This window comes from Macaca nemestrina, chromosome 10 (assembly GCF_043159975.1).
Source record: "Macaca nemestrina isolate mMacNem1 chromosome 10, mMacNem.hap1, whole genome shotgun sequence".
In the NCBI taxonomy this organism is placed as follows: Eukaryota; Metazoa; Chordata; class Mammalia; order Primates; family Cercopithecidae; genus Macaca; species Macaca nemestrina.
Window position 1 is genome coordinate 48,448,072 of NC_092134.1, and position 128,157 is coordinate 48,576,228.

General features: G+C 35.3%; 1 protein-coding gene and 1 pseudogene across 7 annotated transcripts; both read left to right on the plus strand.

Annotated features, from left to right (window-relative positions):
* The first annotated feature begins 400 nt into the window (after positions 1–400).
* LOC105473270 (solute carrier family 6 member 15) lies at positions 401–72,606 on the plus strand. 7 transcript variants are annotated; one of them, XM_071071352.1, is made up of 15 exons: positions 900–1,186; positions 23,238–23,714; positions 29,128–29,285; positions 29,635–29,761; positions 31,149–31,330; positions 38,554–38,664; positions 42,166–42,407; positions 42,699–42,891; positions 44,843–45,035; positions 48,332–48,491; positions 51,922–52,084; positions 53,497–53,626; positions 55,243–55,287; positions 57,248–57,312; positions 72,416–72,605. In XM_071071352.1, the coding sequence occupies exons 2-15, from the start codon at positions 23,426–23,428 to the stop codon at positions 72,470–72,472; spliced, it is 2,115 nt and encodes a 704-aa protein (XP_070927453.1). In that variant the 5' UTR covers positions 900–1,186; positions 23,238–23,425; the 3' UTR covers positions 72,473–72,605. The 7 variants fall into 7 exon arrangements, with proteins under 7 accessions (XP_070927452.1, XP_070927453.1, XP_011725287.1 ...); XM_011726985.3 differs by lacking the exon at positions 72,416–72,605 and adding an exon at positions 58,653–60,391; XM_011726987.2 differs by lacking the exon at positions 57,248–57,312 and having other exon boundaries at positions 901–1,186; positions 72,416–72,606.
* Positions 21,523–21,671, plus strand: LOC112425175 (U2 spliceosomal RNA; annotated as a pseudogene).
* Positions 72,607–128,157: the final 55,551 nt, after the last annotated feature.

The window sequence follows — 128,157 nt, forward strand, 5'->3', positions numbered from 1 at the left end:
TTTACCTACGTTCTAGGTTCATTTTGCATTTCTTTTAAATTTTGAATGTTTCAAGGACGGAAAATTTCATCCCTAGAGCATATGCACTGTTTAGGGGACAGTTCAGCCATTTTCAAAAGCAGGCTAAGCTTTGTGTTCAGAGATGTATATTTTAGGAATTCTCCACGTGGCTTAATTACGATCATGCCTTGATTGTCAGCAGAGGTAAGCCAGGCTTCATCTTCTAATGAGACCCCTTGGAAAAGAGTCGGCTGCTGAGGCACCAACACACCATAGGTGAGGGAGGACCAGCTTTCTAAAACGGCCTTTCATAACCTGGAGGGAATCACTGAGCGCTATCAGGCCACCGCCTGACGGAGAAGCCAATGCCCAGAGGCTTTTTCTTTCGCAAGAGATGGAAATGGCCGGCTTGTGGAGATAGGTAGGGAAAAGGGTTCTTCGGGTCACCCATTTTTTTCTAGTCCCATTACTGACTCTTAGAGAATATTCACATGGTGCCAGGTAGCACCATGCCTATTATTATTCTCACTGAGGCAAAAGTCAGGGGCGGGTAACTGGTGTCCATTCTTTCGTTTGAGTGGGTTGGAGAAAGACGGGATGGCTGGAGGAATTTGTTTTGTTTTGCTTTGGAGCGGGCTTCCTCAGTTGTATCCCGCATCGGGCGGGCACAGCCCTGGGCTCTGGGAAGACGCCGCTGGGCAGCCGCAGTGGCCATTGCATCAGTGGGTTTTGGGGCGGGGAAGTGCGGAGCTCAGCCGGCTCTCCTGGCTACCCCTCCGCGCCCCGCCGCCGCCCACAGCTTACCCTTCTCCTCTGCAGCCTGTAGGCGCCCGCAACACGGGCGGGCCGGGCACGTGGGCGCCTCCGTCACACCCTCACACATACACACACACGCGCGCGCACACACACATACGCATGCACACGCGCACCCGCACCCGCGCGCCTGTATCCCGTGCTGTTTCCCTGGCAGACACACAGGCGCTCACGAGTCTCTCCTTGCCAGCCTGCAGGGCAGCAACCCCCAAAACCCAGCTCCTGGTCCCATCCTAGACAAGAAGCTGCTTCTCTGAAAACAGCTCCTCTTCGGCCTCCGTCACAGCCACCTGGACCCTACCCTTTCGCGACTGCTGCTGCTCCTGCCGGGACGTGGAAGCAGCAAAAGGCGCTTGGTCAAGACACACTGACGGTAATGGCAAGCGCCTACGCTAAGGGCACAACTGGGGATGAGGTGGGGCTCGCCATTAGCCACCCAGGAGCCTGGGCACCAGCACAGGGAGCGAATTGGCAGACGGATGCCGGGAAGGACTCGCTGCGTCTTGGGGTGGGAGGAGGGAGGGCAGCTCAAAAGCCCTGGGAGGGAGAAGCTGGGCTGGGCGGGCAACCTTCTAACTCTGCACCTCTGCACAATCAGGGTGGGGGGCGACAGGCTGCACATGTAAGGGGAAGCACATGGGTTGAAACGTGCCGCCATCCTTCCTTCCCGTCGTGGAAATTACCCACAGCATCCCCAGAGACCTACTTGTTTCCAAGTCAAGTCGGGGTTGGTTGAAGGGTGGGGTCCAACACGGGGAAGTCCAAGAGGAAAGTTGGGAGGGTCGGGGCAGAGAGAGGCGCGAGGTGAATTGGAAGCTAAACCTCGTGCAGGTGGGCGATGGGGCGGGGAGAGCAGAGAGCTTTATTCCTCGTTCGCTTCCGTTCGCTTTTGCAAAGGCTGAAGGCGACTACCGAGGACAGAGTGTTTTCACGTGACCACAGTTCCCTTTTGCTTGAGGTATCCTGTGATAAATGGCCCGAAAGGGGGCCTTTCGCCGTGCGAAAGGCACGTGGCTGCTGGAGAAATAACGGCTCCTGTGTTTCTGCGCACCTGGAATTTGAGAGTGTGGCGGTGAGGGTGGTGCTGCTGGGATTGTAAGAAGATGGGAATCAGTTAGAAACCCAGATCGTTTCTACCTTTCTTTCACTAGGCTGTTCTGTGTGTGACTGGGAAGAAGACGGTATTGAGTACAGGGAAAATCTTGCACTCTAACGTAGCGCACCAGCGTGATACATAAGAATGAATCAAGACGCCCGAGGCGTTCGGGGGCCGGCATGACCCACCCAGTGGCACAGGCTGCGGGAGCGGGAATTATTTTCCCTGAGCTGAGAAGCAGCATTTGATATGCATTTGAGGAAAGCAAAGCCCCGAGGCTCGCGCTCTCCATCCTCCCGCTTTCCCTTTCCATCCTCCCTCTTTCCCTTTCCATCCTCCTCCCTAGCTGGGAAAGGCTGGAGTAAGACGGGGCGGGGTCCGGACTCCGGCGCAGTGACGTAAGCAGTGTTTGGGTGCTTATGCAAATGAGTCTGCGACCGTTTCTTCTGGTCTTGCCATTTTCCCCTCCAGATCTTAAAGGTAGACCCAATCTTAGTCTGCACCATCCTTGCAGTTCACTACTTAAGACGTATGGGAAAAATGAAGGATTTGCTTTATATGCTGCCTTTGGTCTCCTCATAGCCCATCCTGTAAAAGCTATTTTCTACCTGTCAATGCCTGATTGCTTTTCCGCGACACCAGCAACAAAGTGTTTGCTTTGAGGAATTATTCTCTGCAGACACAACCCTCATCAAGCCCCTCACCTACCCAGTCTCATTTCTGCAAGAACAGTGCTGAAATACAGACCTACTTATGTCTTAGGCACCTAGTACTGGGCTTGACTTGTACGTTCTTAATAAATGCTTAATGATGGACTAAATTTTTTTTGAACAGTGTCAGGTTTTGAAGGGAAGGCGAGGGTTAAAGAAAGACACACACACACACACACACACACACGCACACACAGAAAGAAGGCGGCTCAACAGCAAATTCAGGCTTTCTGTCCAGCATAAAACCTACAGAAGTGGGGGACCCGGCTAATGCCAGAGCCCGCTGCCACTTACAGGCTGGGTCAATTTAAAGGTATGGGCAGAAGGGATCTGAGCAGTATGGCTTGCTGCCCGGCGGGATATTGATAAGATGCTTCCATGAAGAGGCGGTTCTGGCCCTTGTTCCGGCGGAATGTCGTTCTGGTGTTCAGGGTGTTCCTTGGACCTTTGTCCAATAAGACATGATAGGGATGTCTCTTTAGTTGGGCCTTTGTCCCCCTTGTGGACAGTTGGTTAGACGGGATGTTTCTCACAGCTCGAACCCCTGTGAAATGTTCCGCTTTGACCAAGGTCTGCAAAACAGCAGGGAGCTTACAGCATGGTGCAGTTTGGACTAATAAACAGTATGTATTTTTTTCTTTCATATTAAATTCAAGATATTCGACCATCAAAATCTGGTGATTTTATTTTTGTGGATTGTTGCCTTTTCATGGAATCATCAATGATCCATGTGTATTTGTTGGAGTAAAACATATCCCAACAAATTTAAAACAGAATTTATTAACCATTTTTCTCCAAATAAAGCTTTCTCAGTCTTTTTTTTTTTTTTAAGGATGACAGGAATGAATAGGATTTTTAAAGAAAGATAATACTTTACTGTTGATAAGCTTTTTTCTTTCTGATTGCACATTATATACTTGATTGAAAAATTATTTTATAATTCTAATATAGTTAACTCAAGATATAATATTTTAATGGAACAAATAAAAGCATTTTTATATGTTTCTAGGAGATAAGTACTCTATCACTGAATAAATATGAAATAATACAGAATCTTAAAACTGGATAACAGTTATGAGAGATGCCAATAATCAGATAAGATGCCTTCCTTACCACCTACTGAAACATTTAAAATAAGTCAGACTGGTTACTAAAATCTAAAGTCCATATTCATAGTTATTACCTTACCCAGTGATCATAGTTGAAATTGTAAATATGCTTCTCCTATCATAAAATAAAATGTGTATGTGATAGGTAAGATATTTGCATCCTTTTTAACCCTGGATTATATCATCTAGGCAATTCAATCATTGACTTAGAATGGCAGACCCAAAAGAGACCTTGGTGGCTATCAAAAGCTCCTAAAAACTTTTCTTTCATTTCTCAGTGGACCTCTCACCTTGTGGAAGAGTATGTGTTAATTCTTTATTACTACATACATATGCATGATAGGATATATTAGTATATTCCTATGCAGCTCTGCAGAGTAGATTTTGAAATGGTTTCTCAGCAGATGGTATTAATAAAAATCCACAGGCATAGTTGGATGCATGAACAACATTCAAGGTTACACAGCAGGAATCATTAGATTTATTTCCCCCTTACTTATAACACTACTCTTCTTTACTAAATAATTTTTGATATATTTATCTGCTTAAGTATTAACTTTGACCAGTAATTATCATCTCTTTTTCTGTGGACAACAAGCCCTAAAAATAAACTGGGATATAGGGCAATTTTAAATGCATAGTATCACTTGACACAGGGCAGAGTTGTAAGTTGTGTTCAGCCTTGAAGGTCACTTTATTTCCTTGTGATTAATGTGCTAAGGTATCTTTTCACATAAGATTAATTGATTTTTATTTTTAAATAGAATGCATACTTTGGGAACTTTTTCACCTATCAGATTGGCAAAGATCAAAGAGATTATTTGTTATACAGAAGAGGGCAGAAGAAAGAGGGTACTCTCATGCATTGCTGGTGATAGTGCGAATGGACACAATTTTTATAAAGGGCTATTTGGTAATATTTATCAAAACTATAAGAGCATCATACCTTTTGATCAAGCTATTCCAGTTCTAGAAGTTTATTCTACAGATATGGAGATGCAAGATATACAAAGTAATTTGTTGGAACATTGTAGTAGCAAATTCTCAGCGGTGATCTAAATATATGGTATACCTATACCAAGCAATATCATACAGAAGCTTTTCTAAATGAAGCTATTACATTGAGATCAAAAGTTTCGAAGAATTTATTTGAGTGAAAAACTAAGAGGTAGAATTATGCACATCGTAATTGTTGTGTAAAAAGAAGCAGATTGGGGGCTGGTGGGGAGAAAACACATATTAGCTTGAATATATAGAGAGTGTTTAAGTGTGTATACACACACATATATATATATGCTAGTATATACAGAAAATATTTATTGAATATTTTGATTACTTATTGGGAGGTACAGATGGTACAGTATATTCTAGGGAGGAAGGGTAGGAAGATATATATATTTCTTTACTCTGTGCCCTTTAATACCATATTATAGTATTCTGTATTCAAAATATAAATACATAAAATATTTTAAAGTGAAGACAGAGGCAAATGAACACCTTTGGTAGAGTTTTATTCATTCATCATATGCCATGGAATTCGTAAGGTACAAAAGTCAATCATTATTTTGACTACTCCCTGATTTTTGTTGTTGTTTCTGAATTTACAAGAAAGTTTCCTCTTTACAGAGTTTTAGTAATAAAATTATATTGCAGAAGCATATTTAGTACTTGATTCAATAAAGTTAGCCAATTATACCAGCAAAAAAAAAAAAAAGGCATAATTTTAGGGTATTAAAAAAAGTCTTGATTTTGAGATGGGAGTTGAGTCCCATGTAGTTGGTAAGAAATAACACAGAGTTCTTGTAAGCTCTTGACAATATAACATTGTGTCATAACATTTACACAATATATATAACATTTTGCAAATATAACATTTTGTAATAACTATATGAAAACTTCCTAATCAGAATATTGACATTGATACAGTCAAGTTACAAAAGAGTTCCATCACATAAGGATTCCCTGTGTTGGCCTTTTATAACCACAACCACTTCACTCCAGTTCCCAGGCTCTCCTTAACTCCTGGCAACCTCTAATCCATTTTCTCTGCATCCTTGCCAGAATTTGGTTGTCACTATATTTTGGCCATTCTGATAGGTATATAGCAACATCTCATTGTATTTTAAATTTGCATTTACCTAATGGCTAATAATATCGAGCCTCATTTCATGTGCTTATTTGTCATTCATGTATTATATTCAATGAAATGTCTGTACCTATTTTCTTATTTTATTTATAATGGTGGGTTATTGTTTTTTTTTTCCTCCCGAGTCTGGCTCTGTCGCCCAGGCTGCAGTGCAGTGGCGAGATCTCGGCTCACTGCAAGCTCTGCCTCCCGGGTTCACGCCATGCTCCTGCCTCAGCCTCTCGAGTAGCTGGGACTACAGGCGCCCGCCACCACGCCCGGCTAATTTTTGTATTTTTAGTAGAGACAGGGTTTCACCGTGTTACCCAGGATGGTCTCGATTTCCTGACCTCGTGATCCGCCCGCCTCAGTCTCCCAAAGTGCTGGGATTACAGGTGTGAGCGACCCCGGCTGGCAACAGTTGAGTTTTTTTTTTTTTTCCCAAGACCAATCTTGCTCTTGTGCCCCGGGCTGGAGTGCAATGACACGATCTTGGCGCACTGCAACCACCGCCTCACTAGTTCAAGAGATTTCCCTGCCTCTGCCTCCCTAGTAGCTGGGATGACCGGCGGCTGCCACCACGCCCGGCTAATTTTTGTGTTTTTCCTAGAGACGGGGTTTCACCATGTTGGCCAGGCTGGTCTCGAACTACTGACCTCAGGTGATCTGCCCGCCTCGGCCTCCCAAAGTGCTGGGATTACAGGCGTGAGCCATGGCGCCCGGCAACGGTCGGGTTTTAAGAGTTCTTTATATATCCTAAACACCAGTCCTTTGTGACCTTCAAATATATTCTTCCATTTTTAAGCTTTTTTTTTTTTTCCATCCTCTTAATAGGTTCTTTCACAGAGCAAAAGTTTCAAATTTCGAGGCCCAGTTTATCAGTTTTTGTGTTGCTGAATCCTGCTTTTGTCATGTCTAAGGGTTCTTTGGTTAACCCTAGATCTCAAAGATTTAATCTGATGATTTGTTTCTTAAAGTTTTATATTTTCCACCTAAGTTTGTGATTCATTTTGAATTAATTTTTCTATAAGGTGTGAGGTTTAGGTTCAGGGTTATACTTTTGCCTAGGGTTGTCCAATTATTTCCAGAACGATTCGTGGAAAGAGCTATTTTTTTCTCCATTGAAATTGCTTTGGGACCTTTATCAAAAATTAATTGGGCATATTGTGTGCACTTCTTTCTGGGTAGCCTCTTCTGTTACATTCATTTTTGGCTATCCTTTCACCAACCTCACATAGACTTCATTACTGTAACTACATAATAAGTCACGAAATTGGAAAGAATCATTCCTCCCACTTCATTCTTCTGTTTAAAATTGTTGTAGCTCCTCTAATTTTTTGCCTGTTCATATAAATTTTGAAATAATCTTCTTTGTAGAAAAATGTCACTGATATTTTGATAGGAATTCATTTAACCATATATCAATTTAGGGAAATCTGACATCTTTCCTACGTTGAGTTTTCTAATCCATGAACATGGCATATCTTCCCATACATTTAGATCTTCTTTCATTTACTTTATCAGCACTTTGTAGTTTTCAGCAAAAAATGTACCATCCAGGTTTTGTTACATTTTTGTGTAATTATGTCAGTTTAATGATTATAAATGCTATTGCATTTTTAATTTGTGTCCACTTGTTTATTGCTAACATATGGAACTATAAATGATTTGTGTATGTTTACCTTGTATTCTGTGATTTTTTTGTACTATTATTCTAGAAGGTATTTTTGTAGATTCATTAGAATTTATAATATAGACAATCAGAATGTCTGCAAAAAAATTGAATACTGTATTATTAACATTCATATAACATCCTTGAAATGACCAAAAAATGAACATGAAGAACAGATTAGAGGTTGCCAGGAGTTAAGGAGAGCCTGGGGACTGGAGCAAAGTGGTTGTAGTTATAAAAGGCCAACACAGGGAATCCTTATGTGATGGAACTCTTTTGTAACTTGGCTGTTCTTCCTGATTTATGTGACTTATACATAAATTTGTAACTTGACTCTTCTCCTTTCTTGATTTATGTGACTTATACAGTTAGCTTTCTGTATCCTTAGGTTCTGCATCCACAGATTCAACCAATGCAGATGTGAATCTAATACTTGTGGGATGCAGGACACACAGATGAATGTGGGACTTGAGCATCTGAGGATTTTGGTATTTGTGGGAGGTCCTTGAACAATGCCCCTTGGACGCTAAGGGGTGACTGTATTTCCTTCTCCTTACCTTATGCCACTGCTTAGAACTTCCAATACTATGTTCAATAAGAGTGTGAGAGTAGATGTTTTTGTCTTGTTTCTTATCCTGAAGGAAAAGCATTTAGTTTTTCACTGGTAAATATAATGTCAACTGTAAAATTTTTGTAGATGCTGTTGATCAAGTTGAGAAAGTTTCCTTCTATTCCTAATTTTTGACCATAAATGGATATTGAATTTTGTCTTTTCTGGATCAATATAGTCATGTGATTTTTCCTCTAGTCTGTTATTATTGTATATTACATATTGATTTTTGAATATTGAACCAACCTTGAATACTTAGAATAAACCCTACTTGGTTATGGAATATAGTTTTTTTATACATCGCTGAATTCTGTTTTCTAACACTGTGTAAAGGAATTTTGTGTCTATATTCATTAGGAATATTGATCTGTAGTTTTTTATTTTTTACTATGATCTTTGCCTGGTTTTGGTATCTGAGTAATACTGCTTTCATAAAATGAAATTCGAATTATTCTATCATTTTCTATTGTCTAAAGAGATTGTGTAGAATCGATGTTAATTCTTTTTTAAATGTTTGGTAGAATTTTCCAGTGAGATTTCTTTTGTGACAGTTTTAAAATTATGCATTCAACTTCTTTATTAGTTATATAGCTATTAAATGATCTATTTCTTATTGGCTAAGTTATGGTAGTTTGTGTTTTTTAAGGAACTGATTGGTTACACCTAAGTTACTAAATGTATGTGTGTAGAGTTTATGTTAGTATTCTCTCATGGTCATTTTGATGTCTGCAGATTTTGCGGTGATAATTCCTATTTCACTTATGATTTCCAAGATGCCTTAAGCATGAAATTGACTATATGCATCTTTACATATGATTCACTGAATGTGGCTTGGAAAGTTAATACCTATTTTGTGGTTAAAATAAAATCACTGTGTGTATTTAAACACCTAAACCACATATCCTCTACATAGATCTAGCCACATTGTGAAGATTATTGGACAGTATTTTAAATTTCAGTAAAGTTTGTTTAATTTTAGTTAAATCCAATACATAATCTTATCCATAGACAAATGTTTCAGGTATCTATTGCTACACAACAAACCATTCTACAACATAGTGTCTTAAAATAATGACTTTTTAAAATAATTCTTCTGTGAGGTGGTTGGGCTCTTTTGGATGGTTCATCTGTTCTGATTGGTGTTACCTGGCAGTTCAGCTAGGGTTGGAATATCAATACCTTTTTTCCTATGTCTGGAGCTTCACCTCAGATGATGGTTGCTTGAGACTATTTCTCGCTCTCGCTCTCTCTCTCTCTCTCTCCCCCCCTCTTTCCATGTGGGGTTTTAGCGGGAGAAGTAGACTGTTTTATATGGTGCCTAGCTTCCAAAAGAAGGAAAGCAGAAACTGCTGAGCTTCTATAGCCTTGGAACTTGCATAGTTTCACTGCTGCTGCCTTCTGGTCAAAGCAAGCTCAAAGTTAACCCAGATTGAAAAGAAGGGAAAACAGCCTACTATAGCAAATAACTATGAAAGATCCAATAACATTTTATAAGGATTTATGAACAAATAAAACATATTCAGTGCCTTTAAATTATTATTTTTAGAAAACATAGTATACATTAGTTTAAATATGCCTCCTAAAGATTGGTCTAGTTCCTACTCCCTGACATCTGTAAATGTTACCTAATTTGGAAGAAAAGTCTTTGCAGATAAAGTATTTGAGATGAAGATATGATTTCAGAAGATCCAGATGGGTCCTACATGCCATGACAAGCATCTTTATAAAAAAGATGGAGAAAGATATTAGACTGAAGTAGAAAGAAGTAGGCAATCTGACCACAGAAACAGAGAATGGAGTAATGAGGCCACAAACTGAGGAATGCCAGCAGCCACCAGAAGCTGGAGAAGGCAAGGTTCACACTCTCCCCTAGAGCCTCCTGAGAAAATACCAACCTGGTAACACCTTGATTTTGGTTGACTGAAACTTATTTTGGATTCTTTGGTCTCTAGAAGTATGAAAGAATACATTTCTGTTGTTTGAGACATTAAATTTGAGGTAATTTGTTAAAGCAATCTTCAGGAAATGAATATAATGCCTAAGTCTGAGGTGTTCTTAATATGTTAATAAAACTTTGTTTTAAAAACTTTTTCTCTACTTCAGAAATCTTTAAAAGAATTTTGAAAGATTGTCTGTCTTTGGTTCACAGAAGTCAACAAAAATATACTCCAATTTATGGAAATTGCTTTATGATTATAATTAATTTTGAAATAATTACAATTTCACGGAAGGGTGCACGTGGAGGTCTGTGCATGATTTACTTGACTTCCCCACCACTTTAACATCTTATATAAGACACAGTACTATATCAAAACCAGCATATTGATGCGGCATAATCCACAATATGTCTATGTTTATAGCTCTATGAAATTTTATAAAATGTGTACCTTCTTGTATCCCTTACCACAATGAAGATAGTAACCTGCTACTCTTTTATAAGCACACCCACTTACCCTCTCTGTCCCTAACTCTTCAAACCATGGATACCCTCTCTGTCCCTAACTCTTCAAACCATGGATATGTTGTTCATTTCTATAATTATGTTATTTCACAAATGTTATATAAAAATTGTTATATATGTATTTCTTTGAAATTGACATTTTTATATTGTTTTCACTGAGTATCATTTCCTTTAGGTACATGCAAGTTGTTGCATGTATCAGTAGTTTTTTTTAATGCTGAGTAGTGGTTCATGGTGTGAATGTAGCACAATTTAATCATTCACCCATTAAAATGCATACTGGATAGTTTCCAGTTTTTGACTATTATGAGTAAAGCTGCTATGGACATTAGTATACAAGTTTTGTAAGTCTTATTTTATTTTTCTGTGATATATCCCTGAAATATAGTTGCTGGTTACTATGAGAAGTCTTCATTAATGTTAAAAGTAACCAAGCTTTTTTTCACAGTGACTGTACTATTCCACATTTCCACCAGCAACATGTGATTGATTTAGTTTCTACATGTCCTCACCAATATTTGGTGTTATTACTTTAAAAAACAAAGTTTAGCCATTCTGGCAGGTGTGTTATTTATAGTCCACCTTTTGGGGAAAAAAGTATATATTTAATGAAGGATAAATTGTGACTTGGTATTGTTATTTGTAAAAAAATTTTTTTCCTTTCCTTTTGATTGGGTCTATAATTTTTTATTTTATAGCTCAATGCAAAAATTTTATGTAAAGGGGATATAATTTGCAAAAAAAAAATCATATTTTTCATCAAGATTATTATTTCAGTATTTCACCAAATCTCTTGATGAAAGTTTTTTTCTCTGTAATTATACCATAACTATAAACTAATCAGCATATAGTGACAAATTTTCTTGAGCATTACAATATGGTCCAAATTTTGATTTTATTTGGATGGTCTTTATTTTTGTCCTATATTAGAGAATAGAAAAATGAATTGCATTTGAATCTGTAAATAATTAATTCCATATTCAGATTAGTTCATATTTAAATAAAACTTTTTTTTCAGTGAAGTTTTGAGTTGTCAAAGTCAGGGAGATAATTTACTGGTGTTCTAGTGCTTTATTATAGAATATTAAGCTTGTGACAAATGCCAAAAATTAGCCAGTGCAGACATCTGTTTGAGTCATCCATCATTTATGTCAGATGCAGATACCTACCTGCTACTTCAGGTGTTTGCATATAATTAAAATGTAATATAATTTCAAAAGAGATTGTAACAATGGCTTGGGGGATACAAAGTTTTGAAAAATGGAACAAGAATGGCAGAAAGTATTGAGTTAATTTTGTAGTGAACATATTATATAGCAAGACTGGTCAAGATAAAAACAAAGAAAAAGACCTATTACCAATATCAGTAATAAAAATGAGATATGGGCCGGGCGCGGTGGCTCAAGCCTGTAATCCCAGCACTTTGGGAGGCCGAGATGGGAGGATCACGAGGTCAGGAGATCGAGACCATCCTGGCTAACACGGTGAAACCCCATCTCTACTAAAAAATACAAAAAACTAGCCGGGCGAGGTGGCAGGCGCCTGTGGTCCCAGCTACTCGGGAGGCTGAGGCAGGAGAATGGCGTAAACCCGGGAGGCGGAGCTTGCAGTGAGCTGAGATCGCGCCACTGCACTCCAGCCTGGGCGACAGAGCCAGACTCAGTCTCAAAAACAACAACAACAACAACAAAAAAAAAAACAAAACAAAAAAAATGAGATATGATGGCAAATTCTATATATGTTTTAAAAACTGTGGAATATTATAGAACACTTTATGACAATGAATTTGGCACCTTACGTAAAATGGACAAATCCCTCAAAAAGATGGCTTACCAAAAGTAAAACAAGAAAAGGCAAATCTTAGTAGCTGTATATCAATGAAATAAATTGAATTTTTAATTTAAAACATTTTCAGAAAGAAAACCCCAAACCTAGATGGTTTGGGTTATTGGTGAGTGCTGGCAAACTTTTAAAGAAGAAATAAAACTAGTTCTACACAAATACTCTAAGAAAATAAAAGAGAAATCATTTTAAAGCTTTCTAAGACACCACCAAAACCAGAGGAACAAAATAAATTTTTATATATATATATATATATATATATGTATATACCCACTTTCCCATGAATGCAGTTGAAAGAAAATCTATAACAAAATATAGCAGATTTATTTTAGTGATGTATTAAAAAGTAATTCCAGCTGCATCCATGTCCCTACAAAGGACTCAAACTCATCCTTTTTTATGGCTGCATAGTATTCCATGGTGTATATGTGCCACATTTTCTTAATCCAATCTGTCACTGATGGACATTTGGGTTGATTCCAAGTCTTTGCTATTGTGAATAGTGCTGCAATAAACATACGTGTGCATGTGTCTTTATAGCAGCATAATTTATAATCCTTTGGGTATATACCCAGTAATGGGATGGCTGGGTCATATGGTACATCTAGTTCTAGATCCTTGAGGAATCGCCATACTGTTTTCCATAATGGTTGAACTAGTTTACAGTCCCACCAACAGTGTAAAAGTGTTCCTATTTCTCCACATCCTCTCCAGCACCTGTTGTTTCCTGACTTTTTAATGATTGCCATTCTAACTGGTGTGAGATGGTATCTCATTGTGGTTTTGATTTGCATTTCTCTGATGGCCAGTGATGATGAGCATTTTTTCATGTGTCTGTTGGCTGTATGAATGTCTTCTTTTGAGAGGTGTCTGTTCATATCCTTTGCCCACTTTTTGATGGGGTTGTTTGCTTTTTTCTTGTAAATTTGTTGGAGTTCTTTGTAGGTTCTGGATATTAGCCCTTTGTCAGATGAGTAGATTGCAAAAATTTTCTCCCATTCTGTAGGTTGCCTGTTCACTCTGATGGTAGTGTCTTTTGCTGTGCAGAAGCTCTTTAGTTTAATTAGATCCCATTTGTCAATTTTGGCTTTTGCTGCCGTTGCTTTTGGTGTTTTAGACATGAAGTCTTTGCCCATGCCTATGTCCTGAATGGTACTACCTAGGTTTTCCTCTAGGATTTTTATGGTATTAGGTCTAACATTTAAGTCTCTAATCCATCTTGAATTAATTTTCGTATAAGGAGTAAGGAAAGGATCCAGTTTCAGCTTTCTACTTATGGCTAGCCAATTTTCCCAGCACCATTTATTAAATAGGGAATCCTTTCCCCATTTCTTGTTTCTCTCAGGTTTGTCAAAGATCAGATGGCTGTAGATGTGTGGTATTATTTCTGAGGACTCTGTTCTGTTCCATTGGTCTAGATCTCTGTTTTGGTACCAGTACCATGCTGTTTTGGTTACTGTAGCCTTGTAGTATAGTTTGAAGTCAGGTAGCGTGATGCCTCCAGCTTTGTTCTTTTGACTTAGGATTGTCTTGGAGATGCGGGCTCTTTTTTGGTTCCATATGAACTTTAAAGTAGTTTTTTCCAATTCTGTGAAGAAACTCATTGGTAGCTTGATGGGGATGGCATTGAATCTATAAATTACCTTGGGCAGTATGGCCATTTTCACGATATTGATTCTTCCTATCCATGAGCATGGTATGTTCTTCCATTTGTTTGTGTCCTCTTTGATTTCACTGAGCAGTGGTTTGTAGTTCTCCTTGAAGAGGTCCTTTACATCCCTTGTAAGTTGGATTCCTAGGTATTTTATTCTCTTTGAAGCAATTGTGAATGGAAGTTCATTCCTGATTTGGCTCTCTGTTTGTCTGTTACTGAGTCCTTTGTAGGGACATGGATGCAGCTGGAATCCATCATTCTTAGCAAACTATCACAAGAACAGAAAACCAAACACCGCATGTTCTCACTCATAGGTGGGAACTGAACAATGAGATCACTCGGACTCAGGAAGGGGAACATCACACACCGGGGCCTATCATGGGGAGGGGGGAGGGGGGAGGGATTGCATTGGGAGTTATACCTGATGTAAATGACGCGTTGATGGGTGCAGCACAGCAACATGGCACAAGTATACATATGTAACAAACCTGCATGTTATGCACATGTACCCTACAACTTAAAGTATAATAATAATAAATAAATTTAAAAAAAAAAAAAAAAAAGTAATTCATCATGACCAAGTGAGGTTTGTTTCATAAATGAAAGATTGTTTTAAGATACAAAAGCAGCGAATATGGGATACTACATATCAATAGATGAAGAACTCATATGGTTATCTTAATTAAGGCAAAAATAATTTGTTAAAATTTACCACAATAATTCAAAATAACTACCACACTGAACTAGGAATATAAAGTAACGTATCTAAACTAATAAAGGGATCTATGAAAAAATTGCCCAACTAACGTTGTACATAGGGGAACATTGACTACTTTTCAAGTAACACTGAGACATAAATGAAGATGTTTGCCTTTAGCATATCTAGTCAATATTTTTGTGGATGTCTTAACCAGTAAAATAAGTCAAGAGAAAGATATAAAAGTAAACAATTATACAAATGAAAATTAAATTATCATTATTAACTGATGACATGATTATGTAAGTGGAGGTCCTCCAGAATCTTAGAAAGATACAAAACTTGATTTAGCATCTTTGTGGGCAGAAGCCTATATTAAAAATCAGTTATATTCCACATAATAGCAAAATATAATTGAAACCTGTAACTAAGAAAAGAATTTGCAGTCATAGCCCAAACACACATTAATCGGAGATAAATTTAACAAAAGTTGTGTTAAGACCAATACAATGAAATCTCTGAAGCACTGTTGAGATAAATTAAAGGCATGAAATAAATAAAAAGATACACCAAGTTTATAGACTGGAAAACTCAATTGGTTAGATGTTAGTGTTCCCCAAATAGATCAATAAAATCAACGTAATTCAATTTTAAATCCTAGTAGGCTGGTTTTTTTTGTTTTTTTGTTTTGTTTTGTTTTGTTTTTTTGTAGTGGAAATTGTCAAGCTGATTTCAAAATATATGTGGAAATCAAAGAACCTAGAATAGGTGAAACAATCTTGAGAAAGAACACAAAAAGCAAAATGGTTGGGGTTAAGAACCACTGAGATGGAAATTTATTATCATGGTTATAAAAATTTTGGATCTAGTTTTAAGTGCTTCAAAATGGATTTATTTTGAAAAATATATGAAGATAACTAAAGCAATACAAAAAATGAGAGCTTGAGAAAGAGGTAAATACAAGTTCAGGGTTAAATATGAAGTTCCCAACATATTTGTGTATTTATGTTCATATACAGAGATAGATGAATGGAAATAGAGCAGTAGTTTTTATTCATAATTGGTGTGCCATTTGGGATTTTTTGCAATCTGTAGAAACTTACGCTGGATAAGAGGCAAAAGAAAAGTAATATTGGCAGCCACAGGAGCTCAAAGAAACAATGGGGTGCTTGGCAATGAAATGGAAAAGGACAAGAATGAAAATAGTTCTGAAAACCAGGAACCAAAGTCCATGACTACGGCAGTATTTACAGCCTGGGCATAATGCCTTTGATGGAATTGGATGACATGCCTACTTTTTTAGTCTCTTTGTGCCTCTCCTCAAGACTAAAACTCAAGGGAGGTGGAAACTAAGCAGATGCTGAATTTTTTTCAAAGATAGTGGCAGTATTTTTTTTTTCCTCTCTACGCATACCCTTTGCAGTAGGGTTTTGTTGCCCCTTCCATCAAAAAGTAAGGTTTATCTCTACTCTTGAATCAGCATGGACTTAGGTTTGAGACTTTCTTTGGCCAATGAGGCATTAGCAAATGTGAACTAGAGAGAGGCTCCAGTAGCACTTGTGCATTGGACTCTTCTTTTTTTTTTTTTTTTTTTTTTTTTGGCTACGGTTGGAAATCTGAGCTACAGTATGAACAAGTTGCAGCTAGTATTTTGGAGAGATTACTTATAAGCAAACCCAAGTGCTCCATCTGATAGCTTGCCTTTTGCTAGAATGTCGGTTAGACCATATTAGACCACCTCCTTATAACTGACAGATCACTGCAGTGCAGGACCAAATTCAAGAACAACTGATCATGTAAACCTGATTCACACTGCTAATCCAGAGAATCATGAGCGAATTAAACTGTTTTTCAAAGCCACTAAATAGAGAGAATATTTGATGTGCAGCAATGGATATCTGAAACAAACAAACAACAAAAAAGTTGTGTTAAGGAGAAAATTAAAACATGTAGCATTGGCTCTGGACTTAACATTGTCCTTAATATTACAGAAGCATATACAACAAATCAGTTATAGTCTTGACTATAGTCAACAAATCACTATAGTCTATAGTGTTGTGATAATCATAGTAATAAAAGAGAGAATATATTGAGTCCTCTCAGTGTGCTAACATTGACTTTATGCACTTTTTTAGTAGATAAGTATATTATTGTTCTCATTTTATAAATGAAGAAACTGAAGCACAGTTTAGTAACTTGGCCAGGGTCATAAAACCATAAGTGACAGAGTTGCAATATGCACTCAAGATAGTCTCTTTCTAAAATCTATATTTAAATATTTGGGAATAATACATGTCTTTTCACATCAACACATATTGATTCTTATAATATCACATTACAATTAAATAGGAGAGATTATATGAACACATGAAGAGCTTAAGGTCATTATCCTCTTTTACATAATAAGGTTTTTTGTTGTTGTTGTTGTTGTTGTTTTTAAGACAGATCTTACTCTGTCACCCAGGCTAGAGTGAAGTGGTGCGATCTCAGCTCACTGCAACATCCACCTCCTCGCTCAGGTGATTTTTGTGCCTCAGCCAACCAAGTAGCTGGGACTAAAGGTGCTTTTTTGTAGTTTTTGGTAGAGATGGGGTTTCACCATGTTGGCCAGGCTGGTCTCGAACTCCTGGCATCAAGTGATCTGCCCATCTCAGCCTTCCAGTGCTAGGATTATAAGTGTGAGCCATTGAGCCCAACCAAGTCATATTTACACAGTATCTATTACTTCCTACATGAAAGATGAGCATATTTTCACACTTTTATTTCTTTTTCTCCTCTCATTTCAATTTTTGCTTTTATTTTTATAATTTAATTCATAATTGTCCCCTGCACATAATTTCTATAAAATGTAAACCATATCTCCTTGTTTAAATTAATGTTCACTTCTATTCTTTAACACGGCTCCTCTTTACTAAGATCTTTTACTTTGTTTTCTCTCTTTGGCTAAATTTTATGATTATTTAGTCTTTCCCTCCATTCCCCATTCCTTCATCCCATAGGACTCATCATTTCTCTCATGCATAGGAATATTTGCCTGTGGCTTTTATAATCGGAATACAAATTAATTGGGTATAAAATTGGAAATCACGTATTTTTCTCTTAGTTTTATTGAAATTAATGAATATTATGAGAAGTGTTTTAATTTCATGTATTAATGAATATTATGAGAAGTGTTTTAATTTCATCTTTCTAATTCTGCTTGAAATCCCTCAGAATTCTTTATCTTAGTAATTTCTCAGTGTTTATTCTTCTATATTGTTATTATTATTTGCAAATACAAGTCTTCAAGCAAAACTTCTGCTTTTCTTTTAGTATTTTGTGTTTTATTAATTGTATTATTGTGTTTGGCTATACCAATTAGAAGTTTGTTGGATTACCTTTAGCTGACTTCAGTTTCCATTAGCTTTCTTCTAAATTACTTTAAGATATTTGTACCTTTTCATTTCTTTTGTGTGAACATTCTTTACATCTGTCCTCCATGTCTCAGATATAGTTTCAGTAGTATTTATTCTAGTTTCTGTTGTTTCTTTTTCTATTTTATTTTATTTTATTTTATTTTATTTTATTTTATTTTATTTTATTTTATTTTGAGACGCAGTCCTGCTGTGTCACCCAGGCTGGAATGCAGTGGCGTGATCTCGGCAACCTCTGCCTGCAACTTCTGCCTCCCTGGTTCAAATGATTCTCCTGCCCCAGCCTCCTAAGTATCTGGGATTACAGGTGCCCGCCACCACACCCAGCTAATTTTTGTATTTTTTTAGTGGAGAGGGAGTTTCACCATATTGGCCAGTCTGGCCTCGAACTCCTGGCCTTAAGTGACCCACCCACCTAGTGCTCCCAAAGTGCTGGGTTTACAGGCATGAGCCACCACACCCGGCCTTCAGTTGCTTCTAATGTGATTTTTAGTCCCCTGATGAATTCTCCCATTTCTGGTGTTCATCCACTTACCTTTTTCTTTCAGTTAATCTTTTAGTTCACTTCCATGAAATTTATTTTAAATAAATGTTTTCTTTGTAACTCTGAAGCATATTGTTTCCCGGTGTATATTTATATTCTGTATATGTCTTTTGCTTATGTTTCTTCCTCTGTCCACTATCACCTCTATCTCTCCATTTCCATACACATATTTTTCATTATTTGAAACTACTCATTTTGAATAAGAAAAGTTCTATATTAGAATATTTTTTGACATGGAAAGTAGTGCTGTACAAATGGAGTGAACTGGGGAACTCCACATTTTTCATTTAGATTTATTCTCTGAAAGAGAGGTTGGCAAATGTTTTCAGTGAAGAGTTAGTAAATATTTTAGGCTTTACAGTCCATAACAATAACTCTGTTGTTGTAGCACAAAATCAGCCATAGCAATATGTAAATCTATGGGCAGGGATATGTGCCAATACAATCTTTTTTACAAAATACAGATGGTGCGTTGTATTTGGCCCATGAGCAATATTTTATGGGCATGGATACGTGCCAATACAATCTTTTTTTACAAAATATAGATGGTGGGTTTTATTTGGCCCATGAGCAATATTTTGTTGACTCCTCCTCTATTGTACAGTTGTAGACAGGAGGCTCTTACCAAATAATGATGAGGACATGTATTACAACTCTTCAGTGCAGAGGAAGTGCAGTGAATGATAGTTTGTTCCTCAGTTGATTCTCTGTCACAAAAATGGATGCTGCTAAGTTGGCAGAGGCTGTGCTGTTACTTGATACTGATTCCACCACTGTCCATTTGACTTATCAAGCACTGATACTTTATCACTCTATCTCTCTTCCTGGACAATTCTGTTCATTTCTTCTTCTATTCCCAGATGTAACAATTATAACACATTTTTGGCAATTGCCAACCTCTCTTATGATTTTCTTTTTTGTCTATGTTTATAGACTACATTTATGGACTAAGGTTTTAGGCGGGCTTTTAGAATTTATAAAAATGGTTATCCTTCAAGAAAGTTTCTCTTAAAAATTTGAAATTGATCTGGCTTCTAAATTGTTGTCACTATACTTAGTTTTAATAAATCTGTTCAGAAACTAAATTTATTTATTTACTTTTGGCTGTATGAAACCTGTGCACAAGAAGTGAATTCTTATGTTCAGTGGGTGCATGGTCTTGGAGTAAAAATACAAACAAACTGGGTGCGGTGGCTCACGCTTTTAATCGTAGCACTTTGGGAGGCTGAGGCGGGTGGATCACAAGGTCAGGAGTTCAAGACTGGCCTGGCCAAGATGGTGAAACCTCATCTTTACTAAAAATACAAAAATTAGCCGGGCATGGGGACAGGCGCCTATAATCCCAGCTATTTAGGAGACTGAGGCAGAGAATTGCTTGAACCCGGGAGGTGGAGGTTGCAGTGAGCCGAGATCGCACCACTGTAGTCCAGCCTGGGCAATAGAGTGAGTGAGATTCCATCTCAAAAAAAAAAAAAAAAAAAAAAGAAAACATCTAATAGTGCTCAATACTTGTTTAGTTATATGATCTTATTCTTTAAACCTTTCAGTTCATTCATTCAACAGATGAGTTTAAACACTGATAATATGGGGGTAAGATAAACAATGTCATTCTCAAGGCAATGACTTATTTTCTCCCAGACTTACATGTTATTGTGAATACTTTAATATTAATTACAATTCTTCCCCTATCTTCCTACAGCCACCCCAGAAAGACCAAGAAGTGGGAGAGGGTAAACAAAATAGTAAGAAAAGAGAGCTTAAATAATTTTATTTATAATATCATTAAGGATTCATTATTTTTTTTTGCTCATATTAGAAGGGGAGCTCTTAATGCATGCAAATACTCACTTCAACTCCCTTTTTTAATAAGTATTTTATTATATAAAGTTTGGCTAGAGTTGTTATACAATATCTAGTATATGAGTATATTCAAAGTGTTTATGATATAATATTACATTTAAAATTTGTTTACATTAGATACTGATTTTTTAAAATAGAAAATATGACCTTTAGTTAGTCTGATCAGAATTTTTAAGTGTAAACTTTGCCAAAGGATATCTTATCTAAATTGGTGAGGATTATTCACTTGGTGTGTAAAAAACATGCAGTACTTGCCAGAGGTATTACCTTTTATTTTGATTTTTCTTTGTGTATTATTTTGTTCAAAGAATAGAAATGTATAGAAGAGATATACTATTTTCCATAATAATTTGGGGGAGATTCATGGTTAACACTATTTAAATTTTTTTCTTTTTAAAATGTTGAGTGTTTTTACTATGATAGTATCTCTAAGCTTGGATATCCTCCTTACTTTTCTGTCTGTATGGAAAAAGCAAAAGGAGTAAGAAACCAAAGTTTATTGTGGGAACTGAGGTTAAGAGAGGCATAACTATCAGCTTTTACACAATTAATAAGTTGTAGTGCTAGGACACAACTCCAAATTTATCAGACTAAATCCATGCTCTTATCCATATATCACTTGCTACTATGCCAACACATTGTATCTTCAGATAATTTAATAAATGTAAATCTTTTTTTCTGGATAATTCATGTCTTACAAATCACAATTTTTTATAGATCCTGTTGTTTTCTTCCAGCAAATACTGTCTAGAAATTTGTTTATTTCAGTTTTTCAATGGCTATATTTATTAATGTATTTAACTAATAATTACTGAGCTGTAGGGGAAAATAATATAAATTAAACAGATAAAATGTCAAACCTCATGAATTATTTCCATATCAAAACCTTGTTGGCCTCTGTGAAATATTCACTGTGATCACTTCTCGGCCTTTTTGCTAAGATCAAGTGTACTATCTGTTCTTATCAGTTTAATCACTGTGGGAAGTTTTACACCTATTCTAGAGATGTGTCTATCAGTCAAAATATTTTGGGAATGCACCTCTTTCACAATTTTCTAAACAATTTTCTCTTAATCTTCACCAAATCCTAAATGAGAAGTGTTTGCTCTTAGGGTGTATATTTTAATTTTAGAAACAACTAAACATTATCCAACCTAAAGGCAACAAATTAGTTACATAGTAAGTTAAGTAATTTTTTTCCATTGGGTTACCCAACACTTTGCCTTGCTCCTTAAGATTGTAGATTGAAATATGATAGCTGTTTTCTTTGACTTTGAATGTCAATCTAATAGCAACTCTCTTAAGAAATTATATTTTATTCCATAAATGAAGGGCAGAATTATTGGGCTACCATTTCATAAGCTTCCTGATCCAGATTTGAAGATAAGTGCTCATATTTTCAGTCACATTTTAACAAGGTGTCGCTGATTTGTAGACATGTCTTGTATACTTACTCGGTCTGTGTCTGAATGGGGAAAAGGATAGGAGATGTAACATACAAATAAAAAAAGGGAAAAAAAAAATCCCAAAGTGATTACAGTGTTTTTCTTGAGCTGTTAAGAGACTGATCACATATATAATGTACATTGACCATTTCTCATCTCATTTATACTTTTCCTTATGTTTGGGTATGACCTCACTCCATTTGTGCTCAACTCTAATTTTATCCAACATTCTTGATTTTTCCTGTTGTAATAATGTTGGGTCATTTAAATTCTGCACTATAGTATTGTTATTTGATATCCCTTTCTCTCTGTTAAATATAATATCCTTAAAAACATGCTTTGTACGTTTCATTGATTATTATATCCCATAAAGCCCCATCACAATAAATATCAAACGGGTTGGGTGCAATGGCTTATGCAATATAATCCCAGCACTTTGGGAGGCCAGGGTAGGATCCCTTGAACCCAGAAGTTCAAGACCTGCCTGGACAACATAGTGAGACTTAATCTCTACAAAAAGGAAAAACAAAATTAGCTGGGTGTGGTGGTATACACCTTTAGTCCCAGCTACTTGTGGGACTGAGGCAAGAGTATCTATGGGAGAGGTACAGGCTGCAGTGAGTCCTGATTTTGCCACAGCACTCCAGCCTGGGTGACAGAGTGGGAGCCTGTCTCCAAAAATAAAATAAAATAAAATAAACTAGGTTAAATTTCTAAGAAGAACAATTAATATCAAATGAGTGAATGACAAACATTTGAACAGAAGAGATTATATTTAAGACAAATTTACAGAGTTGGTTTGCAATTGTGTATGTAATTCTATAAGGAAAAAAATCAAGGATATATAAGAAAAGATCTGCTTTAGTCAGGGAGGAAAAAATAAAGAATTAAGAAAAACAGTCCTAAAAGTTTAGTTACTAATGAACAGAATATTCATTATGCATTGGAGTATATCTGAGATTTTTGCAAGAAGGAGGATGTTAGCTAAGAAAATTATATTTGAAGCTCATACGTGCTTTACAATTCTCATACTTATGGGAATATTAAGCTCTGAAATGCTAAAGACAATTACATGTCTTATACTCTGTAGAAAGGGTTTCTATCATAAAAATAAAAAAGAATAATTCTGTATTTTAAATATTTTTCATCATTAAATATAATCACATTTCAACTTATAATTTTACAGGTACCTACAGAATACTGGACATACAGATTCAGAATCCATAAGGCTTTATCACCTTGAATCAAGGATTTATTTGATATCATCCTCGGTCTTCCTATCAAGTAACATTGTTTTGAAAAACAGAATTAACACATTTGCCATTGGGAGTTGGTTTTTTTTTTTTTTTTTTTTTATACTTCCCATACTTTCCAATGCCTAAAAATAGCAAGGTGGTAAAAAGAGAATTAGATGATGATGTTACTGAGTCTGTCAAAGACCTTCTTTCCAATGAAGACTCAGCTGATGATGCTTTTAAGACAAGTGAACTAATTGTTGATAGCCCGGAAGAGAAAGATACAGATGTTGAAGAAGGATCTGAAGTCGAAGATGAAAGACCAGCTTGGAACAGTAAGCTACAATACATCCTGGCCCAAGTTGGATTTTCTGTAGGTTTAGGAAATGTGTGGCGATTTCCATACCTATGTCAGAAGAATGGGGGCGGTAAGTAATTTTTTTAAGTGATAAATTACTGTAGTGAATTGCAATTGGGTTTCTCAAATAGCTCGTATTATTGCTGTGTCTCATTATTTTTGAAACTTTCAATTTCATTGTAAAGCTAGAGAAACCCACTTCTTTGTGGGAAGTGAGCCCAGATATGTTTTCGGATTAGGTTTCCATAGGAGCAGATGGGCTTGCTGTGAATACTCCGGGATCGCTTAAGGGTAACACATTCTCAACTTCTTTCTCTGGAAGCTTATTAAACATCTCTGAATTACTGAATGAAACTTTTCTAACAAATATTGCATCATTTGTGCCTGTCAGTTATTCCCTTTGAAGAATAATCTAAAGCTTCTGATATATGACAATACTGGTGAAGGAAAATAGAGAATTTTCTCTCCATGATTTATTAACTCTTAATTTTAAGTTGCCTCACTCTTCAAAAAATAAAAAATGATATGTAATTTAGAATAATTATGATCTTCAAATGCTGACAAGAACATTTAAATCCCAGTAGAAGGAATGTAAACAGATAATATAATGCTAGACATTCTTCATCCTTAGGCATTTTATGTATTTCCTTTCCAGTTCCATGGTATTTTGGAACAATGTTCAGTTTCAAAGACAACTTTAAAGAAATTAGCAACTTTAATTTTGAACAAAATTATCTGCAACATCATTGCTATTCTTGCTATTAATATCTGTGTTTGTACTTATAAAGGCTTATTTAGCAAAAATTATCTTAGAAGTCTAGGGAAAAAACTTTACAAAAGAGAAAATTGTTTATGTATGATGCTCGTTCCATAGTATACCAAAATCAAACTGAATTTAATCTAACATTGGATTGAAATGTTAGCATATATATGTGAAATATTATTATTTATGTACATGTACATGCTGTTAAAATAAATGTGGCTGAAACCAAAATACTCCATATGCCATGCATTTCAGGACACAAAGTATATAACAAATATTTTGGTATTTGATTCTAGTTTGTGATAATTTCATTGACTGGGCAAAAATATGGTTTATTTTTAATATAGTTGTAATCTACAAACCCTGCATCAAATAAAATAATAAAACCCATGCGTATGTAAATTTTTTCCTGGCCACTGAAACATGAAACTCTAAGATGTTATGGTGACAAAATATGTTTAAGATATCTTTTAGTTAATTCAAGTAGGCACAAAACAAAAGGTTTGGAAAACATAGCCCATTTGGCAAATCTGCCTTAGAGGTAAAGATCGATACATAGAGTCAGTGATGCACTGTGCATCCCTATACTGAGCAGTTCCTTAGCTAGCCAGTAACCTCACACATGAATTATTTATCAAGTCAGCTGTAAGCAACTATGTACTCTCCTGCTTTTTGTTTCTCACAAATCATTCCATTTGCCAAGACTAGCAGAAGATCAATTCTGGTTTTGAGACTTTTTTGCCTTGTAAATGGTATTGACCACACTGTTAAAGAGGATAGCTGATTTGGCTAAAAAGTCAGGTTGACTTCCATTTCGTACAATTCCTGTCTTGCTGGAGAGTGCTGAAAGATTTTATATGTAGTAATGGGTTCTTAGCAAAAATGGCTCCTCCTTCTTATTTCCAAATGTTAAAAAAGTCAAAATATCTTTCTAGTATTATTTATTTTCTACTAAATGGAAATATTAGAAAGCAGTACTATACATATTATAAAATACCACCTGATTTTTCATTTTAGAATGGTTGTTACAGTACCAAAGATTGCACTCAAAATTCAGTATGGCATTGAGTCTTCTAATTGTTGGAGGAATATCTTCTGGCTAAACAACAAGAAGATAGTTCTCAGCCTCAGGCTATCAAAATCTTATTCATGAATCATTTAAGCACTTTCTGAGTAATAAAGAAAAAGTAATAGAGTCAATATAAGTTTAATTTCCAAATGATTTTATCCTTTTAAAGCACAATGTTTAAGCGAAGTAGGTGGTATAATATACAGACTTCCAGATCAGGTTTGGAAGTCAATTTGACTGTTTGAAGCCTGGTTCTTTTTCACACTACCCATGTGACGTTTCACAGGCTACCTCATTTGTTCAGGCTTAGTTTCCACCCTGTAAAATAGGGTTAATAATTGTATCTCTCTCCAAGGATTCTTGTAAGGGATAAATTAATAGCTACATGTAATATGTTTAGAAATGTGGCTGGCAAATAGTAAATGTTCAAATATATATATATTTAAAGCATAACACATTTATTTAATCGTAGTCTTACACGACATGAGAACTTTCAGAAATGAAGACCCAAAGACTCAGGGAAAACTTTTTATGCTTAGATTATATGAAGAATAGGCAGCCATGTAGAAATGTACTTGGACAAAAGGGTATGATCTAATGAGAATAGACTAAAGGAAGCAAACCCAGCAAATCCTGTCTGTTCAGATTCTTCTTGGCCTCTCTGAGTAGCATTCCTTCCTCCTGGATATGAAACAGGACCTCTCTGGAATGAGGATCTTCAAGGGAAAAGGGAGAAAATGAGCTTTCTAGGTGTTGTGGCTTGCTTTGGGGAAGAGACATTCTAGTTTCTATGACCCACCTTGAGGGAAAATAAATCTTGTGTCTGTGACTTGCTTCAGGGACAAAAAAAGAGTGGGAGACAGGAGTAAAGGGAAAGGCCAGGAAGCCTTGGCTTCCGAGTTCCTTCCAATTTCCTTTAGTTCAAGGTACCCAGCATGCCAAAGTGCCATGCTTAAAAGAAAAATTATTTCAATAGCTTTTGGAGTACAAGTGGATTTTTGTTACATAAATGAATTATATAGTGGTGAATTCAGAGATTTTAATGCATCCCTCACCCAAGTAGCATACACTGTACATAATATGTAGTTTTTTAACCCTATCCCCCATCTCAGTCTTCCCCTTCTGAATCTCTAAAGTCCATTACATCATACTGTATGCCTTTGCACACTTATAACCTAACTCCCACTTATGAATGAGAACATAAAGCTTTTGGTTTTCTACTCCTAAGTTACTTCACTTAGAATAATGGCCTCCAGCTCCATTCAAGTTAATATGAAGGGCATTAGTTTGTTCCTTTTTATGGCTAAGTAGTATTCTATATGGTGTATAATATCACCTTTTTTTATGCACTCGTTAATCGATGGACACTTAGGTTGGTTCCACATCTCTGCAATTGTGAATTGTACTGCTGTAAATATATGCATGTAAGTGTCTTTTCCTTTTTGTTTTTGGCTTTTTTTTTGACAAGGTCTCACTCTGTCACCCAGACTAGAGTGCAATGGTACGATCTCAGCTCACTGCAACCTCTCCCCCACTCCGGACTCAAAATCAATCTTCCCACCTCAGCCTCCCAAGTAGCTGGCACTACAGGCACATATCCCATGCCCAGCTATTTTCTTTTCTTTTGGATTTTTTTTTTTTAGTAGAGACAGGGGTCTCACCATGTTGCCCAGGCTGGTCTCGAACTCCTGAGCTCAAGCAATCTGCCAGGCTCAGCCCCCCAAAGTGCTGAGATTACAGGCATGAGCCACCATGCCCAGCCTCAAGTATCTTTTTCACATAATAACTTTTTTTCCTTTGGGTAGATATCTAGGAGTGGGCTTGCTGTCTTGAATGGAGATCTACTTTTAGTTCTTTAAGAGATCTTCATACTGTTTTGCATAGAAGAATTTGAGATAGAAGAAAAGTCTAAGTATCCAACAGCACATCACACACACATAACTGGAAAAAAAAATCCCCAATGAGTTCAGTCATAATTCTTTCTCTCTCTTTTCTTACTCATTCACATGCATATAAACAACCCATTCATAATCTAAGATTTGATGCAGGTGTTAAAATTCACTTTCAGTCTTTGGGAAAAACGTTCAGGTCAACAGTTGCTGAATGTTACTCATCATTTTAGAACTAGAATTTTGTTTTCTAAGCTCATGCATACAATTTTTACATTGATATGTAGTTTTGTTAGAATCAACTAAGAATGAAAGACTGAAAATCAGTCATAGGAAGTCTCAGATTATGTAGCAACCACTATGTAGGGAAAATTCCTGTATATAATCATTATTACAGAGATATACAGATGCTGAGATAAATAATTTGAAAAAATCCATTATTTCACTGCTTCAGCTGAAGACAGTTATTCACTAAATATTTGTATTCCACTAAATATTCCATTAAGACAATTTGAATGCTTCAAAAATCTATTCAGTGCCATTAAACATATGATAAATATGTAGGAAATGCATAATAAAAGGCTCTTTATAGAAAATAGGAATTAGTTACCATTGATTATAAGACCTTTACATTTAACAGTATCTAGTTGGACAAAACTGCAGATTAAAAAATTGAATATAAAAAGTTTAGCTAAAAGGTTATTTAATAATAATTTGCACATGTAGCTTCTTGTAGGAATGACCTCCGCAGGCTCAGGAAGGTCCCTTGAGCTGGGTAGTTTGAGACTGCAGTGAACAGTGTTCACACCACTGTACTTCAGCCTGGATTTTGGAGACAGAGTGAGACCCTGTCTCCAAAAGAAAAGAAAGACACAAACAAATGAGTAAAGGTTTCACATTTATCTTTTTATAATTCAGTTAATAGAATCTTGTATTAACACTGTCAAACTATTTAGGTACCTTTTAAAATCACCAGTCATAGTCATACATCTTAATTTGTGATTTAACTAAAAAATACTTTTTAAAATATGGAAACTTTATTATAAGGATAATAACATATACATTTTTACAATAGACATTAAATGTTTTCGTTTCTTAATGACTCACTGCCTTTTCTGATAATTTTGGAAAACAAAAAACTCTTTGTATACTTCTTTTCTGTAGTATTTATGGGAAAAAAACGACATTTGTCTCCGGTAGAAATTATTTTGCTGGGTTTTTTTTTGTTTTTTTTTTTAAATTTTTCAGTCTAAGCAGACATTTCTTCTTCCATGACAGTATTTTATTTGGAAATAAAAGTCAACTTTAATGCCATAAAATCTCATTCACTCTATTTTTTCTGATTTATAATGCATTATTTCAATGAGTTTGCATAAATTTTAATAAATGAGTTCATAAACATTGTGTGAATAAGATTTCTAGGAGTTTGTGAAATCTGCCCCAGAAAAGAATGAATTTTAAATAATCAATTATTTTTATGGAAAATGAAACTGTTTTACTCTTTAAATAAATTTAAACTAAAGCTATTCATTAATATTCTTAATTTTATCCTAGTTATTTTATTATCAGAAACCTTTTGTAGAAATCAAATTCAAGTTTCAGAATCTAGAAAGTGCAAAGTAATGAAATTGTGTTTTCTTCAGAGTTCTCCATAATGACACTATATAGTAATTCAAATATCTTTAATGGGATAAAGTGAATTAGTGTGTTTTCTACTGTGAGTATTAAAAATATAATCTATGTTTTGTTCTTGTTTCTTTAGGTGCATATCTTTTACCATATTTAATACTACTTATGGTAATAGGCATTCCCCTTTTTTTCCTGGAACTCTCTGTGGGTCAAAGAATTCGGCGAGGCAGCATTGGTGTATGGAATTACATAAGCCCTAAACTGGGCGGGATTGGATTTGCAAGTTGTGTCGTAAGTTTCCTGGTGTTGATGTATGCTATAATCTTTATAGGGTTTGAAATGATATAATTCATTTTTAAATGAAACTTTGGAGTGTGTGTTAATAAACAACTCTTTTACCATGTTTTAGAAAACATTACTGGCATATGGACTAACTATAAATATTGCTATAGCTCAGTGGTGTCAATGCCTGTTCTAAGTCCTGAGAAAGACATTAACTTTTTAGAAAAGATAATGTGTTCCAAATAAATAATAAAATGAAGAGGATTTTTAAATGTTAAGTAACATTTTATGCATTTGATTTCATTGTTTTAATGGAAGAGGTATGAGAGGTTTAATGGAATGTCATTTTATTTTGCAGGTGTGCTATTTTGTGGCTCTCTACTACAACGTCATCATTGGCTGGAGTTTGTTTTATTTTTCTCAGTCTTTTCAGCAACCCCTGCCTTGGGATCAGTGTCCTTTGGTGAAAAATGCTTCACACACTTGTAAGATATGTATAATATAGTGTTTTGGTATTTAAGCATTATAAGAGTGGCAAAGGTACAAGCTTTCGAGATATTTTCTTTTTAAAAATAATGTAGAAACATCATTCAAAATTATCATTATAACAGACTTTGCTCACATTCAGGATTGACATACTCTTAGAGATAGACTTTTGGGACCATCTAGTTTTTCTAGCTCTTTCCTAGTTATTTTACTATGCCCTATGATATTAGGGTAAAGTATTATAAGCCTTCACTTATTAACTTTGATAATCTTTATTTTGTAGGCCCTGATTGATGCCTTACATTTTCATTAAAACTAACACAAAGGGGACAGAAATACGAATTTGAATGAAAATAGTTGCCTTTATATCTTTGGTTCTGTTGTTTCATACTTTTCCCATCATTTTTTAAATCCCATAATATAATATAAATATTATAAAGAACAGTCACCTATAGTAGTGATGTCTAGTAAACATAGATTCTAATGCACAAGTATAGTTTATATTTTTCAAGTAAACATGTTGAAAGAAAGTAAAAAGAAATAGATGAAATATTTTACTTAATCTAATATATAAAAATATTATTTCAATATATAATTACTCTAAACATTATTAATATAATAATTCACAATAATTTCCAATACTGAATCTGAAATCTAGTTCAAATTTCACATTTGTAACCCATGTCACTTTAGATTGGCCTCATTTCAAAAGCAAAACTTGGCCAGCAGCTAGCATATTTGACAGTGCTTACCCAGGGAGGCAATCCCATAATTCCAGGGGTAGTAGGGGTGATAAGCCTGATTTGTTTAAATTACTTTGATAAGGGTTTGGGTGCAGTGGCTCACGCCTGTAATCCCAGCACTTTGGGAGGCCGAGGCAGGTGGAGCCCCTGAGGTCAGGAGTTTGAGAACAATCTGGCCAATGTGGTGAAACCACATCTTTACTAAAAATACAAAAATTAGCTGGCTTTGGTGGTGGGTGTCTGTAATCCCAACTACTTGGGAGGCTGAGGCAGGAGATTCACTTGAACCTGGGAGGCAGAGGTTGTGGTGAGCGGAGATCGCGCCATTGCACTCCAGCCTGGGCAATGGAGCACAACTCGGTCTCAGAAATAAAAATAAAATAAAATATAAATAAATAAAAATCACTTTGATAAGAAGTTCACATATTCTGACTGCAGAACTACGTAAGAAATATCTAACAGGATACATTTCTGTTGGTTGCACAGTTGAGATTTTATTGTTCATTGTGAATGTACACGCTGCTATACAATGGTAGTACTTTTCTAGGAAGCATTAAGAATTCACTTACAGGTTTATTGGACAAAAAATTGTCTCATTTTCTTTATATTCTGAAATAATTGTGTGTTACTTTTCTTTCTACAGTTGTAGAACCAGAATGTGAACAAAGTTCTGCCACCACCTATTACTGGTACAGGGAAGCACTGAATATTTCAAGTTCCATTTCTGAAAGTGGGGGCTTAAACTGGAAGATGACCATCTGCTTGTTGGCTGCCTGGGTCATGGTTTGCTTGGCTATGATCAAAGGCATTCAGTCTTCTGGAAAAGTTAGTATGTTAGAGCCCTTCTCTTTTCTGCTAATCACCATTTCTGGATTCATCCCTCTCTCAAATTCTGTTAAAATTTTCTGTGGGCAAATCACACATAACGCTTCATTCTAGGTAGTTAAAGATTAGTGAAAAGTGGCACTTTAAAAGTGTGCTTAAATTTTTAAAAAGACAAAAACATAAGTGTTTTATAATGAAATCTAAGGTTAATTATAATCTTTCCTTATTTCAACAAGATCTTTAAAATGTTTGTTAATACTTAAAAGTCCTTTCTTCTTGCCATTTATTCAATTAACCCTAATGTTTCAGCTCTCTAATTACCAATTAAATTATGGAAGTTGGGAAAGTAGTAAAATGAGTAATTCATTCATTTTGTTTGTTTGATATCATTTGTTTCACTCTGCTGTAGGCGTTCTAAGGAATAGTTGCATAAGACATTTTGAAATAAAGTCATGTGGAGTGTTTCTTAAAGCTCTGAACATCATTAAGTAGTTAATAATAATTCCAACAAGGAATTCAGAGTAGTGTAAAAGACTAAATATCATTCCTTCTAAGGCAAATTGAAAATTAGAATGGTTGTGGTTTAAAAAGACATTAAGTGAATTCTAGGTAGCTTGTTTGTTGTTATTTTTAAAGGATGCACTAGGAAAGTAATTGCTATTCACTATTTTGCTTTCATATTACTTTTTTTTTTCATTATTACAGCCATTATTCTAAAGCTCTCTATATCTCTTGGCTGGATCATAGCAAGAATTTACTGTTGACTCTTCTCTCTGCCGTTTAACAGTACAGCTGTGCCATTTTCCTTTTCAAAGTATAACTCTGATTTCAGGCTAACTTATTACCACTCATCATCACATACTAGCAGGAATGGCAATAGTATTAGTAGTAGTAGCAGTAATAGTAGAAGTAGTCATAATAATAATAATAATAGATGATAAAGATGTTTCTGACAATAATTATGGTAAGAACAATCATTGAAGCCAATATTTATTACAAATTTATTTTGCTTTGGGTACTGTGATAACTACTTTTTATGCTTTATCCCATTTAATTATAAAAACAACTCTTGAGAAGTAATTTTGATTTTCAGAACAATTTTACAGATTTAAAATAAACAGACTTGAGAAATTAGGTTGACTTATCCAAAGTTTCATGGCTACTAAGTTCTAGTATTTGGAGTCAAATGCAAGTCTGTCTAAATCTAGAGCCCGTGTTCTTTAACACAACACTATAATGTCTCACCCTGTCCTAGTCCCAACAATTAGTGAATTCTTTCAGGGCAGAAGTCTGTCTGATTCATCTTTGCTTCCTGTTACTTTATATTTAATTAAAATTTTTAGTGACTTTTTAACTTGTAAATTGTAACTGATTTTACATTTACCTTCCTGCAGGAAACTCTGTATCATTTTGTCTTTTGAATTTGTGAATATACTTGATAACACATCTAAATATCTTTAAGTCTTTGGCAAATGTTATTGTATTGTATGACTAAATAACTTCAAATTGTTCAATTGTGTGTCTTCCACTACGTCAGAACCACATTCCACTCACATTATAAATGAAGGAATAGATTCTTAAATAAGACCTAAACATATTGATATGATTCCTAACATAATATCATTTGGTAGAAAGAAAACCAACTGTGGTCATCCAGAGAAGCTCGAAAACTCTTGTACTCAAGTTCTGTTACTACCACGTTTTGTTTCTGTTTCTTCTTAGTCTGTGTCTTAGCATCACTTAAAGAACTATGCATCCTTTTCTTATCACAGAATCTTGGGCTTGTTTTTCTCATGTCACATAGTATAAATTTATATAGAAAATGTAATACAGTTTATTTAGTGCATACACTCATTATTTTAATGAGAATGCTTCAGGAAAAGACTAGTATTTGGGCAATATTTGAAGAAAGAATTTAACAGGCACTGATGGGGAGAAAGCAAGCTGTAGGTAATATGAGCAAAGATGTGGAAGCCAAAATAGTCACAATTCCTCAATCTGAAACAATGAGTTAAGTATAATAAGAATGACTTCATGAGGAATTAAATGTTAAGCTTTGTGTTTACCTACTAAACAGAAAATGCCCCCAAATAAACAGCGTCACAAGTACTGAAGAGAGAAATATTGTTTAAGGCTAGGACATGGAAAAACAACTTAGAGGATTTAGCAGCTAAAAGAAGAATGAGTCAGCTGGTGATGTGCTTGGTCAAACCACATAGTCATACATGCATATACATATACCGCAAAATGCTAAGTGGAAACTGCATGAATTAAAAGAGGGGTATGATAGGGACATTGTCCTTTGGGCTAGGTAGGCACATATCAGTTGGACCACATCTGCAATACTGGATTTTACTGAAATCTTGTATTTTCCTTTTTATTATGAGAACTTTCAGCTCTGTGATCAAAGTCTTCAAATAGTTAAACAAAAGAAGAATAGGGCTGCTTTGTGTGACCATAGAAAGCAAAACTATGATCAAATATTGGCTATTATGGAGGAGGTTGTGATGGTGGTAAGCCTTCAAAGAAAGAAAGGCCTTTCAAGAATCAAACTTGACAATAATGAAATCAGTTGCCTCAATGGTAGAGAGCTCAGCATCATTGGAGGTGGTCACACAGAAGTGGCATGTGCCCTAGTTATAGCATCTAATAAAGGGATGCCTGTCTCAAATATGGAGGATAGAAATGAGCAGCTCCAAGCTTTCTTCGAACTCTAAGGTAGTATTTTCTACTCCGACTACTTTTCTATTGTTACTATTACTATGCTGAATACTGTGCATACATTAGCTTGTTTATTCTTTCTGTCAGCTAGATAATTTATGTGTTTTATCCCCATTTTACTGCAAAGTTGACAAGCTCAGGAAAAATAAATATTTGGCCAGAATTAAGCAACCAATACATGATAGACAGGGCTAAAACTGGACTATAAAATTTTCAAAAAGAATGATACATTCTGAAGGTATATTTATAATAAACATTTTCATATGTAAAACAATGGTTTATGTTTTCAATTTTTTAAACAGTTTAGTAAAATGAAAATGTTTTATACATGTTTTATACAATCTTTTGAATGATAAAATAGTCTCTCTTACTAACATACTTGCTTCTACAGGCATAGCAGTTGTCAAGGCCCAGGGGGGTCTTAAAAATCAGTCAAAGGAACACGTTTCATTGTATCATTTCCCAGTTTTAAACATGTATACTTCTTGGCCAATGAGTAAGAATGATTCACCCATTCATTATTATTTTGAGAAAATATTTATTAAGCATTTACTATGTTCTAGACACTGATCTAGTTTAGGAAATACAGCTAACAAGGTAAACAATGTGCCTGTCCTCATGGAGTTTCCATTATAGTGGCAGAGGCAGCAAACAATAAACACATTTATAAAATAACTTCAAGTTACAAAACATAAAGCATGGAAACAAGAAAGTGGTTGGTATACATATAGTCAGTAGGTTGAATTTAACTCATTTTAATAATATTATGCAACTGGCTATTTTGGTCTAATAAGATTAGAGCCATATGACCGGATGCAAATAATTTGTGTTTAAAAATGACACAGATATTTATGTAACCTGCTGACTCCTAAGACATATCTTTTTAAATCATGGAATTTAATAATGAAATATTTTGTCCTCTTACCTGCTCACAGAGGAATACAATTGATGGGTTGCCTTCTTAATATCACTTAAATGTTTGAAATACTGACTTATTTTTCTCCATTTTGTGGGCTTGAAATGTTCTTGTAACTTACTAGGAAACTGTGTTAGAGTTTTATTGAATACAGATCAGTGTTCTTAAGAATTTAAATGTTTGTTGAATTAATAAATGAAAATCGAAATATCTGGACATATAATTAGAATATAATTTTCAAAATACTGCAGAATAAAGATAAGCTTGCAATTTTAGGAATTATGTGCAGGAAGAAAAACTCAAATTCCTGTAAATCCTATCTCAATGAACAATGTATTTGAATATCTGCTGTTTGTCAGGCACTGATGGATATGCCTATGAGGCCACAGTCTGTCCTCATGGAACCCATAATCAATGAGTGAATTGTGTACAAGAAGAAAAACTTAAATTCCTATAAGTCTTATCTTAATGTGCAATATATTTTAGTATTATATTATTGAACAACAATAGTACAACATATTGTAATGATGATTAGAACAGACTAAGTAGAGTAACAGAAGCACATAGAAAGTGTGTAATAGTGGCCAGGCGGTGGCTCACGCCTGTAATCCCAGCACTTTTGGAGATCGAGGCAGGTGGCTTGCCTGAGCTCATGAGTTTGAGACTAGCCTGGGCAAAACAGTGAAACTCCGTCTCTACTAAAATACAAAAAATTAGCCGGGCATGGTGGCAGGTGCCTGTAATCCCAGCTACTCGGGAGGCTGAGGCAAAAGAATCACTTGAACCTGGGAAGCAGTGGTTGCAGTGAGCTGAGACTGCACCACGGCACTCCACCCTCAGCGACAGAGTGAGACTCGGTCTCCAAAAAAAAAAAAAAGAAAGAAAGAAAAAAGAAAGTGTGTGATAGTGTAGAGTCAGCAATTGTAATTAAACTGGATTAGGAAGAAGGCTTCACAGGGGATGTAAATTTTGGAGCAGGGTTTGATGGTTGAAGAGAAGTTCACCAGCAAGATCACAGAGAACTGTGTGTAGGCACAGATAACAGCATGTGCAAAGCTCAACGACTGCTGAGTATTTCTGTGTGACTTTTACATACAACTTGTGCAGCTTGTGGAAGATGAAGGATGATATGCAAATTGGTTGATGATATTGAAGGATCTGTGAACTCTTGTAAAATGATGGGCTGTTACCTAGCAAACAGTGTGGAACATTTGAGGATTTTAAATAGTTCAGTGACAGCACCAGATTTTTAGAAAGATCACTCTGGCAAGTGTGAAAGATGGATTTCTGGGATGCAGAGGAAAGCTAACAGAATCTGGAGGCAAGATGAGCAGGAAACTGTTTTCATACTGAAAGGTATTGTGCTATTGAGAGGGGAAGCAAAGGGACAGATGTGAGATTTCTGTGGTAGAATTAGCTGGGTGTGGTGATCAGTTGGTTTACGGGATTTGAGGAAGAGGGACATACTAAGGATAGATTAGAATATTTTAGCCTGGAATAATATGAGTACAGGAAGAATCTTTTCTTAGTACCTAATTAGAAATTATATTAAAAATATAAAGATAAAATATAAAATTAAAAAGGTATATTTTATTGGATAAAATCATAATCTTACTAGACTTTATAATGTATAATCTTCATTACACTTATATAAAAGTAGAATTAATAAAGCAGTACATTTGAGTTTTGTTTTAAAAGGTAAAAACAAGCTATTGTTCAAAAGTAAATCCGTACTTCTGGCTAGCCTCAACATTTGTGAAGAAGAATCATAAAGGTGATAACTTTAATTCAAGTGAGATCAAGGCAACTGCCAAATTTAATGAATGCCAGAAGTAGGCAGGGAGAATGAAAAAAATCCATCTGAAAGCATTCTGATTTTTTTAAAAAATCAAAAAATTTGAGTGAAGGATTAATCAAAGGATTAAACCAATTTGAAATTATTTAAAAATTATGTTCATTACAACTAATTAAGTTAAAATATAATTTAGTTTTAAAATATTGAGTTCTAAAGTATGCTCACATTTTATCCATATTTTTTCCTTAGAGTGTGCCACGTGTTTAAATATGATTCTTAAGTGGGTAAAAGAGAGAGAGAAAGTGCCCCTTATTGTGTTGCCTTATGTTTATGTTGTTTGTAGTTATTACTGAATTCAGTATCTCTTACCTGCCCGGAGGCATCATTTGCTATGACACTTTTTCCTCCATTGTTCCCATTCTCCTTCCATTCCTTCCTTCCACAGATACATATTGTAGAGTTACTATGTCAGCAACTGTGTTAGGTGTGTGGGATTTGGTAGTAAACAGAAAAGATCTTTACCCTCACTAGCTTTTAGCCTGGTAGAAGATACAAAAAATAAACACAGAAACACATAAATAAAATGCCAAAAGTGCTAAGTACTCTAAAGAACAACAACAAACCCAGGTAATATCACTGAGGGTTGGCAGGGACAGATGGGAGAAGAGAGGATGGAAAGAGACGTCCCCTTATTTTGGGTGGTCAGGGAAGACCTCAGGGAGAAGACGAAGATGAGACTAAAATAGTAAGGAAGAGCAAGTCATCTGCAAATAAGGAAGAGGTGCTTCTGAAGGAAGGTGCAGCCCTGCACCCTAAGGCTGGCTGAGCTTGGTAGACTCACAGGATAGCAAGGGCCTGCGTGGCCAGAGCTCCATGGGAAGAGTGGTGGGCAGGCAGGCAGGCACTGTGGCATAAGGCTTTGCAGGCCAGAGGGTGGAATCAGCACTTCACTTCAATGGCATTAGAAATTCCTGGAGTGTTTTAAGCAGGGAAAGACATAAACCAAGGGGCAGCCAGCAATTCAGATAGGAGAATATTATGAATGGTCCAGAACCACTTCTAGATGTTTGGCTTTACCTGTGGGATGGAGGGTGGGGCCATTTTCTGAAATAGAGATGGGTGGGAACAGCTTTGAGGGAAATTCAGAAGTTTCCTTCTGGATCTGAAACATTTTAGAGACCTATTAGGCCTCCAGAGGATGATGTCAAGGAGGCAGTGACTGTCTGAGTAGCACACTTCCTTTTCTATTATAAATATTTGGTGAACTGTTTAATGGTGAAAATTGCTGAAGCGGAAAGTAAAATCTTTACACGTTTGATTGTTTGGGTTCTGGAAGATGCAGCATAGGAACAATGCTGCATTGAAAGCTTTACAGAATCACAATGAAAATTTGGTTAAAAGAAAAAGACATAGGACTTTATTTTGCTACTTAGAACAACAACAAAAAAGTAGGATTCATTAGGTAGTTAGTGCCTGTTCATTTCTGTCTGAAATATTTCTTGTTTTATGGGCTATAAGGAATCAACACTGTTGAAGCCACACCATAGCTTATGGATTTTTTCAAAGGAGATAGAATCTTTCAAATTTAAATTACATCTCAGATAGAATCTTAAGGCCAAATCACAACTCATAAACCATTCTTTAAAAATGGTTTTAGAAGTTATTAATAGTTTTATTAACCCTGTCATGAAACAGTGACTGTCAAAGTACAGAAACTAACATATAAAATCTTAACTATAAAAATATAATTGTCATTGCATCTCACTTATTTTTGTTTTTCTTTCTTTGCAGATCGTATATTTTAGTTCTCTGTTTCCATATGTGGTACTTATATGCTTCCTCATCAGAGCGTTCCTTTTAAATGGTTCAATTGACGGAATTCGCCACATGTTTACCCCTAAGGTATGTATCGTATTTCTATTTAAGGCTTATGATCATGAAAGCTTTGTGTTTATTGGTAAAATGTTCTAAGTTATGTTTAAGGAATAATTGTTCTAATATATGTACATTAAACTTTTAAAATATAATTTTTAACCAGTCTAGAAAAACCAGCATTTTTTTATGTATAATTATAGCCATTTATCTCCATTTTCTAGATCCCATTTTGATTTTAGAGTGAGGCTACCACTATTTCAACTTCAAAAATCCCTCTTTTATAATAAATTTGTTTCTAATTTTTATACTGATTTAACTGCAATTTTTCAGTCTTCATTTACTCTTTCCCCTTTCTTCTAGTGCTTTTTAATCTTTTTGTGTTATGGACCCATTTCAAAAAGTGACGAGGATTTTCTTACCAAAAAAAAGTAGTGAACATATTAATTTGCTTAGTGTATCCGGAGGTTGACCGATCATCTAGAATCCATGGACCCTAAAATAAGATTAAGAACCCTAAAATACTCTCTCAGAGAAAATTAGTGTTTTCTTTTCTTAGTGAATTTTTTTGAGGTTTTGTAGTTTTGTATCTTCTGGAAGAATATAGTGATCAGCTTGTGAAATTCTGTAACTTCTATAGATGCATATATATTTTAGGAAAATTCTCATTAGACGCCATCAAGGGCTCAGAACTTATAATCCATCATGCAACTTAGTAGAGCCAAACTCAACACTAGGCACATTTAACCTGGTTAATCATAACTGTGGACTTAATCATAACTTCTTATATTGATTTAACAGGAAACAAATAAGTTTTTGATAGTATATATGTGTGTGTGTGTGTGTGTGTATATGTATATATATAAAAAATTCACTGAAATGAAGGTGATCCCCATTATTAGTTTGCTAATGCTATCATAGGCAGACATAAAGATGAAACTGTCTAAAGATATGATTTCAAAATTAGTTTAGGAATTAAAAGTTATCTGAAGGATGAATGTGCAGGCAGCATTGTGCTGTGAGATTTGGGCAGAAGGGATTAGCTTCTCTGGAATTCTTTGTCACTCCTGGCAGCTGCCTTGATACTGCGTAAAAGAAGCTGTGTTCTTTGTGCGTCTGGTTCTGAGTTGGTATTCATTCTGTAGTAGCAAAAATGCTGACACTGGTGTCTGGTTTTCTCAGCTACTTCAAATGTCCTGTTTAACATTTAGAGTTCTTGGAACTTCTCTGTGAACAACTAGTTAAGATTTATGAGTTTCAGCCACACTATAATTTAAATCTGCTACAAATGGGCCATACTTAATGACCAAAAATACTTATATGTATAATATTGAAGAAAATGTTTTCTGAGTTGAAGACAACCAAAGTTCTGTGTGAATTTCTAGAATATATTCTCTTTCTAAACTGACAATTGCTTCTGACAAAATTCTAAACATTTGATTTAACTAGATATTTTAGAATTTAAATGCTTATACATAATAATTATATATAGTCCCAGTACTGAAAACTGCAGCATGAATTAACATTTTTTACCTAGACTGGGGATCACTATTAAAATGTTAATTTTCTACCGGCCGGGCGCGGTGGCTCAAGCCTGTAATCCCAGCACTTTGGGAGGCCGAGACGGGTGGATCACGAGGTCAGGAGATCGAGACCATCCTGGTGAACACAGTGAAACCCCGTCTCTACTAAAACTACAAAAAACTAGCCGGGCGAGGTGGCGGGCGCCTGTAGTCCCAGCTACTCGGGAGGCTGAGGCAGGAGAATGGCGTAAACCCGGAGGGCGGAGCTTGCAGTGAGCTGAGATCAGGCCACTGCACTCCAGCCTGGGCGACAGAGCGAGACTCCGTCTCAAAAAAAAAAAAAAAAAAATTAATTTTCCTTCAGCTAACTTTTCATTGAGTGTTGATAAGACTCTATTACATTTCTGTAGGATGTGATACTCAATATGAGAAGTAGTTGTAATTTTTTAAAAAAATTACATTGTTTGTGTAGGGGAGAAAGTATGTAAGCACATCCAATACTCCTGAAACAGTGAGTGGAGGTTTAGGTCAGAGATTGGAAGGGATGCTGGCAAGGTCTTTAGTAAATAGGTCTTTTCTGCCATCTAGTGGGCAAAATAGAGATAGACAATTGAGTGTATTTTAATAGAATATGATGTAGCAATGGCCAGTAAACAATATGCATATGTTAATTGCTCATAAATGATGAAGATAATCATGATTATGTTTAATAAGCATATTTCATAGATTTTAATAACCAAAATTAGTTGAAGCCATACATCCTATTGTTTGAGAGAATATGGATTTTGGAATCTACCTGTGTTCTTATTTCATCTCTACCTCAGAGCTGCTGTGTAACCTTAGGCAAGTTACATAACCTTCCTAAGACTCAGGTAAAAGTAGCAACAACTTCATGGGTTGTTGTGAATACTAAAAGAATTAAGCCACATAAAATGCTTTTCAGTGTGTTTGCCACTATAGCTCGTCTATGTTATCGGTTACTGAGCATTTTTAGAGTGTGGTAGGCACCGTGGTAAGTGGTACCCTTCTTATTATTCTGATCTTTCTGTTGAAGAAGCTGAAACTCAGAGAGGACACGTCATTTGCCATTGGTTGCACTATTGTAAAATTACTAAATGGCAGAATCAGAATCTGAAACTCTCTGTAGAACTCATGTTCTTAGCCATGTTTGACATTGCTCTCAATAAAGGCAATTTGATTGTAATGGTAAAAAGAGATAAAATGCCAATTTAAACACTATTATTACTGAAATCAAACTGAACTGTTTTGATGTATTGAGGTCTGTGCCACACATGGCTGATCTGAATTGTTTCATTTAAGTTTTGATTATATACAGTGATAATTATCTAAGACATAAAGCACAACCGCATGAAATATCTGTTCAATATTTAATATCTGTTCAGTGTCAGAACTTTGGATCTGAAAGAGTATCTTATAGACAATATAGATGAATTTACTCTATTTTCAAAGAAAAATCTTTTAGTAGACTTTTAAATGAATGAAGAATACATATGTGAATATGCAAAGTACAAATAGTTCAACTCTAACAAGTTTATAATCGTTTTCTGCTTCAACCATTAGATTAACAGCAGAAAACACAAAACATGGAGTGTTAGTGAAGCATCTCTTAACTTTTATTGGTAATTGACCTGTTTTGCTATGGAAAGAAAAAAGACATAATGGGAAATTACTGAAGATAACTAATTTTTCTTCATATTCTCATTTCATATTCCCTTTCATATTCTTAAAATATTTAAAAACCACCATGTAAGTGGAAAATCCCCATGTACTTAAAATCTCCATGTAAAGGATTAATAAACTAGCTTACTCATAATTGTTTCCTAAAAATAGATGTTTATTTATGCTTAAGAATATATTATTTCCCGATTTAAATAACCTTTGGCTGCATAAATATCATTGTAATATATTGAAACAGTAAATTCTATAAAAATTAATTATTCTGAAATATTATTTTGTAGCTTATTCTATTATGTTTATTTTTAAACAGCTTGAAATAATGCTGGAGCCCAAGGTCTGGAGAGAAGCTGCTACTCAAGTATTCTTTGCCTTAGGTCTGGGATTTGGTGGTGTCATTGCCTTTTCAAGCTACAACAAGAGAGACAACAACTGCCACTTTGATGCTGTCCTGGTGTCCTTCATCAATTTTTTCACTTCTGTCCTGGCAACATTGGTGGTGTTTGCAGTTCTGGGCTTCAAAGCAAATGTCATAAATGAGAAATGCATTATACAGTATGAATATTAATTTCCATTTGCCTTTTTTCTTAGTTTTTATTTTGTTATTTATAATTTTACTGATACATGATAGCTATACATATTTATGAGATACACGTGATAGTTGGACACAAACATACAATGTATAATGGTCAAATTTGGGTAATTGGGATAGTCATCACCTCAAACATTAATCATGTCTTTGTGTGGGAACATTGCTCTTTCATTAGCTTATAATGGCATAGTCGTTTACAAACTATACACCAAAGAACTCTTACGTGCTCATTTGTATGTTGTTTTATTTTTCAGAAATTCAGAGATGATCATGAAATTTTTGAAAATGGGAAACATTAGTCAGGATATTATTCCCCATCATATCAACCTTTCAGCAGTTACTGCAGAAGATTATCATTTAGTTTATGACATCATTCAAAAAGTGAAAGAAGAAGAGTTTCCTGCTCTTCATCTCAATTCCTGCCAAATTGAAGAAGAGCTAAATAAAGTTAGTAAGCCATGTTTGAGCAATAAAATAATTATCATTCAGTTGAAATATGCATTATCCAGCAGACTCCCTTCAGGAAAAGGGTCTTCAAATGCCCGAGGAAGCTCTTAAAATGCCCAGAGAAGCTCCTGGGCATTGTAAGGCTTTCACAATTTACATTCTTAATTTTAGAGAATATGTTTTCTTAAATGGTAAAGATTTGCTTTATTTTAAAAAGTTATTTCATTGATTGAGCCACAATAATTTAAAATATGAATATAAAGTGATTTTCATCATAGAATGATGATCAGTCTGAAATCTTTCTTGCTATAATATTCAATATAGAATTAGAATTATGGCTCTCATTTACATATACATCATATGATTGCTTTGATGCATGAATAATATTTAAAATAGAAATTTTAGTTGTTGCGTTCCACAAGTCATGATCAAGTTTTTTTTTTTGTTTTGTTTTTTGTTTTTTGTTTTTTGTTTTTTTAGCCGGAGTCTCACTCTGTCGCCCAGGCTGGAGTGCAGTGGTGCGATCTTGGCTCACTGTATCCTCTGCCTCCCAGGTTCAAGCAGTTCTCCTGGTCAGCCTCCCGGGTAGCTGGGATTACATGCATATACCACCACATCCAACTAATTTTTGTAATTTTAATAGAGATGGAAGAAGGGGGTTCACCATGTTGGCCAGGCTGGTCTCAAATTCTTGACCTTATGATCTGCCTGCCTTTGCCTCCCAAAGTGCTGGGATTACAGTTCTGAGCCACTGTGCCCGACTGATCAAGTTCTTTTTCTTAGCTATGTTGTATCAAGTAAGAAAAAGGTCAGCGTTAATAAATGTGCTTGTATTGGCTGCCACTGTCTCCTGTATGTCAAAAAGGGAAATATAATGGGAAATTAGTCACTATTTGCTTTAAGATAGTTAAATGTACTTGAGACTAACGTAAAGAATCATGTGTGGATATTATTCATTAAAAACGTAAAGCCATCATTAATAGAAAAACCTTGAATTTCTCAAGGAAATATTTAATTAATTACTAATGTACTATTCAAAGTTTTGTTTTTTTAATTCTCATCTATCTTTATGAGACGACACAATCAACTTGAAGTTTGGTTATAGGTACAGTTAGACGAAGTAAGTTGTTATTTTACAACTCAATATTTGTGATATTTGTAAAAATAAGCTAACATTAATATTGGCAAGTAAGTCAATTTCTTTCTGCCCAATTGGAGTATCTGTCTTTTAATTCATTTTGTTATTAGTTTTGTCTGGAAATTCATTGTGTCTCCTGAATTATGAAAACCAGCCCAACTTTTTTTTTTTTTTTTTTAAATCAGGGAGGTAGGAATATCAGAAGTAAAAAATGTAAAGATACAGATTTTTTAAATTAAAAATTGGCTTTTTATGATCTACTTATTCTGTTCACATCCTTTTATTTTGCATTTGCAGTTTTCTCTTAAAACAAGTTTATTATTCATAGTATATATATATATTTTATAACAATTGATTGAGCCACTTTGAGGTAAGGTAAAACCAAATTTTTAAAATCTTTACGTATATGAGCCAGAAATAGTTTATATATATATATATATATATGTATTTATATGTCTATGATAATATGTCACTATTCATATTCAGAAGCTTTAAAAAAAACCAAACATATTATGTATTCTTTAATATAATTTTTCATTCTAGGAGTCTTGTGAAATAGTATATACAACACAGTCGTGTACTCTGCTTAGTAATTATACACAAAATTTCATTATTTGGATCTGCTTGATCTCATTAAATCCGGGTTCTGAGAATGACAACATGATTCATCAGGTTAAGAGCTGATGTGAGCATGTCTATTTCCAGCAGCCCTGGACATTATTCAGAGTTCTTTTCTCCTCATTGTAACTGAGATATAGAGCCAATGTTTAATTATTATTCTGTACTAATGTTGCTATTTTGTGTATTTTGCAGGCTGTTCAGGGGACTGGCTTAGCTTTTATTGCCTTTACAGAAGCGATGACACATTTCCCTGCATCTCCCTTCTGGTCAGTGATGTTTTTCCTCATGCTGGTCAATCTAGGCCTTGGCAGTATGTTTGGAACCATTGAAGGGATTGTCACGCCTATTGTGGACACTTTCAAAGTGAGGAAAGAAATTCTTACTGGTGAGTATTTTTGTATTTGACTTTTCATTGAACAAAGCCAGGCCATTTTATTCTTGGTGAAAGTTTAGAGATGAAAACTGGAAAGTCTTATATTTTGAGTTTTATTAATTTCTATTATTACCATTTATTTATGATTGTATACATTGTATACATTTTAATTATATAAATTTTTATTGTATATATATTATAAAATAGGAATGTTTTAATATAAATTACATTTTACCATTTATTAATAAATATTTATTGTTATAATTCATTAATAGTAATGCATTATCAAGAATTACTGACACTAGAATAAAGTCATGGAGTGTTTGTGTATAATTTTGTATTCAAGTCAAATAATCATAATTAGAGCAGTTCAGATGCAATATTCCTATCCAAAAAGTACATAGCTGAAAATGATAAACCTAAATCCAGTTCTCATACACAGCAGCAACAGTGATTTATTAGTAGTTAATGTCTCCAAGTAGAGAAGAAAATAATTTATCAATATGAATGGTAGTTAATAGGTCCAATTTACAAGTGATTCTTAAAGTACCAGTTTAATGCATCACACTCTCATTTAAGGGATATAAAAGATATAAAAAATTATAAGAGAGATACAAATATATATTTAAAAATCTCCAAAAATAATAACACTAAAATTAAAATCAGATTGGATAGATAAGACTTATAGCATGTAAAATACTGATAGAGAGCATAATGGATTTTACATGTAAGAATTCAAAAGATTCTAAGTCATCTAAATATATGATGGAGCTGTCAGAGAAAGAGATGGAAGTTGAATTGGAAAGAGGAAGGGTCTTCTCAAGGGTCAGAGGATAACTTTAGTAAACATACATAAATGGAGATAAAGGCAACAGTAAGAAAGCTAACCATACGAGAGTACAGTACAGAAACAGTACTAGTAAGTGATGTAAAATAAGATTGGATAAAAATTTTATGGATAACCTTGAATGCTGGACAATGGTGTGCATCTCCCAAAGGCTATTTCTTAGCCATAAAAATTAACTAAGAATTTATGTGTAAATAACTCTCAAATATATACCTTTATCACTTGCTGCTCTGATAAGTATGTCTGTATGTGTTTGTGCATGTGCATGTATGTGTGTGTATAAAACAATTTAATTTCAGCAGTTTGTTAATGTTGATAGCTACATATCCACAATTCAGCTGAACAGAAATGAGGAACTGCTTTATATTATTCAAGAAAGTGATTTCTACTTCTTAATATGAAAATCCATATCCTGCCTGAAATGCAAGCTAAAGTCATTTTTGTATTCTTATCCTTGCTCACCATATCCAAACTGTCCTCTCCTGTAGTAAAGGGCTTACAGGTTAAGGAAAAAGTAACAATGTAAAGGGAAAATCACATAAAGTAGTATTTTCTAACTCCTTCTAGAAGACTTATTTGGAAAGAGCAAAAGGGAATGTACCCTCTTTCCCACTTCTTGTGTTTTGGGATCATACTGATACTTCAAATAGTAGTCATATTTGACCTCAATGAAATATTACCTCATTTTCTTTGGTAGGTGTGTTTTCTTCTCTTTTATGCAGTAAGATTTAGGCAAATGAATTACTCATTATCTTTTCCCTCACATCTCCAGCAAAACTCTTACTGTCTGTACCACTTATAATGTGCTTTTTTTGTATTTGCCTCATACTGTGGTGTAATTAGGAGATAGTGAAAGTGACACAGGCTGTTGAGAAAGACAGATTTGAGTGCAAATCCAGACTCTGCTACTTCCAGCTTAGACTTTAAGCATATTACTTAACGTTCTTCGGGACCATTTCTCTAATCTGTAAAGAAAGCAATACATTGTTCAATTGGGATGTTATAAAAATTAAATGAGATAATGCAATATTATTTTATACTGTGATAAGCATTTAAATTTAATATGCAGTAGAATCCAAGTAAATGTTACTTTTCTTATTCTACATTATATGTTTACATATGATATTCATTTCTGTAAGATGTAACTCACAGCACCAGTATAGTACTTAAGAGATGGAGGTAATTTCTTCATGTAACACATACTTGCTGAAATTGTTAGGGAACATTCATATGATTGAATCCATGGATGTCTTTATTCCTTAGCTGCCATTACTACTCTACTTCTTTCAAGTTTACTCACCTCTGCCGAAATGTGGTTGAGGAATGGAATGCAGTCATCTTTTACCTTTGGAGGCTTCTCTGCTAATGAGCACAAAAAAACAAAGAGTCTAACAAAAACATGGGAATATTATATGAATTTCAAATCTTCTCTAAGTAGTAGCTGGTCAGAAATTTATGCATCTGTTTCTTAGCTATTACTGGGGAAACTCTTTTTAGATTATTTTTCTTAGATGTTATTTGGATGATCAGATTGCATAACTCCATTATAATTTGTTTCCAAACTAATCTGTTCAGGCAAGATAAAGATATAAATGTGGATTATTGTTGAGGTTTTTGGTGTGGTCAGACTTTTTCAGTTATGCTTGAAAAGTAACCATATTTCAATCAATGATATAATATGTATATTTCATAATATTATAAGCCATATTAGTCTCATTATTAATTCAAAAATTTCATCTATATTTCAACACTACAGAACATTATAAAAGGAAGAAATGACCTATGAATATTTGCTGCCTGAAAAAGTCACTTTGCTATTAATTATAGGAATAGAGTATGGAAATTTATACTTTCAAAATTTTCTGTAAATTTTGTCTCACTTATTATTGTACTTGGTAAATGAATAACTTGCTGCATACAAACGTTATATTTATAAGGAGTCATTACTTAAATTCACTATATGCATAAACAATGAATAAATTCACTATTCATAAATTCATATCAAATACATATACTTTTCACATCAATCAAGTACACTGATATGAAAAGTATATGTATTTTAACTGATGTGAAGCATCAGAGTAATCTCAAGGGAAAAAGACCTTTGGAGGATTTGTCCAATATTTTTTATAGTCACTGTCTCTAATCACATATATGGACTGAGAGATAATAAGATCACCAAGCTCATTACAGCCCTATTTACCTTGGTAAATTTACCTTGGTAAATGAATTCAGGGAGATGAATTACTGTCTTAGAATAAATTTGTATGAATGTTGGGACTATACCCAGGTAACCTAATTCCTAGTAGGTTATATACCATGTATCAGGAAAGGTATTGCCTGTTTATATGATGGACATGTTATAAAAGTTTTAAAAGTTTGAATATAATAATTTATAATAAAGTTTAAAGGACTTGGCTCTGCATAGAGTCTCATTTTTTCATTTGTTTCTTTTGTCTAGTTATCTGTTGTCTTCTGGCATTTTGTATTGGCCTGATATTTGTGCAACGCTCTGGAAATTACTTTGTTACAATGTTTGATGATTATTCTGCTACACTGCCTCTGCTAATTGTAGTCATTTTGGAGAATATTGCTGTATGCTTTGTTTATGGCATAGATAAGTAAGTATATTTGCTTTTATGTATTCACTTTTATCTCTCTTTTGAAAACATCAATTATCAACATTGATTTCATTAAGAAGAGGAAAGAAATGAATAGAAGAAACAATTCTTTAAAAAAATCAAATTTTTTGCAGGCTCTTATTGATTCAACAGTTTTGGTAAAGTACATTTACCTATTGGGCAAATAGAATTATATAGGATGTAATAGTGTGTAGAATTTTAGAGCTTTGATTTAGTCCTGGTTATCAAAAAGTAACTTTCAGGATCTAGTAAGTATTGGCAGTGTTCCAAGAACCTTAGGTTCTTTTGAGTTGTTAATCTACATTCCACAGATGTAGTTGTTATCTACATTTCACAGATAAGGAAAATCAAGCTTAGAGAGATACCCTGTGACTTGCCTGTCACCCACCTGGACAGCGACAGACCTGGGACTCATGTCCATTTCTGTTTAACTCTAAAGCTTATCTCCTAATTATTTTGCTAAACTGATTTATAAGAGGAGTGCATGTGTCATAATGACTTATATAGCAGGACAATATTGGGAAATGATATTTTCCCAGGTGAGACGTGTATGTCATTTGCTGCACATAAACGTTATATTTATAAGGAGTCATTACTTAAATTCACTATGTGCATAAACAATGAATAAATTCACTATTCATAAATTCATATCAAATACATATACTTTTCACATCAATCAGGTACACTGATACGAAAAGTATATGTATTTTAACTGATGTGAAGCATCAGAGTAATCTCAAGGGAAAAAGACCTTTGGAGGATTTGTCCAATACTTTTTATAGTCACTGTCTCTAATCACATATATGAACTGAGAGATAATAAGATCGCCAAGCTCATTACAGCCCTAGGTAAAGTAGCAATGCATGCACCTTAAGTGAAGACCAGAGTCCTTTTAAGCAACATAAAGAATATTGTTGGTATTGAATGAGCTTTGTAACAAAGCTTTGTAACAAAGCTTTATGGTTGCCAAAAGCTCCAGGCCAGGAAGGTTAGGAGAACTTACATTTAATAATCATGTACTGTATAATAATAGTAGTAATAGCTCGTACCATATAATTCAGCAATCATGCTACTTGGTATTTACCCAAAGGAGTTGAAAACTTATGCCCACTTAAAATTCTGCACGTGGGTGTTTATAGCAACTGTATTCATAATTGCCCAAACTTGGAGGCAACCAAGATATGCTTTAGTAGGTAAATAGATAAATAAACTGTGATACATACAGGCAGTGAAATATTATTCAATCCATGAAAAGACACAGAGGGAATTTTAATGCATATTACTTAGTGAAACAAGTCACATATGAAAAGGTTACATATTGTAAGATTCCCCTATATTATAATACGGAAAAGGTAAAACTATGGAGACAGTAAAAACATCAGCAATTGACAGGGGTTGGGCCAGATCCAGGGAAGTATAGGCAGAGCACAGAATGTTTAGGGCAGTGGGACTACTCTGTATGACACTGTAATGGTGGACACATGTCATTATACATTTGTCCAAACCCAGAGAATTTACGACACAAACAGTGAATTCTAATGTAAACTGTGGGCTCTAGATAATAATGATGTGTTAACTTATGTAGGTTCATCAGTTGTAACCAATATTCCACTCTCGTGGGAGATACTGATAATGGAGGAGGTTATGCGTGTATATTGGTAGGAGCTATATGGGAAATCTCTCCACTTTCAGTTCAATTTTGCTGTGAACCTAAAATTGCTCTTAAAAAATAAAGTCTGTAATAAAAAAATAGTCCGTGTTAACTAACATGAACCATATCTTACAGATGGGAAACTGCCCCTTCTTTTACAGGAGGATACAATATGTTAGCTGTAGAGCCAGTACTGTAACCTTGACCTTCATTTCAAGGCCAGTTTTCTCTAAGCTTTACTAGGCTACTCAAAACTCATAACCTGTACCATGATGGAATTTGATGTTGTTATTGGATTGATCTGTAAATACATTTGTAGTTTAGATTTCCATTTAGACGGTTAATTATTCATGATAAACTTGCTAAAGAATCTCTCTTTTTAATGCTAGTGTTCCTGAATAACACTATTTATAACAACAGAAGAAAAAATACTACTACTAATAGATGTATCTGTCGATTTTGTACTATATGTGAGGTAGTATGCTAAGCATCCATTGTTTATGGTTCTAGTAATAACCCTCAAAGGTGGGTATTATATTATCTTTTTGGAAAACACCAAAAATGAAACTTAGAGAGATTAAGATATACATCAAAAGAACACAGAACTGCGATCTGAAATGAGGTCTCTTGCTCTTCAAAGTTCGTATTTTTTCTAAAGGGCAGGTATAGAATTCTTGCATTGAAGATGTCCTTTAAGATTCTGGAGCAACTTGGAAGAAATGAAAAAGGGAGGAGAAACATAGAGATTAAGACTGGGTCGGGCACGGTGGTTCACACCTGTAATCCCAACACTTTGGGAGGCCAAGGTGGGCAGATCACTTGAGGTCAGGAGTTCGAGACCAGCCTGACCAACATGGTGAAACACCATCTCTACTAAAAATACAAAAATTAGCCGGACATGGTGGTGGTCGCCTGTAATCCCAGCTACTTGGGAGGCTGAGGCAGGAGAATCGCTTGAACCTGGGAAGACGAGGTTGCAGTGAGTCGAGATTGTGCCACTGTACTCCAGCCTGGGCAACAGGTGAGACTCTGTCTCAAAAAAAAAAGAAAGAAAGAATGGACTCAAGAGATATGACAATTCATAACAATTAGTTACTATATGTAGACCTTTTTAAAAATTCAGAATGTAAAAAGAAGAGTTCAGAAAATACAACATTGATTAGGTATATTTGATGATATTAAGGAATTATTATGCTTTTAATGCTGTGATATTAAGGAATTATTACTTTTACTAATTTTTACTAAAAGTAATAGAAAAATTAGTAAAAGCAATAGTTAGTAAAATTATTATTTACTAAAAAGTAATTATTACTAAAAGTAATAATTCCTTAATAGCATAGTATTAATAGCATAGTAATAATTCCTTAATGTATAATTACTTAATATTTCTTAATAATAATTAAGTAATAATTACTAAAAGAAATTATTTAGAAATTATTTATTTTAGTAATTATTACTTGTATTACTAAAAAAGAGAATAAATTTTTAATGCACTGAAAATATTTTGTTTATAGAATAGAAAGTTATCAGTAGAAGAATTCAATAATTGGCTTAAGAGAGTTTTCCCTAAATAAAAATTATAGTACTTAACTGTTTTCATTTTACTTTATAGTCATCTTCCAAGAGGAACTTTGATACAATATAAAATGTCATAGGGTATCCATGGCTAAATCTTTGTCAGACCATTAATACAATGCACATTTTTAAGGTTTAGCAATATTAAATTAAGGAATAATTAAATACTTTCTTTTTATTCAGGTTTATGGAAGACCTAAAAGATATGCTGGGCTTTGCTCCCAGCAGATATTACTACTATATGTGGAAATACATTTCTCCTCTAATGCTATTATCATTGCTAATAGCTAGTGTTGTGAATATGGGATTAAGTCCTCCTGGCTATAATGCATGGATTGAAGATAAGGTAAATACAAAATAAGGGAATTACATTTTTAAAAGGTACATAAAAAGCTTTTTTAGAGCATTTTGTCTCTGTCACAGCATTTTTTTGCTGTTAATGAATGGCATAGCTTTTATGCAAGGATATGAGATTTACGTTTTTGCCCTGCCCCAGGCATATATGATTTTTAAAATACATTGTGGATGTTTTTAACACATATGAAACACTGACCTTGTCCTTATTAAAGCAGATATATCCATCTTAACATTGACGAACCAATAATTATTGGGCCTTTGACTCTAGAAAACATATTAATCAAAACCAGAAATGTTTTAATACATGAATTTGTTAAGTTGTATCCCAGGCCAGGTGCAGTGGCTCATACCTATAATTCCAACACTTTGGGAGGCCAAGGCAAAAGGATCACTTGACACTGGCAGCTTGACAGCAGCCTGTGCAACATAGAGAATCCCTGTCTCTACAAAAAATGAAAAAAAATTAGCTGGGCATGGTAGCACTCGCCTATAGTCCTAGTTACTCGGTAGGCTGAGGCTGAAGGATACCTTGAGCTCAGGAGTGGAAGGTTACAGTGAGCTATGATTACTACTGCACTCCAGCCTGTGTGACAAAGCAAGGCTCTATCAATCAATCAATCAATCAATCAATAAGAATTGTATCCCAGATTTTATGTAATGATGAAAAATATGTATTAGCAAAGTACACAATTTAGTAAATTTTAAAGTAAAGTTCTGTTATAACATTTATATTAGCAATAACTATTTCAATTTCTATTCTCAAGCTGAATAATAATGTAATCATTAGGTATATCTCAGCTGCCATAAAATCAAAGTGCTTATTTTCAGAGATACCTGTGACCTTTAACTATCCTGTGGTTAATAATTCTAGACTGAGGCATAAACAAATCTGTTCTCTTACCAAAACCCTTGGGGCCAGATGTGCTTCAAAAGTTTGGTTTTCAGATTTGAGAAAGATATATGACACATTTAAGAGGTATCTATTGCTTAGTAACAAACTACCCTGAAATTTAATGGCTAAAAGCAACATTGATGTATTATTTCTTACAGTTCCGTGGCTGAGCTAAGCCGTTGTTCTTCTTTTCTTGCCTGGGCTAACTCAAGCAGTTGCATTCAACTTGGAGGAGAGCTGGGCTCTCTTTTTAGGTGGTCTTTCATTTATAACGTTTCCAAGCATTATGGATTCAGGGCAACATTGTAAGAAACAGAAGCAGAAATTGGAAGGTCTTTAAGGCTTAGTCTTGGAATTTGCTTAGCATCATTTCCACCACTTTCTATTGGTCAAAACAAGTCACCAAGCCAGCCCAGATTCTTTCCTCATAAACCTGAAGCAAGTACAATATTTTATGTATGTGCAAAGAAACATAGATTACTAATAATTATTATTTTCTTCTTTAACAGGCATCTGAAGAATTTCTGAGCTATCCAACTTGGGGACTGGTCGTCTGTGTCTCTCTGGTTGTCTTTGCAATACTCCCGGTCCCTGTAGTCTTCGTTGTTCGTCGCTTCAACCTTATAGATGATAGTTCTGGTAATTTAGCATCTGTGACCTATAAGAGAGGAAGGGTCCTGAAAGAGCCTGTAAACTTAGAGGGCGATGATACAAGCCTCATTCATGGAAAAATATCAAGCGAGATGCCATCTCCAAATTTTGGTAAAAATATTTATCGAAAACAGAGTGGATCCCCAACTCTGGATACTGCTCCCAATGGACGGTACGGAATAGGGTACTTGATGGCAGATATTATGCCAGATATGCCAGAATCTGATTTGTAGCTGGGGGAAAAGTCAGTGGGTTTTATTTGGTTCATTTTTACCAATGAACATTGGCCCTACTAAGAGAAGCATTAGGCTTCCCTTATCAGAGGGCGATCTCAGGTGTTCCATGGCTGTGATCTTTAATCCTAACAGTGTATGTCAGTTCAACTTGAGCATTCTTTTGGATTCTTTGGTTTACATTTGTACAGAAAGGTTTGCAGACAAATCTTAGGATGGCTGAGGCACATGTATGCGAGGATTTTTTTTAAGTACTTTTGGTGTATTTTCAAGTATTTCTATCTCTTAAAAAAATTGTGTTACCTCAGTTTCTAATAATTTCTGGGTTTAGTAGTGTTGGCAATTAAAAATGGTATACCTTAAAATTTATAAGTTTGCCTTCAGGGTAACTTCCAGTGTCATAATGAGCAGTTCTGTAAGTGGGTGCCTCTCAGCACATTTCCATGAATATATTATGTAGATAGGCTGTATTGATTTTGGTAGCATTGATACCTTCTTAGGCAATTAGTTGAAGAAAACTGCAAAATATTTTCTTATGTAATAGCTGTATAGAGCAATAGCATCAAAGCATAAGAAGGCACTAATGCTGGGATGAAAGATGAGATTCAGAGGTGACTGAGAATCATGTGAGTGATGGCTGTATATTTTGTGTAAAATATATGTGTGAAAATGAACTAGAGTGAGTTACTCAGCACTCTCAAGAATTATGCAGACTCTGCATTTTTCTCATGCCGTGTGCCTAAAAATCTACTTGATATTTATTGTGGTTTCAAGATTATTCATAGTATATTTATACAATATACTTGCAATGCATATAAGTACTTAAAGTACTAATTTGAAAACTTGAAGCAAGATGGCATTTTAATTAATCTATTTCTGTTTTGCTTCTGTTTTATGCAAATATACATCATTTTTAAGTGATTGTTAAAATTGTAATGCATTACATTTTAATCTACAAATAAACAAAGTTTAGAAATGTTTGTTTTTCACATTGATTTTCTTTGTATCACCTCAACTGGATTGTCTTTCATTTCAGTCAGCACTTAGGCATTTCATAATAACTAAACATCACATTCCAAGTGGGATTAATTACATTAATTGAATAGAGTTACCACCACTTCAGAGACAAAGGAAAAATAGAATATTATGGTTCAATGGTGTTCTTATGTAGTCTTATGATTCTTGAAAAAGTACTTATAGCCTCCCAAGAAACCATGTGTGCAATTGACTGCTTGCTGTGTCAATATTGTCTGTAAAGTATAAAAGACTATGATTTTTAAATAAAACTGTTGTGTATATGAAATTGGATAGAGCAGAGAAACCTCACTGAGTGCCCTCTAGTTAAAAATCTTTCATTTATCCTACCACCAGATCAGTTACATGTTAAAAACAGTGACGGAAATAGCAGCAAAATAGGTGAGATAATACACATGCCGTATCTATTGATTTATTTCAGCCAGTATTCTTGCTCTGCTATAGATAGATGTTAATAAACAGTATCATAGCATTTAAAATATTAATTCCACTGGTGCATAAATTTTTAGTCTTTTAAAATATATTCATGAGTATTATGTTTTGTATCCCTTTAAAAAGGTTTAATATTTTATAAACAGGCAGTATATGCACATTATACAAAACTAAAAAATTATGAAAATTCAGTGTGAAGCAAGTTCTCATCCAACATTTCTCCTGGCCATCCATTGTCCATCCTTAAAGGCAATCACCATTGCCGGTTTCTTCTGTATCCTTCTGGAAATACAATATATTGCATAAATGACAGCATTCTATATTCTTTCGTCTATATTTTACTTATTTCTGTGAAAAATTTATTTTGGACAGCATTTTACATATGAATACTCACAAATGTGCTTCATTATTTCAGAGGCTGAAGTAATAAAAATTTTGTTTATTTTTGTGTCGAGGCAATATTTTTATATAGTACGCTAATCTTTATAATACTTAACCTGCCAGACTTTAACTGTAACACAATAATGCATTGCCAAATAGCACCATTCTTCTTCTCTCGCTCTCTTGCCATGGGGGCTCTTAAAAAAAAAAAAGTATATATCTAAGGCATACAACATGCTATTTTGATGTATATAAATATAGTGAAAGCAAAAAAAGTATATATGTAAGGTGTACAATATGCTGTTTTGATATACATAAACATAGTTGCAGCAATTAACTTGTCAATCATCTCCCATAGTTGCCTTTTCTGGTGGCAAGTGAACCTAAAATCTATTCTTTTAGCAATTTTTTCAGTATTCAATACAATATTATTAACTATTATTTTCATGTTTTACATGAGACCTCTAGAGTTATTCATCTATATAACTTTGAACCTTTTGACCTACTTCTCCCCATTTTCACCTTCTTCCCACTCCTGGTAATCAACTGTTCTACTCTCTGTTTCCATATACTTGGCTTTTGTTTGTTTGTTTGTTTCTACATATAAGTGAGGTCATGCTCTATTTCTCTATTTCTTTCTGTGTCTGGCTTACTTCACTTAGCATAATGTCCTCCAAATTTATCCATGCTTTTGCAAATGGTATAATATTCCATTGTGTATATATATCATAATTTCTTAATTCATTCATCCATTGATTGACACTTAGATTATTTCCATATCTTGGCTATTATGAATCATGCTGCAATGCATGTGGGAGCACAGATCTTCCATGAGGTGCTGATTTCATTTCCTTTTGATATAATCTACAGTTTGGGTGCCTGCCTTGCACTAGGAATTATTTCTGCATCCTTCTATTCACTGAGTAATATGAACAATGCAGGAATATTATTTTTGAGTTGAAATAGAATTTAAAACCCTTATTATGGTTTCACTTGGCAGATAAGGAAATCTGGCCAAAGAAGTTAAAGAAAAATGGACAAAGTGCTCTTCTTTTTGCTTCCTTCATGCAGTCAGTTCTTCAGCTGTACACTTATTTATTGATTTATTCACTCAGGATCTATTAACTAAAATTCTAACTTATTATAAGTACTTTATGCAAGACACCATTATAATTAGAGTATAAATGCTATTCATTTTTTTCCATTTTCTCTTGTTTGCCAGTGAGAACTGCTACCTGCCTTTTCCCAGGCAATGTAAGATTTAATCAACAAATAGCAGTTTGAAAGAGCCTTCTCTATACTGTAAAATTTGAGGCTTTCAAATTTGTGTTACTTTCCACTACTTCTATAAACTATGGCCTAATGTTGCACCTCCATGTGATGTAGCCAAGATTCGTCTGTCTTCAAACAGAAAGGAGACTAGGGACTGAGACGGGAGGGATAATAAATGTTCTGGAGTAGAATACAAGGATGACGGGGTGGAGCAACATGGTGGAATAGAAGCCTACACCTTTTATCTTTCTTGCAGGAACACCAAATTTTAACAACTGCATGTACACAGAAAAGCACGATCACAAGAACAAAAAAAATCAGGTGAACATTCATAATACTGGTTTTAACTTCGTATTGCTGAAACAGGCATTGAAGAGGGTAGGGGACATTCTTGAATTGCTGAAGCCACCTCTTTCCCATTTCCTAATAGAGGGCCTGCTGTGCAGGGTGTGCACTTGGGGAAGGGAAAGCACAGTGACTAAGGGACTTTTTCATTTAACTCAGTGCTGCCCTCCCACAGTAGAGAGAAAAGCTGTGCTGGGCTCAGTCAGCATCTGTGCACAGGGAGAGTATTTGGACCATGCATAGCCAGAAGGAAATCGCCCATCCCAGCAGTCAAAACTTGGGTGTCTCAGCAAGCCTCAACAACATGGGCCAAAGTGCTCTGGGGTCCTAGGTAAACTTGAAAGGCAGTCTAGGACACAAGGACTGCAATTCCTAGGCAATTCCTACTGCTGGGCTGGGACTAGGATGGACTACGGAGGCACATGACCTAGGGAAACACCAGCCTGGGTGGTTAAGGGAGTAGTGCCTGTGCCACCACTCCCCCAACCCCAGGCAGTGTGACTCACAGCAACAAAAATGACTCCTTCCTTTTGCTTGAGGAGAGATTAAACAGTAAGAAGGACTGTATCTTGCATCTTGGATACCAGCTCAGCCACCGTAGGATAGGGCACAGGGTAGAGCTGTGAGGTCCCCATTCCAGATGCTAGCTCCTGGGTGACACTTCTAGACACATCTTGGGCCAAAAGGGAGCCTTCTGCCCTGAATTAAAAGACCCAGTCCCGGCAGGACTTACCACCTGCTGACTAAAGAGCCCTTGTGCCTTGAATAACCAGTAGTGATACCCAAGCAGTATGCCATGGGCCTTGGGCTCTGAGATGTACTGGCTTCAGATGTGAACCAGCACACTCCCAGCTCTAGTGACAATGGTAAAAGACTCCTTCTGTTTAAGTAAATCAGGGAGAAAATAGAGGACTTTGTCTTGCACCTTGGGTACCAGCTCAGCCACAATGGGCTAGGGCAACAAGCACGGTCTTGGGGTCTCTGAGCTGAGGACTAGGCTCTTGGACAGCATTTCTGGACCAGCTCTTGGCCAGAGGGGAGCCCACTTTTCTGAAGGGTGTGTCCCAGTCCTGGCAGCATCCACCATAGCTGACTGAAGAGTACTTGGTCTTTAAGTGAACATCAGTGGTGGTCTGGCAGAGAACCTTATGGGCTGGTGGTGATGGTGGCCACAGAGAGGCTCCTCTGACTGAGGAAAGGGGGGGAAGAGTGGAAAGAATTTTGTCTTGTGCTTTGAGTGCCAGCTTAGCTGCAGAAGAATAGAACATCAGGTATATTTTTAAGATTTTTGACTCTAATCCCTGCCTCCCGGACAGCATCTCTGGACCTGTCTGGGACCTGGGAGAACCCACCACCTGAAAGGAAGGACCTGAAAGGAAGGAACTGGTTGGCTTTGCTACCTACCGATTGTGGAGCTGTAGGGCCTTGAGTGAACACAGGTGGTAGCCAGGTAGTCATTACAGAGGGCATTGGGTGAGACATAGTGTCATGCTGGCTTCAGGTCAAACCCAGCATAGTTCCAGTAGTGTTTACCACAGGGGTACTTTCAGTGCCACACTCCCAGTTGCAGGTGGCTCAGTACAAAGATTCCATTTATTTGAGAGAAATTAAGGGAAGAGAACAAGTGTCTCTCCCTGGTAATCCAGAAAATGTTCCCAGATCTTATTCAAGTCACCAAGGTGGTATCTCTGTGAATCTGCAAATAAAACAAAACAAAACAGCATTATTGGGCTTCGGGCCCAAGTCCTTTTGAATACCTTGAAAGCCTTCTCGAGAAGGACAGGCACAAACAAGCCCAGATTGCAAAGAGTACAATAAACACCTGACTCGTCAATCCCCGGAAGCACTGACCATCCATAAGCATCAAGATGATTCAGAAACACATGAGCTTGCTAAATGAACTAAAAGGCACCAGGGACCAGCCCTGGAGAAAAAGAGATATGTGATCATTTGGACAGAGAATTTCAAATAGTTGTTTTGAGGAAACTCAAAGAAATTCAAGATAACACAAGGAAGAAATTCTGAATTCTATCAGATAAATTTAACAAAGAGATTGAAATAATTAGAAAGAAGCAGAAATTCTGGAGTTGAAAAGTGCAATTGACATAATGAAAATGCATCAATCTCTTAATAGCAGAACTGATTAAGCAGAAGAAAGAATTAGTGAGCTTGAAGACAGACTATTTGAAATACAGTCAGAGAACACGTAAGAAAATAAAAAGAATCAAGCATGTCTATAAGATATAGAAAATAGCCTAAAAGGGCAAATCTAAGAGTTACTGCCCTTAAAGAGGAGATAGAGAAAGAGACCAGGGTAGAAAGTTCATTCAAAGGGATAATAATAGAGAACTTCCTAAACCTAGAGAATATCAGCTTTCAAATGCAAGAAGGTTATAGGACACTAAGCAGATTTCAGCCAAAGAAAACTATGTTGATGCATATAATAACCAAACTCCCAAAGGTCAAGGATAAAGAAAAGCTCCTAAAAGCAGCAAGAGAAAGGAAATAAATAACGTATAATGGAATGTCAGTGTGTCTGGGAGCAGGCTTTTCAGTGGAAAGATTACAGGCCAAAAAAGAGTGGCATACCATATTTAAAGTGCTGAAGCCAAAAATAAAATTAAAAAAAAAAAAACTTTTACGCTAGTATGGTATATATGGCAAATATATTCTTCAAGCCTGAAAGAAAAATAAAAGCTTTCCCAAGCAAACAAAAGCTGAGAGATTTCATTCATACCAGACCTCTTCTACAAAAAAATGCTAAAGGGAGTTCTTGAATTTGGAAGAAAATGACTTTAATAAGCAAGAAGATACAAAACTCACACATAATAGTAAGCTCATAGAAAAGGATAGAATATTATGACATTGTAATTGGGGTGTATGAAATACTCATATCTTAAGTAGAAAGACTGAACGATGAACCATTAAAAATGAGTACAACAACTTTTCAGACATAGTACAATAAGATATGAAGAGAAAGAAAAACAGTTTGTAAAGTAGGGGATTAAATTACAGTATAGAGTTTTTATAAGGTTTCTTCTGGCATATTTGTTCATTTATACAAGTAGTATTAAGTTGTCATCAGTTTAAAATAATGTATTATAAGATAGTATTTGCAAGCTTCATGGTAACCTCAAATTGAAAAACATACAATGGATATACAAAAAGTAAAAAATTAAATCATACCACCAGAGAAAACAATATCCACTAAAAGAAATACAGGCAGAAAAGAAAAAAGAGAAGACAATGAAACAACTGGAAAAAATTTAGCAAAATGGCAAGAGGAAGCCCTTGCTTGTCAATAATAGCATTGATTATAAATGAACTAAATACTCCAATCAAAAGACATAGAGCGGCTGAATGGATTAAAAAACAAGAACAAATAATCTGTCGCCTACAAGAAACACACTTCACTTATAAAAATGCATGTAGACTGAAAATAAAAGATGGAAAAAGATATTCCAAATTACTGGAAACAAACAAATAAGAGCAAGAGTAGCTATACTTATGTCAGACAAAATAGATTTCAATACAAAAACTATAAAAAAAGAAGAAGGTCATTATTTAATGATAAAGGGGTAAATTCAGTAAGAAGATATAACAATTATAAATATATATGTGACCACCATTGAAGAACCCAGATATATAAAGCAAATATTATCAGATCTAAAGAGAGACAGAAACTCCAATAAAATAATAGCCAGGGACTTCAAGGCCCCATTTTTAGCATCCTGAGCAAAAAGAATAAAACCAGGGGAATCATATTGCCAAACTTTGAATTATAGTTCAAAGCTATACTAGCCAAAACTCCATGATACTGCCATAAAAATAGACACATAGACCAGTGGAACAGAATAGAGAATGCAGAGAAACAAAAGACAATCAGTAGCAAATGTTAGCAAGGATGTGGTGAAAAGGGAACCCTTGTACACTCTTGGTGGGGGTGTAAAATAGTACAACCACTATGGAGAACCTCTTGGAGTTTCCTTGAAAACCTAAAAATAGAGCTACCATGTGATCCAGCAATCCTACTGCTGGGTATATGCCTAAAAGAAAGGGAACCAGTATACCAAAGATATATCTAGACTCCGATGTTTGTCACAACAATGGCCAAGATTTGGAAGCAACCTAAGTGTTCATTAACAGATAAATGGTTAAAGAAAATGTGATAGTTACACAATTGAATATATCCTGTCATAAAAATGAATGAGAGATCCTGTCATTTGCAACAACATGGATGGAACTGGAGGATGTCATCTTGTTAAGTGAAATAAGCCAGACACAGAAAGACAAACATTGAATGTTTTCAGTTATTTGAGAGATCTAAAAATCAAACTAATGGAACTGATTAAGATAGAGAGTAGAAGGATGGTTACCATAGGTTAGGAAAGGTAGAAGGAGAGTTGGGGAGTGTGGGGGAGGTGGGGATGCTTGATGAGTCAAAATAAATAGTTATAAAGAATGAGTTATGACCTACTATTGATAGCACAGCAGGGTGACTATAGTCAATAATAATTTAATTGTACATTTTAAAATAACTAAAAGAGTATAATTGGATTGTTTGTAACACAAGGATAAATGCTTGAGGGGATGGCTACCCCATTTCCATGAGTTTATTATTATGCATTGCAGGTTTGTATAAAAATGTCTCATGCATGCAGCTGTATTAATCCATTTTCATGTTGCTGATAAAGACATACCCAAGACTGGGCAATTTACAAAAGAAACAGGTTTAATGAACTTACACTTTCACATGGCTGGAGAAGCCTCACAATCATGGAGGAAGGAAAGGAAGAGAAAGTCACACCTTATGTGGATGGTGGATGGTGGCAGGCAAAAAAAGAGAACTGGTACAGGGAAACTCCCATTTTTAAAATCATCAGACCTTGTGAGACTCATTCACTATTGCAAGAATAGCTCAGGAAAGACTCACCCCCCTAATTCAATCACCGCTTACTGGGTTCCTCCCATGACATGTAGGAATTGTGGGAGTTACAATTCAAGATGAGATTTGGGTGGGGACATAGCCAAACCATATCAGCCACAAATATGTACACCTGCAATGTGCCCACAATAATTAAAAATAAAAAATTAAAGCATAAAAGAATGAAGGAGAAAATGTACTGAGTAAGGTATGAGAGTCATAATGAGATAGTCTAGTATATCGATGCAGGGAGATCTTAGGACATAATTTCATGAAAATATGCTTGCATTTTCATGTGTTTGTGTTTGTGTGTATTTTTATGCAGAAGTTACTTCTTTTTAAGAAATCATCAAATGAGTATGTGGTTCCAGTAAATTCAATATCAATACATAGTGCTTCTTAACTAAAATTATGTTTTCAATCACCTGTACCTTTGTTAAAGCTATATTTCTGTATTAATCTATTCTCACACTGCTATGTAGAAATATCTGAGACTGGATAATTTATAAAGGAAATAGGTACAATTACCTCATAGTTCCGCAGGGCTGGGAAAGCCGCAGGAAACTTACAATCATGGCAGAAGGCAAAGTAAACACGTCCTTCTTCCCATGGCAGCAGGAAAAAGAAGTGCTGAGTGAAGAGGGAAAATCCCTTATAAAACCATCATATCTTGTGAGAACACACTCACTATCACAAGAACAGCATGAAGGAACCACCTCCATGAACTAATCACCTCCCATGATGTCCCTCCCCCAACACATGTGAAATACAATTTGGATTACAATTCAAGATGAGATTTGGATGGAGACACAGAGCCAAACCATATCAATTTCCAACCTACTAAATAAAAATTCTTTTGGGATTGAAAGCAGGACAAGGGTATATTTTTAAAACTTCAAAGTTATTCTAATATGCATTCTTGGTTAGGAATTATGGGTGCAAAGAAAATTTTAAAATGACAAGTAAAATACTGATTTTGATATCCTTTGGATATAGTTTCTCCCCAACTAAAATGCATGTAGAAATTTTATCTGCAATGTGGCAGTATTGGAATATGGGGCCTGATGGGAAACGTTTGGGTCATGAGAGTGGACCCCTCATGGATTGCTTGGTGGCTTTCTTGCAGAAGTGAGTTCTCGCTCTTGTGAGACTGGATTAGTTCTTGTAAGAATGGAATAGTGCCCGTGAGATTGGGTTGTTGCAAAGGGAAGTTCCTCCTGGTTGGTCCCTTTTCACACGTCTTCTTCCTTTTGACCTTCTACCATGTTGTGACCAGCACAAAAGCCCTCAGCGGAAGCCAAGCAGATGCTGGCATCATGCTTCTTGAACTTCTCAGCCTGCAGAACTATGAGCTAATTAACTCTTTTCTTTATAAATTACCCGGACTTTGGTATTCTGTTATAGCAACGCAAAATGAAATAAGACAAATTATTATTGCCTTTTCTCAAACAGAATGAAAATGAAAGTGCTTAGTTGTAAATTTTTGAGCCATAAAGTTTTGACAAAAAGAGAAAACCATAAAACTCTAGAAAGTTATTGGAAATATTAAAACAAAACAAAACATTCCATAAGCTATATATTACTGAGTATAGCATATTTTCACCTTCACAATTTGGAACTGAAATAAAATGCTTCATATGTTGCTTTGCCTCAAATGCTTGACTCCAAAACTGACTCATCTTCTAGTTATTATGACATGAAATTCTACCTAAAAGTTTGTCTTAAGAATGCCTCTCATATGGAGGTGAAAAGAAAAAAAGGGACTACACATTATCTTGTCCTAAATTAAATGCCCTTTGGATTTGGTTATTGCTTTAACACACCATGATCGTTTTTAGCACCACCATCAAAACCTATGTACCCACACCGTCACCACCAAGGCCAAAAACACTTGATTTGTTTGAACAGCAAAAATGTGCCATGTAATGCCTGTGCAATACCATATGTGGTGCCGTGTAAATAAAAGAAACCATCCCCTGTAGATGAGTGGTGATATCCCCGCTGCTATTATTTTTCATCGATTGCCTTTTCAAAGTATATTCAGTTGCACAGTAAAAAAGATTTTTTTAAAAACTAATTAGTAGAGATTGACATTTATTTTTCTGAGAATAGAATTTTTTTCGGAATAGTCTATTATTCTAGTTACAAAAATTTGTTGTTTCAGTGTTTTTAAAGGAATGTTTCATTATAAAAAGCAAAAAAATAAAAAAATAAAAATAAAAAGTAGAACATGAAACCCCAGCAAACCTTGACCTGATAATATAGAGTAAATTTTAAAATTTTCAAGCACAAAAGCAATGTGGCACCCATTCTATCTGCTCATTATTAGCATTTACAAACATTACTGCAAGGTCAATAGAATTCATAATGCAGACCCCTGGCTTAGATTTATTCCCTCCAGAGCACTCTTCGTCTCATCGGGGATATGCCTTTTTAAACCTCCATTTTAAAGATTTTAATTTGAGCAAATATTAAAAGGAACATATGAGCATTACAATAATGAAATTAATATCTTATAGAACTGAACAATGAAGATTGCCTGTCTCAGCAGAAGGGACATGGATATCCAAATCTCTGCTAAACAAATCAGACCAAAGTTTAACTATTCACTCTATACTTTCTTAATCCACTTTTCAAAATAATAATTTGAATTCTTTCTTTATGTAAGCATTCCTACAAGAGATTTAATATTTTCAAATTCGTTTTTTCTGAGTTCCTGTATCAAGTAATGCAATGTTGAAATAGACAACCAACCAAACAACCAGCGATTCTAAAATAGCAATATCTACCCTATTTCTTTCTCTTTCTCTCTCTTTTTTCTCTTTCCCCTTCCTTCCTTTCTTCCTTCCTTTCTTTCTTCCTTCCTTCCTCCCTCCCTCCCTCCCTCCCTCCCTCTCTCTCTCTCTCTTTCTTTCTTTCTTTCTTTCTTTCTTTCTTTCTTTCTTTCTTTCTTTCTTTCTTTCTTTCTTTCTTTCTTTTTTCTTTCTTTCTTTCTTTCTTTTTCTTTCTTTCCTTCTTTCTTTCTTTTCTTTCTTTCCTTTCTTTCTCTGTTTTCTTTCCTACTTTCTTTCTTTTTTTCTTCTTTCACTTTCTTTTCTTCCTTCCTCCCTCCCTCTGTTTCTCCCTCCCTTCCCCTCCTTCCCTCCCTTTTTCTTTCCTCCCTTCATCCCTCCCTCCTTCCTTTCTTCATCCCTCCTTCCTTACTTCTCTCCCTCCCTTCTTCCTCCATTCTTTCCCCCTTCTTCTCCTTCTCTTCCTTCCCTTTCATTTCTTCTTTCTTTTTTTTTTCTTTTTCTCCGCATGGTGCCCAGGCTAGAGTGCAGTACCTATTCACTAATGTGATCATTGTACACTACAGCTTCAAACTCCTAGGCTCAAGTCATCTTCCTGCCTTGCTTCCTGAGTAGTTGGGACTATATAGGCTCTTGCCACCATGCCCAGCCCTACTCTCCATTTCTTTCGCCAGATGAGGCAACTGGCAAACTGGTTCTAGGAATTAGTTTCAGTAAAATAAGTCTGACCTTTTACATCATATACACTTTAATATCATGATATGGAAGTTATTTTCTATTGTGTTTTTACTTTATAACTCTTTTAATAATAACTCATCCATAAAGCAGAGGGAGCATTTTCTTATCCAAGACCGTTTCATTTTTATTTTTTCTCAACTGTTAATAAAATATTTATATTCAAACAAATTTCAACCAAAATAAGTAAATAAATCTATCTTCTGGTTTTGCTATTCATTCGTTTCAATAGCAAAAACAACACTTATTTTTGTTATGAATTTGTTGTATATTTACCTGTGTGTTTTTAGAAAACACAGTAGTTCAATACTAAACTTCAGTTTTCCAGAGGTTCCAAATTTTCAAATTTCCAATTTGTTTAAATTAAGCTGTTAGAACTGATTCACTTAGGCAGAGTGAGCAAATACCTCTATGATAGGGATGGGTAGAAACATTCACTTTTTTTCACATTCTCATCATTACTGTGCATTTCATGATGCATGTAATGTTGATAAACAGTAATTCTGAGATTTTGCCTTGATTCCGCCAGCTAATTTTCTATCTCATCAATTTTTGATGACTACGTGAAAATATCTGAAATTTCACAAGTAGTTTGTTTCAGAAAATTCAATAGTTGTATATTATTAAAGCATAATAACTTTTTAAAATTATAGTCATACAATTTCAGGTAATGTTAAGGCCATAAAAAAGTTTTTCATATAGGGAGAAAATATTTTTGGCATTAAATTATGCTTTGTCTTAATAAAAAGTATAATTACTTGATAATAGACTGAATAGAATTATAAATTTCTGTCTTCACATTATAGTTTTGATTATCAGAGATGAAGGACTAACTATATGTGGATGAGATTTTATCTTTTAATATAAAATAGTATTAGCTGTGTAATATCATTAAAGAAAAATGTGAACGGGACAGAGTAATGGACTGTGAGCTCCTACTTTTGTTTTCCATTCTTTGATGTCCTTCACTGATCAGCCAGGCATGGCAACCTTGTCTGGCTCATTGAATAACTATCAAGCCTGACGTATTTTTAAGAGAATGATCAGACTAGAATTATACTTTTAAATTTTTCAGTTATTTGTATTTTTCTCTAGAAATATGAAGGAAAATAGTGAAATCTATATTATTATCTTAGCAGTATTAGACATATTTGGCATATTACTCAAAATGATGTAAATAAATTTATTGTGCTAGCCTACTTAATACAAAGAGGTTTTATTATTATCAAAGATGATTTATGGCATTTAACACACAGTAATACACATAAACACACACACACACACAATAATGCCAAAGCAGTGATGAAAAAATCTAGCTAATTAATCTTTTCACTATTTATATTTTAATGAAAGTGTTTTCAAAATATTTTACTAATGTCCAGAATTGTTATTGGAATATGAATATACTGTATCAGTTTTCTTGATGCTTGCTTTCATTTAGGAGAACACTTTTAATGATTGTATTTTGTTTTTAGAAATCAATAATGTAGACCTTTTAATATAATTTTACTAAGTTTATTTCTACAGAGAAATACAAACACATTTTCTTTTTAAATTACACATTAGTAGAGGTGTATAAAATAAAGTTTTAAGCAAAGAAAACATAAAGAAACAAGATTTTACATAAACATACACCTTCTAAGGTACAAAAATCATTTTAAGTCTTTTTATTTCCTTCAGTACAAAGTGTTTAAGATGGTAACCCTCCTTCTTTGCAATAGGTTTCTGCCTCTGTCCCCTAGCAATTGCTATATTCATCGTTCTTTAACTATTGTATTCTAAATTTCTTCTACTTCATTTCTTTCTACATGCTATTACCTATACCATTCTTCCCTTAATCATTGACTAAAATCAGCACATCTTTCGGTTCTTAGTTTAGATTGTATTTTCTTTTGTGGGGCTGTTTGCCCTGATTATGTGCTCTGTTCACCCTTGGAACAGCATTCATTACTGTATTGAAATTATCTGTTTCTTACAGTAGTCTATAAACTCCCAGAAGTGAGGTGTTTTGTTTTGTTCAGAATCATGTTCCCAGAACTTACACAGCACTTGACATGGAAGACACATGCTTTTTGTATTTGTATTTTTTTTTTAAAGTAGATGGGGTAGAAGGGAAGCAGGTATCAAAGGAGGAAGAAGCATTAGAGGAGAATAAACAGAGCCCCATCTGAACAATCACACTCTTATTATAGGATCAAATTAGTTTCCCACTTAAATTGTGGAAACTCATTATAATGATATAAGTAGAGATGAGCTGACCATTGCTAAGTTCTCTTTGGGGATCATGGATAAATACACAGCATACCTTAGAGATTTTGCAAGTTCAGTTCCAGACCACCTGAATCAAGCAAATATCACAATAAGTGAGTCACATGGATTTTTAAAATTCCCAGTGCATAGAAAGTTTACACAATACTGTAGTCTACTATCTGTGCAATAGTATTATGCATAAAAAATAGGGTACATATTTTAATTAAAAATATTTTGTTGCTAAAAAATGCTAATATTCATTTGAGTCATCAGTGAGTCTTAATTTTTTTGCTAGTGGAGGATTTAACCTTGATGTTGATGGTTGCACTGTTGACTTAATTTCTTTCTACATGCTATTACCTATATCCACTTGACTGATCAGGGTGGTGGTTGCTGAAGGTTAGGGTGGCTGTGGCAATTTCTAAAAGTAAGAAGACAATAAAGGTTGTCCCATAGGTTGACTTCATTTTGTGAAAGATTTCTGTGAAGGATGTGATGTTGTTTGATAGCATTTTACCCACAGAACTTCTTTCAAAATTGGATTCAATCCTTTCAAACCCTGTTGCCGCTTTATCAAGTTAGTTTATGCAGTATTATAAATCCTTTCTTGTCATTTCCACAATGTCGATAGCATTTTCACTACAAGTATATTTCATCTCAAGAAACCACTTCTTTTGCTCATCCACTAGAAGCAACTTCTCATCTATTGAATTTGAATCATGAGATTGCAGCAATTCAGTCTCAACTTCGGGCTCCACTTACTGATTCCAGTTCACTTACTATTTCCATCGTGTCTACGCTTCCTTTCTCCATTTAAGTCTCTGAACTCCTCAAAGTCATCCATGAGGGCTGGAATCAACTTCTTCCAAACTGCTGTTAATGTTGATACTTTGACCTCCTCCCATGAATCACTAATGTTCTTAATGGCATCTAGATAGTGATAATTTTCCAGACGTTTTCAATATACTTGGCCTAGATTCATCAAAAGAATCATTATCTTTGGCGGCTATAGTTTTACAAAATGTATTCATTAAATAATAAGACTTGAAAGCCAAAATTACTCCTTGCTCTTTGGGCTGAAGAATGTATTAGCAGACATGAAAACAACATCAATCTTGTACATCGCCATCAGAGCTCTTGGATGAACAGGTGCATTGGCAATGGGCAATACGATTTTAAAAGGGGTTTTTTTTTTTTCCCCCATGAGGAGTAGTTCTTAACAGTGAACACTGCACTTAAAATACTCAGTAAGCCATATTATAAACACATGTGCTGTCATCCAGGCTATGTTGTTACATTTAGAGAGTACAGGCAGAGTAGATTTAGTGTAATTCTAAAGGGTCCTAGGATTGATGGAATGGTAAATGAACAATGGCTTCAACTTAAAGTCGTTAGCTGCATTAGCCTCTAACAAGAGAGTCAGCCTGTCTTTTGAAGATTTAAAGCTAGACATTGACTTTAAGTTTTAGGTTACATCTCCTTAAAATACAAAGTTATTTCATCTACACTGAAAATCTATTGTTTAGTGTAGTCATCCCATTAATTATCTTTCCTGGATCTTCTAGATAACTTTCTGCATCTTCTCCATAAGCACTTTCTGTTTCATTTTGTACTTTTATGTTATGGAGATGCCTTCTTTCCTTCAACTCATGGATCAACCTCTGTTAGCTTCAGTTTTTTTCTTTTTTTCTCACTACTCTCAGATTTCATAGAATTGAAGAGAGTTAGTACTTTGCTCTGGATTACGCTTAGCTTAAGAGAACGTTGTGGCTGGTTTGATCCTCTATCCAAATCACTAAAACGTTCTGTGTATCAGTAATAAAGCTGTTTTGCTTTCTTATCATTGGTGTGATAACTGAAGTAGCACTTTTAATTTCCTTCAGAAACTTTTCTTTTGCATCCTCAACTTGGCTACCTGTTTGGTGTAAGAGGCCTAGCTTTCAGCCTATATCAACTTTCAGCCTATATCAGCTTTCGGCCTATATCAGCTTTTGACATGCGTTCCTCACTAAGCTTGATCATTTCTAGCTTTTGATTTAAAGTGAGAGATGAGTAACACTTCCTTTCGCTTGAACACTTAGAACTGTAATGCGATTAATTGGCCTAGTTTTTATATTCTTGAGTCTCAGAGAATAGGGAGGCCCTAGGAGTAAGAGAGACTGGGGAAAAGTCAGTTGGTGAAACAGTCAGAACACCGGCAACATTTATTAAGTTTGCTGTCTTATAAGGGGGAGGTTAATGGTACCCCCAAACAACAACAATCTAACATAAAAGATCACCACAGAAGTTGTGATAATAATATAAAAGCTTAACATATTTCAATAATTACCAAAATGTGACATAGAGACATGAAGTGAGCATGGTGTTGGAAAATTGATTCTGATAGACTAGCTGGATTAAGGGTTGGAAGAAACCATCAATTTGTAAAAGAAAAATCACAGTATGTGCAAAGCTCAGTAAAGCAAAGTGTAATAAAACAAGGTAGGCCTAAGATCTTCACATAAATTATTTGAAACCAGGTTGCCTTGGCTGAAATACCAGCTCTGCTACTTTGAATCCAAATGACTTTGAATAATTCATGTAACTTTTCCATACCTCCATCTGAATTAGAAATGATAACAGTACTTGGTTCATAAGGTTGATGTAAGCATATAGTGGATTAATAATGTGGAATACTTTAGACCTAGAACAATGCATGTCAAATAATACATATTATATAATGTGAACTATTATTTTCCACATCTATCCAGCTTTTCCATCTGTGTTAACCAGCCATGATTTAAACATTAAAATGAAGCATTGTCACCCACCTGCAAAGATAAATGCTCAACTACTGTATTTTAATTTTTCACTAAGCATACTGTTATAATTCTAATACAAGTTTGAAGGAAGATATATGAGAAGGAAATTTATCAAAATTCTATACTGATTAGTTCAAGGGGAATTTTAATATTATACAAATATAATTTTAAAATATTTTGTAGTTAGGAAATTAACTTACAAAAATCTAAACAATAAGTGAACAGAATAAAGTGTAATGAATCAAACCATATTGTTTACTGTAATCTTATTTATATCTTCACTCCAAACGTGATGTGTGAAACCATTGAGTGTCATTCAAGTATCTTCCATAAGAGGGCAGTGGAACATTTCCATACCAGTAGGTTTTCAACTACTTTCATTGATGTTATGTCCAAGTAAATTGACGCTAATAATTGGTTGCTTGGATGGTGTAGTTGATGTAAAATCCTCTTGTTTTTGGTGGTTGTTGTTGTTTTAGTTTTATTTTGTACACTCTATTATCATTCAACTTTAAAATAAAATGTATTTTATTTCTATTTAGAAATGAAACCTTTACTTAAAAAACACGAGAGACCAACATTATTGATTCGTAAAAACAAAATACAGACAATCATTAAACATATTGTTTTTCTAAATAAAAGCAAGCAGCAAGAAAATTGATATAATGTGTTGATTTTCTAGTAACAATTCTGGACATTATTAATATATTTTAAAAACACTTTTATTAAAATATAAACAAAAGATGAATTTGTCAGTTTTTTCGTCATTGCTTAGGCATGTATTATGCATCTATATATGTGGGTGTGTATTAGCGTGTGTAAAATGCCATGAATCAACTTGAAAATAACAGAATCTCTTTGTAATTTGTAGGCTAACATAATCAATATATTCACATCCTTATGAATACTATGCTAAAATTATGCAAGATTTTTATTGCTGTGAATTTATATGTTTCTTAAGAAAAAATCTTCAGACAGTTTAATGGTAACCGTATAGCATGTAGTTATGATTTGGAGGATACATAAATTATTGTAGGAAAAAATCTGAAGAGTGTTAATGCTAATATTAACATCAATTGAACCTGATAACAACAACAATACTACCGCAAATATATTTCAGCAACAGCTAACGTTTCTTAGTTAAGTGATTACTACATGCCAGATAAAACTCATGCCAAGAACTTTAAGTTCTGATCTCATTTGTTCTTTACAACATCTGGATGAGTTAGCTGTCTTTGTACAGTGAGCTCCATTTTATATTTGAGAATTGAAATCTATCACCCAATTTCATAATGCTAATAAGTGGCAGAATCAAATCTCAAAGAGTCTAAGATCTTAACCAGTTTACTGGAATAAAGCATCAAAAATTTGACACATTGAAAAAAACAACATTATAAAAACTAGGTAGTCAAAGTACTTATATTTTCACTTGGGACCTGTGTGGCCCTGTGTGAAAAGGCCATTTTAAAGGGTAGTTGCATTTGAGCTAAGACCTCAAGGGTGAAATTGAACTAGTTGAAAGACATGGTGAGATTATCTCTTTCTTTGTTTTTCTTTTCATTTTTCCCCCTGCATAGGTGTTGAGCTGTTACCAAGACTGCTATCAGATTGCTACATACAATATAAGAGGATGAAGAAAATAAGCAAACAAATTGAAGAAAAAGGAAGCTAAGTTTCACACTGTTAAAAAATGGAGTTACAGACATGGAAATGGAATGGCTAGAATTTGAAGTAGCAGCGTGAAATCATGAATAAATTATATATAAGTTGATATTAAAATAGATACATATGTGTGAGTTTGTATGTGTATGTATATATATACACACACATATGTGTGTGTGTGTATATATATATATTTCCCAACTCTCTCCACAGACCAGTCAATATACAGTGATGCTTCATTTGAAATGAGCACATTAGCACATTGGTCTTGGTTCATAAATATAATTCTTCACTAAATGAACCAAGGTTCTTTGAAGAAGTGGCTCACTCCAAGGCTTGGACAAGGAAATGCAAGATGAGCTGGAAACCACTTGGTCTTGGAGTAAGAATGTGCTCAAAGAACAATGTAGGTGTGTCAAAAAGATATAGCAGCAACACTGAACAGGCTTCCACTGAACAAATTTAAGATAATTTGAGTGTCAAAATAACTATAGTAACAATGTCAACATTTTGAGTAGAACAGAAATCTAAAATCCATAAATAAACAATAACTGAATAAATATTAAATGGAAGAGAGGGCAAATTCTGCTTAAGTAGATTGCTGACTAATAAGTGCAAAAGAAATGATGGAATTGGGTAATCAGCATTTGGCGATCATCATAGTAATAATTAATGCATGAATCTTAAATGGATGCAAATTGGTGGGTGAAATTTTGATGAGGAACAGGACAGTTACAAAGTGTCAGAGTATATTTCTCACAAAATAATTAAACTTATACATTAATTAATGCATATATTACTTAATTTTACAGTGGAGAAACCTGGCACTATCTTAACAAAATGATAAAAGTTAATATCATCAGTAAAATGACAATTAACCATTGTGTACTTTCTGATACAAAGTAATGAGAATACAAATCAATATAAAACACTGTGCAAAGCAACTAGCTTGCATTCTTCTAATCTCTCAAAGCCATGAAATACAGTGAGAGCCTGAGCAACTGTTCCAGTCTTTAAAAGCTAATGAAACATGACAACTAAAAGTATTATACAATATTGGATTGGAATCTAGTCCTTAGAAGCATATTACAAGGAAAATCAAGGAGATTTGAATAAGGTTTGTGGATTAGATAATGATATTTAATCAACATTTGATCAATGATAATTTCACGATTGTGATTATTTTGCTGTGGTTATCGATGCAAGTGTCCTACTCTAGAAAAAGTGCTTCTGCGAGTTCTTAATACTAGCTGACAACATTGACATAAATTCAAAAATTATTTCAAAAAAAATTTTTTTTTGTTTGAAAAAAGCACTAGCGGGCCAGGCATGGTGGCTCATGCCTGTAATCCCAGCAATTTGGGAGGCCAAGGCGGATGGATCACCTGAGGTCAGGAGTTCAAGACCAGCCTGGCCAACATGGTGAAACCCCGTCTCTACTAAAAATATGAAAATTAGACTGGCATGGTGGTGGGCATCTGTTGTTCCAGTTACTTGGGAGGGTGAGGCAGGAGAATCGCTTGAACTCTGGAGGCAGAGGTTGCAGTGAGCCAAGATGGCACTATTGCACTCCAGCATGGGGAAGAAGAGTGAAACTCCATCTCAAAACAAACAAACAAACAAAGAAAACACCAATGATTTTACAAGGGAGAGAACTGAAAATACGAAGATGCTAACACAAAGGAAGGAGGTTGATACACAAGGGTAGAGTGGCTGCAGCATAGGAAGGGAAAGGGTGCAGTATTACGAGATAAGGCTTGAGAGATGTACAGGAGCCCTGTCTTGCAGAACTTGAGTGACCAAAGGCATATGCATGTTGTAATTTAAAAAGGTGGAAGCCCTGAAAGTTTAAAATCAGGTGATTTGTATAATCCTGATTTTTTTTAAACTGTCATCTCCATGCTCAGTTTAAATTAGCTTGGTGGTGGTAGTGGGATGGGGAGAAAAATGTATAGAAGCAGGGATAAGGAGGCAGGCCCATGGTGATTATGGATGACTCTGAGGTTCTCTGTAAAATCAGGGAGCATGTAAATTATACTTTTTGCTATTTCCCAAAGTACATGTATTGCATCGGGTCTTGTCTGTATGAAACATTTTGTGTGTGTTAATATATAAATTTATTGGAGATTTTTGTATCATTTGAAAATAATTAGAAGAGTGAAAAGAATGATAGAATAATGCTTCCACAGGGAAAGTTTTAGGAGGAAATTATGCAATCCTGTACCTAGAAATAGTTTTAAGTGGTAATATAAGCTATCAGTCCTATTACTGCTATTATTCTATCACATTTTAGATAACTTAATAACAATTCCACAATGGTTCAGAACACCTACCATTCAATGATGGCTCTTAGAAATGCAATATTGTAGCATTAAAGCTAATTTTAGACATAATTATTAGATTCCTTAAACAATACTGATTTTCAGCACTTTCTGACAAATGTTTATCTGATCCATCTCTAAGTATCCCTGGGACTAGGAAATCTTTGTATTAATTTCCAAGAAAAATAAACAAATACTGATCTATTTTGCCTTTTCTCCTTATTCCTTCTGCTTCATCTGTCTTCATTATGCAATTTATGAAGGAAAAGCATGGAATTGAATGGTGTATCATGCATAGGTGATCACAGATTTGTAATACGGGGAAAAGATTTAAATGAATAACAAGTAGCTTCCCAAAACCATTATAAGGGCTGAGAAAGGCACTTTTAGGAGATTGAGAAATGAAAATGAAGCAGAAAACTAGTTGCCAGTGACCTCAGCTGCCTGCAGTACCAGGGTGGGTCATTTTCTGAACGACCCCAGAAAGCCTCAGGCAGTCTCTACTAATGATCTCAAGTCATAGAATACTAACGTGGAGAATCCTCAGGTGGAATTCCTGTCTCAAATACCCTTTATCTGCTGCTTGCCTGCAGATTCCCTCAACTTGCCCACAGCTGTCGCAGAATACTCCTCCTCATCTCCTACCTCCCAAACTTACATGAGTGCTTCTCATGGCCCTACTGACAGGGAATTAGGGAAATAGGGCCTTTTTCCCCCGCAGTTTTGGGGAGAGAGTTGAAGGATAGGGATGATACTAAGAATTAGAAAACAGTGTCTATTATAGGTGATTTGGTGTTATTTGTTCTTTAAGCTCAATATACAAATTAATTGCTATTATTCAGCCCTGCCATTCAAGTCAGGTGAAGATAAAAGTTTTATCTTCAGTTCTTCAAAAGCCATCATATCAATATAATAAAAAGCAAAGTGAGAAATGTGGGTACCTCTGTACAGGATTACTCAGAAGATTTTTTTATCAGGTTGGCAAAATTAATTGAGTCACTTTTTGGTCATATTTTGGCACACATGTATCAGGCAATGGGAATTTCAAACCCAAAGACATCAATGTATTTGATCATTTAGTTCAGAAAACATCACTTGGTTTAATGACAATTTAATTAGCTTGGTAGACAATTTTTATTCAGTTGGCAAGTACTTTTTCGAGTATTTAAATGTGCCAAAGCTCTCTTAGATTTTGGGGACAAAAATATGGCTAGTCAGTATTCTTTTTTCATTGCATATTCCATATGCCCCTAGTTTTGTGTCAAGAGTCTCAGCTTGTTGAAGTTCTTTATTTGGTAGTGATCTCAACCTTCATTTCTGAAAGGTCTGAATCATGAGTGAACATGCCTCATCTCTTTTATGGTTGCCTGTTGGTTTTTTCATTTGTTTTGCACTTTGCTCCAACTTTTCATTGAAGGTTCTTTTTTTTTTTCCTTAATTAACCTTTACCAGTTGGAATGGAAGAATGAGAGGATCCCCTAGAGTATTCCATAGGTTTTAGACAGAGCCCTTCTTGCTCCCCTGTGGAGTAGCAACCCCATTTTATGTTAGTTAGGATCTATCGCCTTGTTCAGTATACTATCCTCTTTGCATCCTGTTTCAACAGCATGAGGAGTGCAAAATGGCCAAATGCAAGATGGGTAGGTGCAATTTAACTTTCAATGCTACGAAAGAGCTGGCACCCTGCAACAGGTTCATATGAACTCCCCAGAATCACTGATGTGCATCATTTCCCAACTGTGTTTTTAGTGACATCACTTTGACATCTTGAAATTAGCATTCATGGGAATACTTACCGCCACAGAATTCAGCCAATGCTAAAAATCAGGGCATAATATCAACTATGGCTTTAAGGCTGGTTACAAAAACAAGTACTGTAACAGCTAAGCCTGTTTCTTCTTGCATGTTGTGATGTAATGTGTGTGTGTGTGTGTGTGCTCATGTGTACCAGTTACTTTGCCCCCCATTCTTACCCTTATCGTATTAAGGATTGTCATGGATGGTCAACTTTACAGTTGAGTTTTTAGATTACAGTATTTTCAGATGCGGATTAATGGATAGTATCCAGAGATGCATCCCATCACTGTTTAGATTTTGTCTGCCCTTAGGGAGTAGATGACAACATCTTCATGTGTATAAAAGATAAGTGAATACTTTGAGACAAAAGCATAAAATTGTTTATATTGTTATATGGACATTTTAATATATGCAGAAAGGTGTGTACAAGTGATTAGAATCAGAAGGGATTTATTATCATGTTAGTCATTTTTCTCTTATCTCCAAACTTACACCTATTATCTGCTCTGTGATGCTAATGTTATTCCTGACTTTAATTATGGTGACAGGAATAACTTTCTTCCCCAAACAGACTTATTGTATCTCCTTAGAGGCACTAGTTCCAGATGAGTAGAGCCCTCTCTTTAGAGATATGAGTTCCATCTTTGCAAAGCACTGGATCTGAGTTCCTGGGATACCAGCACCAGCCAAGCAACATCTTCATTCCAAGGCCTAGGTCCTAGCTCAGTCGAGTTCCTTTCCCTGGCTCCTAAAATATTAGCACTACTTGGTCTTCCCCCTTTCTAAGAAGACTAAGTCTTAACTCTACAGGGTTCCTCTTTCGAACTTCTAAGTTCTAATACCTTCAACTTCTTCCTTTTTCCTCCAACTGAAAGGATGATGGTTGCTTCTTCCTTTTACTTTCTTTGTGATACCTATTTATTTATTTAGAGATGGCGTCTTGCTCTGTTACCCAGGCTGGAGTGCGCTGGTGCAATCTCGGCTCACTGCGACCTCCACCTCCCGGGTTCAAGTGATTCTCCTGCCTCAGCCTCCTGAGTAGCTGGGACTACAGGCACCTGCCAACACGCCTGGCTAATTTTTTGTGTTTTTATTAGAGACGGGGTTTCACCATGTTAGCCAGGGTGGTCTCGATCTCCTGACCTCTTGATCTGCCCGTCTCGGCCTCCCAAAGTGCTGGAATTACAGGTGTGAGCCACCGCACCTGGCCCAGTTTCTGTTCTTTAAAATAGACTTTATTAATGTAATCACCATCAACCAACACAGCTCTGAAAAAATGTTGGACATACAAAGGTGAAAGTCTCTTTGTTAATTTTTACTTCATAATTCCTTCACCGTTGCAAAAGGAAGATCAAGGTGTTACTTCTACATAATATGCACCCTTCTGTTTTATGTTTGTTGTGTGTCCACAGGAATCTTGGAAGGTGACCAGAGTGAATAGTGATTTTTTTTTAATTAGAAAAATATCTGTGATTGTATGTGATTGTACAAATCTCAACATAATGAGACTTGATGGAATAGAGGAGAAAAATTATAGAAGTAAACAAATAAGACAAGCATATAATTAAAGGAATGAGATGAAGGGATGGAATAGACAAATAAAGGAGATTAAACAAAGACAATATTCCTGGATTTTTAAAAATAATTTCAAAACAGTTCTGCAGAACAACATAAAATGAGATTTCAAAAATATTTGCCATGCTACCATATTTTATCCCCACCACTTCATAGAGACATTGGAATAAAAAATAGAGGAAGAATATACTGTCAGAATTGAAGCTAACCCTTTCAAAGAAGAGGCAGTTGGCAACGTATTACGGAACACAGACACGTGTAGAAATACACAGATATTCCTCGAGGATCATTCTCTGCTACTGTATTTGAGAGAGAAGGTAGTTATATCTTCATCTAACTAGATCGTGTGGAAGCAGATATTTAAAGTATTCTTTCCCATTTCTCTCACTTCTAAAATAGAACTCACTGCAACTTCTTTACTGATTATGGTCTAAAGCTTCAGGACCATTGCCCTCCCTAGTATATGTGAAAATGTTTTCAACAGAGGTGTTGCCATACAAAAGGCCAGATTTCACTTGGGGACTCGAAGCAGAGGCAGGGGGCATTTAAAAAGGTCACTGTTTTAGAGCTAGCTAAAATCAGAGATGACAGCATTTTCTGGGCTAAAACTCAATTTTTTTAATGTAATTTTCTAGCATACATAAGGGAGAGAGAAGGTAACAATAAACAAACCCTCCTGCACCCTTTTTCATCCAACTTAAATAATCATAAAAGATTTACCAATCTTGTTTAGTCTATTCTGTAAATGTTTTCTAGAATATTTTAAAGCAAATATCAGACATCATGTAATTTTAGTTTGATTCTTCTGTAAGAAACAAAAATGACACAGAGGCAGAGACCAATCTACTATGCCTTTTTATTATTTACCCCAAACCAGCATTAAACACATTCAGTTTCTATCCCTACAGGTTTCATCCCTTAGTTCTAATTAGAATGACTCCTTCTCTTCTTCCTCCTTTTCTCAATCTCTGAGAAGTTCTGGGCCTCCCAGAGAGGGAAGTTCTGGTATTGTTTACAACCAGGTGACTGTTGCAAAGTAAAGAGGAATTTGGCCACTTTTACGACTTCCACTTGGGCAGAAACAATGGGTCATGGGAAGAGGCAATTATAATTCTATCACCTCATTTGAGATGGGTTCAATGAACAGGTCTCCCTTCCTATTTTCTAAAAACAACACTAAAATAGCGACCAATCTTACATGTTACTTCCATTATGGTTAGTTTTATCTTCTTTGGGGAAAAGTTCATGCAGATTTTAAGGTCCGTTGTCAACAATCAAAAGTTCCTAATCCCACCTATACTCTGAGAGAATATGGAAAAAAATGTCTTTCCTTTTATGATAAGTGTTAGGGAAATTCCCATGCTATTAGAAACCATTAAACCAAAGGATTTTCAGACTAATCCAGGCCCCCATGAGAACACTCCCCAGAACCTAGCCCTGCTACCCTACATGAAGGCCTTCTTTGTTCTCTATCTCCTGACAATACTTCCCCGCTAAGCTATCGCAGTTTCATTTTTCCCTCTTGGAAAACTCCACTGAAAACTGCAGAGTCCAGCCTTATTTTATAATCAGTTTCTTTCCCTCCATTATTTTATAATCAGTTTCTTTCCCTCCATTAATACAATCTGGGAGACATAATAAATAGACCTGAGTAAATATCATAGGTCTAAGTCATTCTGTTTAAAATAAACTGCCTGAGAAATGTAGAGGAGGCTTAAACAGAACTGTCTGTATGAGACCTGGGACTTCAGGTATAGCTCACAGGTCTGGAATCAGATTTTGGCACTCCAAGTTTCAAATAATAATTTGTCAATAAGGCCCATATTCGTATTAAATACACTATATATCTATAGGGTGTGTTGCCTTCCATGTAGACACCAAAGAGTTGTAACTCACCCTTGTGTTGCTCTCCCTAATTCCAAAATCATACCCAAAGGGTTATGAGCCAGTGAGAAATTGTGGTAATTGCTGTGCATTTTCCAAGCATCTGTCCCTTGTAGATACCTTCTACTAAATGTTCTTTCAGAAAACTAAATACCATATTTACTTACCTTAGATTAGACAGAAGCAAATATATGGAAGTGAATAGGGTGATAAAGATTCATTATCCTCCTGTTCACAGCAATCAGTTCTCCAGGAGGCTGAGAACTAGTTATACACTCACTGCCTTATCCTTATTTTCTCATGTATTGTGGACCACAGAAGACTTCCTCTCAGACTGAGGAAAGGATACAAGATTTTCTCCCATATTTAAAATGATGATATGATAAACGTTAATTATTGAATATAAGGGTATTTAATAAATATGAATTTATGCATTTACAACAATAGTTTTCAAACTTTACTGTGATTAAAACAACTTATGTAGCTCATTTGAATGATAACTTCTGAGCTCTCAGAAATTCTAATTTAACATATCTGGAAGGGATTCAGTGATCAGCATTTTTTTTAAACAAATATCTTCGGGGATCTTGATGCAAATGATTTATGTCACTTACTGTAAGAAATATTATTCCATAGAGTATATTAAATAAACTTTAGTAATTGAGAAGAAGAAAAAAAAAGTAGTGAGTATATTCCATACTGCACTAACTTAGGTGCACAAACTATTTTACCCTACCAGATGCCCTTAACTCTGTCCTACTGTGAAACACCTGGATCTAAATAATCTGACTTCCTTCGATCCAATGCAGAGTCTTTGGCTAATTCTTTCCCCCTGCATGGGCACTTTCCTTGCTTCCTTTTACCCCAATAGTTTGAAAACTACTCTAAAACATAAATTCATGTTTACTAATGACTTTCATATTCAATAATTCACATTTGTCATATCATCATGAATGCTTCCTTTCACCTCTCACAGTCTGTATACATTCAATGAACTCAAATTTTTGTGTGAGAGAAAAGGAAAGTATTTTGCTTTGCTTCTGAGGAAGGGGTGCCCAAGGATATGGTTTGAAAAAAAGGGAAGGAAAAATATTAACAGGAATGAAAGCACAGAAATTATTAACTTAATGAATTATCTTATCACCTGAATAAGCAAATTGGTGTAGATAGCCTTGATTATTATAACAATATTCATACCATTTACAATTTGCATTTGGTCTTTTTAAAAATTTCTTTCTAATTGTGAAAGTAATTCAGAAACATTATGTAAATTTAAGTTTGTAACTTTTCAGTAAGTAATAAAGTAAATAAAGAAACACATAATTCCACTAATCAAAATTTAATTGGGAACACTTTCAATGAGGCTTACTCTAAACAGCCTTAAAATCTCTTCACCAAACACTTTATTCCTGTATTTCTCAAGTAGATTCCCAAAATAACCATAGATAAAGCAATGTCATAGTGTCATAGGAAAGAGTGGTAAGAATAAACATGACATAATGGAGTGTGGAAAACAGTAATTGAAGAGATATTTACTTGGGATTTGATTCTTGTCTGAAAAAGATTATGTTTACTTCAGGACACTGGTATGAGTGCCCAGTTGTACTTCGTAGTCACTATGGTTGGTCTCTGAGATAATACATAGCCTTAAGCAAGTTAGACTGACTCATTTACAGAAAAAAAAAACTAATTTATTTGAAAATTCAAGTAGTTCCACACTGAAATATAATATTTATATTTTTTATGGAATTGTTACATATTTTGAGTTATTTTTATTTTTATGTTTTATTGTATTATCTCTTTAACATAATCTTATATATTTGCATCTTTTGGCATAGATTATAAAACCTCATATCTATATTAGGGGACCATCCAAGTCTGTTGGGATCTTTAAAAAAATGAAAACTCAAATTCTAGATCTCTATCAAATCAAAATCTTCAGGGATTAACATTTGAATTTTGTAGTTTCATTAAGTAGTGTGAGAAATTCTAGTGTGTGGTAAATTTGGGGAACTAGTGTAATAGGATGAAAAGATGTGGGTGTTATCAAAAAGTTGTTTTCCTTTAGAAACAGTTTTCAAAATATTTGAACTTCTTTCATAATTTTTCCCCAGACAATAGTCTCTAAATTGTCAGTGATTCGAATGCATATATTTTGGTATTGCAATAGCTCCATTCTGAAGAAACATTTGATATAATTGAGAATTGCTAAAAATAAACCAGTAAGTTTCTTACCTCTACAACTCCCACATTACTCAAGAAAACAGGTACAATACATATTTCTCTTTTTCTAAGATAATTCAGTAAAAGTTTTTTGGCATATATTATTCAAACTAATTTCATACACTATTGAAAACCTTGAGTTTATTTTAACTTATGCTATAATGACTGTGTATTAGAATCTGAAGGTTCTAGTTAAAAATTAGGGAAATTTAATTTAACTACAAAGAACAATTTTTTTGGTCTTATAAATGGAGGCACAGAGACATTCCCTCTTGGATACTAGGTATGTCAATAAATCAAATTACTGATATTATGTATTCTCTTCATCCATTCTTCTATGTTCCTCAAACCATTGGATCTTTAGAAAATGTACAAGGGATGAGAGAAGATAGTTGTTTCTGGAAAGTACATACCTAGATGGAAGATAGCTTAGTTAATGTTTAAAGACTGTGAGGAGCAATCCTAAAGATTTTGACCTTTCGATGAGTAATCCAAAGGATTTTGGATTTCTAAGGAGCTGTCCTAAAGATTTTGACCTTCTGAACTAACAAAATTATAGTGAGGTTGACATGAAATATTTAAAATAAAAGCTACCTTAAAAAGTAGAAAAAAAATATGAATTGTCTTTAGATAACACTTTTTACATGCGGTATATTTTATCTGACATCTTCAGGTTTTTGGATTTAAAAGGTGCAGGCCAACTTTTTTTTTTTTTTTTTTTTTTTAAGTTCATGACAGCATTGTGATGCTTCCCCCAAAGTATTTTACTTATTTTTCTCTCCTGAACTAATTACTCATTTTCCTATTTTTTAATTTAGCTAATGATCTTTTCTCATTAAAGTTGACCTTACCAAAAAGTGATAATCTCTAGTGTATCATGTTAAATAAGGCTTTTAGAGTTTATTTATATATGTGAAAGCCTAAATAATTTCCTTTCAATTTTTTTAATTAAATATTTTGTTTCAATTAGGGACTGTTATTTCTTATTTAAAATGCATATGTGGAGAAAGAAATTCTGAGCCATAAGTGTATTCCTCCTGTCTGCTCATTAAAAGCAGAGAGAGAAAGAGAACAAAATGAAAAAAAAATTACATAGTTTGCCTAAATATTTGGGGCCCTTCCCTCAAATTTTCCCTATATTAATTTGAACATTTTCTAATTTCCAACATGTAGAAGATTCCACATGTATTTACAAGCTAGGAGAGGAGATTTATTAGTCCACTCTCACACTGCAATGAAGCAATACCCAAGACTGTGTAATTTGTAAAGAAAATAACTTTAATTGCCTCATAGTTCTACATTGTTGGGAAGGCCTCTGGAAACTTACAATTATGGTGGAAAGCAAAGAGAAGCAGGCACCTTCTTCACAGGGTGACAGGACAGAGTGAGCACAAGCAGGGGAAATGCCAAATGCTTACAAAACCATCAGATCTCATGAGACTTATTATCAGAAAAACAGCATGGGGCAAACTGACCCCAGGATCCAATTACCTCCACCTGGTCCCACCCTCGACACATGGGGATTATGGGGATTACAATTCAGGATGAGATTTTGGGTAGGAACATAGTCAAACCATATCATTCCACCCCTGGCCTCTCCCAAATCTTATGTCCTCACATTTTAAAACACAATCATGCCTTTCCAACAGTTCCCTGGAGTCTTAACTCATTCCAACATGAACCCAAAAGTCTAATTCCAAAGTCTCACCTGAGACAACGCAAGTCTCATCTGCCTATAATCCTGTAAAATCAAAAGCAAGTTAGTTACTTTCAAGATACAATGGGTACAATGGGGGCACAGGCATTGGGTAAATAAACCTGTTCCAAATAGAAGAAACTGGCCAGAGCAAATGGGCTACAGGCACTATGCAAGTCCCAAATCCAATAGGGATGACATTAAACCTTAAAGTTCCAAAATGATCTCCTTTGATACTATGTCTCACATCCAGGTCATGCTGATGCAAGAGGTGGGCTCCCATGGCCTTGGGCAACTCCAGCCCTATGGGTTTGCAGGGTACACCCCCCCTCCTAGATGCTTTCACATGCTGGCACCAAGTGTCTGCAGCTTTTCCAGCCACATGGTGCAAGCTGTTGGTGGATCTACTGTTCTGGGGATGGGAGAATAGTGGCCCTCTTCTCACAGTTCCACTATGCAGTGTTCCGGTGGGTATTCTGTGTGGGTGCTACCACCCAACATATCCTTTCTGCAGTGCACTAGCAGAGGTTCTTCATGAGAGCTCTGCCCCTGCAGCAAATTTCTGCCTGGTCATCCAAGCATTACCTTACATCCCCTTAAATCTAGGTGGAGGTTCCTACCTCAATTCTTGACTTCTGTATACCCACAGGCTCAACACTACATGGAAACTGCCAAGTCTTGGAATTTGCACCCTCTGAAACAATAGCCCAGGCTGTACCTTGGCCTCTTTTAGCCACGCTTGGAGGTGAAGCAGCTGGGACAGAGGGGACCATGTTCCAAGGTTGTGTAGAGCAGGGATGCCCTGGGCCCAGCCCAAAAAACCATTTTTCCCTCCTAGTCCTCTGGGCCTGTGATGGGAGGGGCTGCCATGAAGGTCTCCAACATGCCCTGGAGACATTTTCCTCATTGTCTTGGTGATTAACATTTCTACAGTGGGCTTCAATTTCTCTCCAGAATTTTTTTTTCTATCACATCATCAGGCTGCAAATTTTCCAAACTTGTATGCTTCCTTTTGAACACTTTTCTGCTTAAGAAAATTCTTCTACCAGATACCCCAAATCATGTCTCTCAAGTTCAAAGTTACACAGATATCTAGGGCAGGTGCTAAATGCCACCAGTCTTTTTGCCAAAGCATAGCAAGAATGACCTTTAATCTAGTTCCCAACAAGTTACTCAACTCCATTTGAGACCACCTCAGCCTGGACTTCATTGTCCATATCATTATCAGCATTTTGGTCAAAGTCATTCAACAAGTCTCTAGGAAGTTCCAAAGTTTCCCAAATCTTTCTGTCTTCTGACCCTTCCAATGATTTCAACCTCTACCTATTACCCAGTTGCAAAGTTGTTTCCACATTTTCAGGTATCTTATAGCAATGCCCCACTACCTCCATATCAACTTACTGTATTAGTCCATTCGTATACTACTATGAAGAAATACCTGAGACTGGGTAATTTATAAAGGCAAGAGGTTTAATTGACTCACAGTTCCACATTGTTGGGGAGGCCTCAGGAAACTTAAAATCATGGTGGAAGGCAAAAGAGAAGCAGGCACCTTCTTCACAGGGTGGCAGGACAGAGTGAGTGCAAGAAGGGGAAATAAATGCCAGACACTTATAAAACCATCATGTATTGTGAGAATCATTCATTTTCATGAGAACAGCATGGGACAAACTGTCTCCATGATCCAGTTACTTCCACCTGGTTCTGCCCACAACATGTGGGGATTATGGGGTTTATGGGGATTACAATTCAAGATGAGATTTTGGGTAGGGACACAGCCAAACCATATCAGGAGAAATGTTTAATTTCAAGACTTCTCCATAGAAACTTAAAAAAAAAGTTTCAACAAAGAATTAACAAATAATTGTATTATTAGGGTATCAAATTACACAGAATTATCACGAAGGATTTCTGGTCACATAAAGTATTTTACAAATCGTTTCCAGGTTATAAAAATATGGGTGAGAAAGAAGAACAGATTTACACAAGAAGTTTGATGAAGTGTTTCTGTTGGGAAGGAGATTATTTTATTTCCTCGATCTGCAATTACTTTCATCTAAGAAACGATCTGAAGTACCTGGGCATATGTACAAACACTGAGTGTAAAGTAATTCAGAGTTGAGAAAAAGAGCTAGAGAAATGCATTTCAAACTTGAGTGTGCATACAAATCAACTGAAGAGTTTGTTAAAATATAGGTTCTGATTTCATAGTTTTCTGATGAAGCCTGAGTTTCTCATTTCTAACAAGCTCCCAGATGATACTGATATTGCTGGACCACAGACTGCACACTGAGTAGCTAGCATCTAGACCAGTGGGTCTTATATGTGACAGCCCATCAAAGTCACCTGAAGGACGTTTCACACCAAAAGAAAAGCCTGTGTCTAAACCTAGTTCTGAATTAGGTTCATTCAAGTGGGCCTCTGATGTGTGCAGCTAATAAGCTCCAGCAGTGAGGCTGAGTCCCAGCCAGGGTGGTGAACCACTGACTTAGACAAATGATTTTCTCAGCTGAGAGTGCATGTAGACATAGGTGTATGTTGGAGAAGTATGTGGATGAAGATTTGGGGTAGAAGTCTTTTGTAAGATCAAGAGAGAAAAGGAAGGGGTTTTCATTCTGCACAGGTGCACCCTCCTCCCTTCAGAGCTTCTTTTCTATCAAGTAAAGCAGTGCTGAATTTTTAGGCAAAAATAGTTTGACATATAGCTGCAGACACATCATTAAGAATCAAACCCGGAGACCTTACAATGTCCGATAAGGTTCCACACGTCCTGGATTCCCATTGCCTCTCTGCAATCTATCCCCTTCCTAACTCTACTGCAGACATAATGGCCTCTTTGCTGTTTCTGATAATCTCCAAGCAAACTACCTCAAGATTCTGCACTAGACGTTGCCTCTTCCTGGAATATGCTTATTCCAAATATCTTATGGCTAGATCTCTTACCTCCTTCAAGTCTTTGCTCAAATATTATCTCTCCAGTAAAACTTCCTGATCCCTATTTAAATGGCAGCTTTCCACCAGCTCTTAGGATCCCAAATATCTGTTATCACCTTTAAACGGCACATATCATACTCTCTTATATTAGTTATTTATTATGTTTACTGACCATATTTTTGGTTTTCACTCCTCTTCTCCATCATCATTGGAAGGTAATGATGGTAGGGATATTTGTCTATTTATTCACAATTATTGGCAAATTTCTTAGAAATCTTCATCTCCTATAGTATATGTTTCATAAATAAAAGAATGCATACAAACATAATTGTCATTTCCGAGGTCTTCTTTGACAGTTTCAGTAAAAATAAGTGCCCACTTTCAAACTTCTTTCCTGTCCTGATCACTCTTTGTTGTATTATTCTCTTATTATATATTCCTTATGTACTCTCTTTCCATATACACATACATATATATAATCTTAATTTATTTTTTAGTTTATTATTAGAACATATAATCTATAAGGAGAATAGCATTTTCTCAGAGATATCTATTAAGCAATTATAACAGCTCCTAATACAGAGTAGATAAGTAAGAAATATTTTATGACTCTTTTTGTTAAAGTGGGGTTATAAACACGTTTTATTTTTTCTGCATTGCTATAACATGGTGAGTAATTTCTGTCTTACATTTCTCTGTATAGAAAAACATTGTCTCGTGTTGATGGCTGATTTAATGCCTTTCATTCAAGTGATCAGGGGTAAAGAAATCAATTAGACACTTTTTCTCACAAATGCTATGATTCTTTTACTGTGCAAAGTTTAAAATATAATTGTGTCCAGTTGATTTGCTTGCCAAAATGCACCTAGGTATTTGGATACTACCTCCCTCTCTATCCCATTTTCTTGGCTCCAAAAGACACATACTAAGAATTCTACTAATGATGGATTGGCACTGTGAAGGCTCTGCCTCAGCCCAAGGCAAATTCACACAGCTGGCTAAAGTAATCACATGGTGGGATGCTGTTTTTCTACTTAAATATACTTGTGGTCTATCAAAAGTTCACTGTTGCATGGTTGTTTACTTTTGATCCAACGGGGCCTACATTTTCTGTGGTACAGCACTGCAGCCATGCTGTAGCTGTAGAAGCTGTCCACAGTGACATGGCCTGCATGAGGCAATAATACCCAGATTTGCTAAACAGACTTGAAGTTGTTGTTTATGTGTTTTTTTCTGACCTAGGTCACCCAGGTGTGTTAATTTATTTGCATAGTTTGCAGCACAGGAGACCATACTTGAAGTTCAAAAATTAGCTGTGCATTTTTGTTCCTCTTGATCTAGCTACAAACACAGGTAGGTATAGGCAAGAAAAATAATCCTCAATTTTAACTTCAAAATCCAATAACATTATTTTCTAAAACTAAGGTAATGGTGAAAATCAAAGTAATTATTTCAGAGTTGACGAGGCAGATGCTGAATGCAAACCATAATAGGCCTCTTGCTAAGCCTCTTGCTTAACAATTAGTAGTCACTTTATTTATGCATTCATTTTAAAATTCATTCAAAATAGTTTCTGAAACCTATAACATATGCAATGTTGTGGAGGATACTTAGAGAAGAAAGTTTCAACAATCCTAATTATCAAAGTGCGAAAAGAAAGTAGAAGAAAGGACCATGGCTGTACTGACTACAATGATTTTAAATCCAATTAAACAAATGTTTATTAAGATACCTATTTTATGCTCAAAATATATCACCTTCACACATACATAGACATACATATATCATTATTAGTTGGTCTGACCAATTACTAGCTGCATATTGTGTAAACATGAATTTGATGTTTGGATTTAGAAAAATCTTAGAACATTAGGAAAAGGAAATGCTGTAAAATCATACTCTCTTGTACTATTTCTTTGCAAAGAGAGAGTAAATAATGAAAAAAAGAGAAAGGAAAGAATTAATATTTTCACTCCCATTTTCATTGAAGTGTAATTCACAATAGTAGAGACGTGGAAACAACCTCAATGTCCATCAGTGGATTAACAAAGAAAATGTGGTATACATATGTAATAAAATATTATTTAACCTTAAAAAGGAAGGAAATCCTGAAATATGCAACAATATGGATGAATCTGGAGGACATTATGCTAAGTAAAATAAGCTAGTCATCAAAGAATGCATACTGTATTTTTTCCACTTGTATGAAGTATGTAAAATAGCCAAACTCATGGAAGCAGACAGTAGAATGGTGGTGGCCCGGGTATGAGGGAAGGGGAAATGAAAAGCTATCCAACAGATGTAAAGTTTCAGTTACAAAAGATGAGTAAGTTTTAGGGATTTGCTGTACAACATCATGGCTATAGCTAACAATACTATATTGTACACTTAAAATTTGTTATAAGGGTATATCTCATGTTGTATGTTCTTATTAAAATTTGTTAAATGTACTCTATTTGTAATATATTCTTCTTTCTCTTTTACATGTAATCATAAAGGATTTTTACACTATTTTGATTTACACAGAATTACTACTGTATATATCAAGAGAAAATATATATTCTGTTGGGGAATTTACCAAGAGTATTTCATGTTGTGGGAAATAAAATAAATAATAGTAATGCCAATGATAATATTTAAGTCGATAGTATAATGCACAGAATCAATGAGCATACATGGCAGTGAATCCACTGTAATTTTATACACAGGCACAACCTTTTTGCCACTCATATCGTGTAGTGCAGACCTGCTGGGGCATTGACAGGATAAGAAAGCAGTGTTTTATTATAAATTACTTTATTTTTATTTATCAAATGCCAGATTCCAAAGTTGGCATTAGATATATTAGATAGATTATTTTTAATTAGTCATAGGCAGGTAATTATTTAATCTATGAATTTAATTTCAGGAAAATAAAGAAATGTTAGAAAATTATAGACACTTTTTTTTTTTTTTTTTTTTGAGGCAGAGTCTCGCTCTGTCTCCCAGACTGGAGTGCAGTGGCGCGATCTCGGCTCACTGCAAGCTCCGCCTCCCGGGTTCACGCCATTCTCCTGCCTCAGCCTCCCGAGTAGCTGGGACTACAGGCGCCCACAACCGCGCCCGGCTAATTTTTTGTATTTTTAGTAGAGACGGGGTTTCACCGTGGTCTCGATCTCCTGACCTTGTGATCCGCCCGCCTCGGCCTCCCAAAGTGCTGGGATTACAGGCATGAGCCACCGCGCTGGCCGACACATTTTTTATATAACTGAAAAATGTGACCAGTATTAATTTATCAAAAAAAAAAATTTAAAGAGTTACGTTTATTTATAAAAATCATTTGCAGGTATATACTGCTACACAAAAAAATTCAATAAGTAATACATAAAAATGAATGCAACAAATAATAACTTATAACAATATACAATATGTGTTATCATAAAGAAGAAACAAATGCCATCAAGAGTACACAGGGAAAAGAACCAGGCTTTGAAAGATGAGTAGAATTTACCAGCAAGACTGGAGAGTGGATGAAGGAACAATGATTGAAGACTGTAGAGATAAGACTAAGTATAGGATGGGTTTAAGAAAAGGAAAATGGTCTCAATCTTTGAGAGAGATTATATTGTAGACAGACACTCTTTATTTTTGCTTTTAGATGTATTGAAAAACACAACAGACAGGAATAACATTTGGAACTTCTCATGTGTGATACAAAAGAATGAATGCAGAGTAAAAAAGTAGAGAAAAAGCTACTAGAAACAAGTTATACAAATGACAATAGAACTGAAGTAAGTGGGAAGTAAGAGTACTAAAGTTTTATATATTAAAATATTTTCATGTTTTTACAACATAGAAATAATAAAATTGTGTTTCAAGTAATCATATATGGCTCAAATCCCATGCCACTTGAATGAGTAGCACCCCTGTCCTTTACATTTCAACTCCATGCCTGTTGAGTTTATGACTAGACTCAAAACGTATTTCAGAACCCAAATTTGTCTAGTTTTAATCATGTGGGTGCCCTAGAATATGCAGAGGATATGAGACTTAGTCTGGTTGACCCAAACAGAAACCACCTGTGTTCTGGCTATGTTTGTAAGGGTAGAGTAATTTAGTGGTTGAGAGTACATTTTTAGAGCTTTTGGTAGGCAGATTAATGCCTGCCCACCCTCTGTCCTCACCACAAAAATGTCAACATTCTGCCCCAGAGCTTGTGAATATGTTATGTTATCTGGTGAAGGAGAAAGAAATTTGCAATAAAATTAAGTTTGCTAATCAGCTGACTGTAAAATAGAGAGTGTATTCCAGATTATACAGATAGATGCAATAAAATCACAAGAGTTTCTCAAATTGAAAAAGAGAGGCAGAAAAGACAGAATCAAAGAAGGGTGTGGCTATGGAAGAGGTCAGATGCGATGTGATGTGAGAAGGCCTCAAGACCAATATAGACGCAGACCATCTGGGTTCAAATCCCAGCAATGCCTCATAGTAACTGCGATTCTGGATTAGTTGTTCAACTTCTCTTTTCCTCCATTTCTCATCTGTAAAATAGGATGATGATAATAATAGTATATGACTTCTAGGGCTGTTGTAAAGATGAAATGAGTTATCTTAGTGTACTTCTGTTAATCACTAGAAACAGTGCCTAGCACTTAGTGAATGCTGTCTAAGCCACTATTATGAACTCAGGAGGAAAATTCTGGAGGAAGAGTCTTGGCTATTTCCTCTTCTCTGCCTGGAATATTTTCCAGGAATCCCTATCATTTGCTCCTTCTCTTCTCTCTATTTAATGCTGCATTGTCACTGAGCTATGGTTGACTTTCCACTCCCAGAAGTGTTTAGCTTTCTTATCTGACATTTTCCCGCTGTGGCACTTAAAATTATTTACTGTACTAAAGATTAGTTTACAAGTTTTTATTGGTCTTCTTTAAATGAATAAAGGCTAGGATTTTCTTGTTGTTGTTGTTCACTGCTGTATCCCTAATGTCGAGCAGAGTGCTTAGAACAGAGTGGGAGTTCAACCAATATTTGGTAAACTGATGAATAAATACATTAATCCATTTCAGTTCATGCTGGAGCTCTTAGGTTGCCTCCAGTGATTTTCAGACATGGCTTCATATTGTCACAGTGCAAGGGCTTGCAAAACTGAACCACGAAATGCTCTTCATCACTGTTTCTTTTATTAACGCCACTGCTATGTGCTTTCTTGGTCTCCTCCTTTTTAACACTGCATTGGTTTTGCTTGACTGCAGTTGCCTTACACTGTATTCTGGGTCTGCTGTTAAAGAGGTATTTTATTTATTTATTTTGCCATCTTGTCTCCTAAAATGTCTCAGGCTTCATGCTTTTCCTTTTGTTTTTGTCATCAGGTCCACAAGTCTTAGTGTTCACATGTTAACCCTTCTGGCTTAGGCAGAGCTGTCCTTACACACAATGGAACATTCATTTTGGTTTCCAAGACTTCCATAATCTTTCCTGCCTGCATTTTCTATGTCAACCCAATGAAAGCCCTTTGCCTCACTTTGGTCGTTTCGAATGGGGAAAAATAATTTCCTATAGAATTCTGCTAAGGAAGGTTTCTTCCCAGAAAAATCACTATTTGTTTTCTTTAGACTTTTTTAGTATCTCATTTTGCAAAGTGTAGGAGAATGACTGTAACTTTTGGGTCCATCATGGTAGATTAGAACGCAGGCTATGAAAGGTATTAGATCAGGTCATTGGAGTTTATCTTCATTGCTAAAGATGATCCCTTGGCCTAGGCCTGATTCTTCCACCCCATCCTCCATCTCACTTTATTAGTTGACTCTTGACGGTCCTTTGATTATGAGCTCAGTCATCATTACTTCAGGAATGTCTTCCTCAAGTCCCCACCTTGTCAGTCACCCCTTATGTACTCTCATGTGGTACACCATACTTTCACTTTGTTACATGTGCCAGTTTGCATATCTGTGTATGTATTTGACTGGTATGTTTTCCTCACCTATAGGGAGCCAATCTGCTCTACTTAACAATTATATCTGAACACACATGATGGATACTGAATATTTTTTGCTTTATTTTCTCTAAGACAGAATATAGCACAATAAGTATATTTATAAATAAACTTTGGCTCTTCTAAAGTACAAACTCCAAGAGGGCAGATACTGGTTCTGTTTCCTAAGGTTTATCATAGTTCTACATTACAGACAAAAAAAACTGTTTTTTAAATGACTGGACAAAAAAAATGTCTGGGTTTTACTCAATGCCCTTTATTAACACCAAGATTCTTTCTGAGTACTTTTTTGGTGTATTCAAAAGAAATTACTTCTCTCTACTCTGTTAAGATTCCCATGACTGTTGCTTCTAAAGTCACCTAGAAACCAGGGGAAACCATTCCCTTGAAATGCTAGGCTTTCCTTCTCAGTAGCCTCCCTTCATCTCAGATGTTAACCTGAAATTCTCAATTCTTAATAAAACTCCATCTTCATGTAAACCTAGCTTGAGAGTTCCCTTCCACTCTTTTTTCAAAAGTGTAGACTTTTCCTCCAGTGACTCAGAAGACAGGGACAGCACCTTTTTGTTCCTTGCTTTGTCAGGTTCATAATAGGCTCACAAATAATTATGTTGAATAAATAAATGAAGGATCCATGAATCCTTCACTTGTGTGGAAGGATCCAAACAAATAGAGGGAACTGAAGAGCAGCCTCCAAATTAACAAAGAGCCAAACAGCTAAAATTTCAGAAATAATCATATATATTAATTAGAGAGGAGCCTAATGCAATCTTAGAGTGAGTTCCAGGTTACAATGTGCTTTCTATAAACTGTAAAAATAATAAATTGAACCTAATTTTGAGGATTTTTATTTATTGATGTTTATCCATGCATAGATTGGACATTAAATGGAATTTCTGGATCCCTGGTTAAGGTTAAAGTTTATATATAGCAAGACTTCTAGATTCATAGAAAAGCCAGTCTGCTATAAAATTCAATGTACAGTTACAGTTAGTTACACAGTTACAGTTAATTACACAAGTTATCTAGAAGAAGGCATATTCATTGGGGCAAAATTTGATGATCCAAGTTTGTTATCAGTAATTTTTAAAACAGAAAGTGGTATTTTTACCACTATTATTAGTATTAGTAACATTTTAAGAGGAGAGCATATGTACCTACTCTTTTTACTTAAATTTTACTTTGACACATAATAATTGAACATATTTATGGGGTACATGGTGATGTTGTGATTCATATAATGTAGAGGTATCAGATCAGTGTAATTAGGATATATCTCATCTCAAAATTTATAATTTCTTTATGTTGGGAACAGTCAATATCCTCTGCCTAGCTATTTGAAATTGTTTCATATTGTTAACTACAGTCATCCTACAGTGATCTAGAACATTGGAATTTATTCCTCCTATCAGGCTGTAATTTTGTATCTTTCAATTTCAACAAATCTCTTCCTATTCCTTCTTCCTCAACCCTTCTTAGCCTCTAGTATCCTTTGTTTTACTTCTATGAGATCAAATTTTTAAGGCCTCCACACATGAGTGAGAACATGAGGTGTATACACAAACAGAATACTATTCAGCAGTAAAAAACAAACAAAATCCTGTCATTCATGGCAACATTGATGGAACTGGAGGACATTATGTTTAGTGAAATAAGCCAGGAACAGAAAGGTAAACACATTACCTACTTTTAATCATGTTTTTGGTTTGCGTTTTCAACTTTTTGTTGTTAAGGAAGTTTTGTTTACCCTTTCTTAGAGCAAGCACAAAACATCACACTGACAATCATTAAAAATTAGCTAATTTTTTTAAATTTTTTAAAATCTAAAAGCAACTCAAATGTCTAGCTTTGCCATTTCTTCGATCTTGTAAAGAAAACGTGTTCACTGTTATTATCAAAGAGGAAGTCATAGTATTCTGTAACATTACAGTTCAGGAGAAAGAGGGAGACTTCCATGAGGCAAAGAAAACAAAGAAAAGCATGAGCTATTAATTTTCCCTTTTCCTTGACTCTCTGGAGGAGAGTAAACTAAAAATAAGTAACCAAAATAGTTGCCACATTTTGCTCTTCTGAATTGGCTGTTAAGAAACAGAAAAAAAGGTTGCAATGTTGAAACACTGGGAAGTCTCATTTTTATGAGTCATTCTGGAATCTAGATCCTATTAAAAAAAAAAAAAAAAGACTCTCAATGGTTGGGATAAAAAGGTGACCCAGGCCGGGCGTGGTGGCTCATGTCTGTAATCCCAGAACTTTGGGAGGCCGAGGCAGGTGGATCACGAGGTCAAGAGATCAAGAGCATCCTGGCCAACGTGGTGAAACCCAGGATCCACTAAAAATACAAAAATTAGCTGGGCATGGTGGTGCCCACCTGTAGTTCCATCTACTCGGGAGGCTGAGGCAGGAGAATTGCTTGAACCCAGGAGGTGGAGGTTGCAGTGAGCTGAGATCATGCTACTGCACTCAGCCTGGTGACAGAGTGAGACTCCAACTCAAAAAAAAAAAAAAAAAAAAAACCTGTCCCACACATATTACCTCTATTCTCTACCTCACTCCTGTCCTGAATAGTGAATCAGTAGGCTTTATATGGACTCTAGGCAGAATTTTGAAAAAAAATAATTCTCTTTTGATTGATATTTTTCCACATTTATCATCACTCACTCTTGGTTTCAAAGATCACTTGTTGATAAAAAGATAAGAAAAGATTGATAAGTAAAAACTGAATGGTTTGTAATATCCATAGTTTTAAATTTTGAGTTCCTCTTCATTGCATAGTAAATACACATAACACTAACAGTAATGATATAGGAGGCACTATTGTAAGCACTCTACACATGCCAGCTTTATAATAAATCTATGATATAACATATTATACCTGTATTACAAATAATAAAACTGAAACATAAAAATGTTAAGTAATTAAACATTCAAGGAAGGGATTTGAACTCAAAAGTCTGGCCCCAGAACTCCCCCTTTTTTAATATCATAGGGTAGTATATGTATACTGCATATGAAAAAATGACTGTTACTCTAGTTACTAATTTAAATGCAAAATCAATTTCCAATTTTCAATAATAATGATAATTTATTTCAGATAGTCTAACAGAAGAAGAGAAACATTTAGAATAAAGGTAAGTTTTATTTTTGTCTTTGAAAGTTTTTACCACATACACATATATATACACACATCTCGTGTGTTCATATAAAGAAAAATATAAGTGAAATACATTGGTTAAGGTATCACCAAAATGTTTTCCCACTTAGAGTCTGAATCTTCTTAATAACTTTTGGATTAGTCATCAATTTCCACGGTTTTCCTTACAATACCATTTTCTGTGTCATCAAGAGGGTTGTTAATTCTCTTTTCCTTAAGAGAGTTTCACCATTATTTCCAGGATTTTCACACAAGGCACTGATAAACACTCTAATTTTTAATGCTAGCACTTTGTTGATTTTGCCAGAAGATGTCAATTGAACATTTTCAGGTAACTACTGGAACCGGTATTCTTTTCTTAAATGATTCTTAGATAATATAATGACTGAAACTTTGAGGACTTGTGATTATCCTGTCATGCTACAAGGAACAAAAACTAAGCCAATGCCTAAAGAGTAACAGCATATTTCCTGTCACAACTGCCCTCTGGTAGAAAGTGACTGTAAGATGTCATCAATTCTAAGATATATCCAGTTGAAGATATGTTAAACTATAAAAAAGTGTGTATCATAATATTTGAAATATGAAAATTTAGACAAGGTTTTATTTACATTATTCATCAGTGCAGAATGGATATGGACTTTCAGTAAATGAGAAGATGTACTAAAAATAGATTTTACTCTACCATCTTTCTTTGCAACTTTTTTCTTATCTAAGAATTATGTTGAAGAATGTAGTTAAATCATTTATTACATAGGTTATCCACTTAGGTAATGGAATCTAAAGCAGGTTCATAAATCAAAAGCAGACAGTATAACTTGGAAATTTTAGGAGCACATATAAATGCTGAGTTTTTTAATGTATGTGTGTGTGGGAACCGAATATCACTAAAGGTTTTTCAAAATGGAACACTTTTTGTTTTATTGTTTGTATTGTTTGACTAGAAAATTTACTCATTTTTATAAGTTCGAGAGAGAAAAAAATCCATTCAATTCCCTTATAATTGGAAATGAAGACTTCTTTAAGGTCACAGCCTGAAAAAATATGGTGTACCATAACTCCATTCCAAATATATCTGAACCACAAGCTTTATACATGAGACCAAGAAAATAAATATGTTATAATAAAGATAGAAAGCAACAAATGGCAATTGGCATTCTTTCATCTCTAGAAGGAAAGCATAATCAAATCTCAAATTGGACCTTTGGAAGGTGATATATTTCAAGCACTGTTTATTGGAACTTGTTATAGACCACTTACCTTTTATTTACTTTATTTGATGGATATTTTTCAAACTCATATTCTTACTGATTTAATCTTAATTATTTTTTCCCATTTTAACTATAATTATGTTTACCACGTGCTATGTCAACTGGACTTCACATTTAGGTGCCCTATGATTGGGCTTTTAGTTTGTTTTAAACGTGCTCTGTGTATGTTCTTTCCAATCTTTAAATGGCATTTCATTTAATTCTTGCAAAGCTGGTTCTTATTTGGATTTCATTTATTTACATTTTATTATTTTTACCTTTTACACTTTTAAATCTCATAACTTCTTATTTTCTAATTCTTTCCAAATGCCAATCTTAATCCTCTTTTTTAAAAAATATGATTTGTGTTTCTCTCATATGGTTGTGTTATTTCTCTGTTTTTCTGTATTTATCATTCTTCAGCTTTCTTCATTTGGAATAATTGTTTTTTAGACAGTGACTGCACAGATAGGTACTCCGTAAATATAGACTGCCTGGTGGAATTACAGCAAAAGCTAATTCAAAACAACTTTATATATGTTAGAAACATTCAGACAGTTATTTAGCAACATTGGGATAATTTTTGGCAAAATTTATATAGAAGTGGTTGATACATTAATTTTCATTGAGGTGTTTTGGAAGTATATATATAAAATAAATAATCACAGATTGGTTGACTTCTGTGTTATTTATTGATTTCCCTGTAATAATATTTCACTATTTTGATATTTATTATATATATAATATACTTTCTATATATATAGAAAATAATGCACTTGTATACAGAAGGATTGAAAATATTTTGTATTTAGAATTACTAGAGTAATAAAAATTATTTTTGTCAGAATTTTTTGATAAATTTTATATCTTCTTTTAAAGTATTGGCCTTAAAAAAGTTGTTTTCTCTTGGATAACAAAGACATTTTTAGAGTAACATAAAAGCTATATATAGGATATATAAAATATCTTTGGTTCTAAAAATTAAAGAAAAAAATAGTCTTATTCCTGGATTATCTACATGTTTGATATAAACTTATCAAACAAAACAGAAACTTATTTTTGTTTTTTCCCTTTATGACTTATCTTTCCACTATCAGTTCATATTCTGTTAAACCTAGTATTTTCCATTGGTTTTGACAAAAATGGAATAAAATAATTAATCTTACTGAAAAATCTCACTGTATCATAATGTATTCTATTGGTAGAAGAAATGAATTACTACATATAAGTGGATGTAAAAAAATTAGTGTATTTATCTAATGTAATTAGGTATGGCTGTGCATCTCCTGTTGAATCAGGACCAGCCATACCACCAAGAATAACCACAAACTCTGGAAAAGATACAAACCACTACCAGAAGACTGGAGACTGTCCAAAAGTAGGCAGATACTGAAAAGGAGGTGACACTTAGAAGAAAAGAAAAGAATTACACTGGGATATTTTCCCATTTTTACAGCTTTTACTTTGTGGTACTCAGGACTCTTGGATGGTCATAGTTAATCAGCTTCCCCAGGAGTTACTTTTCACTTTCAGTTTGAATTCCATAACAGATAAACTAGCTGGGTGTGGTGGCATGTGCCTGTAGTCCTAGCTTATCAAGAGGCTGAGACGGGAGGATTGCTTGAGTCAGAAGTTGAAGTATGCAGTGAGCTATAAGAGTGCCACTGGGCTACAGAGTGAGACCATGTCTAAAAACAAGCAAACAACAAAAAGAGACTTAGATACCCTCTGATATTCAAGCAGTTTATTGTGGCATATGCCACCACAGATAGTGAAAGCAGTCTTGTGGCATGGGCCAGATAGAGAGATGCAGTTAGGGGTCAGAGGACTGTCTGCCCAAGAAGGTCTACATCTGGAGACCGTGCTCAGAGTTTGGGGGATAGTTCCTCCTTTCTTATACCGGTGTTGAGTCTACGTCAGTTACAAGACGTTTCTTTCTTAGAGGGAGTTTAAGCTATACTTGTAAGGATAAGCTTTGTTTTGTGGTTTAGGTATATGAGAATTTCATCTGTGCTGAGGTGATCTTGCCTCCTGGAAGTCCTTGGGCCAGGACTGAAAATCCCTGGGCTAGATTGCTAACTGACACATAGTGTCAGCACTGCAAGATGTTTGAGTGGACCTAAGGGTACTGGTGATCTCATAGCTACAATTTGTCACTTACAGTGTACTACATACTTGGAGGCAGGTCTGAGATTATACATTGTGGGTCAGTTAAAACTTCAATGAAAACCCTTCAGTCTTATTTACATGAGAACAAGGCAGAGCTCAGGAAAGGACCAAAGTTACTGGAAAGCTAGGGGTGAAATCCTGAGAGGAAGAAAGTCAAAAAGGGGAATCCCAAGTTCTATGTATGCTCTTCTCACATCTTTGTTTGGCCCCACAGTATGTATGCTTGGGGGAAGTCTCCAAGCAGTCCAGAAGAAGCTAAATGACCTGATCTGAGATTTAAGCTGTTGTTCACTGAAAGGGAAACAATTCTTAATTAGAGTTTAGCCAAGTTAAATTGCTGGTTTTAAAATAAAGTATTTGTGAGAAAATAAGAGTCAGAATTTCTACATCATATCATTTATAATGTCTAATATAAAAATCTGAAAATAATTATCTTTTGATGAATCAGGAAAAACATAGGAAGGAGACTTTTTTTTTCAACAAATGGTGGTAAAACAACTAAATATATGGAGGAAAAAATCAACTCTTTTCTCCTTATATACAAAATTAATTTGAGATTAATAATTTGGATGATGTACTTAAATGTTAAAGTTAACCTCCATTGAGGGTTTAGAAGACAGGAGAATATCTTTTCAACTTGTAAGTAGACTAAAGTCTGTTAGGATGTAAAACTTTGCCATAAAAGTAAAAATAAATTAGACCTCATCAAATAAAACTCTATTCATTAAAAGATGTCATAAAGGAAACAAATATTTAAGTCTCAGATGTGGAAAACATATTTGAAATATTTGCTCAACATACGTCTGACAAAGTACTGGTATCTCAAAAATATGAACTCCTTTACATCAAATATTAAAAGATAATATAAATTAGCAAAATATTTTAATAGATGTCTTAAAATATATAAGAATGAACAATAAAACCAGAAAAAAAGTGTGTAATATCCTCAGTCACCACAAAAGAATCATAATAAAACCACAATGAGAAGTCACTGTCTATTATTATACTTGAATGGCTAAAATAAAAAAGAAAAACTGACCACACTGACTATTGGCAAGAATGTGGAGATGCTGGAACTCTTAAGTATTATTAGTGAGAGTTTAAAATGTTACAATTACTTTGGAACAATCTGGCTGTTTCTTATAATACCAAGCACATATTTTCCGTGACATGGCAATTTTAGTCCTAAGCTTTTTTATCCAATACAATTTTAAAGCATGTTCATAAAAAGACACCTACAAGAATATTCATACTGGTTATATTTATAGTAGTGAAAACTTTCTGGCAATATATCAGGAGTCCTTCAGTAAAATAATGGATAAACAAATTGTGACATAATCATAAAATGGAATATTATCAAGCAATCAAAAGAACACGCAATTGATATGTGTAACATGGGTGACTCTCAAAAACACTGAATGAATGAATTTTGCCAAAGAATTGATTGTATGGTTGTATATAACCTTGCATATGGTTACATATATAAGACTGTATGGTTACATATATAAGAACTTCTAGAATAATAAAAAACAAAACAAAACAACATAGTGTTTATCTCCGGGGAGTTGATACTATGATTTACCATGAAAGTAATTCCTGGGGTCATGCTAATATTATATATCTTGATATGATGTCGGCTTGCACAAGTGTATGTGTTTGTGGAAATTTATAAAATGATATACTAAATATCTTTGCATTTAGTTGCTTGTAAGCATTTTCTCAAAAGAAACAAAGTTTAAAATCTAAATAATCATATATATTCTGAAGTCTTCATAGAGGAGTGTACTGATGTCTGCAACTAACTTCATAGTGCTTAAAAATAACATAGGTTTATGAAGGGATAGAAGAAAGGTTGATGAGTAAGTATGTGATAAAGAAAGTATAATAAAATATTAATTATATCGTCTAAGTGCTGAGTAGGTGAGTAGACACTGTAAAACTTTTCAATTTTTTCCCTATGTTTGAAAGCCTTCAATATAATATGCTGAAAAAAAGAAATAAATATTAGATATAATTATTTTATTTTCTTTATTCATTTTAAACATACTTCAGCACTAACCTGGTTATTCTTCTTGGTGGCACAATGGCACAATCATAACTATTGACATTTTCATCAATAAACTTTTAAGTACTATTGGAAGAAGGCATGTGAATTCTTGATCAAAGAAGCCCAGTATAAAAACTTGAAGAATGTATGTCATTCTTGGAAGATAATTTAGCATAATTGTTAAGGATGCTCTCAAGAAATACCATAACATCCAATGTTGGTAATGACACAGAGTTTGACTTTGTGAGAAAAATAAAAAGAATACCAATCTATCCAAGTTGAAAAGGAATTCTAAAATTTCAGATTCAGTGTGAATACATTCCAAGAATATATTTTAAAACCTATAAGAAAATACCATATAAAAAACAGTTCTAATTGCTAAAGTATTTTTTCTTCTTACTTAGTTGTGTATAACATGATGGCTCCCCTTACATAAGAAAGTATTTTAGATGTAATGAAATACAGAGTTTGTGAGTTCCTACTGTGTTCTAGACACCATGCTATGCTAGGCGTAAGAGAGACAGTGATGAATAAAACACAAACCTTGGTCGGGAACAGTGGCTCCCGTCTGTATTCCTAGCACTTTGGGAGGCCGAGGTGGGCAGAGCACGAGGTCAGGAGATTGAGACCATCCTGGCTAACATGGCTAACACGGTGAAACCCCGCCTCTACTAAAAATACAAAAAAAATTAGCTGGATGTGGTGGTGGGTGCTTGTAGTCCCAGCTATTCGGGAGACTGAGGCAGGAGAATGGCGTGAATCTGGGAGGTGGAGCTTGCAGTGAGCCAAGATCACACCACTGTACTCCAGCCTGGGCGCAGAGCGAGACTCGAGACTCCGTCTCAAAAATAAATAAATAAATAAAATTGCCACTTGAAAGCAAATTTTGAGAAGGAAATATACAAGGTACACAAATATAATCAATAATATAATGCCACGTGAGTGCACTCTATAGGAGAGTCTAAACTTACCCAATCTCATTTGGGAAAACTTCCAAGAAGCAATATATGTTTTATGACAGTATGATGGGCGATTATCAATTTACTTAGCTGAGAAGACAGAAAAGTTGATGTCCAGTAAAATAAGCAGTAAGCACAAGAACATGCTTTAGGCATGAAGAAAAGAGTGTTTTAAAAGTGATGAAATCTTTCATATGTGACAGCATAAAAGTTGCAAGAGGAAGTAGTGTACCATGAAAGTAAGTTGGATTAATTTTTAAAGTGCCTTGTATGCCAGTGTTTTAGTCAAATATTCCTAATCTCTGAGGTTGGAGTATCTGCCTCGTAGGGTCAGGTACTGAAAAAAATAAGGCTCTTCTCTTATTTAGTCCTTATAGTCAAATAAGTGCTTTTTATTTTTAGGTATAAGCAATAATTTCTTACTGGTAATCAACTGAGTTATTAATAATTATTCTTAACATTGTATTCATATACTGGTATTACAATACTGCTAGAGTTTTTGAGAACTAAAGTCCATTGTTCTGCTAGATAGTAACCTACCATTCAATTACTGTCAGCACTGTATATTTTCTAGGACACAGGGATATAAAGTAGATAATTGTAATTCCTACAAATTGAAGGATTTCATATTTGTATGCTGGATAGTTCCCTATCTCCCTTATTTCTGACTTTTTTTTTTTTTCCTTTAGGTTTCAGTGCTCCAATTTTTCTCTAAGCAATGAAACATCTCTCAAGATCGATTTGTGGTGATTTGGCTGTTTTGACTCAAATTCTAGGGCCAGAGTTTGGAAGGCAAATCAGACCTGACCAAGCAGAACATCACGTTGTGCTTGTCACATTGATTGATTCAGGGATGATTTTGCAACAATTAAACAAAGTTATAGACAAGAACTTCTCTCCCTCTCTTTCCTCTTTGGAATTCAACCTATAGATGTGGACTAAAAACTGCCAACAGCCATCTCGATACCAAATGAAACTTAGATATAGAAGCCATGGTAGAGGAAAACATAGCTGCAAATAGAGAGATGGTATTGTATGTGCCCTTGAATCAAAATACTCTTGAAGTTTTTCCTATTTTTTGGACTCTCAAATGTGTTAACCAATTAATTCTCCTTTTGTCCAACCTAGTTAGGCTTCTATTTTATGATACTACAGAGAGAGTTATAATACTAAGAGTGTATTTTTAAATTTTTTTCTTGAGAAATTCAAGATTTCTCTTTCTTTTGTACTAGCCTTGGTGTCAAATTGCCTAATTTGCATCCTGATTCTGCCACTCCATTATGTAATCACTGGTACTAAACCTCTCTGTGCCTCAGTTTCCATAGCAGTAAATTGGCAATAAAAATATACCTTATTGATAGTGGTATGAGGAATAAATGAGATGACAAATACAAAAAGCTTTGTAAGGTGTTCACATTCTAGATTAATGTTAGCCATTATTACTACTTGATGATAAAATATGAATTTTTTCTATTTTCAGCTTTAAATGCTGAGAGACATTTGGCTTATTCTGCAGTGTATTTTCTTACAAATCTGTATATTTATAGCCTGTAATTTATCAATTAATGAATTCTCAAAGTTTTTAGTAGTTGGTTCCAAAATAAATCACCTATGATACTATTACTAAAGTCTGTAAATAATCTCTTCCTACAGCTTTTGTACAATGATGTACCATCGGTGATATACTGTAGCCAATGAAATTTTGTTATTTAGGAAACTGCTAAGAAATGACCAAAAGAGAGTTATAAATTACTGATTAAATGTGCATGTGCCCTTATTCTTCTAATAAATAATGCAAACATTTCTAACAGAGTTTATTTTTTTCCAAATGGAAAATGGCTCAAGGTGACCATTTTCAAAATTATTATTCAATATTACTTAAGATACTTTAATTTAAATCAAGATTTTTAATGCAAGTTAGCAAAGAGGTGAGATTTACCTTTTAAGAAAAAAAAAACAAAAAAAAACTGAGGTTGCAGCCTGGATGATGAATTGAAATGAGAACAAAAAGAATTGGGATGGTGTGAACTAAAGAAAGATTATTAAAATTTGTATTACACCTTTTGTGTGTGCTAGCACCCATCTCTATGCTACTAGACTGATTCTTTTGAGAAAAGAAATGGATAATTATTTTTTTTATCCCTAGGAACTAGCAAGAATGTATCACATATGGGTGTTAAAAAGATAACGTTAAATGAAAATGTTCTTATTTTCCTGACTTTACCAGCTAAAGAAAATAGTTGAAAAGACAACTGATTATCATAGCATCAGTCAGGAAAAACCTGCTCACGTTATAGGAATGATAATGTAACACATGTCTTAGTGGTATAGATATCTTCATAAAGATCAACTTTGAGATTACGCCATTTGAATATTAGATAAAGTGTTATGAGCAAGCATGTGCTCTAGTTACCAATGCAGTAAATGAAAATGATAACTATACTGGAAGAACAGACTGAATACAAGAATGTTTCCTATGAAAGAAAAAAATTATAAAATAGATCTCTATTACAGAAAAAGTTTATGAAAGAAGATATAACCTTAAAGATTCATTTTGTCAATTTATATGTAATAACCAGACTTTGAAAGATCAAAATTTCACTTTTCCTTCACAAAGCATACATTTTAATAATGTTTCATTACTCTGATATTTTACATTTTGAAAAACCCCACTAAATATCTGCCTGTTTATATATACACATATGAATGTTGTTCATTGTTTTCTCTAAGTCTCTTTTCTTAGGCAAAATATAAAACTGGGAAAATGATTGACAGTAAGAAAAAGATAACTTCAGAAAATGTGGTACATATACACCATAGAATATTGAGCAGGCACAAAAAAGGACAAGATCCTGTCCCTTTCAGGGACATGAATGGAGCTGGAGGCCATCATCCTAAGCATCATGGAACAGAAAACCATATATTGCGTGTTCTCACTTATAAATTATGAGAACACACGGACACATAGAGGAGATCAACACACACTGGGGTCTTTTAGAAGGTAGAGGGTGGGAGGAGGGAGAAGATCAGAAAGAAAAAAAAAAAAGAGAGAGTACTAGCCTTAATACTTAGGTGACGAAATAATCTCTACAACAAACCCCCATGACACAAGTTCACCTATGTAACAAACATGCACTTGTACCCCTGAACTTAAAATAAAAATTTAAAAAAAGATAATATCTTTAAACTTATAGTTGTACATTTTATTTTCTCACCCATTGCAATCACCAAGGCTGTGTTTAATATATTTACTCCATAATCCCAGTGTTTAGCATATTGTCTCATACACAGTAGGTATTTTAAAAGTAGAATTAATTAATTAATACACTGTTCTTTAAATCAAATTGTTAGCATAGCAGATATGGATTAGCATCTCATGTGCATGGAAATAATGAAATAAGTGGCTTATCTACAGGACAGGCTCTATGCTTCCCCCGGCCCCTCAAAATGTTCCTTTTATACTAAAAGATTTTAAGAATGGAGAAGGGTCTTAATACGAGATAATTTTGTGCACCTCCCAAAGATAAGCTGGGAAACAGCAAAGAGGAATTAAAATTGCAAATGGAATTAAAGTTGTTTATCAATTGACCTTAAAATAAGATTATCTTGAATTATCTTGATGGACCCAGTGCAATCACAGGGGTCTTTTAAAATGGAAGAGGGAGGCAGAATGGAGTCAGAATGAGGAAGAAGTTTGAATGTGATAATCTGCCCACTCAGAAGACAGAACTGGCCTCAAGTCGAAGAATGCAGGCAGCCTCTATAATCTGGAAAAAGCAAGGAAAGTGATTCTCACCTAGAGCTTTCAGAGGTAACACAGCCTTGGCCAAGTGTGGTGGCTCATGCCTGTAATCCCAGCACTTTGGGAGGCCGAGACCGGTGGATCACCTGAGGTAGAGAGTTTGAGACCAGCCTAACCAACATGGAGAAAACTGGTCTCTACTAAAAATACAAAATTAGCCGGGTGTGGTGGTGCATGCCTATAATCCCAGCTACTTGGAAGGCTGAGGCAGGAGAATTGCTTGAACCCAGGAGGCAGAGGTTGTGGTGAGCCGAGATTGCGCCATTGCACTCCAGCCCGGGCAATAAGAGCGAAACTCCATCTCAAGAAAAAATTAAAAAAAAAAAAAAAGTAACACAGCCTTGCTGAAATCTTAATTTTAGTTCAGTGAGACTCTTTGCAACCCCCTCACGTCCAGAACTGTAAGATAATAAATGTGCATTGTTTCAAACCACTAAGTTTATAGCAATTTGTTACAGCAGCAATAGGAAACTACTATATTGAAAAACAGGGTAATACAGAAGGCAAGTCTTGAAAGGAGTAAATATAAACACATAATAAGAAATACATATGGATTTCTAACAAAAGAGTTTCTGTACTCCCTTACCTTGGTCAAACCTGCCCCATTCCCAGCCCACCCATATGGATGCTTCCTGTTTTACAAATTCTAACTGTTGTTGAATGCCGTGAAGCATTCACATTTACTTCCGCTTCCTCTCCCTCTCCCCATTTTTTAATAGCTTGTATCAACCAGGATTTGGTCAGGAAACCAGATGCTATTTCACATATACCAGGATTAAAGGTTTAATATAGCATTAGGAACTTGCACAAACATTGGCAGATTTGGGGAGAAGCCCAAGAAAGTCATTCCTGAGAGTAAGACGAAGATAGACACTATGAGACTCAGCCTTAAGGAGAAAGTAGAATAATTTTCAAGACATTTTCAAGAAGCTCCTGCTATTCTCAAGCATATTTAAAAAGCTTTTACTGACTACATTACTATCTAACAGGAAAAAGAGTAGTTCTCACGCTTTCACCAGGAAGTTTCTTTGAGTCTCACATCTGCCAGTGCATCAGGCCACAGCTGCCCCCAAAGAATCATGGCTTCCCTTCTCCCATGAGTTGCTCAAATCTAACCTGAAACCACACGGGGAAAGACATTTGGGAAAATATAGTTCCCAGGTCTCTTCAGCAAGACAAGGAGACCTTAAAAGGATTTGTAATGTGGATGGAAAGCAGAAAGTCCAACAACTCATTCTGCTGTTTATTTAACTTTAAATATGGGAAACTCTATTTCCTGTCCCACTTAAGATTATCTCTTGACTCACTGCTGTAAAGGGATTGTTAGGATCCTTATGCTTCTTTGTACCTCTCCTGTCTATGAATGGGTTCGAAATGTTTGCAGGTAGACCTTTATTTTACATGGCCATCATTAATAATCTGTACGTATTTTTGTATAATTATACATTAATCTTACACTTTTGTTTTAACAAATTCTAAAAGGTAAAAACAAAATAAATTCCATGTTTATTATTATGACTATGTGTTTTAGATACTTCAGACTGAATCTGATAAGCTTAGGATGGCTCTTTGAAAGATCACATTCTTACAGTCAAGGTCAAATAGACTTTTTTTTCTTACGTTCCATAGTCATTGAAATCATGCCACATTTTAGTTGTTTCATTTCTGGGCCATTAATTTTTAGGCTTTTTCTGGTCAAATTCCTGTTTCCTTGCCTTATGTTTTCTTTCTCTCTCTCATTCTCCCTCTCTCCTTCCTTTCCAGTCGTCTTCCTTTATGCTATTCATTTTATATGGGAATGAGATATATTTTTCATTTCAAAATCTATTGTTTATCATTTTTTCCATTATTTTTTAAGACACTATTCTTTGCTTCCACTCAATACCTGTTCTAATTTGAACACAAAATTCACAGATAGAGTCTGACACTTAGGAAACTATTTTTCCTGCCAGACTTTCTTGAGACCTGCTTTCTTTGCAGCCTGAATTGAAAGGCAAGCTGCTTTCTGAGTTCATTACCCTTCACAGATCCCCTCACTCTCCCCATTATGTTTGCAAATTTAGTTCTAAACTTAGTGTACTGCCATCATCTTGGATTTTTTTTCCTCTAACTGGGCTTATTCACTATTTATTTATTTGTTTTTGGTAAACACTTATTTCCACTTCTTGTTTTGGTGTCTCACCTGAAAATGAGACTGGGTACATTATTTCTCAGAAAAAGTCTTCTTACTCCCTTCTTTCTAAATTTGTAATGTTTCTGAGTAGATTATTCTTGGTTCAAAATCATTTTTCCTCAGAGCTTTAAGGCATTGCTCTAGTGTTCTCGATCATCTGGCATTCTATTGAGAAGGACACTCATTTCTTTATAATCAACATTAAGTTCTTTTTTTTCTCTACTTCATAATCTATAGGATCCTTTATGTCTTTTTTACATACTGGCATTTCATAATGGTATGTCTTTTATTTATCTGGCTTGGCACTGTATAGACCTTTAAAATTTTCAGACTTGTGATGTTCTTAAGTCCAGGATATCTTTTTCAATCATTTTTGATAGTTTTCCCCATTGCATCTGTCTCTCTTTAGAATTTCTTATTCCTGAATTATTGCTTTAAAATAACACCCTGTTTCTGTTTTATAGGAGCAAAGTAATTTGGCCTGAACATCATTGAGGATGCTTGATTTTAAAAAGTTATTTCTGTTGCCTGAGTTGTCTATTATGTATAGGATGAATTGTAATATTATTTTGGTTCTCTCTTGCTTTTGATTTTTTTCATATGTCTAGTAAACTTTAATACTTTCATCATGTTTTAGAAAACCTTGAGTTGGTAATTTTTGGTGGTTGCATGAGTTTCTTTTATAGATGTGTACATGTCATTCTATTTTCTATAGAGTTCATTCCTCTTCAAGATTGAGGCTTGTAAGGCTGAGGTGGGCAGATCACCTGAGGTCGGGAGTTCAAGACCAGCCTGACCAACATGGAGAAACACTGTCTCTACTAAAAACACAAAATTAGCCGGGTGTGGTGTTGCATGCCTGTAATCCCAGTTACTTGGGAGGCTGAGGAAGGAGAATCGCTTGAACCCGGGAGGAAGAGGTTGCGATGGGCCGAGATCTTGCCATTGCACTCCAGCCTGGGCAACAAGAGCGAAACATCGTCACAAAAAAAAAAAAAAAAAAAAAAAAATTAAGGCTGCCTGTGAAGACGATGAATATTAAGTGCTGATCTTCTTGCAGGCTTCACTCTAAGTTATCTAGTGCAGAGCTAGCCCTTAGTGTGTCATAGACCCAAATAAATACCAGACTGGGGAGGCTCTATAGTGAGGTGTGAATATCCTGCTCTAATTTGCTTCCCAAGTAGTTTGTTCCATTTCTTTAAAGAATACTCTGTTCTTTTTGACTGAGAGTAAACACTCAGCTACTTGTACCCAGGGAGCAAAATCATAGAATATGTGGAAAAAGAATAAGAAAACACGAGGATACCATTTGCTTTTCAGACTTGCTGTCAATTCACCTCCTTAATGTTTTATTTCTTCTTCTAATCCTATGGCAATTTCAAGCTCAGGGTTAATTCCTGTCCTTTCTTTGCTTATGATTTCATTCCTTCTATTAAACACCATTAGGGTTATTTTCCTTTTTATATCTCAGAATCTTTTTAAGAAGTCTCTTAGCTACTGATAACTCTCATTCTCTTTAGCATTATAGAAGTTATAGTGTTATTCCCTTTATATATGCAGAAGAAAGAGTCAACTGTTAATATAATTGACTTTCTCAATATTATCATAAAGGCATCTATGTCTCTTTATCAGTCCAAAATATGGTCCTTTTGAGAACTGTCCCCTTAATCTCCTAGGGTTGTCAATCTGGTATTTGGGGTTATGCCACATATTATCTCCCTTCATCTGACTATAGTGAATCAGCATTTCCCTTTCTCTAACTACATGTTCAGGGAAGAATGTATAACAAAATTCAAGCCAATAAGAGTTACTATCAAGAAATATTTTTGCCTGAGTTGTAAGAATGGTATGGTCCTAGGGCAGCCAGTGACCATCTTTAGTACCATGAGTGATCAAATTGTCTGATAATAAAAACAATATAGGAAGAAGAAAAGCTGGCTGATGGAGCAAGAGAATGCTGGTGGCTTGTTTGTGACCCTGGATACAGTGTTGTCCAAATTTATCTTTTTATAATGCAGTGATAGAAGTCAATAGATTTTCTGTCTTTTCCTACAATATAATATGAGTTGGGTTTTGTCACTTGTGCCATATAATTTCTGACTACATGATTACATAGTTAGCAAATAAACATTAGGACTCAGACAATATGACAAAAGAATCTGTATTCTCATTCACTGTTGGATACAATTTCGCCTGGACACGTAAAGTCAAGAGATAGAAGAGAATTAAGAAAGCTGATTTGTTAATTTGGCTTACATAATTTAAGTAATAACACTTAACAGTTTTTATTGCACTTATATGTTTGTTCAAATGAGATAAAAAGGAATCCCTTTCTGTTCTCTATTTGATTTATCTATACTTGTTTTTTAAATGTACCCAGAATATTCATTTCTACATACAATCTAATAAAAAATAAAACAGGAATCAAAGTAGTTATGCATTCTATAACTGAATACAGATGATCTGATGGAAAGCAGCTAACATACTTGTCTGGTAGCGGAGTGTTCCCACAGGAAAGTTATAGTGGAAAATCATTCTATGATATATTCTAAACTACAGGCATACTTGCCCCCTGTTGATTCAATTTAAGACTAAAATGAAAAGATTTCTAGCTAACTATAACAACTCAAAGAAAAAGGAAAATTTGGTGTCTTGCCATGAAATAAATAAATACATAAATGTTCAGCAGTTAATCTATCTCAGTGTATTGAGGGGTAATGAAAGCTATATGTAAAATCTCAACTTTTAATTTCTTTTGACTTTTTATTATTTATTGGCTAAAAATGCTATGGATAATTAAAAACATTTAAATAAATGGATTAAGTGCTAGGAGGAAAAAGAAAACTATGTAACTTAATAATTAATACAATAAATTTTTTTAGAGAGCAATTTATTTTAAAGCCACAGTCATACAGGTAATCAAATTAAGACAATTTCTTAGACTTTTGAAGATATTAACTTTCGGCATGGAAGATATCTCCTGGGCAAAAATATTAAAGTAACCAAGTTACTAAAATAAATAAATTCACTTTCAAATATTCTTGTGAACTAAAGGAGCAAATTAATTAACCACCAATGCTGTACCATCCTGGGAAAATGAACTGCTATGTTATAAAATTGCTTCTGCTTTACCTACTTAGAATACATGTCTGTATAATTATATGTAGCTCAAGTTGTTGCAAATTAATGCTCTAGGTTCATGATTTTCATGATTAATTTATATGAGCGAGTCTTATTTCATATTGTGCAACAGAATTCTCATTTCATTCCTCATCAAGTTTAAAGATGTTTTAGCTTTGAGCAGATGTAGGAATCACATTGTCAAAAGCTGAGCCTATCTGTTGTCACTGGAGGTCATGTTGCTTCATTATTTATTCAGCTGGAGTGTGTGGACAAAAATATAAGATTCTAGGACTTCAATTATTCCACACATATTTACAGTTGGAATTATATTTATGGTTCATAATTATCTTTTACTTTAAACACAACCCTACTGCCAATAACAAAAGAGTCTCCCTAAAATACAGATATATATTTTTAATACTTCCATTAAATAAAGTTAAATGGGATTGGTATAAAAATAACCTATTATTATATGGTCAAGGATTTTGTTTTATTTGATTTTTTTTCTTTTAAAGAGACTTTATGATTAAGCAAAATACTCCCTCCATTCCACCTTATTCACTTTTCTAAATTCATGTGATGATCCTGTAGAGTCACAGCTGTAGTTTTAAGATAGTTTCCAGTAAATGGTTATTGAATGGCTATAGCTTTGTATATTTATTAATTTTTGAATATGTCATTTTGAACATTATCCCAATACATTGTCTTCAAATATTGGTATTTCTCTGATGACTCTCCATGCTTCCTGCATAAATGCTATGCAGGGATAGCATTTAACCTTGCAAGCTTGAGTCAGCACTTCCTAAGCAAGTCCGAGATATTTATGAAGAGATACTAATTTTACTTCACAAGTACAAGCATAAAACAAATATCACTCTGTGTATGCCATTAAATCAAATTTGTTTTGTCTCAGAGTTGCCCATCTCCTATGATGGGTGATATTTCATCCATTGAGAAATTATTGGTTTAACTCAAAATCAGGAGATCTAGATGCTACCCCTGAAATGAGATAATAACTTGTAATATCCTGATTACTGATTATCAGAGGTGTCTTTTTTGGTCTAAGCCTGAAGTGTTCTTTTAATGTCTAGTGCGCCTGTCCTTTTATGCTGCATGTGAGACAGAAAAATTTCTGCCCCCAGGGCCAGGCACTGTGGCTCATGCCTGTCATCTCAGCACTTTGGAAGGCCAAGGCGGGTGGATCTCTTAAGGTCAGGAGTTAGAGACCAGCCTGGACAACATGGTGAAACCCGTTCTCTACTAAAAATACAAAAATTAGCCAGTGTGGTGGTGTACCCTTTGTAATCTCAGCTATTGGGGAGGCTGAGGCATGAGAACCACCTGAACCTGGGAGGTGGAAGTTGCAGTGAGCTGAGTCCTGCGCTCCTGCCCCAGCAACAGAGTGAGATTCTGTCTCAAAATATATATATATATATTTTTGCACCCAGGACCCATCTATTCTTTCTCTGTTTAATTTTTAAAAAAATTTCTGTATGTACTTAGTAGGTGTATATATTTATGGGGTACATTTTGTTCCTGAAAACTGCCATATCTTTCAGTTTCTTTCCATGTGCTTTGGATAAAGCTGATTTTACTGTGAAGACACAAAAGTATATATTACCTAGATCTGGCTAATCAGCACAGCATATTACTCTGGCTGTAGTGATGGATTCATGAACATATGACCCATTCAGGGCCAATAAGATGAATAAAACTTTATGGTGGAGGTGGTCTTGGATAGGATAATCTCACACTTTCTTAAAAACCATGAAACTTAGAGCATGTATAGTTTTGAGCTGCTTAAGCTGTTTTTAAACCAAGAGGAGAGAGCTTACTGGAGAATAGCACTGATACTAGGTTTAGTAGAGTTGAGTGATAGAGAATAGGAAACTAAATCCTAGAACATTATTTCAACTGCTGATCAAATAACTTCTGAATTTTTCAGTCATGTAAGACAATAACTAATCTTTCTGTTCAAGACTTTGGAATAATTTTTCTGTCTGTAACAGATAGCACTTTTCAGGATATGTTACATAACCATCTCTAAAAAGATTATATTCTCCAGATCCAGCATAGAGCAGTGCTTGGTGTCCATTGCTGATGGAATTTCGAACGAAAGCTTCAATTTCATAATCAATTTTCTCCTGCCTCTTTGCTTCTATAGAGGAATACCTAAGGCTAGATAGTTTATAAAGAAAATAGGTTTATTTTGGCTCAATTTCATAATCAATTTCCCCTGCCTCTTTGCTTCTGTCTTCAAATCCTGCCTGTGTCAACTAATATAATATTTTTCCATTGGCTTAGGGCCCACAATATTGGGCTGACTTGCTTACTGCAATCGGGCAGAATAAATTAGGGAATAGTTAGGCTTGTTTTGGGCTTCATATTTGAAACTATGTCAACAGTCTCGTTGACCTGGTTTAGCCCTCAGTGACAACTCTTTTTTTTTTTTTTTCAAAAGACAGGAAATATTTACGATATTACTCTACTTATGAAGTTTTCCAGCCTGTCTCAAATCCCTGGACTTCCAAATCCTGGCTACCTACTTTGATGAAAGGCAGTAGGGATGTCAGAGAAGCAAAAGAACAAAAGGAAGAACAAGCAGATGTTAATGTTACTAACTTATCTTGATTAATTAAAGTTCTTAGATGTCAATTAATGATTGAAGCATTCTGCTGACATATGATTGATTATTTAGTGTTCATGAATAACTTCATTGTATCTGAGAAGGTCAACCTATGTGTTGACCCATGTGCTGATCTAAGAATGTCAACCTACAGGTCAACCCCCATAGTTTCTTGCACCAACCTTTGCAGGTCAAAGGCCTCTACCTTACGTGAGGAATAGTGATGATTATTACAGAAGGATTGCCAAGAATCAGGAATAAGTAAAGATGAGTTCCAACATAACATAGAGATGATTTTAAATAAGAACCCCAAGGAGATCAGGTTTGTGTCTGTATATCATAAGTACTCTCTTGAAGTCCTAGTACTTGGAGACTACATAAGTGTCACCTTGGCAGGAAGGAGGAAATGATGATGCAAGGTGACCTTGGAAGAAGTAGGACATCTCTCTGTTAGCTAGCTAGGGAGGCCATTAACAAAGTACCATGGACTAAGTAGATTAAACAACAAAATATTTGTTTCCTCACTTCCATCATTCTGAAGGATAGAAGTTCCAGATCAAGGTGTCAGTATTATTGATTTCTTCCTCTGATGCCTCTTTCCTTATCTTAGGGATAACTCTCTTCTCCCCCAGTCTTTACATAGTCTTTCCACTTTGTCCACTCATATCTGTGTCCAAATTTTTATTTTTATAAGACAACAAGTCATATTGAGTTAGGACATATCCTAACGACCTAACTTTAACTTCATTACCTCTTCAAAAACCTATCTCTAAATATGGTTACATTCTGAGGTAGTGGGAGTTAAGAATTCCACATATAAAAAAAATTTTGAGTGAACACAATTCAGCCCATACTTTCTCTTACTCTGTTCCTTGCCTCATTTGTTATGGCACAAATTCCGCTGCTCAGTCCCTTCAGAGACTCCCATTGCATTTTTGACAGCTAATTTTAGAAAGAAAAAAAAGCTGGGCAATCGTGTTAGTCCATTTGTGTCACTATAGAGGATATACCTAAGGCTAGATAGTTTATAATGAAAATGGGTTTATTTTGGCTCATGTTTCTGCAGACTATTCAGAAGGTGTGGTGCCATCATCCACTCCTGGTGAGGGCTTCAGGAAGCTTCTGATCATGGTGAGAGGTGAAGGGGAAGCTGGTGTATCACATGGCAAGAAAGGGAGCAAGAGAGAGAGAGGAGAGGTACCACAGTCTTTTTAAAAACCAAATCTTCCATGAACTACCAGAGTGAGAACTTATTCATTACCATAGGGAGGGCACCAAGCTATTCAAGAGGAATCTGACCCTATGACCATAACACCTCCCACTAGGCCCACCTCCAACACTGGGGCCACATTTCAACATGAGATTTGGAGAGGACACATATCCAAACAATATCATTTTCTTCCTGACCCCCAAAATATCACATCCTTCTCATATTGCACTCATCTTTTCTCAATAGTATCCAAAAGTCTCAACTTTTTTGGCATCAGCTCAAAAGTCCAAAATCTCATCTGAGACTCAAGGCATGTTCCTTCCAACTATAAGCCTGTAAAATCAAAACAAGTTATCTAATTCCAACATACAATGCTAGTACTGGCATTGGGTAAACATTCCCATTCTTAAAGGGAGGAATCAGCCAAAAAGGGATGGCAACATGCCCCACACATTTGTGAAACCCAGAAGGGCAATCATTGAAACTGAACACTCCAAATTAATTCCAGAGTCATGTCCTGTATCCTGGGCACACTGGTATGAAGGGTGGGCTCCCAAGGCCTTGCACAGCCCCATCTATGTGGCTTCTTTGGGTGTATTCTATGTGGCTGCTCTTACGGGTTGGAGTTGAGTGCCTATGGCTTTTCCAGGCTCAGGATGCAAGCTGTCAATGATGCTACCATTCTTAGGTCTGGAGGGCGTTAGCCCTGCTCCCACAGCGCCACTTAACAATTCGCTTATGGGGACTCTGTGTGGGGGCTACAATCCCACTTTTCCCCTTGCCAATTTCCTAGTAGAGATTTTCTGAGGGGACTCTGCCCCTTCAGCAGGCCTCTGCCAGGGCCCCCAGGCTTTCCAAAACATTCTCTGAAATCTAAGGGGAAGCTGCTAAGCTTCCTTCGCTGTTGTGTTCTGTGCAACTGCAGGCTTAACACCATATAGCAGCCAACAAGTCTTATGACTTATGCCCCCTGAAGTGACAACTGTAGCTGTACTTCAACCCCCTGTGAGCTGAGTCTGGAGCCAGAGGAGCTGGGATGTGGGAAGCAATATCCTGAGGCTGAGCAGGGCAGCAGCATCCCAGCCCTGGCCCCCCAAACCATTCTTTCCTTCTAGGCCTCTGGTCCAGTGATGGTAGGCACTACTTTGAAGATCTTTGGTATGTCTTCTAGGCCTTTTTCCTATTGTCTTGGCTCTCCTTTAGTCATGCTAATCTCTCTAGCAAGTGGTTGCTCTGTAGCCTGCTTGAATTTCTTTCCTGAAAACACTTTTTCTCTACCATATGACCAGGCTGGAAATACTCCAAATTTGAAAATATCCAACGATGCATGAATAGTCACTTGTTTATTATGACTTTCCTTTTGCTTTCAGCATGTGCTGACTGATCACACTTCACATCATCCTGCTCTTACTCCATTTTCCCACATTTACTATTTACAAACTCTTCTTAAAGTCTTGCTAATACCCTATATCTAAATAAACTCAAGATCATTACATGCTTCAAACAAATATTATTTGGCTACAATTCTATAAATGACTTTTATTTAATTATTGTAGCTTCTTGAATCAATAAAGCTACAAGATGTGAAGAAAGAGAAAAATTAAATAACTCAGTTATCTGGAAAGAATCTGTTTGTTCTTTAATAAAGTGACATCATAATATTCACTTAAGTTCATGACAGTATAATTCCAAAAGTAAATAACACCTTACAAAATATTTCATTGTAGTGTCAAGAGGAAATAATATTTTCCAGTGCATACACTTTACATTTTGCTCTGTTTTTAAAATCTTCATATAAATAAAAAATAATAGATAACTACAAAAACAAAAGAAAATGAAATAACAACAAAACACAGTTATCTATTGACTGGAGATACTCTAATAATTAAGTCTCTAAAACATTCTTATCATTTTTTTTTCCAGTTAGAAACTTTAATCAAGTTATGCATAACTCTGTAAGATCAAGTAAATGCCCTATTATCCTAAGATGTAATGCTTGAGATTCTAACAGTTTACATGCAGTTCGCAATATCAAGATGTTAATTGCTTTTTAATAATAGGGAAAGCCCAAACATATTTATTTAATTAGAAGTCTATAATAGACCTAGTAAAAGAAGACAGGCAAAATTTTATATAGAGCTGATTGATAATCTCCGTGAGACAATTTTAAATTTTTGACTACTTCGGGAAACAAATTGTATTTTTTTAATTTTCACAAAAATAAATCAGTGTATTTTGTGAGAAAAATCTAAATGAAGTGCCACTATTGCTTAACATGTTTAACAGAAGCAAAGCATGCACTGTTCCATGAGCACCTCACTCAGTATACCATATACCAACTAGTACTACATCTTCAAGTATGGAAAATAAGTTTTGTATTGATTGCAAGTGATCTTTTTGTGACTCAGATAGCTGGTGCTTTGTTGCCAACTATCCTTAAGTCTAAATTCTTACTTTCCATTCCCAGGGAATCAAAAATACCAGCCACTCAAATCTTCCCTTTGCCTGCTGTTAATTCCAAGAATCAAATAGATAACCTGATAAGCTCTACTTGCATATCATATCATATATATATATATATAAAACTTAAGTTAAATCAAAGTTTAACGTAATTGAGGATAGATTTTGGCAGTAAACAGAACATTATCTGAAGTCTCCTTTCCTTACTCAATTAAGCTGCAAGTTGGTGTCATTGCACCCCTGTCCATGGAGTTCTTGATTTATTTTTATCTGAAACTGTAGCAGGAGGAGCGGCAGACAAAACTCCTCAGACACCGAGTTAAAGAAGGAAAGGGTTTACTCGGCCGGGGGCATCGGCAAGACTTCTGTCTCAAGAGCTCAGCGCCCGAGTGAGCAATTCCTGTCCCTTTGAAGGGCTCACAACTCTATGGGGGGGTGCATGTGAGAGGGTCGTGATTGATTGAGCAAGCAGGGGGTACGTGACTGGGGGCTGCATGCACCGGTAATTAGATCGAACAAAACAAGATAGGGATTTTCACAGTGCATTTCTATACAATGTGTGTAATCTATAGATAACAGAACCAATTAGGTCAGGGGTCAATCTTTAACTACCAGACCCAGGGTGTGGCGCCGGGCTGTCTGCCTGTGGATTTCATTTCTGCCTTTTAGTTTTTACTCCTTCTTTCTTTGGTGGCAGAAACTGGGCATAAGACAATATGAGGGGGTTGTCTCCTCCTTTAAAACAAATTGATGTGGATTCTGACAAGCTCTTCCAGCCATCATTCTTTTCCCATGTTCTGAGTCACAGTGTTTTAACTTTTACTCTGTCATTGACTTATTTGCAACTCATGACTCCATTTATAACCCACTGTGGGCTCTGTCACCCCTATTTCGAATTCAACTACCCGCCAAACACTTCAACTCTAGTCAGGGTGCGTCCTTCATTTTCTTAATTATTCAAAAACTTGTATTTCAACCTGGATATTTCATAAAGATTTGAAAATTTACCTTATCCTAAATGATCTTGTTGTTTTTAACTAAAACTGTCCATAAAATTGTTTTTCTTCAATTTCGGTGAATGACTACAATATCTATCATTTGCCTAGGCCAGAAGCCATTAACCTGAGGCCCAGTGGATTTTCCTCTGTAAAGTCTCTCAAGGTCTATCAGTTACAGAGTTCTGTGGATTGCATTTCTTTTATCTGATTCTTTCCCTCCACCATAATACCACACATTTAGGTCCTTATTTTTTTCTCCTCTACTACTGCAATAACCATCTACATTCTTCTAGCTAATATCTGTGATCAGTATATTGCTGGTTCCATATTCTTGACTTTGATATATGCTTCTGTCTAGCTATTTCTTCAGCTCTTTGAATTAAGTTCGCCACCAGCTTCCTGGATTTCTTCAGTTCTCTGATTTCTATGTGCTCTGAATCTCAGTTTTTTTCTATCATTCTTGGTCCAGTAAAATCCTATACCCTGGCTAAGTTTAAAATTCATCACCAGTAACAAAGAGATTCAGGTATTAATATTTAGCCCATATTTAGTGATCTAGCATCAATTCAAACTCTTTGATTTTATGTTACCTAATTACAGCTTGGAGCTAGTTTGTGACATCTCCTGGTTACTTCTATGGTCTTGGCTTTTTATGTGCTTATCACTCTTTAAAGACATTAGCTCTTGAAAAATTTCTTCTCAGTAAGTTTTTATATCAATGTTACCTTTTGGAAGACTTTCCTGACTCCTCCCAATTAATGTTTTTTTTTTTCTCCTCAACTTCTTCTGTGTTTTAAAGATTATAGGGAAACAATGATGAATAAGAAATAAGGGGCCGGATGTGGTGGCTCATACCTGTAATCCCAGCACTTTGGGAGGCCGAGGTGGGTGGATCACGAGGTCAGGAGTTCGAGACCAGCCTGACCAACATGGTGAAACCCCGTCTCTACTAAAAATACAAAAATCAGCCAGGTGTGGTGGTGTGTGCCTGTAATCCCAGCTACTCAGGAGGCTGAGGCAGGAGAATCACTTGAACCCAGGAGACAGAGGTTGCAGTGAGCCAAGGTGGTGCCACTGCACTCCAGCCTAGGTGACAGGGTGAGACTTTGTCAAAAAAAAAAAAAAAGAGAGAGAGAGAGAAAGAAGGAAGGAAGAAAGAAAGAGAAAGAAAGAAAGAAAGAGAAAGAAAGAAAGAAAGAAAAAGAATTAAAGAAAGAAATGTTTGTTGTAGGGATTATATTAAGGTAAAGTTAATTGTTCTTTTGATCAACCCCAAATTCCTTAATAACTGAAACAATAGAATTGACTTTTTTTTTTTTAATTTATGACAAGTCCAAAACAGTATTACTATATAGTGAATATAAAAAAAATCCATGAGGTGATATAGTGACTTGGGCTACTTCTGTCAAAGATTACACTGGACCTATCAAACTGACAAGAAAGACTTTATTCAAGACCATAGCAATACATGCCAAGATTATTGCAGTCAGAGAAGGATAATAAATTCAATGCCATTGAAATGAAAGGAGAGAAGAGTAAGCACTCTGATGAGGGAGTGAAGGAGTGCTAGAGTCAGTGTGGTCAATGTGATTAGCCCATTTGCATTTGCTGTTTGTGCTTACTGAAGTTAGACTCCTACATTCCCACAGAGGTAGGGACTCTATCTGTCTTCATGATTGCATTTCAAAGGGATGGCTCTCAGGTTTTTGAGAAAGACATTCCTGGGTTGTAGAAAATTTGCTCTCAAAGAGGTAGAGAAAGAATTAGTAATTGTAAATTTTTTGAACACCCTAAGGAAAGAGGTTGGAAGCATCAGTCAGGAAGAAGCCTGTCTAAATCTGTCTAAAGTTTGTCAAACTGAAGGGAGCTTTATGGCTATCTTGGTTACTTTTTGAATGTTTATATCATCTACACATACCTTTGAAAGTTCTATTGTTTGCCTCTATCAACCAAGTGCATAAGGAAAGACAATGAAAGCAGCCCAGGAAAGGTTTCACAGTCTAGTCCTGAAAGTGGCACATTTCACTTTCACTAGTCTTCCCCTAACTAAAAGTTAGACAATTGGCTACATTCAACTGCAAATGTGGGGGGCAGCCATGTGATAGTAAGTGGTAGCTGAGATTATAACCTTCCTCTTTGGATTACTTACTCCGGCTCCTGTGTTCTTTCTAGTGCACCACACTGCATAGCTTTCCAAAATCCGAGTGGGAAAAATCACATGAAAAGTGAACATTTCAGTTACTTATCAGGAGGTTTGGTTATGCTTTTCACAGCTTTAGGCAGAGGCTATAAATTCACTGATCTAATGAATGAAAGAGCAACACATATAAAGAGGTGGAATTTTTTTTCTCTATCATTTTAGTGACAATTGATGACCTTGGGCAAGTCACTTAACGTCTCTGTCCCTTTGGCATTAAAATGAAACACTGTTTCATACCTCTTAGTACCCTCTCAGGCAAGACCTTTACAAGAAAACTAATCCAAAGCAACTCCAGTTTGCTTTTGAAACATTAAAGTTTTCTAGCAGCTTTGCAGAGACTGTAGATGCCCAGAGGACAGTCCTTCATTTTGTGTTCCAATAATTCCCACGTGCAGACTGAGCAGGGAGAAAGAAAACTAAAATATAAATAGAGGGCTGTAGAGGTTTAATAAAATCCTCAGGAGTCTATGAGTTTTATCTTTATTCTAGTCACTTCAATCAGTTATTAATTCAGTCATTAAAAGCAAATTTTTAAAAACGAAACAAAAAATACTCTGTAATGACATAGAATATTTATAGTTTGCTAATAAAATGCCCCAGGCATAACTTACACATTTACTATACTTCTTATTACATTTTGAAGTCATTAAGTTTAAGTCATGTTTGATGTGCATTTTTAAATGAAAAAAAAATATATAAAGAAAGACTGTTGTTCAAGTTTTATTGCTATTAAGTTTGAATGGTAGTTGAAAATCCAACATTTTGCAGATATGTTACACATTATGTAGGTGGAGACAAGGATATTTTAATGAAGGCTTTTTTCCCAACTCTAACAAACATAATTTCTTACATTGGCATGCATTCTTCCACATTAGGGCAGGCTTGGTGACCACCATAAATGAACGACGCAAAATATTCACATACATCAAATTGAATCAATTTCCCACTTAAAGTTATTCACTGGCTTTCTGTTTCAATCAGAATAACTCAAAATTCCTTATGCTGGTGCACAAGTCCCTCTGTCATCTGATCTTCGTCTTCTCCTAGAACCTCAACTCCTTACTCTCTCCCTCGTTCATATTGCTGTTACTGTGCCTTAAACAGACCATCATTCCTCTCACTTCAAGTCACAGTTTTTGTTGTTTCCTCTGCCTGTAACATGCCATTTTAGCCACTCAGGTCTTAAGGCAAATGGTGTGGACTCAGAAGCCTTTTCTGGCACAGTCTCAAAAATAGCACGCTCCTGATCCTTGCATGTCACTACCCTAGTTTGTCTACTTAGTACTCACTTAACTTGTACTGATTCTTGAATTTTGTCATCATTTTATTGTGTGACTTACATTTCTGGAATGACTGCTAATTCCACATGGGCAGAGGACTTCTCAGAGTCAATCTTTTCCGTTCCTGTGCCCACAGTACCTAAAATGGCGTAGGTGCTCACTGCAATGATTTGTATATCCCAGTGTTCCTTTCTCCTAACTCTCTTATCATCCTGAACTTTTCCTTGATTATCTTATGGTCCATTGATTGCTTTCTTTGTCTCTTCTGCAGAGATAAAGATGTTGAACAAATAGACTATTGGAGGCAATAATCTTAATAGGATACAATTTTGACAGAATAAAATGCATGTTATATAATCCAGAGCAGTTTAGAGGTTACAAAATATAATTAAGATTGCAAGCTCTGGGGCTCCAGAACTTGCCTTGAATCCCAACTGTGTCATTTACTAGGGGTATATCTTGGGCAGATTACTTAACCCATGCGAAGATCTGTTTTTGCATCTCCAAAGTGAGGATGATAGTTTTTGCCTCACTGAGGTTGTTGTAACCATTAAATGAATCAGTACATTACCTCTATAAGCAAAACTTTTAGAGAATTGCCTGGCTGTCCATAAATGTTAATTTTCTTTTTCTTTTAAAAAATTTTTCAGCAATTCCAAAAGGAGTACAAAAGACTGAATGGACAATCTACCTAAATTGAAGAGAAATTTAGGAGCCGAACTGCTAAAAATAACAACAGCTTATACTAATTTAGTGCATATTATATTGTTTCTGGCACTGATCTGATTGCTTTATATATGTTACTTCATTTACTTATCATACCAATGCTCTGAAGAAGTTCTTATTTATGTCTCCATTTTAACACGGTGAAACCAGAAGCATAAGGTCATACAGTTACGAAGTAACAGAGCCTGGATTTGAATTTAAGCACTTTGAGCTCTAGAGTTCTTGTTCTTGATCATTAGGTCATACAACATTTCAAACAAACAAAAAAATAAAACCTCTCTTCAATCAATATAGATCATGAAAATATGACAAAATAAAAGAATAAATTATTAAGATTTTTATATATGGAAATTTCTAATTCATATGCAGTGAAACATGCTTAGCATTTTTCTCCTTTCTATTGTAGATGTATCATTTAAAATGTGTAGATGCTTATGAGTAATTTATAAACAGAAAAATATTAACATTGTCAGATTATTTTCTCAAAACATAGGAAACTATAAAAGTATAGAACACTATTTAAAAGTCAATTGGAGTTTCCATAATCCCAGTTTATTTGATTTCATACTAAAATGTTCTCATATGGAGATAGGGTTGAAGACAATTTAGATTATCCAAATATAAAACATGGTGCCTTACATGTAGTGAATACTCTTAGTGGTAGGAACATTTCCTTTCTTGCTTAGCCCCTCCTTACATCTGTTTCTTTGGAGCAAGATTGTCTCCCTTTTATTTGCCAGATTTTTCATTACATTATTTTAGGCTTGTAGACCTAGCTGAAGTTAAAAGCTAGAAGCAGGCTTATGTAACTTGCTTATAATATGATTGTCTAGATTTATATATGAAGCCTATGTTTAACATGTTAGAATTTGAAATTATTTTATAATAAAATATGGAAGCAGTTAGTCAATTATGTCTGTGCATGTGTGCATCCAATACCTCAAAGTCATGAAGCTATGTCTTAGTTACCCAATTATCCCAGTGAAAGGATGTGTTAGTCCATTTTCATAGTGCTGTGAAGAAATGCCCAAGACTTGGTAATTTATAAAGACAAAGAGGTTTAATGGACTCACAGTTCCACATGACTGGGGAGGCTTCACAATCATGACAGAAGGCAAAGGAGGAGCAAAGGCACGTGTTACATGGTGGCAGGTAAGTGAGTACGGGCTAGGGAACTGCCCTTTACAAAATCATCAGATCTCATGAGACTTATTCACTATCATGAGAACAGCATGGGAAAAAAAAAAACACCCCCGTGATTTAATTACTTCCCACCAGGTACCTCCCACGACATGTAGAGATTATGGGAGCCACAATTAAAGATGAGATCTGGGTGGTGACACAGCCAAACCATATCAAAGGAAGAAACTGAGAAACTGGTGGCTCTCTCTCTTTCTGTGGGGCAGCCTGAAGTTATAGGACACTCCTCATTATGTGATGCTGCTGAGGTAACTGTTGATACTTGCTGATGTATATGTTGCAAAACAATATTTACTCTTACACCCGCTGCACCATACCCCGTTGTTTCAATTATCGATTGCTCTATAACAAACAATCCAAAAATGTAGTGGTTTAAAATAACCACCAGTTTACTTGGTTCCTGATTCTTTAGTCAGAAATTTGGGCAGAGAACGGTGGAAGTGATGTAGCTTGAAAAGGAAGAAGCAGGCTTCCATAGCTTTATTGAAGTTTTATATCTGAGGATTTGATTTTAGTGATTGATTGGTTTCTTAAGTTCACCTCCATGTGACCTCTCCACATAGCTACTTTGTGCTTTCTCATAGAAAGGTGGTCTCAGAGCTTCAAGAGAGTGCAGTATATGAAGACTAAACCCAATGTATGTGCCTAGCAAGTGTCTGCTTGCGTCAGATTTTCCAATATCCCATTGGCCAAAATAAGTCACATAAGCAATTCCAGAGACAGTGAGAGGAGACTGTATAGAAAGTGAATACTGGGAGCCAAGGGTTTGTGTTAGCAACCAATGTAAATGTTTTCTATAGACCATCTTTTAATATAAAAAAAATTAACAGATCTCTCATATAAAAAATACATGATATTTCTCCCCAAACCCTCAATATCATATTGCTTTATGGTGTCAGGCTCAGCGTCTTGTCATCTAAATAAGGTTTAGGTGCAAATGAGGATTCTTAGATGCAGTTCTGCCTCCAAACACCCAATATTTAATGATGTAACAGTAATAGGAAAATGAAAGTATATAAGTCTAGTTAAAAAGTGGAGAACATATGGCACATAGCAACAACTGACCTGTAACAATTCTGAAATCCATCCAGCCCCAGGGAGCAGGAAATGGTCCTTTATCATGGGCCAGTTCTGTATCATGGAATGATTCTGTCTGGATTTTCTTTTTGTTTTTGTTTTCTTCCCCCTGAGTGTGCCTTTGTTTTTCGTAAGAAATGCTCTCCATATGCAAGCCTGTTGCCCACTTTCCAGGCCCAAGGCCAAAGTCACATGTTTTAGGTTTATATTATAGCAACACTCCACTTCTAGTATCAATTTGTCTTACAGTTATCTGTTGGGACACAACAAACCACTCCAAATATAGTACCTTAAAACAAGAAATATTTATTTGTTTACAATTTTGTGGGTCAGAATTTTAGGCTAGGAACAGTAGAGATAGCTGGTACCTGCTTTACAATGTCTACGGCATACACTGCTAGGAGTGGAATGGCTCAGGCAGGTTAAAAGAGATCACCTAGCACCAAACACTTGGGATGTTGGATCTGGATATTGTTTCCATCTTTTGTTTTCTACCCATCGAGCTACCCCTGTGGCTAGCTTGCGTTTTGCCATAGAGAGTGGTTTTATAGATTCAAATGGCAGCATTTCAAGAAGACAAAGACCATGTGCAAGTACTTATCAAGCCTCTGCTTGCATCACATTACTAATGTCCCCTTGGTCATGCAAACCACATGGCCAACCTCAGAGTCACTGGGCAAGGGGTATACACAGAAGTGTAAATACTACCAAGTGTGGTTGATGGGAGAACAGCAATGGAACAATCTACTGCACCTACCTTGGGAAAGCATAGAAAGCTGCATTGAACTGTGTTTTTACCATTTGGTTTGTGTTATCATTGGAAAGACTCACTTATTTTGAGAAGAAAGAACATGTTCTCAATTCATCTTGTATAACAAAAGCTTCATTGTTATACTGGACTCAGGTAGTGCTCAGTTAATATTTGTTGAATAAGCTGAATGAATAAAATTCATGTATATCAACATTTCTAAGATGTGAGCTACAAATTCAATCTTGGAAGATTGAATAAATAGAGTTCCCTAGTCAAATTCTATGGTAGTTTGGTTACAGTATTGGTTCCCATACACGATTCTGTTCTGTATAAATGTCCTTTGTAATATAACTTCCATCAAGAGGTAAAATCTTTTTCTCTTTTCCTTCCATCTGTGCTGCACTTGTGACTTACTTTGGCCAACAAAATACAGTGGAAGTGATGTATTGCAGTTTTGAAGTATAATTCCAGAAGCTTAATATGCCTTTATTTTCTCCTTTGGAATCCTGCTTCTGCTCGGAGAACAAGTCCAGGGTAGCCTGCTAGAAAACAGAAGACCATCACGTTGCCCCAGCTGAGGATATTAGATTGTTCAGTCTCTGACTGACCTGCCAGCTGATGAGATAAGCATGGACAAGTCCAGAGATCAGTGGTGTTTGGTCCAGATAAGCAGAACTGTTCAAATTCCATAGATTCAAAGTTTTGGAGTAGTTTTTAATGCATCAGTAGTTAATGAATAAAAATATCTTAAAATTTACAATACTCATGAATGTAATATTAACAATGAGAAAAAAACCCTGCATAACCAAAACGATTACAATAAAACGTATCTAATTCCGTCTAACAAATTTCTCCAAATTATTTGGAGTTAAAATTTCATATGATCTGTTTTTTTAATATTAATGTATTAATTGCTATATCTCTGCTATAATAGTCTTTAGAGCACACTTTGGAAACTTCTGTAGAATTCAGCAATACCATGAAATTTAAAGTATTTTTCCCAGAAAATATAAAGTGGTGACATTTCAATCAACTTATTATTATTATTATTTGCAGTTGCAAGATTTAATAGAGTGAAAACAGAGCTCCCATAAAATGGGAGGGGACCCAAAGGGAGTTGCCACTCCCTGCTGGAATGCCTGGGTTTATATCCCAATGATTGTCCCTCTCCCTGTACTCTCAGGTGATATATGATTTGGGTATTTCTTTACCTCCTGCTTTAGGTTCATATGTATTTTAGTGAACCCTCTTTACTATCTGATTGGTTGGGTGTGAGCTGAGTAACAAGCTAACACCTTGCTAGGTGCAGTTTGTGTTTAACGTAGGTGCAGTCACCTTTCTCATCTAGGCTTAGGGATTCTTAGTCGGCCTAGGAAATCCAGCTAGTCCTGTCTCTCAGTACCCCCTCTCAACAGGAAAACTCAAGTGCTGTTGGGGATGTTGGTGGACAACTGCTCTTAACTGCTTCCTGCTGAATTGGGGCGTAGTAGGGGTCATGCAGTTGAGATTTCCTTGGGAGGGGTGACTTCTATGTCACCAACTTCAGAGCATGGACTAGCAGGCCGGTTCAGGGGTCTGCAGTAGATCTACAGTAGATCTTATTCAGGGACTATATCTGGGGGTCCATTTGAAGAACCATTTGTGGTTTTACAGCTTCGATTTTGGAAGAGACAAACTTAACAAGGAGGTTAAAGACACAAGAATTGCAATGTATGGCCTGAAGTGCAGGGGCATAGGGGTATGGGGATGAAAGTGGGGTTTCCTTTAGAAAAACTCCTATACCACAGGGAATCAATATTTCTGAGAAGCCACATTCTCCATAGAAGCTCTTGATAAGGGGAGCTCCTGGTAGTACAGCGGCATGGAGGGGGTGCAGTAAGAGTTAAAGGGGGTAAGAGAACAGTAAAAAGAAAAACATGACAAGGGAGGGCCATGGGGATTCTAGTTACTTTCCTCACAGTTTTCCCTTGAAGAACAGGCGCAGATCCTCCAGAGGTTCACAGGAATAGCTAGCACTGTCTCTTGGGATTTTCGGGTTCTTTTGGCAGTAT

Excerpts from the sequence above, each read along its gene's own strand:
- LOC105473270 (XM_071071351.1), top strand. The coding sequence starts at position 23,426 with ATGCCTAAAAATAGCAAGGTGGTAAAAAGAGAATTAGATGATGATGTT. Across the intron at positions 42,892-44,842 it reads TTGAAGAAGAGCTAAATAAA|GCTGTTCAGGGGACTGGCTT; the intron begins GTTAGTAAGCCA and ends TGTATTTTGCAG. Across the intron at positions 45,036-48,331 it reads GAGGAAAGAAATTCTTACTG|TTATCTGTTGTCTTCTGGCA; the intron begins GTGAGTATTTTT and ends TCTTTTGTCTAG.